At 32.4% G+C, this 144,179-nt stretch overlaps 4 protein-coding genes across 9 annotated transcripts; 2 read left to right on the top strand and 2 right to left on the bottom strand.

Annotated features, from left to right (window-relative positions):
* The first annotated feature begins 9,591 nt into the window (after positions 1-9,591).
* Positions 9,592-32,301, top strand: LOC134680709 (cilia- and flagella-associated protein 251-like). Of its 2 annotated transcripts, XM_063539904.1 has the most exons (24): positions 9,592-10,334; positions 11,179-11,325; positions 12,054-12,157; positions 13,085-13,193; positions 13,595-13,753; positions 14,235-14,403; positions 15,358-15,448; positions 18,115-18,183; positions 18,501-18,569; positions 19,050-19,179; positions 19,996-20,051; positions 20,417-20,476; positions 21,714-21,793; positions 22,347-22,486; positions 23,059-23,073; positions 24,369-24,542; positions 25,030-25,173; positions 26,698-26,780; positions 27,113-27,346; positions 28,188-28,316; positions 28,547-28,652; positions 29,315-29,405; positions 30,108-30,242; positions 31,806-32,301. In XM_063539904.1, exons 1-24 carry the CDS (start codon positions 9,720-9,722, stop codon positions 32,027-32,029), a joined length of 3,333 nt encoding a protein of 1,110 aa, XP_063395974.1. In that variant the 5' UTR covers positions 9,592-9,719; the 3' UTR covers positions 32,030-32,301. The 2 variants fall into 2 exon arrangements, with proteins under 2 accessions (XP_063395974.1, XP_063395975.1); XM_063539905.1 differs by lacking the exon at positions 23,059-23,073.
* Positions 32,302-46,975: 14,674 nt separating this feature from the next.
* LOC134680708 (nucleolar complex protein 4 homolog) lies at positions 46,976-65,827 on the bottom strand. Its single transcript, XM_063539902.1, has 14 exons — positions 65,654-65,827; positions 63,480-63,585; positions 62,949-63,049; positions 60,239-60,343; positions 59,359-59,499; positions 55,986-56,091; positions 54,810-54,895; positions 54,375-54,486; positions 53,555-53,615; positions 53,037-53,147; positions 51,701-51,864; positions 49,284-49,366; positions 48,086-48,199; positions 46,976-47,130 (listed from the first exon to the last, which is right to left on the bottom strand). Exons 1-14 carry the CDS (start codon positions 65,774-65,776, stop codon positions 47,014-47,016), a joined length of 1,530 nt encoding a protein of 509 aa, XP_063395972.1. The 5' UTR covers positions 65,777-65,827; the 3' UTR covers positions 46,976-47,013.
* Positions 65,828-65,965: 138 nt separating this feature from the next.
* Positions 65,966-133,269, top strand: LOC134680707 (helicase domino-like). 5 transcript variants are annotated; one of them, XM_063539898.1, is made up of 49 exons: positions 65,966-66,098; positions 69,057-69,149; positions 69,858-70,510; positions 71,348-71,447; positions 73,896-74,073; positions 74,919-75,045; positions 75,575-75,760; positions 76,113-76,253; positions 77,572-77,755; positions 79,241-79,311; positions 80,299-80,436; positions 80,949-81,210; positions 81,832-81,923; positions 82,340-82,438; positions 83,437-83,614; positions 86,118-86,254; positions 87,586-87,696; positions 92,103-92,354; positions 93,127-93,263; positions 93,896-94,082; positions 95,790-95,984; positions 96,719-96,767; positions 99,079-99,222; positions 99,400-99,504; positions 104,128-104,217; positions 104,756-104,914; positions 105,535-105,662; positions 106,389-106,705; positions 107,538-107,740; positions 108,175-108,541; positions 109,063-109,177; positions 109,437-109,637; positions 110,161-110,340; positions 110,666-110,746; positions 111,215-111,349; positions 118,896-118,931; positions 119,528-119,684; positions 120,295-120,512; positions 121,620-121,850; positions 122,229-122,516; positions 122,893-123,069; positions 124,125-124,292; positions 124,686-124,905; positions 125,542-125,684; positions 126,182-126,274; positions 126,687-126,776; positions 127,344-127,521; positions 128,262-128,360; positions 131,029-133,269. In XM_063539898.1, the coding sequence occupies exons 2-49, from the start codon at positions 69,068-69,070 to the stop codon at positions 131,901-131,903; spliced, it is 8,757 nt and encodes a 2,918-aa protein (XP_063395968.1). In that variant the 5' UTR covers positions 65,966-66,098; positions 69,057-69,067; the 3' UTR covers positions 131,904-133,269. The 5 variants fall into 5 exon arrangements, with proteins under 5 accessions (XP_063395968.1, XP_063395970.1, XP_063395969.1 ...); XM_063539900.1 differs by having other exon boundaries at positions 80,946-81,210; positions 81,838-81,923; XM_063539899.1 differs by having other exon boundaries at positions 80,946-81,210; positions 81,835-81,923.
* A 2,981-nt stretch (positions 133,270-136,250) lies between these two features.
* Positions 136,251-139,245, bottom strand: LOC134681752 (fumarylacetoacetate hydrolase domain-containing protein 1-like). Its single transcript, XM_063541395.1, has 3 exons — positions 139,121-139,245; positions 137,098-137,194; positions 136,251-136,765 (listed from the first exon to the last, which is right to left on the bottom strand). Exons 1-3 carry the CDS (start codon positions 139,192-139,194, stop codon positions 136,277-136,279), a joined length of 660 nt encoding a protein of 219 aa, XP_063397465.1. The 5' UTR covers positions 139,195-139,245; the 3' UTR covers positions 136,251-136,276.
* Between the last annotated feature and the right edge of the window lie 4,934 nt (positions 139,246-144,179).

The following is a 144,179-nucleotide window of genomic DNA, read 5'->3' as shown; positions in this document are numbered from 1 at the left end:
TTGATTGCCACTGATGGGTTTTAAGTGAGCGAAACATTTGTCTATTGTAAAAAATTATAAGCCTGTCTTTATTTAAGGAGTTTTTCTTTATATTTTATTCATAACTGTAACACGTGACTAAATGCCACATTAAGGTGGTATGGGAGTCTAAAATAAAAATGATAGAATTTGTTCATACTTTGCCAAAATGTAGTCTCTATTGATGCATGTTTAAAAATATTATAAAAATGATAGGTCACCGTGCATTTTTTCAAGCTACGGGTCGTGACAAAATAACACATTTTGTATGGATTATACAGGAAAAAACACCATTTTGTGAATAGAAACTAAACGAAATGATAGAATTGTAAAATAAATTAGGAAAATATAGCTTTCAAACAATGCTTTGATAATATCAAAAGAAAAGATAGGGTCACCGTGCGTTTTTTCCGGCTAAAATACAAAGTCGGAAAATTCCATGAACAATCCAACAGAAAATACACTGTTTTAGAGTTACCTCCCCTTAAAATGACAATTTCAAAATATTTAAAAACAACCAAAAATAATCTACACTTGTACATATATTTATATTTATAAGTTATATTCTTATAAATTGGATCTTTTAAATGTAAAAACACATGAAATATATGCATTCTTGCATCAAATTTTGCTAATTTGATAGAAAATATGGACCTTAGATTCTCTGTTTTTTACAATCCAAGATGGCGAAAGACACCCATACCACCTTAAATCAATTCTCTGTTTAGAAAAATTACTTTTATTCCAATTTTGCTATTATTGGTCATTATTTCCAAATGTAATCTTTTCTGAGATTTTTTAAGATGATAAAACTGTTTTACGACATGATTTTTACTTTGTGAGTTCTAATTTATGAAATAAAAGTATTATAATTATTCTCGACCAAGAATTCAAATTTAGAGTATATAAATATTGTTGTTATCAATCTTTGATACTTGTTTTTTTAACTCACAGTCTTTAAATTATCTTCTTTTTTTTAAATGCCACAAATAAACCTCTTTTCCGTAGCTTGCATTTTATATTGATATAATATGCAACAAATTCTGTTTTTAATGAAATTGAATATTCAATAATTAATCGAACAAACTGAAAAAATATATGAAATATAGATTCATTAAACTCTCAATTCTTTTAAACAAATTGTGATGAAACACTTGTATTGGATTAAATTATTTCTGAATTTAGAAATTCATCATTTAATTGTTGTTTTCTGGTGTACTGCTGTAAATTCATTGGAGATAGTGCCCGTTTTAATTACATGTTGCATTATCTATTTATGTATTTCTCTGTCCAGTGTTCTTGCGTTTATTTGTACTGTACTCCTGCCATAAAATGTTATCATTTTGGCGGTATTTGTAACATTGCTTTATAACTTTTTAGAGAAAGTTTTAAATTTGCAGCTGCTATTCTGTGGAACAGCCTACCTGACCATTTCAGGACTGAAAACAGAGTTTCTCAATTTAAGAGCCTAGGAATGGTTCAAAATGTTGTTGTTCTGCATGTAGATAAGCTTTTTCATATTTCAGAAGTTGCTTTAACATGCTAGTATGTCTTACATGTTTGCATTTGTGCTATATTTTTTTGTGCTTAATTTTAGTTATGCTTAAATTTAAGTTGTACTTCAGCGTTGGCTTGTCTAGATATGCATTTTAGTAGTGCTTTGCATGTATTTCAAAGTGTGTGTCTGTGCTGTTATATATCTTGTCTGTATATTGTGTGTTTTAATGTTGTGTTTATGTTATTTTATATTCGGTGAAAAGCTCTTAAGAGCTTATGTTTGTATTGTTATATGTAAACCGAATCTAAATAAAACTTTCGTATTCGTATTCGTATTAAATGGGAGGTTTGGCTAGCCATAAAACAAGATCATTTTGTCTAAACATATCTTGTAACAAGTCAAGAATATGGCAGTTATTATCAAATAGTCCTTGTATATGTATGTTGGATTTTGTGTTTGTAGCCGTTCATTGTTCCTGTTGTTCCGATGTTTTCTTCTCAAAGTTGATGTCCTATCCCCGGTTTATGTTTGTGGCCCGAATTTGTTTTTGCTTTATCTATTTACGACAATTGAACAGTGGTATTCTAGTGTTTCATTTATTTTTCCTTTAAAGCACTAGAGATCAACCCGGGTTATTTGGTATGCTGCAGGTTGCTCGTTGTTTTAGAATTTATTCTGTTTTGTTTTTTTTTAATTTGCTATGTTTCCTTTGGTAATTTTTCGTTATTTTTATAGCCTTGTCAGTTTGTATTCGAATAATGAGATTTAGTATCTTTGGTATCTTCTGCCCCTCATTCATATTAAAACCTACCACTTTGCTAAATATCATCGACTTGATAAAGAACTGATCTTTGCGTCGATCGTATCCATTCAGATATGGCATAACTATTACATTCCTTATGCTGCGTAATACAACTAGCAATGCAGCAACAGGGAGGAGTAATATCAATGGTGAAATATCAGCAGTATAGATGTCTATGAAATTCCACAGTCCTCTCCAATGACAAACATCAAGAAAAGCCCAAAGAAACGCGATCACTCGTGAAAAGATTAAATACAAAAGTATGTGTTTATCCTGAAACAGCTTTGTAAAAGAAAACTGTAATAAAGCAAGAACACATATTCCTATAATACCACACGTTAAAGATAATCCATTGCTTAATACGAGATCATCTGGATAAATATATCTGTCTTGAATATTCCATGCTGTATTCCAGAACCCAACAACAAAAAATGTTAAGAAATCATTTATCAATGCATTTCCAAGTTTCACAGTTGTCTTCATCATGAACTTTTTCTTCTAGTAATATTTTCTCGTCCTACTAAAAAAATATCAAAAAATCAACTTTGAAAAGGCTTTACCATTAATGTATTTCGAACTGCACCAGTACACGTTAAAAATCTATAAGATTACATAAATTTGCACAAATAAATTTCAATACATATAAATTATCGTTTTACCTGTAAAATTATTATCTCGCAAATGTCCTGTAACATGTGTGAAACAAGTTAAAACGTCAGCGTGTTTTTTCTTCTTTTAAACTTACCCACTATCACCGTGTAGAACGCCACATGCGGGGTGTCGGCTATGTTTGACATGGGGTGGCAATTTTGAAGCGACGAAAAAGTACAAGGAAAGTTCAAGTATCAAAATTTCTTATTTCAAGAACTTTCAGTACAATAGAATGTATTAAACGGAAGGAACCACAACAGAATATATTTCCTGAAAGCAGAAGCAGTCGTTTTCAGTGCTCAGTTTTCTCAAACACCTCGACCTAGTTTTCCGTGTTGGAGATTTTTAGGCTTTATATGCAAATTTCTGTATAAAAACTTCTTTGCACAACCAACCTCCGTATTATTTATATGGAATTGTATTCGTCTCATCGAATTCTACCAAATACCAGTTTCTTACTGAAAATTAATTGTTTTTAAAACTATTATTCGTCAAAATGTAAAGTGTCGCTCGGGGTGTCAGATTTTGCATCTCAAGGGGTAGAGGCTTGTCATAAAAAAAAACAACATTTTCTTATTAATCAATCTAATTAAAATATTGATCTCTGATTACGTTATACTGCATATGAGCACATATGCAGTATAACGTAATCAGAGATCAATATTTTAATTAGATTGCTTATTAATCGGTCTCTATCTGATACTTTTTTTATTCAAACACACCTACACTGTTTTGATGACAAATTACAAACTAATTGTATGTCATTTGGTCCATATTTTAGTCTTTTATGTAATGTGCATTTCGTTGATATACATAGCAAATAAGCCTCAAAGTAGAAACATAATTGTGTATGGGTATAAGTGTAATGTTATTTGTTTTATATCATACCTTTAAATAACAAAAATATTAACCAATACACGTAAGAATATGAAAATTACACGTATGGATGAAGAAGGGTGTAACCGATTTGTTATCAAAGCATTAATGATTAAATAAAGTTGCATAGTAATACAATTAACTAAATGCTTTGCACAGACCAATCTTTAATCTTTTTTTGATTTTTTTTTCAATTCGAGATCATAAATGATTTTATAATTTTTGTATTTAGTAACTGTTGTAACTGTATCAGTTAATTTTCACAAACTGATTGACCCCCAAATAGATTAGTTGTTGTTAAGACATTATATAAATGCATAAACTGATATATTTTCTTGTTAAAGTAATGGAATTAACGAGAAGGATTTGAAATAGACCACGAAGAGAAGGTTGGCGAGCATTTTGTATGTCATGTGTGTACCAAAAGACATAAGCACGAGTCATCCCTTAATAAGCACATAAAGATACATAACGGAGAGGAGCATCCTTGTTGCTAGGAAATGTGAAAAGTCATTCCGTACGATGAACCTACTAAAAAAACACAAAAGAAGGACACACACATAAAAAAACTACCCACCTTTGTGCCGAGTGTGGTGCTTAGCTTAATGCAAAAACGGCATTGAATAATCATGTGAGGTTTAAGCATAGACAAAAATCATTGGTGTGTTTAATTTGTGACAAGAATTTTAAAGACAACTATGCTTCAAAGCGCCACCAGAAGTCGCATATAAAAACAAAGAAAGAATGTCCTAATATGCAAACAATCTTTCAAAGATGTTGTACAGCACCTTAAAAATTATAAAGTTAACAATAAAAGGACAAGACAGTATGCATGTGACATCTGTAAAACTATTTTTTTGTGCAAAACATATTTGCAGAAGCATTTGATTTGTAAGCATCAAAATCCAGAACAATACAGATGCGCTTGTGGAAAAACATATTCGTATTCCAGCTCACTGAGGTGGCACGAACGAATGTGACCAAACCATTCATCTTGAAGCATAATATCTATAATATCTTTATCTTATCTTTATCTTATCATTAACTTATCTTATAACGGCTGTAACGGCAGGGATAGTATATACCATTTCAATTTTCGATGAACAAAGTTCACAAGACCTGGTGATGAAGAATGATGCAGTTTGGCTGGTGGAGGTTTCGGGAAGATCTTAAACTGAGGACTTTTATGTGATTTTCCCTCAGATTCGAATTTATTGATCCATAGCCTTGACTATTTCTGACCATAATAGTGACTGAAATTATTTACCAGCTTTAAAACTAAATATTTTGAGCCATTTTTTACTATGAATGAAATTAAAAGCACATGTTTTGTAAGACTAAAAACAGGCAAAATGAAGTACCCTTAGTTTGTAATAGTAAAGAAGTTGCGTTTGAAATAAAATGTATCATATGAAGACTAATTTACATGCAAATATATCTTTTTTTATGATAAGCCTCTACCCCTTGAGATGCAAAATCTGACACCCCGAGCGACACTTTATATTCTAATGAATAATAGTTTTAAAACCAATTAATTTTAACTAAGAAATAGGAATTTGGTAGAAGCCCATGAAAGGAATACAATTATATATAAATAATACGGAGGGTAGTTGTGTAAAGTAGCTTTTTATACAGAAATTTGCATATAAAGCCTTAAAATCTGCAACACGTAAAACTAGGGCGAGGTGTTTCAGGAAACTGAGCACTGAAAACGACTGCTTCTGCTTTCAGAAAATAGATTATGTTGTGGTTCCTTCCGTGCAATACATTATATGGTACTGAGAGTTCTTAAAATAAGAAATTTTAATGCTTGAACTTACTTTGTTACTTTTTCGTCGCTTCAAAATTGCCACCCCATGTCAAACATAGCCGACACCCCGCATGTGGCGTTCCACGGTGACTAAATTTTGTATATACGCCAGACGCACGTTTCGTCTACAAAAGACTCATCAGTGTAGCTCGAATCCAAAAAAAAGGTTAAAAAGGTCAAATAAAGTACGAAGTTGAAGTGCATTGAGGACCAAAATTCCTTAAGGTTTTACCAAATACATCTTAGGTAATCTATGCCTGAGGTAGAAAAGCCTTAGTAACGTCATAAAATAACAGGCCAGATTTTCTTCTCAAAAACTCATGATAGAGGAGGCTTGGAATTAGAAAGACCGTCTGTAAATGCTCAAAAAGGAGATTATGCTATGGCAACATATAATTATGATTTCAGACGTTTTATAATTTATACTTCAGTAGTAAGTGCTTCTGTGTTGACATGAATTATCATTGATATGATCATAAACATAAATTAACTGTTTACAGAACTCTGATTTTTTATAAATACTACGACTTTTCTACCTCTGGGGTATATTAAGTTTAGTTAGCTGTATATTGATAAACTTCTGGAAATTTTTGGTCCTCAATGCTTTTTAACTTTGTACTTTATTTGTCCTTTTTAACCTTTTTTTTTATTCGAGCGTCAGTGATGAGTCTTTTGTAGACGAAACGCGGGTCTAGCGTAAATACAAAATTTCAATCCTGGTATCTATGATGAGCTTATTTTATATTCAGTATGCATAAAAGTTTTAGATTTGCCAATTGCATGTCGCGGATTTTACTTTCATATGGTTGACCTGACATCCGTTGGATAATAGTTAGGAGTTCAAGCTATGTTGCTTTTTGTAATATTGCATAATATTATATTTTATTTTTCAATACAGATAATTATAATAACTTTATTCATATTTAAACTTCAACAGTTTTATTCAGATTAAATTGTTCTTTTTTATTTAGTATAAATTTACGGATGTCTATACTTTAAATATATATTCCGTGCACCTTTAAAAAGTGATTTTGGTCTTGTGATTAAATAGTTATCAAAAGTACCAGGATTATAATTGTATACGCCGGACGCGCGTTTCGTCTACATAAGACTCATCAGTGACGTTCAGATCAAAATAGTTAAAAAGCCAAATAAATACAAAGTTGAAGAGCATTGAGGACGTAAAATTCCAAACAGTTGTGCCAAATACGACTAAGGTAATCTACTCCTGGGGTAAGAAAATCCTTAGTTTTTCGAAAAATTCAAAGTATTGTAAACAGAAAATTTAACAAAATGACCACATAATTTATAAAAATAGTCTAACGTCATCCGTCACAACTCGGCCAATTCCGTAGGTAGCGGGGTCACCCGAGGATTGCCGAATGGTACTTATGTATGAAATAATTTTGTTCGTAACATAACTGATAACTGAACAATATAACATCGACAAAAGGGTTCTGAAATTTTATGACTTGTCATTTTTTTTTCAATTTCAGATCTCAACTGTCCTGTTTAATAGATACAAAAATAAGTTGAAAATTAAGCAGAAATATTTTTTTTTTGTATTTTTTTTATTGAAATTACGACCTGAATGTTATTTTTTGCTTGACTCATAATTGTTCCAGATCGATTATTGAAATCTTTTGCATTCCTCGATGCAAAACTGTCAAGAGCGTCGTATTTAAAGTAGAAATAGTAAATTATACCATTTGATTTATTTCCACATTTAATTTATTAAATTTTAAATTTTGAAAATTTTGCAAATATTGCACTGTCACCCCCTTGCAGTAAAAATGTTAACTTCCTTTTAATCGTGATATTTAATGAACCATCGTACATTCATCTATTTATCAGTTCATCCTTCCGCAGTTTTTTTGGGGGAGGGGTGTTGTTCGGTCTTTCGTTTTCTATGTTGTGTTTTGTGTACTGTATTGTTGCTTGTCTGTTTGTCTTTGGGGTTGTTTTTTTTTTCCCCATTGCGTAGTCACTTTAATTTCGACTTCTGAGCTTGCATGGAGCCTTTTAATGTTAGACTACTACTTTATGACGTCAGATAAGACACGCGAATCAATGAATGTGTTTGTAGATAGATGTTTTTGTTCCTTTTGAAATTGTTACCCGATGGTGACTATGGTACCCATATTTTGACTATTTATCATGTCTGTTTAGTTCACGCACAATTGTAAATATAACGGAATTTGACGAGACTGTCATCAAAGTGAGATTTAGTGCTGTAAAACCAGGTTTTATCCACTATTTTCTACATTTGAACATGTCTGTACCAAGTCAGGAATATGACAGTTCTTGTCCATTTGTTTTTGATGTGTTTTGTCATTTAATTTTGCCATGTGATTATGGACTTTCCGATTAGATTGTCCTCTGAGTTCAGTATTTTTGTAATTTTACTTTTTATGATGAAAATGCCAACCCAACGTAATATAACCAAATAAAATTGAGAAATAAAATGATGAATTTGTCAAAGCGACAACAACCCGACAATAGAGCAGACAACAGCCGAAGGCCGTCGATGGGTCTTCAATGTATACATATTTTGTATTTTAATGATCTTGTTACAATGATAAAAAGAAATCGTCTAATTTAGTTCGTTTCTATGAGACACCAAACAGATGTATTCATTTGCTGATTTTGTGAGTTTCTTCAAAGAAAAAAATCATTTGACTGCAAACTGGTTAATAGGTCAATTCATTTTTCATTTTTGTCAATATGACGTAATTTAAAGCTTTACCTTTGCCGATTGATGAGATTTGCACATCGGTTACCTACTGGCTGTTTAATCGTGTGGAAAATGATTGCATATTGAAATAGGTTCACACATACCTAGAATGCACTCAGGGTCTTCATAGATACACAAGGTGATCGGGATTTGCCTAGTTAAACTGTTGTTGAATGTTAAAATAAGTATGTATAATATAGTATGTTTATTTTTAACAGGCGTAAAGACGATTGAAAAAATAAGGAATGCAAAAAATAAAATACAAAAAAATCTACCTTCTTTCGTATTATCGGGAACTTCTTTCAGAAATCAGTTCTTTCTTTTTTTCGTTGAATTCTAACTCATCGCACTTTTGAATTTCATCATTGTTAACTGTATATCTATATAATTTATATATTCTAAGTTGTGGTTAGCGATGAAATTGGTTATCATGATATTATAAAATGTCCTGTCGTTTATTCCTAAGCTCTAACCCTAGACCTGCTGGTCCAAAACAATCTATCTATCTATATATACCTCTTTTATTAATTTATATGCAGTCTTAAGAAAGTAACAGCATTTTAAAGGTTGGAGATTGGAAGTATAAAATATATATTTTTATTGTGCAACCTTAAATATAAACGACTATTTTCGCAGTATTAATTAAAAGTAAAGCAACTAAAAAAAGTAATTAGAAAACCAAAAAAAAAATGATTTGAGTACCGTGAGTGAGAGGTGTTTGGTATATTAAATTTAAAAAATCTTATAAATATTTGAAATGAACTATTTAGTAATATGTATCAATTTGTATAAATAAAGGAATATTGCAACGTCTTCAGTAGAAGAGACATATATGATCGTCATACTAGCTATGTGGTGTTGTTGGGAATGCTCATCTCATTTTTGCTAATTGTACTACTCATTTGAAATAAAGTATTTATCTTCGCTCGCTTATATAATTCCTTATATCAAAATAGAGGAAAACAATGCAATACAATTTGTCAAAATAGGGAGACGAATTAATATAAGGGACACCTTGTTTCCGAATCCTTTTGTAATATGTTATCACTGTATTTATATGTGTATGCCATGTATATGATTTTTTTAAATAAAATATATTTAAAAAAAAGTAAAATAGTTTGAAAAAAAGCAACAACAAAAAATAGACATTTTTCGGATTTAATTCTTTTCCGGAAACCGCTTTATATGACTTAATTTTAGATTCTTTTTACGCATGCGCACTTAAGTAAACATTGATGTTGCTAAGGTCGAAACTGTTAAAATTGGTTAATCTTTATTGGTCTTTCTACCTTTATTAACTGTTTATTGAACTCATTAGCATAGCTTCAACATGGCTGATGCTGACAAAGACATTCCGACACAGGAAGAAACTGTAAGTGACCAAAAGGAAATTGAACAAACACCAAATGAAAATGCTACAAACGGTGGTGACAAGCCTCAAGATGCAGATGAAGAACAGAAAGATAAGTCACTAGAGAAAGTAGGTACGTCAGAGGAACAGAAAGAAGATGCTCAGGAATCATCTGAATCTAAAGACGAGAAAACTAATGAATCTGTGCCCCAAACTGATGCTCAACCAGAACAGAGTGAGACAACTGAACAGGTGCAAGACACCGAGGAAAATAAACAACAAGAAGAATCACAACCAACAACAGAGGAACAAGAACCACAGGAAACAACTACAGAATCTCAACCACAAGAAGAAACAACTGACACTGCTGCACCAACTGAATCACAAACATTAGGAAATCAAACCCAAAGCACAAGACCTTCATCTGCAAGTAAAAAAGTACCTTCACCACCTCCCCCAACAGAAACTGGTAAAACTGCCAGTATTGCAGATACAAAAACTATTGACACTGTTGTTATACCAGAAGCACCAAAAATTCCTTCTCCAGACAGGCCACAGTCAGAACTAGAAGAAAAAATTGCCACAACTGCTTTGGTATGATATAAGTTTACTTTAGATCCACATAATTTAAGAAATAATCATCAGTTGACTTTACAGCCGGTATCGGGTCTGTTCGCCCTAACAACATGTTTGCCTTGTGTCTGTTCTTTCTGAGTCTGTTCACCCTACTTAAAATATATTAATATTTAGGGCATTAAAGTTGAATAAACTTATTCAGATATTACTATGGTATATATAATAATATTCTTGAAATTTATGGAAACATGGAAATATTTAAAAGTTTATGGCTTGCTTAAGAGCATAAATTGTTTAAATAAATGACAAAATAATTTGGATCACTATTTATTGTGAATTGTATTACTTGTTTTTTGATGGATTAATAATAAGAACAAACGTTTTGTTTTGATAAAATATTGGACCTAAAATATTCAGCTTGAAATTAATCAAAACAATGATGTACAAACTGTAAATCATTATACGGATTTAAAAGTCCATTTATTATTATACTCTGAGTCTCGTCTCAGTTATACTGCATACATTCTTGATTGACTGGATCGTTTATTTTATTAACAAATATCATTACAGTCAATACAGATAAATACATTGTGAATACAGTATTCAACTCAGCAAATCAAAGGGAAATTTCAAAATGATAAATTGATTGCGGTAATATAAAATTAAATATTCTGTCAATTTTTCAACAAAATTGAAACATGTTTTGTTCAAATACTTGAAATTTATATGTGAATAGACAACTGTTACAATTAGAAAAAAAAAAAAAATGTACCTAGGTACAAAATGTAAGATAAGTTTTAAGATTATATGGTTGTACATGTACATCATCATGTGTATTAATATTTCTAATTCTTTTTTTCAGAATATTGTATGGTCCTTTGGATTAAACAGAAATATCCAAGTGTTGAATTTGACAGATGATAATCGTAAACTGATAATGTATGCCTGTGCACATGTTGGTGTACTGTTTGATTTTGAGAATAACAGACAGCATATATTACAAGGACATGTATGTATTATTTCTAAAGGAATCACACTTAACTGATACTAAATTTTCTATTTTGAGCAGCAAAACATACCTGACCATCATTATGGCAGGAAATATTTCAAGAATCTCTTTATAATTATAGTAGCAACATGGATTGATGGATTGTTGGTTGCTTAACGTCCAGCAACATGGAGGAAAAAGTTTTCACAAAAAAAATTAATAATTAAACTAATACATGTACCTAACACACTACCATTTTTACCTATGATGGATTCCCATCTACATGTATATGATTCTAAAATATATATATTTACATTAGGTTCTTTAGGGGCATCTTTTTATTTTCTTGATTTTAATTTTTCCAATTCTCATGATCAGAGCTATACAAAAATGACATTTTTAAATTAATTTTAGTAAGGTATTTTTTATTAAAAAATTGTAGAATCCTTATAATGATCCTAACAAGTGATGTTTGGTGACATACATTAGCTACATGTACATGTAGTACTACTAATAGTCTACTATGATGACGTCCTCTATTATGATACAAATATATAATACATGTATGTATATGTTAATAAAACTTGTTTAAATCAAACAGGAATAGTAGGATACTGAACAATTTTAAATGGGTGTACAGTGATGTAGTATAGAATGTATATAATAGATAAACCATGATCTTGAATGTACAAAGTATTAAGAATATGTAACGGTATACTACATATAAATAATATGATATTTTTTTTCAGTCAAACCCATTGACCTGTACATGTGTTAGTGAAGATAAAAGATGGTTAGTTACAGGAGACAAAGGAGTGGACAGTATGGTCATTATCTGGGACACATATACCGGGTAAATAACAACAATATTGGCTATACTTTACTTCATGTGTTTATTTGTATTAACTTTGAAGAACAAGTCAACATTTGTTGTAACATATCTTAAGACTTGATAAATTCTTTGTTCAAAAATCCTGCTTTATCTTAAAAAGGTTTTTGCATAAGATTTTTTTATCAAACTATTTTACGATGTTAACAAACAGTCTATCAAACTATTACATTTATGTTAATGGAGAAAAAAGGGCATATAGAGTTATTTCCCTTAGTCATTAAACAAAAATTTGCTTCTGTAGGGGGTATTTTAAAAAACAAATCTTGTTAAGTCAAACTGAATGAGATAGGATGCTGTATTACATGTACACATGTAAAGAATATGATGATAACATACATTTGTACTTGGGTCAAAATCTTTAATTGTTTTTACATAGGCAATAATGGTAACGTTTTTTCCTGTAGCTCAGTCCATATCGTAAACTTGGATATGTATGATAGCTCGTTTGGAAGCTGTAACATTTCCACATATGTGCTTAAATTTTCAGGGTACGAAGTGAGATTACTTTTTCCATAAATTAGCAAACCCTGAACATCCTTTTGTGATATGGCTCCTTGTGGTAAAATATCCCCTTTTTAACACAATAAGTTATTTGAAAATTGGATACTTTGAACACATTCAATAGCTCCATAGTTTTTACACATTTATTCTATGTTCCTCTACTTTCCTAATCACCACAAATAATTAAGTTCAGTCATTTGTTAAAAATAGAAACATGTCCAATATCACTACACAGAGATTTTTTCTTTACACATGAATTTTGAGTTCCTTATTTTGAGGCGCATTAGGGATGTTGTCCCACTTGAAATTGTCAGTAATATGAACTCAGTGACTAAGAATTGTTGTAATACCTCTCATAAACTTGAAAGCATTATGATTTTATTGCAGAATTCCAGTACAAACAATATTTAACAATGATCAAGAAGGTGGAGTTGTAGCTATGGCGATGACCCCTGATGCTCGTTACCTTGCAACATTGAGTTCAGGTCCGACTCAGGTAAGATTATTAGTTTATTGACTTATTGGAAAACACTTTTGTCTGTCTGTTACCATGCATGCAGTCCCTCATGTATTTAAATACTAAGGCAATGTGGGGAAATACACATAGAAATTTTCTTTTTTTTTCTTTTCAAATTTGTTAAAACCTTGTGAATAAAGTGAAAAATAATCAATTTGTGATACCATCTTACATTTAACTATTAAAGCATTATACATAAATAGTTTTCAATATATTTCCGTCAATGACAAATAAGCACATGTTGACATAAGTCACTTCATTATAGATATGGCTTTGTTTATGACCTCTGTCCTTCTATTATGATTTGACAATCAAAGAAGAGTTATTGAACATTTGAGATTTTAAATACTCCTACATTAATACGGCCTATTTGTTTTTAGGTTTTATCAATATGGAATTGGACTGTGGATGGGGAATCCCCTATGTGTACAGCTGAGTTGAATCCTAAATTTGGATTACAGAACTTTATATTATTTAATCCTGATGATATACACTATCTGGTCACTAACAGTGAATCACAAGTCATATTTTATCATTGGGTAGGTATTGTTACCAACAACTACATCATATCTAAAAATAGAATTGAACATTTTCTAAAATACGATATAATTCAACAGGTCATATTGATCACATGGCATGTAATTGTTGATCCCTAACTTATTTTAACTGACAAAACCAGGAGTAAAACATAAAAAAAACAGGATAACAACAGTTGGTCAGTATTTTATGAAGTCTATTTGATTTTTTTGTTGGTTGAAACACCAATGTCATAATAATGAACATGATTTTAAAACACTATGAAGCAAGTTGATATTTCATTGCTTAGTGAAATATACATTCCAAAATTCTTGTAGAATAAATAAGATCTCTGAACTTTATTCACAATTACAGACAGAAACTTGATAATCAATACGTAATTTTAGTTCTCAATTTATTGAAATTAGTGTAGTGGTGTTGTTTTATTAACATAAACAATGCATCTATTTATATCATACATACAGTGAATGGTTTATTTTATAGAATGATGGCCACATGGAATACTATGCTCCACCTCTGACTGACCAGGACTTCAACAAACAGGTTGGCAGATACAGTCAGTCTATCTTCCAGAGAAACAGCTCTCGAGTGTTGACAGCTACACATATAGGAAACCTGGTAGTCTGGGACAACAATAAACCACTCACTAAGTGTACGTTGAATCAAACATATGTTAAAAAGTTAAATATGTTGGAGTTCAGCATTCAAATGACCAATGGGAACTTAAAGGAGTAGGTCTGGTAAGGGCCGTTTTTGGCCTCAAATTTCAGGTTCATCTAACAAAAGATTTTGCACACTTTTTAAACACTTCAGTGTCTATTTCAATTGATTCAATTAGTTCATGTTAAAGATTTTAACTAATTTGGTCATTAAAAACACCCCGATTCAAGCTTAAATATGAAAAATCTGTCAAATATGCCAAAAAACTTCACTTTTCAGATGGTTTTTGTCAAGGAGGAAAGTGGCCCTATACGTGTTCATCCTCAACCTTTATATGTTATGTTTTATCATCAAATACAACTTACATTTCAATATTATGAATGAACACGAATGCAGCCACTTTCATTTAAGATGGAAACAGTCTAAAATTTAACTAAAATGCTAAAATTGTGAAGATTTCAGTAATTTAGCATGACTTAATGATGCTAGTACCCAATTATATATGTATTTTATTGTCAAAAACAGCCCCTCTTTATGTAGCAGAAGCATTCTACTTTCCAGTAAATAGCTAAAAGATTACATTTTCAAACTTTTGTAAAACTGCTATATTTTGGGGCCAAAAAGGGGTCTCACTGAACCTACTCCTTTGTTTGCATAGGAAATTATATATATTATATTGTGTATGTTATGTATATTATACACTGTTTTGTACAAACTTTATAAATAAGTTCTTGTTCCTGTTTCACATTGATATTCTATGATAAGCATTACATGTAGCTATGTTTTTTATCCTGAAATATTTATTAGTTTCAAATCACTTTTTAATTGTATCATTAATTTATGAAAAATAGATATAACAAACATGATTCAATTGAAAATCAATAGGCTCTGGTGCCTTTTTATGTAAAGTTTTAACTGCAAACAATATATTTTTTTTATTTTACAGTGGTGAGCTCAGAACCATCTGCAGACAAAAAAGCATTAAAGATAATTAAGTTACAGGACAGGGGAATCAATGTACTGACAACCACTGATAAGTAAGCATTAAAGATTATGTGAGTCTATCTCATAGCATTCTAGTCACATTTTTCTCAGGAATAGTAAATGAGATCTTTCTGAAATTTGAATACAAACTTAAGCAAGCATACTTTTCCATGTAATGTATTTTCACAGCCCTCATCATCTAGGTATCTACTTAATTATACATAATGGTCTAGAATAAAATTTTTGTTACACTTCTTCATGAAATCTAAAGTAGATCTTTCTGTGAGCATGTTATACAATGTGATTGGTCCAAGTTTTTAACATTTGAATATTTACATACTAGTTGTTATCTTAGGTGTAGCAGGGTTTTAGCTAGGATTTTGAGGGCTTTAGTCACTTTTGCGCGATAAAAATCAGCCTTATTTTTTTTATAAAGCAAGGGATCTAGGATGTTTATCAAACTAGCTATACATATATGTCCAAGTCCTTTAAGGACTAGTCTAGGATCTTTGAAGACTTTAGGATTGCTTATGTAGGCAGTTATTGGCAATATTGAATGAATTGACTGATGTGATGCTAAGATATGAAGATAAGAATAGGGATCTGGTAATAAGATCAAAACTTCACTTCAGTTATTTTCAGGGAACACCCCTTAATTATCAACAAAAGTTGGGTGCCTCTATTTTTTAACCACTGTACAAATGAACTTGTAACGAATTTTTCACTTCACAATCATTTATATCCTTGAAAATACGTTTTAATATCTATTTGGAATCAATTTCTTTAATATTGGATAGAAGAATCTGCATCTATACTTAATGTGACGATTCTTATGACTGTAAACTGTAGATCACGTTTACTTTCGATTTTTAAACAAAATGAAATGAAAACGGGAAGTGACAATTGAATAATAATTTCAGAACAAAACCGGATTCATTTTCGAACTTTAACGCATGCGCAATGCATAGAACAGGAAGCACCTGTTTGCAAGTGAAAATATTTACGTTTTTAATAAAGTTCATTCTTTTTAATCGAAGTTGTCGAAAGTTTTTAATGAATATTTATATAAAGTATGACGAAAATACGTTGAACTGACGAAACTACGACAAGCAAACTGCAAATTATGATCGTAAGGGAAATATTGAAAATAAAATAAAGTTGAAATGTCCAGGAAGTTTATCAATTTTGTTCAAATGACGAAAATACAACTGAACTGTGAGAAATGATTAAAATGAAAAGCTGACTGACTGATTTAACTTAAATAGATTATTATGATGATCATTTATGAGGTTTTATAATGATAATTAAGGGATTAGTGACACATCTGATTGGCGATAGGCGGATTACTTGTCATCACAACTTTTAACACCTTTGGTAAACGTTAATTACCTGAGGGTCATAAACTTGTCAGAAACATAAAGACAGGTAGAATTCAAGTAATTTGATGTGTAAATATTTTTACACTTTCCAAATTTAAGTGACGAAATTGATATGAAATATTTTCGTCATTTCTAAAACCTTTTCGTAAAATACGAAAGTGACGAGCGCTAGCTAAATCACTGGGTGTAGGACTGATACAATTAGGGTTTTTGTATGGTCTGGAACAAAAGTCATGGAAAGCAAGATAAAGGGATTTCAATAATCTTGGGACGGCTGCATCAATGGCATTATAAATTGTTAAGTTGTCTTGCTTGTTAAGTTTCTTAGATACTACTATTGATAAATCATTGATGTAAAAAATAAGTTGCATTACTATCGGTACATTATACAAGTATGGCCTGTTGAAAAGGTGAATATCCAAAATTGTCAACACAAGAAGGTTATTTCATTGAGAGCACAGCCCGAAGTTAAATAACTTTTCAGGGATGACAATTTGGGATATTCATCGCTTCTAAATGACCACAATTGTTTTATTATATCGAACTAATCGTTGAAGGGCATTTGAACACTTACTAGTCTTTATTTTTAACATAACACACAGACTGTGGTTCGAAAATACATTTGTGTTCGTTTTTCTCGAATTTACAACAAAAGAAGAATTTTTTTTGTAAAATATTGATGGCCCTGAAAAGGACTGTTTATAAGAGATATCATCTGCTGCTGTCACTCTCATGTCCAATGCCATATTAAATATGGCATATTTCCTCGTCTCTCGATGGGCTTCCAGTGTAACGTGAACGCTGTCATTTGTTTATTTATGTCTGTGACATCATTTTCATGGGAGGTAACTGAAGTACTAATAAACAAACTCAAAAGATTATTTAACGGTATAATAGAGTTATTCACCGCTGGTGTAAATTTTTAGGGTTAATCGTCCTTCCTTGCAATTGAATGAAAATTAGCTGAATTATTCCATGTCACATGATTACGTTTCACCCAATAGAATTGTTTGAAATATATGTAAGGTATAATAAATCCATTTGATGGCTATTTCAAGGCCCTGTCCCCATTGTCCAAATGATTTGAATTGATTAGCTAGTTTCAATTTTAAGTTTTCTGCTTAATTTAGTTTTATACTAATTATCTGTGACTGATCAATGCTGTTTTGTATCAAGTTTCATGCACCTGATATAAAAAAAAACATGTTGCTATCCATCAAATTGTTTTATTCAGAATTTTATGCTAACAGTCGAGACATATCTCTGTGTTAAAATTTAAAAAAAAAATACTGTTGGTTCTGACATTTTAAATGAATTGTTTTGTGACTTCTATTTTACAGGTTTATAGTGCTGGGTGATATGGCTGGACATGTCAAATTCTTTGATCAAAGTCTCAAGTTGGTTCATTGGTAAGTAGATTTTTTTCCATTCCATATCTTTATCCCCTTGATCCGCCTATGGACAAAATTTGATGCTATAGAAAGTCTTATTGCTTGGACTGATTACTGCTATAACTTTACCATTATTTAACAATCAAACAAAAATTATTTTTTAACTTTCACTTATAATTTCTTTATCTCCTGTACACATGAGTAGAAGGTTTAAATAAGCATAAATATAAAAAATGTGAAGATAGTATTTAAAAGTTTTTGAAGGATAGTTGAGACTTGAATTATCCACAGTTCTTCTTGTCCATGATAGAATGTGATCTTCCATTACATTATAGGTATCAGGATTTCCACCTTGGACCAGCCACTGCAATCTCATTTGCTCATTATCCAGATTTCCAAGCAGTGTAAGTACATGTCATTTGTATATATATTAACCTAGTTATTTCTAGTTTATTTATAAATCTACCATGTGATATCTTAAAAAACAACATTGTTAAATACTGTAGATTCATAATTTTTGTTGGATACCAATTTTCATGGGTACAGGGAAACCAGGAATCTAAATGTTCAATGAAATACAGATTGTCTAAAGGAATGTATATGGAATATTTGCCAAAACAAGAAATTCAAAAATCCAGGAGTATGCAAGTTTTCATCAATCCACCAAAAAATGGTACCCATGAAATTAAACGAATCCACATTATTTCCCATATATAGATGTTAAAAGTCACATGATGCTAGATTAAAAAATATCTAGATTAATTAATCTTGCTTGAGCAAGTCAGCATTTCAGGAAAATCAGGGAAGATAACTTTTAATTCTGTTCAACATATGAAAGGATGTACTTCTAATTCAATGTGTACATTATACTTGTTAATTTTCAGAGCCAAAGATGGCACTAACTACCCCCCAGATGCTACAATAGAAGCCAGGAAGTTTGTCATCAGAGATTTTGTTGTAGGCAGTAGTATAGCTGTCTTTGGCAATGTCACTGCAGATGGAACTAAAGTAGATGTGAGTATTGTTGTGTGTGTTTAGTGTTTTATAATGGAAACTTTGAGTCTGATATATTTTACAATTGCTTTATTATTTTGTCCTTGTCTTAGAGATTTTATGACAATAGGATTCATTTAGTAAAATATTATTGCAATGGTCAAACGTAATGGAGGTATACATCAACTGTTACAGTTAATTAGTTATTCTAATGCAACAACGTTTGAAACGTTCATTTTGATTGGATAACGTCACTTTCTTACATGGCATCAATTGACAATGATGCTATGGCACGTACCAAAAGCGCAGACGGCATATGACAGATTTTAAATATATGTTTTAACGTTGTTTTCTGTCAGTTTCATTAGAATAGAGATAACAATATTGTATTTTAAGCTCCGACGGCATCAATTTGGGATTTGATGGTCGCCACTAAACTTAATTTGCGACCATTAAATCCCCAATTGATGCCGTCAGAGTTTAAAATACAATACAGTTATCTCCTAAGTGTATATACATTTCTTGTGAACAAAGACACTGATCATGTATTATGAATAGAAAATTTGAGGAAAAAAAAAGGCTGAATCATCTAAAACAATGTGATTGACTGCATTTTAGAGGGTCATTTTGTTAGAATAACTTTTGTAAGACATTAATTAATAAGTTGAGTTATGCACTATGGGAAGTTTTATAAATTTTTAAAATGTAGCTTTATACACAAACATTTCAAAAGTTCAAATAAATTCTATTCATACCCGGAATATGTCAAGTAAACTAATAATTTTTTTGTCTAAAAAATGACAAATTTAAAATTAATGAGAATGTTTTACATTGTAGTTAATCCACAGAGAACACGATGCTGCCATTCATGCTTTGTCTGCTCATCCTACAAAGTAAGTTTGTGATTGTTATCTCCCTTTAGTATCAGACTTTATATAGCATGTGTCTGTGTACAAGTTGTATAGCTATTTAATGGCTATGTTAACATATAATTAATTAGAATTAGTCTAAAGTTTAGCCTGTAGCATATTAATGTATTTATCACTTGGTCTTACTTTGAAACATTAATTTTAAGTGAATTTTGTCTTACATCATATGACTCACATCAGATTTGTAAGTTTCCTTAGATCTTGGCATTATTTTTTTTAAGCTTAAGCTTACTTATCATATTTGTAATATGCAGTGAATATCTCTCATGTGATTCAGGAACTTCCAGATTATTTTTTAGACTTATTTAATTTTCTTTGTTGTTTTTCAGACCATATTTGATAATTGGTAGTTATGCTGGATTGATAAAGATATGGGACTATGAAAAGAAGTAAGTGTGTTTGTAAAATTATCATTGAGATCATAGTTATTTTTTACTTCCCTTTGCAACAAAGAAATATAATGATAATGGTAGGTCTTCCCTTCAATTGCTTCCTCATGATATATATAAGTAAGTACAACTAATTAACTAATTTTATTCAGTATAAAATTCAATACAAAAGGATTATCGCTGAAACACATGAACACATATAAAAATCATATACAAAACAAAACAACAATAAAACATAGCAGCCTACAATTTTTACACTTACAACAAGCAAGAGACAAAACTCACACTTCAATATTATGCAATTATTCCCACTGATGAATGTCTAATCAAAATACATTTGTCTATATATAAAAAATCTGGTGAGAACATCAGTCTGTTGTAAAACCTTATCTGGACAATACAACTTACTACTTTTATCTGATAAACTTAATATAATTCCAATAGATGAGAGGATGTATTGACCTGTAAAACAACTATAGGTCACCGTACGGCCTTCAACATATTAAAGTATATCTTTAACACTATGAAAATCTTACAAAATTATAAACTAGATTTATTTTGACAAAGTTCAAGTATTCTAACTGACATGCACAGACTGTATAAAACACCCATGTGTTAGACTTTATACTACCTTACCTTAATAAAACAGAATTTAGTAATTTCAACATTGAAATAATGGTACAAAATGCCTTAAAATGAAAAAAAAATAGCAACGACACAGTGATAAAGCAAAATCAGGGTTATTTTGGGTTATATATGACAAAGATTAAGTTTACTTTATTTAAAACTATATTGCGACTAACTTTTCTGTTTGTATTTAAATGGATCTCATAAGCTTATAATGGAACAAAATTTAACCTAAAACCTTTGCAGACACACTGTTGTTTTTGTTTTTCCCGTTTGAATGGTTTTACACTAGTAATTTTGGGGCCCTTAATAGCTTGTTGTTCGTTGTGAGTTGAGGCTCCATGTTGAAGGCTGTACATTGACCTATAATGGTTTACTTTTTTTAAAATTGTTATTTGGATGGAGAGTTGTCTCATTGGCACTCACACCACATCTTCCTATATCTATATAAAGTAGAATCAGGGTTGTATATGACAATGGTTAAGTTTACCTATTAGAGTGCATAAAATTAGTGCATTTAAAACTATACTACAACACACTTTTCCTGTTTGAATGGTTCTCATTGACTATGAAACATAATTTGACCAGAAACCTATGTATCTATTATTAGACAAGTGGTAGTAACCAGACAGTTTGAGAGAGGATGTTTAATTAGATGTTGTGCATTTGATCCTAAAGGACAATATATAGGTAAGTTTTATATATCATGAGATTTAAAGAACACGATAATTCAGGTATTTATCAGGTAAATTGAGAATGAAAACAGGGAATTTGTTTTTTGTAATAAAAAAAAAATGTAATCAGGTTTTAACCCTTTGTAGTGATCAGAGCATGTAATAGTCTACATCAAGAATTTAAATTTGAAAATAAAAAATTCTGCCATAGATACATGCATGTTTCTAACTTTCTATTGTAAAATGTGAATAAATTAATCATAGAAAAAAAGAACAACCACATGAACAAATAATCCATTTAGAGATTTAAAATGTTCTGATAAATTAATTATGTAAAGCTTTTGTGAATGTTCTGATACATTAATTATTTAATGCTTTTGTGAATGTTCTGCTGAGAGTAGAAGAATCAGATACATTTAATATTTTAGACGGATTTTGCTTTTGAGAATTATCAGCAGAGAGTATAAATTTTGATAGTTTTAATATTTTAGAACTCTTTTGCTTTTGAGAATGGTTACCGTTAGCTGAGAGATGTTGATTTTGATATGTTTGATATTTTTGTTTTATAGCTATTGGTTTTGTGAATGGTCAGCTGAGAGTAGTAGATTCTATCACATTAGAAGATGAGTTATCCGAACCATTCCGTTACGCCAGATATGCCATCACACATTTAGCTTTCTCCCATGATTCTCAGTACTTAGCTACTGCTGTAAGTAATTTACACAAATTAATCTTAATGGTCACCTTTGTAACATTCAAATTTCAAACAGAACGTCGACTTAAGGTGGTACCCAACACTTTCACTAAAATGAATTTGTCGTGTTTAATTTTAATAAAATTTTGACAAAGTATTTACTTTAACCCTTTAACAAAAATATATATAAAAATTTCAAAAATTTTAAAACAACAGTTTTGTCAGAAAAATTACACTGGTTATATAGCAGTTTGACAAACACCAATTTTGATCATTGAGAAGCTTAATATTTCCTTTACAACACAACATAATTAAAACGTTTAGCTGACTTTACAGAGTTATCTCCCTGTAGTGTTAGGTACCACCTTAAACAGTGCTTATTTGTTTTTAAAGTGGGGGGTTCATAATGATGGGTTCATACAACTCCTGGAATCCCCTGGTTATGAGTTCGCTTGTTTTAAAATATTTGTTAATATTGTTTATTGTGAAGTGTTATTCACAAACTGTTCAAATCACGTCCATTTTGTTTGTCTGTATAATTCTTTTTATGATTGTTGTCATTTTATACTGTTTCCTACAATTTTCAGAGCCAAGCTACTAAAGTAAGTCACATACTTGTTGTAAAAACACACCAATTATTATAGAAACAACCAAGAATATTCCATTTAGCTTCTTGTTCTATTTTTTTTTTTATATATATATACATGTACCACATCATACATATTGATTAGTTACAATTTCAGTATGCACCCTTTACTTTATATTTTTATAAGTAAGTTCTTGTTATAGTGGTGTATTATTTAAGTTATATATTTCCCTACACCAAATATTTAGTGTATTGGTATATATCATATGTATAATTACCATTTTATTCTTTTCCAAATCCTAATAAGTTTTTTTAATTTGCTATTCAGTGATCATTTATTTTTTTCTATTTTTCATAAATGCAATATTTGATAATTAAATAAATATAAAATCTCAACACACTGAATTGTTGTGGTTACTTTTGCCAACTTGACATTTTTCACCACTCAAAGTATTTACTTAATTTCTCATCTTAAAAGTATTGTTCCTGCATGAGTTATCTCCCATATTATAAGGCATGTACACTCACAGACTGACTTACTAGATTACAAAAGAATAATTTGCATGTTGTACTACATGTAGTAAAAAGATTATTGTTTATGTATATTAATGCAGTAGAAAAGAGCTTTATAGTGTAGATATATTTGTATACTGGTATTCAGTGGAATATTTTGAAGAATCTTGATAATAATTAGTATCTTATTCCTTTCATGGAGAGATTATTTAAAATTCTAATGAAAATTAATTATTATAAGTATTGTTGCAGCTCATTGCTTGAATATCACAGAAAAAATATAAAATATACATTTGGGTCAATGTAAGCATAAATTCAGGAAAACTTTTAATACTTTAAAAAGCAGTGCAAGGTAGCACTCACACTCCCAAAGTAGAAAGGGATTAATATAAGTTGAAAAACTTGTTTCCCAATCCACTATAAATAAATAGTTATAAAAATGAAAAGTAGTCACAACACCTTCATAATGTGTAATTTTATTTTAGGATGGAGAATACACAGTGTTGGTATATAAAATACATAACTTCTCTAATTTTTGTGCTATTATAAGTAGAAATTTGATTATGACGTCAAAATGTTTTGTTTTCTTCTCAATTTTCCTATTGTGACGTCTTGAAAAAAGGTGACCTTGTCTGATGACTTGCATATAAAGAACACAAGTTTCTGAAAATCTTTGAAAAAGATTGATTAAAGTCATCAGAGAAACAGATTCTGACACTATAACTCGTGTATTACGATATTTCTCCATTCTCAACAGTTAAATTTAAACTTATAACACTATGTATAATGATATTTTAGGATGGAGAATACACTGTATCAGTATATAAGAGACAGAGAGGAGTAGAGGTAGATCCTTATATCTACCTGGGAAGATACAGAGCTCACTATAAAGAAATCAAAGATCTAATGTTTGGTATACACTTAGATAATAATCAACCAAGATTGATGTCATTGGGCATGGATAGAGTTTTAGTAAGTATTTATAAGAATAGATATTTTACATGGTAAAACACAATTTATCTGTAATATTTGTGTGATTTTTTAAAAACGTACATATCCATTAAGCATCAAATAACTGGAGTTTGACATAGATATAAAAAGATATAAGCCTTTATAAGGATTTGGAGTGTTTTTAACTGCAAACAATTAACAACCCAGCTTCTTTAGATATAGGCTGCGCCTGACCATGAAATTAATCATATTTGTGGGATGTTATGGTTTGGAATTGACAATTAAGGATTTGAATACTGTGGATATTTTTATAGTTCATAGAATATAGATTTTTGAGGACTTAATTGGCCAGAAAACAACAATAACTGATAGCTGTTTCTATGTTACAGGATGCTTATTCGGCCTATTAGTTTAAGAGGTTCACCCAATTTTGCTAAACTCCCAAGATGTTACAAAGAATCCTGATATCATAGATAACTTGTATACTTATGAAAGCTATTTCTTTCAGGTTGAATATGACCTTGAGAACAGTAGTAAAGATGACCTTAAAATAACCAGTTCTGACAGGATTGAACAGAGTGCTGTACCTCAATGTATGACCTGGTATCCACCAATCACTAAAGAGCACTTTGTCCTCACAGCTAATGATCAGGTAAAACTCTTATTCATCTCTGACACTGTATTCTTTTTTCAAACATTTAAAATTTACACTGCAACTAGTTGTGTTTATTTCCTAAAGATAGTAATACAGCTATATTTTGTATAATGTTAATTTCATCATAGAACACTTTCTACACAATCAGAGGTTCATTAAGTGATGAAAATTAGTTTGACATTTATGTAACGATTTAAAAAGCTATCATGTATAAGTTTGAGGTGCAGTCTTAAAAATATAAACTTTTTTGTTCTTGGCACAAAACTTGGGAAAGGCTCAGTAGAACCTCGATCTTCCACAGTTTCTCAGCCAGAGACATACAAAAAAGTTTATATTTTTCTTTCATTGATCTCAAATTGTATATTGGGTTATCTCTTGAACATTCAGTGAACAATTTTAAGGTGGTACCTAACACTACAGGGAGATAACTCTGTAAAATCAGCAAAACGTTTTAATTATGTTGTGTTGTTAAGGGAATATTAAGCGACCCAATGATCAAAATTTGTGTTTGTCTAAATGCTATATAACCAGTGTAATTTTTCTGATAAAATGGTTGGTTCAAATGTTTTGAAATTGTTATCCTTTTTCAAATGGTCAAAGTAAATACTTCGTCAAAATTTTATGAAAATTAAATGCGACAGATTAGTTTTAGTGAAGGTGTTGGGTACTACCTTAATTTTGATTATTGCTGTATATTACTCTGTATACTGATATCCTACAATTACAAAGATAGCATTTTTCCTCAAATACTTGTAAACTAGGCATGCCTCCTGGCGAGGAATTTCTCACTGTATTGAAGATCCATTGGCTGCCTTGGGTTGTTTTCAGCTCTTTGACACATTCCCCATTTCCATTTTCCATTTTATTGATCACTGCAATACACCACTGTAATGACATGGTGTCCAGTGGCAATAAATTTGTCTATTTGTACAATGATCAAGTTAGACTAATTCTCTGCCTTACCTCACTGCATGTGGTATCACCAGCCCAGTAGCCAGTACTTCGGTACTGGCATGAACATACGGATTTTTTGTGTTATTAAAATTTGCTGTTACAAAATATTCGAAATTATCATAAATTAAGGAATGTATCTCCCTCATGCAAAGCTCTGATTCCTTTCACGGATTTGGCTATACTTTTTGGACCTTTTGGATTATTGCTCTTCATCTTTTATATAAGCTTTGGATTTCAAATATTTAGGCCACGAGCATCACTGAAGAGACATGTATTGTCGAAATGCGCATCTGGTGCAAGAAAATTGGTACCGTTAATTTAATTGTTATTACCCAATTACAAAGAAGTAAATTAAAAGAATAAAAAGTTGATATTTAACTTTAAAGAATATATTTGTCTCATAAAATTGAGAAAGGAAATGGGGAATGTGTCAAAGCGACAACAACCCGACCATAGAGCAGACAACAGATGAAGGCCACCAATGGGTCTTCAATGTAGCGAGAAACTCCAGCATAGTTAAGATAGTCATGACATATATTTAATTTTATCTTTTTTATTTTTTTACAGTATAAATTTAAGTTATATAATGCCACAACAAAAATGTGTAGGAAGACTTTACTTGGACCAACATATGGTACTCCAGTTAAAAGGTAAGGTTTTAGGAACATAGATTCAAAAATTATTATTTTATTTGATGCAAAATATTTTACTTGGTAAATCACAAAATTAATATCTGATACATATATATCTGTATGCAGATTTCCTGTAACTGCAATGATTAATCTTGCATTTTAACCATTCTTCAAAAATTGCAATGATAAGAACATGCCATTATTTTTGAATTTAAAGCAATATTGAGCAAATATTCATAATTTAACATTTTCAATATAGTTTTTTTAAATGAAATTTATGGCAAAAATTTAAGAATGTCCATTTATTCAGATTTTTGTGTATATTTTAATTTCCTATGTTCTTTTTATAGAATGGAAGTAGTACCAACGGCTGACCCAGTTAAAGACAAACGTTACCTAGCCTATGTGACAACAGATAAAGTAGGGTTAAGTATGCTGCCACTGGATGGTAACCCACACAATGCCATGGCCCTGATCACACATCCTGGGGGAGTAGAGAACATGGTGTGTAGCTACGATGGAAAATACTTGTTTACAGCAGGGGGAGCTGATGCTACTGTACACATGTGGGAAATCAATGTCAAGTATGTTACTTATACAAACAGTGGCAGATCCAAGGGGGGGGGGGGGGGTTCTGGGTTTGGAACCCCCCCTTTTTTGGGACAATCAATGCATTTGAATGGGAGCATATAGTTGGAACACCCCTTTACTCTGGGTTGGGAACCGCACCTTTTTAAAATGGCTGGATCCACCCCTGACACACATCACACACACATGGGTAGGAATCGTGTGTAATAGATAAATAAGGTGTGTGTAAAAGACCAGGTTTTTGATATAATTATTCTTCATCAAAAATGATATAAATATGAATGGTACCATAGAAAATAATGTCTGTTATAACAGGATTTGAATATATAGCACATCATTTGGGAAACAGACTTTTTTGCCAGAGTATACATTTTGATATAAGTAAGAATTCACCATAACATTTATTTTCTAAATTTATTCTGTTCACTTTACTTTATTGTATTGTATTCAACAATATAGAAATGTTATAACCCTTTCCTCCATGGGATTTTTTTTTTACATACTTGATTTACATAGGATTTTTTTTTATAAAAAAATCATTAGGTTTAAAGTATTCATGCATTGCGAAAACAAATATTTTCATCCAGTCAGATATTCTCATGAATATCCTTTTTATATCGGATACAATTTTGTTTTAGTCTGATAAAGTTTTTTCATATGTTATATGTTTCAACTGAGGCACTACACAGGCGTCAAAAGGCGTCATTATAGAGGAAAGGGTTAAGTAATATGTTAAACTTTAAATTTTCTTGTGTGTAAAAGAGATTTTTAAAAATCTATCATCAAGTTTTTAAAACAGTACATTCTGATCATTAAAATACATTCTATGGTTTACAGTGTTTTGGAAGCACAATCTAGACTTGGTGGAGAAGATTTAATACCATTCTATGGTTTACTGGAAGGAGGAAGAGATGGAGAACTCTTCAGAGAATTGGAAGATTATTTTTATTATGCACAAATCAGAAGGTAAATTTCACTCTGTAATTGAATAGAAAAATTCCTTTAAAGATATGTTTCTTTATCAATATTTGAACTCACATGAAAGGAAATCATAGCAACAGAAAAAAATGTTCAAAAATGATAATCCTTTTTATCCTTTAAATATATCTAGGCTCTGTTTTTCCAATGTATTTTACACTTCACTTTAAGACTCCAATATCCATATGTCATCCTAGAAAGAATGCTTTATTTTGCAGTCAAGGTGTGAATGCAATGGATAAAAGAGAAGTTTCAGTAAAGATTCCTCTGTCAGAAGTACCATTTGTTATGAGGGCAATGGGATTCTACCCATCTGAACAAGAGGTAAGATTTTTATGTAAGGAGGTCAAAAGTTTGAATTACCCATGGGGCTGTCACAAAATAACTAATACTGCTGAAAGTGGTGTTAAAAAAATATTATATAATGGTAGTTGTTATAAACATTCCCCATTTCCATTCTCAATCTTATAAAGCATTTTATTTTAAACAATAGAACAAAAAATTAATTTCCATAGTAATTAATAGAATTTTATGTCAAATTTTTAATGCTATCATTCTTTCTCATGTTAAGTTGTTGGATTAGAAAGTTTTTGATGAGTTATCTCTCTGTTGACAGTTAGGCAAAATGTTTTTTCAAATATTGATCAGTTTTTTTTGTTTGGACAAAATTGACGCCTTTTATGACATCAAAATTAAATTTTTTAACTAATCATTTTTAAGTAACAAAATATCTCAACTAGAATTAAACTTTTAGAAAACATTTAAGTTAATAATTTAAACTTACTACCAAAATAGAAAATTGAAAATAACACTTTTACAATGTGTTTGCCTTTTAAGTGACAAGTTACCAAATTTTATAAGCAATTGTTAACCCCAGAGAATTTCCGGATATTATATTTTCCTTGTATCTTATGAATAAATATGCTATATAGTATTGTGTTCTATATACTTTATATACTCAACGCATGTTTTTTATTTGTGTACAGATTGAGGACATGTTAAACGAAGTAAAGTTCAGTAGATATGTAGAAACAGGCCAGTACATAGAAGATATTGATTTGGGAGATTTTATCAAATGTAAGTTGTATGTAATGAGATAAATAGACTAACATTGGGCCAGAAACTGTGTGGCTTCCTGGGCTCTCTGCTGTCTTAAAAAGCACATGTGTTAGATAGAAACACGAGATAAGAACATATGAGAACATAGAAACACTAAAATGAAATAATGAATATAATTTATGATGTGACATGTCAAATATAAATAAGAAAATACACTGCATTTTGACAAAAAGTTTGAATAAAGAAGAGACATGCGCATATTAAAAAGAAGAATAAGAGTTGGGACATGTTTAATGAGACGATAATCCATCAATACAGTAGAAAAAAATATCATGAGTGTGCCTACACAAGTAGAGAATGAATTCAACAGCAACTTTCAACTATCAAATGTCTACTATCAAATGTATGCTATCAAATGTCTCAAAGGATGGTCATCAACACAAAAGAAAAAAAAAGAAAAGAAAATAGAAATGGTTCTTGACTGGTTCTCTTCAGTCTTCATTAATAAGCAATTATCTAAAACCATAGAATGTTACATGTATTGTCCAACATAGACCAACACAGGAGTTTAGTGGATTGAGTCATTTAAAAATTACAAGTTATTCTCTGTGTATTCAGTCAAATTATTATTATTCTTCCTTCTATTTGATATTATGAAGGTGGGTTACAAATATATTTCACATTACATTGTTAACATTCATTTGATATTTTTGTTGACAGTGTATATTAACCATCGTCCAGCATTTGGTTTAGACCCAGGTAAACTTCTGACAGCCTTTGAGACTTTAGGTATTCAGACTTCACAAGGAAATGCCATAGAAAGAGGTGATCTCTTGGATATGTTACAAACTAAAGGTTAGTACTGTACTCTTCTTATTAACATCTCCTCTTAAGGGTGTACTTAGGTGAGGTTTTGGAATTCGTGTCAAATGTTCAGACTTCTTGGTGTTTTTCCATACACTACAAGGTAAAATATTTTGCCTGGTATTACCCATTTATTTTTTCATATAAGACTTAATAGCTCACAAAAGGTCATTTCCAAAAATTTTAGAAGATTCTTGATTTTCTTTCTTTTGTTTTGAGACCCAAATAATACCAATGCAAATGTAAGGTAAAAGTCTGAGTCAGGCTTTTCCCGCTGTATTTCAAATCTCAAATATTTCGAAAAGGAGGTCCATGACCTATCAATATTTTTAGCTTATTTTTATCATTAATGAATGCCTCTAACAGCTTATAGTATCAATTTTAGATTGTTGATTAATTAATGTTTCACATAACCTCACCTACATGTAAGTACATCCTTAAATCATGTTACCTTAATGATTTTTTTTAGGGGTTTCCTGTAGCTAATCATAGCCTTTTATAGGTGGTTCAGAAACATATTAAACATACCTTCAATTCCCATCAGAAATTTGCTAAATGATGCCCCTTCTAAGATGTATTTGTAATTACTGTCATTGATTTCAGCTGTTTCTTCCGAAAAAAACTTAACTTGTACCGATTATCAGGTTATCTGCATGTTCATATCGTAAAATATCAGCTGCGAGACATAATATGAAGCTTTTTGTCGAGTTAGCGTAGCTTTCATATAATGTCAAGCAGCTGATATTTTACAATATCAATATCAATATGCAGATAATCTGATAATCGATTTATCGGGCTATATTTGCGTGTTTCAGAAGTGTTTTCTTTGTTTCACCAGCACACAAAAGATGACTTGATAAGTTCGGGTCAAAGTTATTAACGTCGGTTCAAACATTATGACGTCGCTGATATGTCCGGGTTAAAGTTATTAAGGCCGGGTCAACGTATTTGACGTCACAAAGACATGATACGGAATAATATTAAGAGCTGAACAGAGTGATATAGACAGTGGGACGACCGATAAGTGTCATTTATCAAGCAGCAGTGGGCCATATAATTGAATGCCCCCTTGATGTCTTATTTTTTATAGCAGATTGGGCATCATTTTTAAGATTTGAGACTTAAGATATAATGATAGGGGAATAAAAGACCATGTATACATAACTTTTCTTCTGACATTACTGACAAAATCCTGCCAATTCATTGGCTGGATGCAATCCCAATGTTGGGTCATATCTACTGATGGTATATATATGTCCCTGATATCATACCTAGGTTTGACTGGAAATGAAGAAATCATGATACTAAAAATTTGTAAAATGTAACAGAGAACAAAAACTATAAAGGCACAAAATCAATTTAAAAATGAAGATGTGGTATGATTGCCAATGAGACAACTATCCACAGAAGACCAAAATGACACAGACATCAACAATTATAGGTCACCTTACCGCCTTCAACAATGAGCAAAGCCCTATCGCATATTCAGCTATAAAAGGCCCCGATAAGACAATGTGAAACAATTCAAACAATGTTTGTTACTATTCTTTTCAGGAGAACACATGACAGAGTATGAATTAGCGGAGTATCTGACCACGTTACTAGGATTTAATGCTGAGGGAGGGAGTAGTGAGTTACAGGAATTTGAAGTCAACACTGCCGGAGATATTATTGATCAGAACCTCCCACATCATATCACAGGGGAAATGTTTGCCAATGAAGTGCTAGGATTTTCTATGTACAATCGGGAACTTATGTCTGCAGGATCAGAAACATAGAGAATATTTCTATTGTTACATTAAAAACTGAAAACTATTGATGAGGAATAAAATTGAACTAAAATCATGCAATGTTGAAAATCTTGTTGAAGTTTTCCTATCTTGTTGTATGAAGGAATGACAGAAGAGAGGATAAATATTGTTTTCTGTATTAAACATGTCTGTGATATTTGATTATTTTATTGTACAAAGACATTGCATTTGTATATTGTACAGTTCTTATATGTTTTGTTATATGAATATGAATAAAATGACAAAATTTTGAGATGTTTAAGTTATTTGTTTGCATTTGTGCATAGTTAAAATAACCAAACAATGAGGGCTTTAAAGAGCCTGTGTCATATATATATATCTAACAAAGGACACTTCAACATTGTTAACCACAATAGTTTGTAATACTAGTAATACAAAATTCTCTCCATCTTCTTTAGTTTTTTCTCAAAAACACAAAAGTTGGTAAAAAAAAAATCCTCATTGAATGATTATCACTCATATAAAGAGCAAGTTTCTACTAACTACATTGGTAAAAATTGACTTGTAAGTAGATCTTGCCTTGCTGATATTTTTATGCCCCACCTACCCCACTTACCATAGTAGAGGGGCATTGTGTTTTCTGGTCTGTGGCTCAGTTTGCCCGTTTGTTCGTCTGTGCGTCTGTTCAGGTTAAAGTTTTTGGTCAAGGTAGTTTTCGATGAAGCTGAAGTTTAATCAACTTTAAACTTAGTACCAGGGTTGGCAAAAACTCGGGTTTTATGAGTATTGCCAAGCCCAGTGGGAAATACTGGGAAAACCTGTGTTTTACTGGGTTTTAGTGGGTAATACTGGGCAAACTGTGTAATATAAAATACTTGTCTGAATTTTATAGAGGATTCAGTGATAAACACAAATGTAATACATTTAATAAGATATTGTGTTTGTCTAGCATTGGTCTAGATTGGCAAACTGTAAATATAAAGCAAAATATTTTTTTTCTCAAAGAAATATAACTCCTAATTTAAGAATTAACAATTACTTGTAAGAAAAATTGCATTTAAATAATGTCACTAATTAATTAGTAATTATTCAGATTAGAACACAGATTTGTTTATGTAACAATAATCAGCCCTTATAGTTCTATAAGTTTTATTGGCATGACCCCTTATGGTGTTTATTTAGCAATATGAATGTATAACAAATAAAATTAACAAGTCACGTAAACACTGCAATAAAAAGGATGCTTCAAAGTTGGATTATTAAAACAATGTTTTGAAATTAAAAAGGTATCTTTAAATGTACAAATCTTCTGTTCTGCCTACATATAGAATTGATAGAGAAGAGAATGAAATTGATATTTCAATCTTCTAGAAATGACTGTCCATGGTTATCTGTATAAAAGGTATATATTTAGCTGTTATGCTATGAAACTGTACCAATTCTTTACTATTTAGTGTTAAAATAAGCATAGAAAATCATATTGCCCAGTATTGCCCACTATTACCAATTTTTGGGAGTATTGCCCAGCCCGGGAAAACCGGGACCCGGGTATTACTTTGCCAACCCTGCTTAGTACACTTGTTACTTATGATATGATCTTTCTAATTTTAAAGCAAAATTAGACTTTACAATTTCACGGTCCACTGAACAGAGAAAATGAAAGTGGGAGTTTCAGGTTAAAGTTTTTGGTCAACTTAGTTTTTGATTAAGCTGAAGTCCAATCGACTTGAAAATTAGTACATTTGTTGCTTATGATACGATCTTTCTAATTTTAAAGCCAAATTAGACATTTGACCCTAATTGTACGGTCCACTAAACATAGAAAATGAATGTGGGAGTTTCAGGTTAAAGTTTTTGGTCAAGGTAGTTTTTGATGAAATTGATCGTTTAAATGCTCAATTACAGATTTTCCTCCATTTTCATGGTCCGCTGAACATAGAAAATGATAATGCGGATGGGGCATCTGTGTACTATGGATATATTCTTGTTTCTAGATCTTATCTTCTGATCGATTTTGCGTATTAAAGATACAAATTATCTTTGACAAATCTTAAGATATATTTAAATGCAAAAATGCACAAAAAAATGGTGAAAAATTGTCATCAAAGAGTTATAATCTTAGTAAGGGGTTGATGATTTTTACCATGTTGCCACTCTGAATGGATTAAGGCTGTGAGGTCGTTGATACAAATCAGAATTAAGAAACTGAATGGGTCTATCAATACTTACCAAATGCTACATCCATTTCTAAGACCGAAATGCTGCAAAATACATGTGCTGGCTACCTCCATGACAAATATGTTGCTGTCCCCACAGATAAAGCCTTAACAGCATCGTTTTTGTGTGTAAATATCATTACATAAACTGGTTGATAAATGAATTATGGAATGACAATTTAATTTGAAATTCAACATATACCCTCATGATACTTACTAAAGAGGAAATCCTGGATAATCATAGGTCGGTTCTATGTTCCTTTGGAATTTTAACCATGCAAAGATGAAGGACTGTATCTTTCATCGCTGTATTTGATACATAAACTTCATTAGTGTCCTTATAAACAACAGTATATTGCTGGCTTCCTAAATTATTAACAGCAATTTTATCAGCAATCAAAGCCGGGCTTGGAGGTTATTATGAAACTGTCTATTATATAGGTGGCGTCAATCAGAATGAGGATGCTAAAAATGTCCAAAGATCTTTAGAGTACTACAGTATAAGACTGTTCAACTTGCAATAGTAATTAAACATTTGCCTTTTCTTCACTTTACATAAGTATTCTGTATTCCAAATAAAAAAAAAAAAAATTAAAAGAGTTAATTGGTATTACTTTGTTTTATAAAAAAGAATGGCAATCGTAAATACAAGTATCTTGTCTTATGGAGGGAAAAATCCTACCTTGTAAAAAACCACACTGGTTCAAACAAATTTTTTTTAAACTGACATCATCGAGATGCTTGATTTCTTGATTAACATCATATTTTGTTACGATTGGAGGACATGTTTTCAACAAACTATCGGCATTTCCATGTGAACCAGTTGTACTCCTCTACTTGATAATTTGTTCCTTTATTGTCGAGCCTTCGACTTTAGTCGAAAAAGCGAGACTAAGCGATCCTACATTCCGTCGTCGTCGGCTTCCACAAATATTCACTCTGTCGTTAAAGTTTTTGAAATTCTAATATCTTTCTTAAACTATACTGGATTTCTACCAAACTTGGACAGAAGCTTGTTTATGATCATAAGATAGTATCCAGAAGTAAATTTTGTAAAAATAAAATTCCATTTTTTTCGGTGTTTTACTTATAAATGGACTTTGTTTTTTTCTGCGGGGAAACATTACATTCACTCTGTGGTTAAAGTTTGTAAAGTTTTAATATATTTCTTGAACTATCCTTGGTTTGTACCAAACTTGGACAGAAGGTTGTTTATGATCATAAGATAGTATCCAGAAGTACATTTTGTAAAAAAATAAATCCATTTTTTCGGTATTTTACTTTTAAATGGACTTAGTTTTTTCTGCGGGGAAACATTACATTCACTCTGTGGTTAAAGTTTTCAAAGTTTTAATAACTTTCTTAAACTATCATGGGTTTGTACCAAACTTGGACAAAAGCTTATTTATGATCATAAGATAGTATACAGAAGTATTTTTTGTAAAAAGATAACTCCATTTTTTTTCTGTATTTTACTTTTAAATGTACTTAGATTTTCTTCCAGTTAACATTACATACAGTCAGCAGTTAAAGTTTTCAAAACATTTATAAGATTCATTAACTATCCTGAAATTTTTACCAAACTTGGACAGAAGCTTCTTACAATCATAAGATATTATCAAGAGGAATATTTTTATTGATTTTTTTCCTCTTTTTTGTTGAGCCTGCAATTTACAGCAAAAGTAGGCGAGACACTGGGTTCCGCGGAACCCTTACACATTTTTCTTATGAGGCTGGTTTCACTCAATAACTTCTAAGAAGAAAGAAAAGAAGTTAGCAATATCCCGTTACTTTACTTTTCGCTATACAGATGATGTACTCTCACTGAATAATTAAAATTGGTGGGGTTCGTATTGTTTATTTTTGAGTTTTCTATGTTGTGTTATGTGTAATATTGTTTATTTGTTTGTCCTTTTCATTTTTAGCCATGCCATTGTCAGTTTATTGTCGATTTATGAGTTTGACTGTCCCTCTGGTATCTTTCGTCCCCCTTTTAAAACACTTGGTGACTATGTTGATTGCGTCTATCCCATCGAACTATAGAGATAACGTATAAAATAGATACAGTTAAGTCTGCCTCATGTCTCGAATTATATATAAAAATTGACAATGAGGGTCAGATGAAAACAAACTTGAACGACAAAAGAGATGAATTTAGCTCCCAATTGTGAACTTTCCATTTCTATATAGCAACATTTCAGCAGCGCCTGCAAACAGAGTATATACTCTAATTTTTGAAGAAAGGAATGGTGAAATATCGAATGGAATGTAAATCAATAAATAGTAGGCTAATTTTGGCAGGGCTAAAAGGGAAACAAGTCAACATGACTATACTGCAATGTTAAGCACCAACAAATGATTCCAGCAAGGATAACACAGACGCATTTTATGAACAACATCAACAGAAAATAGACAAAACCCCAAAACATGATATAATCAAAGTGATGGATATCACTCATGGAAAGATTAGAACAGTAGTTTGAATTATTTCATATTAAGGTATGGTGGGGGAAAATGAACATTTATAAAACACTATTGCTGAAAATTGCATTTACAGCAGGTCTTTAGAAGGAAACTTGCTTTTCCAGTATGAGGATAAAATGAGCTCAAATTAAATAATATGGGTCTCTAAATTTGCACAATTTTATTTAAACTGCAGTTTATATCTAATTGAAATTATGTTGCCAGTTCTGAACATGTTTAAAAAAAACAAAAAAATGCAAAAATTCTTCTAGTAATTATGTTACCAAATATCCTTGTAAGACATAAATTTAGACCAACAGCTAAAAGCTTTAAAGTGCCAACAAAAATAATCTAAAAATGTTGTTTTAGGGCATTTTGTAGGTTGAAACAGAGGTTAAATGGCATTGAAAATTAGAAGTTTTAGAGTGCCTTTTGATCAAATTTTAATGTATTTTTCAACACAGGGCATTTTCAATTTTATGTTTTAACGTAAACTAATTAAAAAACAAATGTTATTGAAATGTGGATTCTTTCTTGATTGCAAAAATATATATTTACTTCTAATAAAAATTCAAATGACTAAAATAGACATAATGATGGATGGGAATTAAACTAATTAACAATGTTTTTTTATAATTAAAAGTTTATAAATTTTAAAACTGTTTCAAGCCAATTCCTGATAAAAAAGTGAACTAATCTAAATTGTTGATTAATTACAGATGATTATTGGAAATTTATCAAGTAAATTATAGGCCATACTTGAATACCTTTTATATATTCATATTTATATTCATATTTCATTTTTGTGAGATCTTGCCAATCCATTAATCATTTATCTTTCAGATATAATTTACAGAATTACTTTATGTAATGTAGATCAAAAGTAATTGGCAATAAATAAATCTATCATCCTTATAAATATAAAACAAATAATACACACATTTGTGTAATCAATTATGAGGTGAAATACTTGTGTATTTAAAAGAATTAGATGCATATTGGAGTGGTCTGTACAATTATGTAAGACTGATGTAGATAGGTAATGTGGTCAATTTGATTGGCAGTTTAGGAGGTGGGGCATTGTAATTAAAAGTCCACCTTGTCTCTGATTGTTTAGTGATAATGACAGTTGTCAATCATACTAGTTGAATCAATACCCACTTACCTAATCAAAATGTTTTAAAAAAAAGCCTGCACATCGACACACATTAATGACATACACTCTTGAATGAACTGCTCCAATAATATACCCAGTTTTTTCAGTTTATTTGTGTATTATGTGCACATACATGAGAACTATAGGGAACTATATTTTAGTGTGAATACATTTAGTAACAGTAGCTAACCTGTCCTGTTGTTAAGGAGGGTGGTGCCTAAGTAAAGATTTAGAACAAGTTCTAATATTTCCAAAAATCATCGAAGGAGAAAAGAATGCCTTGGATACGGATGTCAAGTTGGTTCAATATTCAACATTCAACATTCAATTTTTTTTTCTTGTTTTCATTTTCAACATTTTTTTATTTCAATATTCAACATTCAATTTTTTTAATTTTATTTTCTTGTATCCATTTTCAACATGTAACATTCGATTTCAACATTCAACATTCGATTTCAATATTCAACATTTATCATTCAAATCTTTTTTTTTTTTTTTCTTTCTTGTATCCATTTTCAACATCAAACATTCGATTTCAACATTCAACTTTTATTTTTTTTAATTTTTGTTCTTGTATCCATTTTCAACATTCAACATTCGATTTCAACATTCAACATTCGATTACAACATTCAACATTCAAATTTTATTTTTTCTTGTATCCATTTTCAACATTCAACATTCGATTTCAACATTCAACATTCGATTTCATTATTCAACATTCAATTTAAAAAATAAATAATTCTTGTATCCATTTTCAACATTCAACATTCGATTTCAAATTTCAACATTCGATTTCAATATTCAACTTTTTTTTTTTCTTGTATCCATTTTCAACATTCAACATTCGATTTCAACATTCAACTTTTTTTTTTTCTTGTATCCATTTTCAACATCAAACATTCGATTTCAACATTCAACTTTTATTTTTTTTTCTTGTATCCATTTTCAACATTCAACATTCGATTTCAACATTCAACATTCGATTACAACATTCAACATTCAAATTTTATTTTTTCTTGTATCCATTTTCAACATTCAACATTCGATTTCAACATTCAACATTCGATTTTATTATTCAACATTCAATTTAAAAAATAGATAATTATAGTATCCATTTTCAACATTCAACATTCGATTTCAAATTTCAACATTCGATTTCAATATTCAACATTAAATTTTTTTCTTTATTTTTTTCTTTTTTTTTAGTATCCATTTTCAAGATTCGACATTCGATTTCAGCATTCAACATTCGATTTCAATATTCCACATTGCACATCCAAATTTTTTTTTTTAACATTCAACATTCGTTTTCAGCATTCGATTTTCAACATTCAACATTCGTTTTCAACATTCGATTAATTTTCAACATTCAACATTCAGCATTCGTTTCCAACATTCAACATTCGTTTGCAACATTCAACATTTGTTTTCAACATTCAACATTCGTTTATCTAGCTTTAAACATAACTGTAAGATAAACAAATACTTTTTTAAAAAAGTTGAAAATCGAATGTTGAAAGTTGGAAATCGAATGTTGAATGTTGAAAACAAATGTCGGAAGTTGAAAATCGAATGTTGAAAACAAATGGTGAATGTTGGAAACGAATGTTGAAAGTTGAAAATCGAATGTTGAAAACGTATGTTGAATGTTGGAAACGAATTTTGAAAGTTGAAAATCGAACGTTGAAAACGAATGTTGAAGTAGAAATCGAATGCTAAATTTTAAAACAGATGCAAAAAATAAAAGTAAATAAATGTTGAATGTTCAATATTGAAATCGAATGATGAATGTTGAAAATGGATATAAGAAAAAAAATAAAAAAATAAGAATTTGAATGTTGAATATAGAAATCGAATGTTGAATGTTGAAATCGAATGTTGAATGTTGAAATCGAATGTTGAATGTTGAAATCGAATGTTGAATGTTGAAATCGAATGTTGAAAACGAATGTTGAATGTTGAAAACGAATGTTGGAAACGAATGTTGAATGTTGAAAACGAATATTGAAAATTGAAAATAGAATGTTGAAAACGAATGTTGAATGTTGAAAACGAATGTTGAATGTTGAAAACGAATGTTGAATGTTGAAAACGAATGTTGAATGTTGAAAACGAATGTTGAATGTTGAAAACGGAAAACGAATGTTGAATGTTGAAAACGAATGTTCAATGTTCAAAACGAACTTTGAAAGTTGAAAATCGAATGTTGAAAACGAATGTTGAATGTTGAAATCGAATGCTGAATGTTGAAACGGATGAAAACTGGTGCAAGACTAGCATAACTGTGTACCACGTACAACTGTGTAATAGAAGGGCACTTTCTTCCTCGAAACATTCATAAATTTACATGGTGTTAAAAAACGAGACAAGAACCATTTAATTATCAAAGGTACCAGGATTATAATTTAGTACGCCAGACGCGCGTTTCTTCTTCATAAGACTCATCAATGACACTCATATCCAAAACGTCAAACCAATACGAAGTTGAAGAGCATTGAGGATCCAAACTTTTAAAAAGTTGTGCCAAATACGGCTCTGGTAATCTATTCCTGGGATAAGAAAATCCTTATTTTTTTAAAACAAAAATCAAAGTATTGTAAACAGGAAATTTAAAAAAATGAAGACATACTAGTACTTGATATTCATGACAACACCGAAGTACTGACTACTCGGCACGTGATACCTTCGGGGACGAAACGTCCACCGTTAGTGACATCCACTTAGTTGTGAAATTACTGATCAAAGGTAACAGGATTATAATTTAAAACGCCACATATTGATAAATGAAATGTGGAAACGATCCCTGTTGGAATCAAGTCAAGGGAGTAGTTGTCTAACTGATATTTGGAAGGAATCACCATTTAATTTAAACATATTCTATTGTTCGAAATGACAAAAGGATCAGACACAAGTTTTACAACTTAGTAACATCTTCTGAATCTACAAAACAATATACCTTGTAATTTTTTGTTGTTCCTTTGGAAAATGTTGTTTGTGCTGTATTTAGACCCCTCTACAACGAAATTTTGTTTACATGCATGATCCTCAATTTATATTTGTTTATTTATTTCGTTTGGACTTGTATTATATTTTCCCTCCGGTTTATATAATCCGTTTATCCCTCGTTTATCCTATTGAGACTTTAAAATTCACGAGTCCATCCTAAAATGAGGTTATATGGCCTTCCAAATACTGTTTGATCCCTAACAACACTGAAGAGACATTAATTTCTCGAAACCCGGATATGGTGTACTTATTTTAGCACCTCATGCTTGTGGTTTACCATATTTGCCTCAAGTTTATTGTTTTCTATTTGGTATTAAATTAATAGAAAGATCCACTTTGTAACATCTTCTGATCAATTTATTTGGCAAATGTCAATTGCAGTCAGCAGGGTTTTAGAACATCAGTTCTTTGACCTGTTAGTCGAATACGTTTAGTTGTAATATAACTTGGTCACTTTTTTTCGTCTTTTGGGAATGTTGTTTGTGCTGTATTTAAACCTCCACTGGGGTAAAGCTGATGACCGTAACTGCATTCACGGTCATCCCAAGATGTCGGACGTAAAATTAGGTCAGTATTTGTATTGTCTGTTAAGGTGTTTCTACATCATTTTCTTTACAAAGCATACATTGGTACGATGTAAATTTATAAAAGATTCACACGGAAGTCACAAATCTCTACCGAGTAACGTGTATAGAACGGGAAATTGGATTTGAAAAATTCGCTAAGATGACCGTAAATCATCTTTAAAATATTTTCAAGATGACCGTAACATATAATTAGGATGACCGTGATTGGTAAAATGATGACCGTAATTTCGAAAGGATGACCGTAACTTTCATAGTATAACCGTCATTTCTAAGAAATATCCGTATTTGTATTACCTTTTTTGTATCAAATAGTTAATCGTGTTGGGGTGAGACGTATTTATAAGACAACATTATCATAAAGGTAGACAAAAATAAGACGTGCTTCAAATACATGGTTCGTCATATGTAGCATCCAACTACAAGCCAAAAGATTTTTTTTATTTCTGAGATTCCTATTAATTTTATATAATAAATACAGCTTTTTAAAAATGCCAAAAAGGCAATGGATGTACAGCCATTTATATTATATCGTTTCAAATACCATTGCAGATGTTTTGTTTTTGTTAATTTCAGATACGTGTTATCAATTTTCCACTTGCAATAAAATTGAGAATGGAAATTGGGAATGTGTCAAAGAGACAACAACCCGACCAAATAAAAAAACAACAGCAGAAGGTCACCAACAGGTCTTCAATGTAGCGAGAAATTCCCGCACCCGGAGGCGTCCTTCAGCTGGCCCAAGTTCACCTCATCTAATGTAGACAGCATTTTAATACACACTATAGACAATCTTGTTGGTCCACAAACATTTAGTTTTAGGAAGAAAGTTTTGGATAAAAACACTGGTCATACTGCATATCTGTCCGTACATTTCGGAGTTGAAGTCACAAAACTTAAAATGATGTTAGGAAAAGGTTATAAGCCAAATATAAATTTAGATAAACATGTTTTTAAAATACTCCGACCAAACTAGTGAAGGTGAGCTCCAGCAAAATAGATCCTAAAATAGTCTTGTATAAATAGCGAATTTCAAAGGGGAGCCTTGTAAATTGTATAAACAGAAAACAGAATTGTTTTTTTTTATATATATCAAGACAAATCAAGATTTTATTCTGCTCCTCTGGAACCATACACATGGGCTCAATTACCGGATATTCATAATGTTTAAGGTTCATCTAAATGAATTAAGAATATGGCCATTTTTTACACACACATATCTATTAAGAGAACAGACAAACTGATGCATCTTGGAAAGTATTAAGGATTATGTACCCTTGTGTTGCTTCAATGCTAAATATATGGAAATTTTGTAGAAATCCACAGCCTCTATCCTTGTTCTATCATATTTGGCAATTTGATGACCGATAGATATAGGATTAATGCATGCAGTGCTAGCATTGATTTCCTTAAAAAAAAGTTTATTAATGTAGTTATTGGTTAGAACAAATAAAAATATGGACCAAATCAAGTACACCTTTTAGGGTGCGCTCGACTTTAGTTACTCTGCACGAGGTATTTTGAAATTTACAGGTTGGTTAGAACTTTTTGTAAAAAAAAACCCTAACACATCATAGAAAAGCAAGTGAGTAATCTATGTTTCAAATTTTATAACAAAAATCTCTTTATTAAAGGCAGTGGATTTTCTATAAAAATCTTGGTTTATTTGCAACAAAGTACTCTTTTTCTATTAAATGCTAGGCAACAGTAAATAATAATGCTTTGCATCAAGTTTTCCCCTAGTATATGTTTAAAATGGACTGTATCTAGTATTCATTATATCTGTAGTTTTGATACAATTGATGTTTGAAAAATTCGTTCAAAAATGGCTACAGTAAGGTACATAAACCTTAAAGCATGACAGGACCTTTAGATATGTAATAGTTATATAAAGTCTATGTTTGAGAAAAAAAAACTAACTTACCTGGGTTTTGAGTTGCATTTTTTTTAAATATGCAGAAGATAGCAAAATAAACAGACATACGAGTTTCATTTGATACGCTCCACTCAGTTTCACAGTTAAAATCACCTATTGTTTGCAGGTGTCTATTGTCTATATATAGTGTTCATTTAAATCAAAACTACTCACAACATCGATTATACTATTTACTATCATTTTCATATCAACCTTAACTACGCCAAATAGTTCTAAAGAACTAACCGAGCCTCTATTGCGACTAACTCAACAAAAAACAATGCATACAAATATGGATTTTTCTTTCAATTGACGGTTATCCTTTTAAATTTAGTCATTCTTTTAAATTACGGTCATCCTTAACAATTTACGGTCATCTTTTAACCAATTACGGTCAGCCTTGTTATGAATTGCTAATCATGTTACGGTCATCTCGATTACGATTTACGGTCATCCTAGCGAATTTTTCAAATCCAAATTCCCGTTTTATACACGTTCCTCGGTAGAGATTTGTGAATTCCGTGTGAATCTTTTATAAATTTACATCGTATCAAAGTATGCTTTGTAAAGAAAATGATGTAGAAACACCTTAGCAGACAATAAAAATACTGACCTAATTTTTCATCCGACATCTTGGGATGACCGTGAATGCAGTTACGGTCATCAGCTTTACCCCAGTGAACCTCTCTACAACGACATTTGTTTTACATGCACACATATAAAAATTGTGGTTTTTATCTAACGCAATCATAGGTTTGAACGTTGTTTTCAATTCAGACTTATTTTTAAAAGTCTTCAAACTTATGAACACATTTTTCAAACAAGATACCTAGAATTGGCCCTAAATGATGATTGGTGCCAAGTTTGGTTAAATTAGGTCAAGTAGTTTCAGAGAATATTTTTGTAAAGTTTATGACGACATACAACAATGGCAGCTAAGTTCTGAGAAAAAGTGAAAACCCAACACTACAATGCAGAGATAATTTCTTTCCCAAGAGCAGGGAAGACATATTACACAACTCAGGCCAATGCTGATTATACTGTACACGGACATATCACACAACAAAGGCCAATGCTGATTATACTGTACAAAGCCCTTCCTGAATTATTGTGCCAAATGGTTAATGGAACTAGTTTATCTGTTAATAATGTCCATACCTAAAACATGTCATTCAGTTGATCATGTTTTCAAAAAATAGTTTGTGTCCTGCCTGCAGTGACAGCATAAAAGGGTAACTATAATTGTACCTTTCCATCAGACAGGATTCACCAATCTCAATCTCAAAATATGAATCAGTGATGAAGGCGAAGTTTCCGTGGTCAAGTCACTTACAAAGACTGGTATGTTTCATCAAACATTTACCTTATTTTCATGGTTCATTGGTCAATGTCAAGTTTTTGTAGTTTTGCCGGTTTCTCAGATACTGTAAGCAACATAAAAGTTGTAAGGTTCATTCAGGATGTGACCTTAAGTCTTTTTCATGGTTCATTGGAGAAAATTAAGTTTAGTGGTTTGGTCAAATATCTGCTATAAGCAATATGTCAACTAATTGGACGTATGAAATGGTTGTAAGGTGTACATGGTATATAAATAACATCCGGTTGGTTATTAGACTGCAGGTTTTTTATTGTGTTCTGTCAGTACAAAATTTTGTTGTCTGGACCGTACTGTGGATTCAGTATTATTGTTGGATACCAATTTTCGGGTACATTCTGTATATACAACTCGTCTAAACATCAACCCAACAATGTTAGATCTGTAAATTTGCTTTAGCAAATTTTTTCAAATTTGTTCTTGTTATATATATATAGGGAAGAACAAAACAATTGCGAGTTATTCGTTGAACATTTAGTTTCGTGGTTCACCTTTACCCACAGAAATTGTCCATAGGATTGTTTGCAGATTTTTGCAAAACCAAGAAATCAAATATCCACGAAAATGTAAAATTTCTATAATCCACGAAAATTGGTACCCACAAAAATAAATGAATTCACAGTATGTTGTTTTTGGTTTGTACATATAAATTCATCATTATTTCTCAGATTTACAGAACCAACTAGACTTATCCGACATCATTGAGATAGGAGCCATCTCTGTGGGCCCCTCTATGAATGACATGTGGTAAAAAAATGTATCTTTATTATAAGATATGGGGTTGTCAACTGAAACCAAAGTTTTTGATCTAGGAAATTGTACAAACATATGACACACCTTCTGGTGTTGGTTGATATACATGTTTGTAGTTATTATGGCTTTCAAACGTTTTACATCTAAGCATAGTTTTGTGTGGACGTAGTGTGCGTCTGGCGTACAAAAATATTTTTTAACCTGTTACCTTTTGATGGCTATTATTCGTTTGTTTCTTTGTCTTATATTTTCTCCCATTTATCTGTCAATTTATTGTAACCCTGTTGTGTAACCCTGTCATTGTAATGTTATCATTAACATTGTCATTAAAGCAGGAAGTTTGGCATGCCACAAAACCAGGTTCAACCCACCATTTTTTCATAAAATCAGGGGGTAAAAAATTTTGTTACAGCTAACTAGCCCAGGACTTTTTGGCAGGTGGTTTTTACTAGCCCTATTTCAAGAACTGCTAGCCCATCAAAACCAACCTGCTAGCCCAAGTATCACTTACAAATCACTCAGGGTGTGTTGCATAAGACGCTGGGAATGTGTGTCATGTTTTGAAAGGGCATTTGTACATAGTCTCGGGCTTTTCATCCTCAACAACCGACCTTGCCCACGGGAATCTTTCATTCCATGTCGCTATGAACGTTCTTTTTCGCTTGTCCCGATCGTACTTTCTATTTTTTTTAGATGTATCAGCCTCATTAGAATCCCCTTCATTTGCCGATTTTTGCTTTGAACTTGAAGTTGATGAAGTTTCTGCGCTTGCCATAGTAAAATATGTTGATATATTTTGTTGCATTGACATAGTTTCGTGCTCCCTGCTTAACAGCTTAAACAGTTGTCCGACAAGAGTCTAGACGGATCAATACCTATCAATACATTAACCCCCCCCCCGGTACCGTTAATTGAAAAACTCGACAGAACCAATGAAAAATATCCCCGTTATAACATATAACGAGAAATCGATATTGAAAGTACAATAACTGCGATCAATACATGATACCGGGCCACCCGGAGTTATTTGTTCTATTTTTAAAACATGTTACTGTGCATGAGGTGAGGACCTGTACAAACCAGTTCAAATTCTTGGAATCCCGGATGACGTAATTGAATCTGATTGGCTAAGACAGAAAAGTGATGAAGGGATTTTCCACTTTCTATTTTAGACACGCCAAGAATTTTTTGTTACTAGTCCGTCGGGCATACTGGGTTATAAGTTTTGGTTGCCCGAGACGTAAGTGTCTAGTCCTGGGCGTCGGGCTAGTGGATTTTTTAACCCCTGAAAATGCCCTGCACCAAGTCAGGAAAATGGCCATTGTTACATTATACTGTAGTTTGTTTCTATGGGTGTTACATTTCGGTGTTGTGTTTCTGTTGTGTCATAGTTCTCTTATATTTGATACGTTTCCCTCAGTTTTAGTTTGTAACCAGGATTTGTTTTTTCTCTAGCGATTTATGAATTTTGAACAGTAGTATACTACTATTGCCTTTATTTACTAAATTAAAAGACTATTTTTGTTGTGTATTTTTATTGATTTAGTCCATTGTCCAGCATAATCCAATTTTATCATCATTTGTGATTAACAATCCTTTTGGAGGTATAAATGTCACTGGTGCTATCTTTATTTTCTTCCTCGTCTCTTTTTCAAACAACTGAAAAATAAAGAAAAAAAATTGTTCACTTTAACTGCTGATACTGGACTAATGTTTGCTGGTATAGAAATAACTTGGTCCTTTATGATCAAATCCAAATGTAATGAAAATACCAGTTCTGCAGACATTACAGAACAAGAATGTGTCCATGGTACACAGATGCCCAACTTGAACTATCATTTTCTATGTTCAGTTGACTGTTAAATTGGATGTCAAATCTCTAATTTGGCATTAAAATTTGAAATATCATATCATAGGTAACATGTGTACAAAGTTTAAAGTTGATGGACCCTAACTTACTCAAAAATTAACTTGACCAAAAACTTTAACATGAAGCAGGTCAGATGGACAAACAGTTGGCAGGATGGACATACATCTCACAATCATTTAGAGAATGAGTAACATCAAATAAATAAAATGCTTCGGTGAGTGCAGCCTGATACGATAGCAGAGGTTGACATCATAATCAACCCCCCCCCCCCCCCCCTTTTTAAGAGTTATTTCCTCCAAACTCAACCCAGCCTTCCTTTGTGGTATGGAACCTTGTAGTACAATTTTAGAGAGAACCATACACTAACACACAAGTTATTGTCTGGAAAAATGCTTCTTTTTGGCCCCTTATTGTAAACTGTTGGTACCATATCCTTCAAAATCAATCCTAACCTTCCCTTCGTAAAGGAGACCCATGTGGAACAATGTCAGAGAGATTCATACACTAACACACAAGTTATTGTCCAGAAACTACAAAAATGCTTGTTTTTGGGCACTAATTCCTAAACTTTTGGGACCATGTGTTTCCTTTTGTGGTATTGAACCTTCTTGTAAAATTTCAGAGATCCATTTACTTAAACTAAAGTTATTCTATGAAAGTAAAGACGACACCATAGCATTTTACGAACCTCCCAAATATTGGCGGCCATATAAAAACATGCCATGTTACTGTAGTTAAACCAACCTGATGATAATTGTTTTCCAGGAGATCTGATAAATCTATTTCTGATGTCAGTAATGGATGTTCTATCCTGTTAGCCATCTTACTTATATCAGGATTGTAATGAGTCTGGAGAGTCTTAAATTAGATATACAAATTATATATATTATATATAAATCTACAAATAAATAAGTAAACTACTTTGGAAACTTCATGGGTATGCTTTTATGACACAAGTGGGTATAACCCATTTCAATTGATAGTTTATACTGTGTTTTTCTATGTTTTGGTCTTACCCTATTATTTCAGTTAAGAGTGATGCTGCATTTTTTTTGCAACTGCCCTAAGTAATTAGTTGTTGTTTGTTGATGTGGTTCATAAGTGTCTCTTGTTTCTGTTTTTTTTTATAAAATTAGACCATTGTTTTTCCTGTCTGAATAGTTTTGCACATGCCATTTTTGGGGCCATTTATAGCTTGCTGTTTGGTGTGTGCCAATGTTCCAATTTGAAGACCGTACCTTGACCTATAATGATTTACTTTTACAAATTGTGACTTGAATTAGCCATTTCAGAATTTAAAGAATCATGGGTAATTTCATTGTTCGTACCACAGAATAAAAATAACGTCACGTCATTGGTTGAATTTCCATTGTTTATGACATTTTTAACCAATCACAACGTTTTGGTGTACATTTTTGAAAATATAACCCAGGATGCATTAGATTCTGAAACAGCGAATTGTCTCATTGGCATTCATACCACATCTTGATCATTTATACATGTACCTCAAAATGACTCAAGAACAAAAATGTGCAATAATTTATCATGATAAATGTTAAAATCAATAGATCCTTTTTTAATTGTTTCATCAAAGTTCCCCTTACATGTCACAGAAGCTCTATTTGGGTATCAAAAATAAATACTTCACTTTACATTTTAACTATGCAACAACCTAGATGACAACCATCCATAGCCCTGATTTTGAAGTGCCTTACCTGGTTCCTATGTATGTTTCATGGAACAGCTCTAAACTATTAGGTCTTAGTTTTAATAATACGAAGAGAGATACATTGAAGACCTGTTAGTGACCTTTTGCTGTTGTCTGCTTTATGGTCGAGTTGTTGTCTCTTTGGCACATTCCCCATTTCCATTGTCAATTTTATCCCAACAGGACTGAACTGACACCTACTGAACAATGACTAGTCATTAGAAGAAATTTTACCTTTAATTCCCACAGTGAACTTTCTAAAGCTTTACATTTAGATGGGTCTGGTTCATCCATTAGAAAGGGGTCAGCTGACAGGTCTATTAACAATAGACAAAGGTTAAAAATTATTCATACATTTCAATGTCATAATCTAATTTTTTTCAGAAAAATGTGGATTAGTTATTTTCCAAATTAAATGACTGTATATTCAGAAATTATTGCATGCATTTATTATTGCATTTTTGTCATTTAAGACTAATATGTGATTTTAATATTTGCGATTTTGAAAAAAATACTGTTTGATTCATACGAAAAATTTCAAAATGTGAGTTTAAATTATTGAGGTTTTAACCCTTTCGCATTTTTTGCAATAATAAAAACAAGGCAATAATTAAAACATAGCAACAATTTCTGATACACGGCCAAAATTAAAAAAAACATCGAAATTATTTTTTTCCTGAAAATAATCTGTTTTCATTTTTGGAAAGTGCTTGAAAGCAGAAGGATTGATAATCTAAATAAATACACTCAAATTGAGCACAAACTTGAAACAACTGATAAGTGGCCTGGACTGGACAAGTTAAACCATTCATGTGACCATGCTATGACAATTACACCCAGTTAAAAAAAAAAGAAAAAAGAAAGAGCCTGCCTTCCTGGTCTGTTTAAAAAGGGTAGACCCGGGAGGGGAAACAGACATTCTTTTAAATGTGGCCCAGTACTGTAAATCCATAAATTATTTCACCTTTTTAATGGATTTTGTTGATTCATAATTAACTATTTCATACCAATTTTCATTGATTTCCTGGGTTCCGAGTGAACCATGAGTTTCCATCTTTAACATATTAACAAATTTTCTACAGGCTTGTATAAAGACTTTGCAATACCATGAAATCAAATATCCACAAAATATAATATTTTCTCAATTCATGAAAATTGATACTAAACAAGAACTAGAGGCTCTAAAGAGCCTGTGTCGCTCACCTTGGTCTATGTGAATATTAAACAAAGGAAGCAGATGGTTTCATGACAAAATTGTGTGTTGGTGATGGTGATGTGTTTGTACATCTTACTTTACTGAACATTCTTGCTGCTTACAATTATCACTATCTATAATGAACTTGGCCAAGTAGTTTTTGTGGAAAATATTAGTAAAAATTTACATTTTGGTCATTTTGACTTATTTGTAAATCTTACTTTGCTGGACATTATTGCTGTTTACAGTTTATCTCTACCTATAATAATACTTAAGATAATAACCAAAAACAGCAAAATTTCCTTAAAATTACCAATTCAGGGGCAGCAACCCAACAACGGGTTCTCTGATTCATCTGAAAATTTCAGGGCAGCTAGATCTTGACCTGACTAACAATTTTAACCTGTCAGATTTGCTCTAAATGCTGTGGTTTTTAAGTTATAAGCAAAAAAATGCGTTTTACCTCATATGTTCTATTTTTAGCCATGGCGGCCATCTTGGTTGGTTTGGCAAGTCACGCCACACATTTTAAAAACTAGATACCCCAAAAATGATTGTGGCAAAGTTTGGATTAATTTGGCCCAGCTGTTTCAGGAGAAAATTTTGTAAAAGATCTATAAAATTACGGAAAATGGTTAAAAATTGAAATTAAAGGGCAATAACTCCTAAAGAGGTCAACTGACTATTTTGGTCATGTTGACTTATTTGTAAATCTTACTTTGCTGAACATTATTGCTGTTTACAGTTTATCTCTATCTATAATAATATTCAAGATAATAACCAAAAACAGCAAAAATTCCCTAAAATTCCCAATTCAGGGGCAGCAACCCAACAACAGCTTGTCCGATTCATCTGAAAATTTCAGGGCAGGTTGATTTTGACCTGATAAACAATTTAACCCCCATGTCAGATTTACTCTATATGCTTTGGTTTTTGAGTTATAAGCCAAAAACTGCATTTTACCCCTATGTTCTATTTTTAGCCTTGGCGGCCATCTTGGTTGGTTTGACGGGTCAAGCCACACATTTTTTAAACTAGATACCCCAATGATGATTGTGGCCAAGTTTGGATTAATTTGGCCCAGTAGTTTCAGAGGAGAAGATTTTTGTAAAAGTTAACGACGACGACGGACGCCAAGTGATGAGAAAAGCTCACTTGGCCCTTCGGGCCAGGTGAGCTAAAAATGAATCCACAGTATATTTTTCAAAAACTGCAATGATTAATTAATACAATAAGTCTGTTACAATTTATTTCATTTGTATTCTTAATTTGGAATAGTTTGAAAGTTTTTAAAAGTTGACATCAACCCATTTGGGAGCATAAGAAAATTTAATTTTCATTATATCACTTATCTCTCTGCACTGCAGTATTCTATCATTTGTTCTTTAAAAAAAAAAACATATATAATTCTATATTTCACAGGTATTTATTTATTTAATTAAAATATATTTTATACCTGTAGAACCCTCTGTTCTGTGTATCAATACATTACAATTAGGATGACGATTAATAAGGTTATATATAAACGGCACAGCTATAGAGAGGCCTGGTGCAGGGGCAGTCAGACATAATCTGGATAACTTTTTGGCGAATGCTGCTACTAAATAGGCTGGTAAATGACTGAAAATAATCAAATCAAATATATTCTGTTGTGTTATAACTATTAATACAAATATTTTTCACTTCTCTAAAAATGAGCTCTATGAATATTATATTCGCTGATCTAAGTAACTTAACCCTTTCAACACTACTGCTGCTGCATTTTTTTTGGGTGTTCATTCATTAAAACAGTATATTCCTTTTCAGACTGCTATATATTTTTTATTATAAGAGATACAGATAAAGTAAGTGCATGAAAAATGCTCAGGAGAACATGAACTGTAATATTGTGCATCTATTTTAGTAAAATTTTGATCATGCTACCTGCATTTTCAGGTTATTAACAGTTAAAAGATGTAAATTATTGTATTTGTTTTGAATTTTGGATAAAAACAACTTTTTATCTTTGTTTGTTTATTTTATTGTTTAATCTGCCTTATAGTAAAGGAGACACAAGTTGCTCGATTCCATAGCATATTGAACCATAAACAATGTATAATGTAAACGTGGTGCAAATAAATGGCTCCGTCCTCAGCTGCCACTATATGTAATGCTAAAATTGAAAGAAAAATATTGTAATGGTTGCTGCCTTATAGACCTCAGTTTTCTGATTGGCCCCTTGCTATATTTTGCATTTTAGTAAAAATTATCTTGAGGTAAAAATAATTAATCATACAACTGTTGTCATTATTCTTAATCTATATATTTCAAAATGAAGATGTGGGTAACACACCGATGAGACAGCAACCTTATCACGTAATGGAACCAGAAACAAACATCTCGAGTTCAATAGGGGTCTCATTGGAGGGTTCTAAAACCTTATCCCGCTTACTGTTTTGTCAGATTACCGTATCCGGGTTCTACTATGTATGTAAGCAAATTACTTTTTTGTAATTTCCCGTGTCCCGGTAGACTTCATTTCCCGTCTTCACTGCACAATAATTTGATTTTCACGTGTCACGCTTACAAAAAATCGGCAATCCCATGTCATGCTTATACCCCAACGAGACCCACTTCAACATACCACCAAAACAGTAATAAGGTTTCTGCACCGCAAGTCAACTTCTAAATTCCATAGTCTCCATTATAGGATAGAATTTTTGACAACAATGATAATTTAAATGTTTAATTACCTGGAGGTAAGAAAAAGATCTGCCAAGAAAAAGAATCAAGCTTTTTAAATGTATAATTACCTGGAGGTAAGAAAAAGATCTGCCAAGAAGAAGAATCGAGCTCTGTATTTAGCATGGAAAACCCCAGGTTCAAACAAGGCATACAGTTTAGTAAAGAATTCGGGATAGTCTCTGAAATTAAAAGTTTTGCAATCAGATTATATAATTAGTATGCAAGTAATAACATAATTAAAACCTATATTAAATACTATTTAAATTTAAATAATGGTTAAACAAGACTTATACAAGAACACTCCCAGAAATAATGAAGTGTGGCAAAATATGACAAGCTGTAGGAATATCTAATTCTTTTTTTTTTACTTCCCAACATCCATGACATCAGGTATATTTGGTGTTAAGAGAAAAAAATACATTATGATTCTTTTTTTTAAAATCATTTTCCTTTATTCAAAACATACATATCTTTAGTCTTTAACCAAGGAAATAATTTCCTTTTGCTTAAAGTGGAAATTTAAAAGTAAGGTTATTTCTAGACTATAATAGTTATATATATTATGGAGAAAATCAGTCATACTTACAGATTAAATTTATGTACTAAAATAAATAATCCATTTAAAGCTAGAAGACTTATAGCACCACCTGAAAAAAATAAAATAAAATTAGAACTGTTTCATTAAAACATACATGGTCTGTATATGGCAACTTTTACAGGTTAAAATTATTGTCAAAATTTGTTTATTATCGTATTTTCTTATACCAGAGCATGGATTAAAATGTTAAGATAAACAAGGAATCAGAAATCATGTGTGCTCCTTAAAATATTTGCAAATAAATGCTAACAATGACTAATGAGAAGAAACAAGGTAGAAAAAATGTAAATGTTTACATGTCACGAGAAAACATTCTGTTAATATCTAGATTGTGCAGGATTTATACTGTGCATTATACAGTAAAACCTGGCTAAACCAAATCCTGCTTAAACCGAAAACCTGTATAAACCAAACATTTTCTAAAGCACCGTCATATCAAATTGTATGCGTTGTGAACCTGATAATTGTTCATGGGAGTGGTCTGTTTTTATGTCCCATATATTTGGTAAATTCTATTATAGTTTTTGAATCTTTTTTTTTTAGACTGATTCAAAGTCCGACAGAGTCAATTTCTATAATTACAGTAATTAATAACATATCAATAAATTATGGCAGAAGTAGATCAACTCTCAAAATCCATTCATTCTTTATATATCTCATCTTATAATCATCACGTTCATAATTGGGAAAATCCCTGTCATCTTTTTCTATATTCTATTTTGATTAATATTTTATGTACATGCAGATTTTTTTTAGTAGCACCCTTTTCTTTTTAGATTCCTTCCTACATAATCATCTGTCTACTAACCTACATTGTACGACTCTGTTAGAAAGTCTGATAACAACAGTGGGTTGGTCATATAAGGCATCACTTTATCATGTAGTATTACTAACACACTTCTGTATAAACTTGACGTCAACTGGAATATAAAATTAATAAAACATGTATTGTGTAGAAGATAAGATATAATTGTCTCATCCGATTTCAATCATGGGCATTTCAGGGCATACAATAAGTTTCAGGGTTGTAATGACAATGGTAAAGTAAAATATTAGCTCAGTAATAAAGAAAAAATATTTCAAACCTGGAGAAATTGGAATTATGGAAATCTATCATTGTTGGACGTTGACCTATACACTACAATCTTTTTTACAATTGCAAATTGAAGGTTTGTTTCTGTGAATTCAAATTATGAACAACTGAAATATATTAAATAAGTTTTGTTTGTGTGAAGTCTCTTACTTTGAACTGTAGAAACTGTACCCAGGCACTTGAAAACAACTTTTTTTGTTCTTTTAAACTGCTGACTTTAAATACTGACAAATCATCTAAAAATAAAAGATACATGTTATGTAACCAAAACAATCTTTTATCATATATTGAGAAGATGAAATCCAATACTTTTTTGAAGATGGTGAAAGGGGCAGTAAACCAAATTTGAGCTCTTGAACTTAACAATGACTGTCCAAATTTTACAACATGTACAAAAGGATGATCAAATGAAGCTTGCAAATATAATCAATCTTGGTCTATAACATCAGTTAGCATGGTTATCATTGATGTGTTTATATAGCATTGCATAGCATTAAAAAAGTATATAAATCAGCTGAGAACCAGCTTATGTATTACAATGTTTAAACCTTAACTTGAATATCATGAAAATAGAACACTGTTTTTTTCATCAATCACACACAATTTTAAATAATTAGTTTCATTACATTTGACTAAGTTGATTACACACGATTTGAAATTACTAGTTTCATTACATTCGACTTAGTTGATTACACACGATTTGAAATTACTAGTTTCATTACATTATAGACTTTTCAATGATCACACATGATTTGAAATTAACAGTTTCATAAGTCTTTTTCAACAATCATACATGGTAAGAAATTACAAGTGATTTATTAAATGTTTTCAAGCCGTTTTTTCCCGAATTCTTGTGGTAATTGGTTTATCTAAAGTGTTCCCAGTACCTCCCTGTCTAGACTTCCACTGATATTGTTGGCTTTTTTCAAAACTACTTGTACCCTTTTTTATTGGGAAAATATTGGTCTTTTTTTTATCAAATTGGATAATTTATAATTAACCATGAGTTTAACTGGAACTTCAATTTGCAGACCTCTTTCAAGAGGTAAATTCTCATGTGAAATATGACCCCTTAGTGTTAGTGATGATACAAAAATAGACCTTCAAATATGCACATATAGTCATTTAAAAATGTTTAAATGAGTGTTTTTCAGTTTGTATTCATGTGCAAAAGACTGTACTGTGGGAAAAAAGTTGTCTTTTTGGGAATACTTTAAATCCATTTTTTTTTTAAATTGGGATACTTCTCCAGGAAAAAAGCCTTTATTCTCCAGTAATTTAAGGCAAACAATATCACTGTAGTCTTCAACTTCATTTATGTATTACCTGGTGTTTTACATAAACAGTTTGACAGCACTTCATTCCCAGCCAATGGAAATGATATCTGTTCTAACATGGCGTAGATATTATTCAAATATTCATCACTGTATTTCTGAGGGAAAAAAAATGTAACTTTCTGTATTGTTTTAAGTGATTCATATTTTTATATATATTTTGAAACAAGTGAAACTGCAAGATAATGCTCCATGATTATATACTCGCCGCAAGTGGATAATTTTAATAGTGTAAAAATATGCAAGTTTTTGGTAAACAGGAAGTTGATGAATGGTGAAACTGAAAACTCAGTACACAGCTTTGCTGAATTATATAAACACTGCAACCTAATTTCAGAAATCCTTGGTATGTAGTTCCCGAGAAAGATATGACGAAGAATATTCATGGGATGGATGGATGACGGACGGACTTACAGACAGGTATTCTCCCAATTTTTTAAAGCAGGGTATAACCAGATGCTCTGCAGGGCGTAGCTTTATACGACCGCAGAGGTTGAACCCTGAAAGGTTGGGGCAAGTATGGACACAACATTCAAGCTGGATTCAGCTCTAAATTTGGATTGTGATTAAATAGTTGACACAGCATAGGTTTCTGACACAGAATGAATGTGTTCTAATGAACTTAAAATTTTTGTTTTCTCTTAGAGCAATTCACTATGCTGTTGAATATTACTCCTCCCAAAAAAATGTTTGAAGAAATTTTCTTTTTATTTATGAAATTTCAAATGAGAAAATTGAACCCAATTTTTTTAATCACATCCCCCTTTCCCTTATTCCAAAACTAATCTCAATTAAAATTTCTAATGGAGTTTGCGACAATAACTACTCATTTAAATACAGCATAAAATATTAAGATGTAAAAAACTGCTTGTTATCACTGATTGGTAAAGATTATTTTAATTTATCAGTTGGTAGTGAATATACATTGTATATTGTATATATAACAAAGATTTAAGTTGATTCTGGACAAAGAAAGATAACTCCAAATAAAAAAATTCTTACAATTAGATATTTCTTGCTTACTATTCTGGACAAAGAAAGACAACTCTAATTAAAAACAAAATTGCTATTTCACAATATTTTGCAATAAGATATTTCTTGCCATTGTGCAATACTGTGCAATTGAAAAGACTTGCTATTGCACAAAACTTAATATAATAATTTTAGATCCTGATTTGGACCAACTTGAAAACTGGGCCCATAATCAAAAATCTAAGTACATGTTTGGATTCAGCATATCAAAGAACCCCAAGATTTCAATTTTTGTTAAAATCAAACTAAGTTTAATTTTGGACCCTTTAGTCTTTAATGTAGACCAATTTGAAAACAAGACCAAAAATGAGGAATCTACATACACAGTTAGATTTGGCATATCAAAGAACCCCATTTATTCAATTTTTTCTGAAATCAAACAAAGTTTAATTTTGGACCCCGATTTGGACCAACTTGAAAACTGGGCCGATAATCAAGAATCTAAGTACATTTTTAGATTCAGCATATCAAAGAACCCAAACGATTAATTTTTTGTCAAAATCAAACGAAGTTTAATTTTGGACCCTTTGGACCTTAATGTAGACCAATTTGAAAAAGGGACAAAAGTTAATAATCTACATACACAGTTAGATTCGGCATATCAAAGAACCCCAATTATTCAATTTTGATGAAATCAAACAAAGTTTAATTTTGGACCCTTTGGGCCCCTTATTCCTAAACTGTTGGGACCAAAACTCCCAAAATCATTACCAACCTTCCTTTTATGGTCATAAACCTTGTGTTTAAATTTCATAGATTTCTATTTACTTATACTAAAGTTATGGTGCGAAAACCAAGAAAAATGCTTATTTGGGTCCCTTTTTGGCCCCTAATTCCTAAACTGTTGTGACCTAAACTCCCAAAATGAATACCAACCTTCCTTTTGTGGTCATAAATATTGTGTTTAAATTTCATTATTTTCTATTTACTTAAACTAAAGTAATTGTGCGAAAACCAAGAATAATGCTTATTTGGGCCCTTTTGTGGCCCCTAATCCCTACACTATTGAAACCAAAACTCCCAAAATCAATCCCAACCTTTCTTTTGTGGTCATAAACCTTGTGTCAAAATTTCATAGATTTCTATTAACTTAAACTAAAGTAATAGTGCGAAAACCAAGAAAATGCTTATTTGGGCCCTTTTTGGCCCCTAATTCCTAAAATATTGGGACCAAAACCCCCAAAATCAATACCAACCTTCCTTTTGTGGTCATAAACCTTGTGATAAAATTTTATAGATTTATATTCACTTTCACTAAAGTTAGAGTGCGAAAACTAAAAGTATTCGGACGACGACGACGACGCCAACGTGATAGCAGGTCCAAGGACACAGTTATCGTCCTTTGGTTTTCGTTGTCTACGAATATAGTCCCTAGTGTAAACAGTGTATAACTTGCATGTCTTATTTGATACACTTTCCCAATTTATTTCTTGATATTAAATGCATGAAATATCAAGTAGGGGGATGTAATAACATGTAAAAAAAAATTGGGTGCTGAATCTTTATGTTAAGAAGTAAATTGGTCCAGTTCTAAAAGGTCAAATTTTAGCACGTCTGAAGCTGTCAAACTGAATTTTACACCCCCTTAACACAGAATTGTCAATATTTTGAGTTAGAGCTGGTAGAAGTTTCTATAATTTTGATATTATTTGTCTCACTGGTAGTACACTACACTGTAAAAATCTTTTTGAGAAAGAGCAGGTGCGATTTTTTTAATTTGAATTTATTGTCTAAAAGAAATGCACTACGAAATAACTGTGTTCTCGGGCCAGCAATATACGACGAAAATTTTTTCAAAATTTGCGGTCGTATAAAAAGGTATTCTGTGCATTTCTTTTTGAACCTACAGAAATGTACTTAGCGCAAAATTTGCAGAATGTAAAGTTTTTAAGAACTATTTTTTTTTCTCAGATCGATAAACATTTTAGGATTCTAATCAGCAACTCATTTAAAGTTGTGCATGTATTGTCTGTTCTTGAATACTAAAATCTTACATTTATATAAATAAGGAAATGAGGTGCCACAGTTTAACAACTAAAATGTATTTATCACGGTCCAAACCTGTAAGTGTGTTTCAAAAAATTGTCTATTAATTACAGTGTCTTTTCAAATTAGCCAGTGTGTAGTGATCTTTATACAATACAAATTTATTCTTATGCCTACACTTTCATTGGCGGATCCAGGGGGGGGGGGGGTTCTGGGGGTTGGAATTTGAATGGGGACATATAGTTGAAACATTTCAGCTCAATTGCTTTTCTCGCTTTCCCTGTAACAAGCTCAAGCGAGAAAATTAATCTCTTTGAGATAACCATCTACTGATAATCTATAATTACCTGTTGTTTCTTTTCTTTAATGTCTTTAATGAGGAACTTTAGAACATGAAACCTAACATCATCATAATCTAAATACTCCTGGAATCTTGTTATCAGATCTTTGTGGCTGTAATCTATAGAGATCAGTCCTCTCATTATTTCCTATGGAAGAGATGGAAATAGTTCCTATTAAATCAATTTCTATCAGTAGTCCAGACTTACAGTAATTATTCAATATGAGTTCAAAGTCCCTTCTGAGATCATTTACTTTAAATTCAGAAATTATTGCTTGCTTTTATAATTGATTTTTTTTCATTTTACACTAAAATGCTTTATTTTTTTGCGATATCAGTATAAGAAAATGTGATTGCTAAATCGTCATACAATTTACCTTGAATATCAGTATAGGAAAATGTGATTGCTAAATCGTCATACCATTTACCTTGAATATCAGTATAGGAAAATGTGATTGCTAAATCGTCATACCATTTACCTTGAATATCAGTATAGGAAAATGTGATTGCTAAATCGTCATACAATTTACCTTGAATATCAGTATAGGAAAATGTGATTGCTAAATCGTCATACAATTTACCTTGAATATCAGTATAGGAAAATTTGATTGCTAAATCGTCATACAATTTACCTTGAATATCAGTATAGGAAAATGTGATTGCTAAATCGTCATACAATTTACCTTGAACATCAGTATAGGAAAATGTGATTGCTAAATCGTCATACAATTTACCTTGAATATCAGTATAGGAAAATGTGATTGCTAAATCGTCATACAATTTACCTTGAATATCAGTATAGGAAAATTTGATTGCTAAATCGTCATACAATTTACCTTGAATATCAGTATAGGAAAATTTGATTGCTAAATCGTCATACAATTTACCTGAAATCTCTGTATAGGAAAATTTGACTGTTTTGCTGTAATGACTGTAATGGGGTTATGACCTTCTGCTGTTACCAACTTCATCAATGTACTTAATGAAAGCTCCTAAAACAGATAAAACAATTATCAGTACACAGCTATATCCTAACCTTTTACATAGAATAATACTTTAATCATTAAGAAAAGTGCCCTTTAAGTCTATAATCTGACAGTTCTGAAGTAGTCATTTGCTTATTCTTTGATTTTAAGAGAGTATTCAGTGTTCCAGCCAGGATTTCAAAAGGGCAGGGTGCCAATCCTGAAAAAGGGCATTTAATGCGTGATATGATAATATGAAAAGGGCATGTTTTAATACAAGATATAAATCAAACATTGTGTTTATTCCTTGAATCACAGGTTATTCAAGAACAACATCATTAGTCCGTATAGAACTATATTTTTCTACTTTTTAGGCTGAAAAACTTGTCAAGCAGCTTGTCACACAAGATTTTAGATCATTGCTTGGCAGAGTTGAGCTTTATATGCAGTATGTTTTGAAAGGTGATCTGTTTCATTCTGTTTCTATGGTCTGGCATTTTTTATCAGTTTCACCTTTCTACCCCTGCTGTGCTTAATGACAATACAGCACAAAACAGCTGTGCTCAGTAAATGCACAATGTTATGATATTTAGCAACAGTGAAAAATTGTATCAAAAATAAGGAATACAGAAAAAGATGACCAAGACACCCTACCAAAACTGATACTAAGACCCTCTTTAACTATTCCCATAAGGCCAAAAAAAAAAATAGGTGTGTTTCCTGTTGCATGCCCCAAAAAATTCGGGTCGGTAGGTAGGTATTTTTTTTTTTTTTTTTTTTTTTTACTGGCCTGCTTCGGTTGTTTTTTGTGTATTTTTATAATCAGTTTGTTATTCTTTCAGGTTATTTTCATCAGTTCATTGTATAAAGTATACAAGATATGAATAGTCCATGTTCAAAAGTTGCAGAAGACTTGGCCAGGACTTCCAGATATACAATTTTCAAACTTTTCAGAACTGATACGCCATCTGTACGGTCTGTCTCAGCAAAGACCTGTTTTATAATCAGTTTCTTTCAGACAATTTAGTTCACAGAACTGATGCCAGCTTTTCTACAAATACCAAATACTAATAACATGATAGAGGGATGGGTGAAAATCTTTGAAATTTTGATTATATACTAGTTGTTTAAAAGAAAATCAATTACAAATTGAGTTTTGGGGCTATGGTTGAGCAAATATCAGATATTAATATTAAATTTAATCCTAAATTGAACGTTTGGCTTCCCTCTTGTATTAGAAAAGACTGTCAGAAGTAAATGCCAAAACATTGTAAACTTGTTATACTGTCAATTTTATTCCTATAAAATTCTGAACAAATTATAAACATCGAAACAACCGAAACATTCAAATAATGTGAGGCAAATATTGCATTTTGTAGAATGCAAATAGTCATTGAATGACACTTTGACTGATGGCCATAGCAGAAGCCATGCCGTTGTTTGACTTCAATCTGTATCACACAAATGCTTAATACTGTATTAAAATTTTATTTGAAATCAAACGTTTAAAAGATGCCATTCAAAGGCTATACTAAACAAAAACCGTTTCCGGAAAAAAACGAAAAAAATCCGTTTTTTTTTTTTTTTTCCGGGAAAAAAAAGTTAGGGTCGGCGCCAAAAAATTAGGGTCGGTCGGGCGACCGGAAACACACCTATTTTTTTTTTTGGCCTAACTCAATATACCGAAACATATATATTCTTAAGCAAGACGTATGTAGACATATTTTAGAATATATGTAAATGGGTAACTCAATGCTAGGAAAATATCAGATTGAGTTATCTTTCTTTATTCGGGTGTGCTCCTTCTTTGGAGGATTATAAACAGTACGCAAATATGGTGTAAATAGGATCACAATATGGCTGCCGATTTAGTTATTTTCCTATCAAAAATGAGGGAAGTCAATGACAAATACGTCTGCATTTTTTGTTTATTTCACGGAAAACAAGTAAAACAATGTCTTCAACGAGTTTATTATGGTTTTCAACTTTCTGTCATTACATTTCCTCCATGAAACTACAGTAAACATTGCAAATTGTGCCCAAGTTGTTGTATGCACATTTCTGCAAAGATAATTGCCGACTTTGAATGAACTAATGTTGATGATCATTAATGACACATCCGATAAACGGATTACCTATAACAACAGATTATGACACCAGTTGTAACCGTTGATTAGCTTGGGGTCATAAACAAAGCCATAATCTTCTCCCCAGGTAAAATTTAGTAATTAGCGTATCATATCCATACGAACAATTAAATATACAATCGATCTTCAAAAAGGGCAATAATTTGACTTTATAACATCGAGTATATTTTTCTTTGAGCACATATGCACTAAAATTCAAGGTTTATCATGGTGGAAGTCATGTCTCTTATAGGAAAAGCCTATTTGTTGACATATCAGTGTCTTTAATATAAAATAAGTTGTGATAACAAGTGAGACATATCTCCACTTTAGAGAACCATACTACACAAAAGTTCAAAAATATAGGTCACTGTAAAGCCTTGAACAACGAGCTTAACCCATACTGCATAGAAAGCTTTAAATTTGTTTCTATTTGTTTTGTCAGGTGCTGTCTCTTTGATTCAAACTAATCAAACCACACTTATTGTTATACAAAATGTACTTACTTTAACTGCAGCATGTTTACACTGTAATAATTCTACAAGTCTTTCATAAACATCACTATATCTCTCGTTCAACCAGATCTTATATTTCCCTTCCTTAGTCTCTGGAATAACAAGCTTTAATGAATTAATAATGAGATCCTGTAAAATACTTCTAAGTATGGATAACCTGTCATTTGACAGAATTACCAAGGCGGTATACATATACATCTTACATAACAAACTGTTGTGATGAATCGCACAGATCCACAACACTACACGAGGAGCTGTCGGCAACATCACATTATTAATGTAGGTGAAATATTTAAGTCCTTAGTAGGATGCTTCATACTAAAAACTATTTTTTCACCAGATAGATTTTGCTTAAGTACTTTAAAAAAAATTCCCCTCACAAAAAAGCATTGATCTTGTGAGAGGTTTAATACATATAGAATAACCATATACATTGTCTTGAAATATCAATGTTATTTGTACAAGGCTTAGAAACAGGTAGAAATTGAGGCTGTGCTGAGTATATTAATGAAGTTGTCATACCATCATCTACTTCGGGTGATGTGTAGAGTTCTCCATTTCCAATAAACTGTATAAAGATCTTGTGGAAAGCTTTAACACATGCTGTTAGAACACTTTTATCTTCTGTCTGAAATGAACAATAAACTGTATAAAGATCTTATAGAAATCTTTAACTCATGCTGTTAGAACACTTTGATTATCTGTCTGAAATTCAAGATAAGAAATAGGTATATTTTTATGACTTGTACAAGAAAAAATATGAATGTCTAAGGGACATAACTGTAGCAAATAAAATGATGTATGTTGCAGTACTAAAATCTGTGCTGAAATGTTTTTTTCTTGACATGCTTTAGCTTGCAACTTAAGTGAAATGTTGTTTGCCTTTTTTTTTGGTTGTTGTTTAAATTTTCAAAATTATTTTACCTTTATACATGTTATAGGTGATTGTGGTGTTCAGTTTTTATATGACATATTGTTGAACATAACATTGTTTCTTTTATATGCATGTTTGCACAATTATCATGATTATATTTCGTATGCATATTTATATTTGATTTATTAAACACCACCTTTGAATGCCAGCACAGACTTCAGTTTTATATAGCCACTCTGAAAGTACAGTACAAATTAAGCAAATAAAACCAAGCCGGACATGACATGTTTATAATAAGATGGTGATCAAAAATTCTGCTAATATCATATGCTTTTGTGTAGGTGTAGTAGTTAATCTATGCCTGTATTTATAATTTTTATCAATATTTATGTGGAACAAATAATGAATTATATATAAATATAGTTATTGGATACATTGACACCACAATAGAGGGGGGTAGGAGGGGTTATGATCCTGAAATCCCCGCTTAAAAACACGAAATCCTGAAATCCCGGACTTTAAAACACGAAATCCCAAATTTCGAAAAAAAAAAGGATTTCTGGATTCAAAAAGGGTCAATCTCAAAAACCTGAGTTTAAAAACTCCCCATCCCGGAGTCCTGATAAAGGTCCTATCCCCTTCTCACAATACATGAATACATCTAATTGCTATTTGTCCCCCATTACACAATATCACACACGTTCCCCTAAAATTTTGACGTCATAAAACAAAATATCTGACGCCACAATGGAAAAGTGATTGTAATAGGAGTCAAAAGTTCAAACTGCCTGGTCAGTCGGCATAAGCGATAAAGTGTATACTCGGATATATGTCGGATAAAAGCTCTACAGAGCTTATGTTGTATTGGTGGGACTTGTTTCTAGCAAACGGCTTACGCTGTTGGCAAACCGGCATGACACTTGTTTGTAAAAATATTCAGCACTGTGCATGCCCGGCTCACGTCGCTCGAGCCGGTTTGATTTCACCGGATAAGCGGCGATAAACATGGCTGACTGTTGTTAGAACGGAATTTGTGCATTTAAAACTATTGTTAATCATCACGAAATAGCAAAAAGAAATGCACTAAAAACGGCATAAAATCTAACTAAACAAACTAACATTTGCACTTATATACTGTACTAGAATTGCCGAGGTTTCAGGGAAGATAAGTATTTGTTCATAATTGAGCTTTCTTCAATAAAATATTTCGTACTAATAGTAACTAATTGTAGTCAGCCTTTATAAATAAATTATTTCTTGTTATTCTTATTGTCATATTTATCCTGTTGTTAATTGTTAATAATTTATCAACGTATAAATGCTTTCTCGCTCTTGAGAACATTTTGGTTAAAGTTGTGAACGTTTAATAAAAATATCACAAATTATTCAGTCTGTGAAAGATATAGTTTCAATGTTCCTTCTTCATCGTCTGCAAACGCAGCCATGTTAGATTTGCCGGTATATAAGCCATTCCACTTGTTTCTCGCACGAATAAGCACACCATTTACATGACCTGCTTACTAGAAACAAGTGCGCCCATTGCCCATTGTGTACCGACTTTAATTAATATAATCTTTTATGCTTTAGACTTATGCTACTCCGTCAATAGATTTATATTGCAAGAACAAATCAAGGTACTTAAATACCATTCTCTGGTGGCGAATTATCCAGATCTATAATTTAACTTGGTGTCGAATTGACTATCATAGGTACCGATTTGACCAGGTGCCGAATTTTGATAAGAAATATTCCTTTGAAAATCAAACAGGGTTTTCTTGAAATTTACTCTCTTTTACACGTCCTGTACATCAAAGTCCATTACCTGAGCTAAGTTTATTATATCTAGAATATTGTTTGCAAATTTTGGGCTGTCGCAACATAATATTGCTTTTTCTTTTATGTTTTTCAACAGAACCACATTTTTCACGCGTGTTTCGTCGGCCATCGTTGTTTTCCTTCTAATTACACTTTCGGATGTAATCGGGTTTTTTCTTTGGCTGCTACTAAAATAAATCATGTGATAGGGAAAATGACGTCACACGCATGCGCTCCCTCTTCCTTATCAAACATTCTCGTTAAACTTGCACAATGGCCGGATAGATTCGACACAAATTGGAAATTTAGCATCGAAAAAATATGCTTATCCAATATGAGGCTTTCTAACTATTGTGTCAAAATGTGTAGATAAATCGCTGATAAGGTTGGATTGAGGGTTTTTGACCTGAGATGGGAGGACATTTGTCTAGAAAACAGTAACTCAAAAATAGGTAAGCTTCTCAGAAAATGGAGGCATACGCCATGATTCATGGGAAGGTAACTGCTGGAAACCGCATGCGCGCCATATTCTCTGCCGGGAATGCCAATATGTACGAAATTGCCTTCGAAAGAAAATGATTTATTAAAGCTTAACGAGATTGACAACTATTTTCAGATTATAAAATAATTAATATAGACAAAGAATATCAAACAACGCGACAGTTGCTCAAGCGGCTAGATAAATCCAAATGGGGCACCTCCACCGGGCTCGAGCTTGCCATGCAACCCAAAGCTATTATTAAAGACCGGTATGCAACATTCGAACAAAGATCTTAACTAAAGATACACGTACATGTTCCTCTGTTTACTTTGGAAACACAACTATTCGGTTATTTGTCGAACCTTAATGTCAAATTCCCCAATTGTCTCCTCTTTTCCACAAAACAGTTTCCACACATATCAAGAGTCAAAATGGAAAATATAAACTTAAAAAATGTTTCAAAATGACGCAATTGGTAATGTTTGGTGCATGAGGAGAAAATTTCACTTTCTTTTCGGAAAAAAATCAGTTGACTGGGATTTGATGAATCACAATAAAAAAAAATTCTACAAAACAAAAGTTACATTATAAATATTTTCAGACCTCTGATGCTAAATTTGGTGGTACGATCCAGAGGACTGCCACTTTTTGTGAACTCTGCGTACAACAACAGTGAAAGCCATGCTTGCTATGAAGAGGGTGGTAAAAGGGGGGGGGACTGAACACGGAAACGTGTGAAATAAAAATCGCCAAAATGTAGCACGAGAAATAGAATCAAATTATCAAGGAAAAAAGTACCAAAAGTTATTACTTACAGATCATGTACAAGTAGCCCTTATTTAATGGATGGAAGACCTTGTGATTACCTTTTATTGTGTGCTACTTGCATCTGATTTGAATCCATAGTAATTTGATGGACTTTATTAAATAGCATACATATACAATAGAAAGTAGAATCGTAACAATATACATCAACTTCGAATTAGTTCAAATTTCCTTTTTAAACAAATGCAGAACAATGGAAGCATGAGAAATTAAGAGCACTGACACGGAAAATAAAATAAGGGGAAACACAAAGCACGCACTTCAAACCAAACTCGAGAAATAAAACATGGAAACACGTGAAATAAAAAGGCAGAAAACGTTGCACGAAAATAACCTTTAACCACCCTCTATGAAGTAACATCTAGTGGCTAATATTTCATGCATATTCATTAGGAGACAAACACATATTAATATATATATAAATGATCGTTTGTTGCAGTATCTGAAACTTGATATCAGACAAAACGGTTTTAAGGATTCATATGAACATGGTAAAAAAGTACAATTGCTGAAATAATGGGTTGATCAGAGTGGCCTCTAATCAGAAAAAAAGTTGAAGCCTTATTTTTTCTAGAACTCAAAACACATTCAAATCTTTTAAGAATCAATAGACCAAGCTGCATGCCCCTGTTGATAGTTCAAAGATTCTTTAATATGCAAAAGAAATTTTTGACCAGATTTTCGATTCAATGATTTAATGATTTACGACAGGGGACTGCCAAAGAGTATCCTTATGTTAAGTTAACATAAAAACACTTTGATGAAATGTTTTCAAATTTGGATAATTGTTCCCTGTGACAAAATGTCAATGTAAAACTTAATTTTTACAATTTTAGCTTTTCTTGTTTTTGTTGAGTTACAAAAAAATGTATAGCAGACTAAGCCCTTTCTCAAGAATTCAATATTTGATGAATAGCTCTTGAATTCTTTATGAGGGAAAATAATTCAATTTTTAAAAGATGGAATACTTTTGGTGAATGGTTTGTTTGTTATTCTGTATTAATCTTATTTTCTGAATGCCTTTAACTTTGAGGCCAAAAAAATTATATGTCTGTTTCCTGACCGAACCTGACTCAAACTTTTGATTCAATTCCAGAAAAAAATTGTTTCCTGTCCGGAAAAAGGTAATTTCTGGTCTAATCCAGATCCGTACAGTATTTTACTATGCCCAAACAATCTAGATGGCAGCTCCCAGCAGACATGTGCTACAATTAAGGTTTATAAATGTTGGCAGTGGGAGGATAGGTCAATTAAAGCTTCTTTAAAGACATTAAATCATTTTGGGGCAGAGTTCACGAAAACTTTGTTTGACCCATCGGTCATGGGATGGACAAAGCCAGATTATTTGTCAGTCCTACAAAATTTTAGCCAGTCCTAAAAAATCTGTCAATTTGATCCTAAAATAAAAATAATAACGTATTTTATCCAAAAATAACTTTATTATTATAAGTTTTATTTCACAGCCACGGAAAAATTAACAATGAAGGACGAGTTTTGATCTTTTGATTATTCTTAATTAAAATCATTTTCTCAGTATTTGTTATCTCCATCTACGATTACAATCGCTGATTGTTTGCCATGAACAAATTTAGTAAGCCACGTGTAGATCGGCACTTTGGTTTCCTTAGGTTTCAGTTTGTTTATAACAGGAAACCAGTACCGGAAATCAGCAGCAGGTACATCTGAAGACTGATGTAAACACATATTGGAATTAGTTGTAACTAATTACTGACAAAAAATGCACTGCAACGTCTGTTTTTTCATCAGTCATCAGGACTGTCACTAGCTTTCAAAATACTGGTCCGAGCCTCATTTTGACCAATAGGACTGACCATTTTCTCGAACTCTGTTGGGGTACAGGACCCTAACCAAACATGACTTTTATCCGACTGCAAATCTGACTGAGTGCAAAAAAAAAAATGAAATCCCAACCTACTGACTCTGATTTTTTTGCCTTGGAAGCAGGAAACACATATTATTTTTTTTGGCCCAAATTTAAGTTTTGGCCATATTTCAAATGCAGTCCTTATCAGAACATGTCCTGTTATATAGAATATATTCAGTCCTGCTGATTTTTGTTAATCCAATGTATCTTATCTTGTAGGGAAGTAGAGGATGCACCAGGATGGCACAGATAAATCTGAAATACAGCAGCCTGGAGTTGACATTCTAACTGGCATTCCAATCACTGCCCAAGGTAAATGAGTGTTACTGTCGATTGCATTGAGTGTGAAGAAAAAGGTTATATCTTCGGTTAGCTTGCTAGCTGAACCGTGAAGTCGATGTTAGGTACATCAAAATTTAAGGTATACTACCCTTTTTTCAAAGTAGCCTGTCCTTCAAACAGATATCTTAGATTGGTTATCTGCCAGACTAGTCTTTTCTTAAAGGAGGGTAAATTACTTAACCTGGCTAGAAAGCAAGCTAACCAAAGCTTTACACTCCAGGGTTTGGGCAAACTAAAATATTATTTAAGTGTGGCCTAGCATGACAAGTTTATAGATCAAGTTAGCATTTTGTTCCTGTACATTGAATATTTAACCAGTAAAGGGGCAATCTTTTGGAATTTTGAATGCTTATTTTGATTCTTGATTGGTGTACCTGCTAGTCGTCATAGAAGTCAAAATGCCTAGTTGTATACTACTGTGGTTTGATGAGCAAAAACTTCCTACAGATGTATTTTCATGAACAAATGGTGAAATTATATCTGACTTCAATAACATAATTAACAAAAAATTACCTTTGTTATATTTTTTGTCAAAATCATACATACAAGTCTCATATTTAATTATTGATATAGAAATTTGCTTGAAAAACAAAAAAATACTGCTTGTACACTGAAATAACCTGCAGTTGAATTTTGGAAATGTTCATATATATTAAATGAGCTTTTATTTTTCTTCAGCATTATGTCGACAGTTAATTCAAGGATCACCAGCCAACACAGCTCCAGGCACACCTGTCTATGGTCTGACTTCAGGGATCCCATCGACTGTGCCTCGGACAGTTAAACAAGAGTTACCAAGTAGACAGTCAGGAGGTGGTACCGTACATCATCATGGTCCTATACCACCACGGACAGGGTCAGGACCCTCGCATACCAACCTTACAAATAAAATGTCTAATCAACAAAAATCCAGCACTGGAGGACATTCTTCATCTGCCTTTGCTGCTGCTAATAAACTTTTGATGGAGACTAAATCTCACAGTGGACTAAGTTCCACATTCCCTAACCTAACAGCTCTAGCTAATCAGAGCTCGACCGGTCCCTCGCCAAAGAAAAAAATAAAAGTGGAAGAGAAACCTCCACCAACATCTGAAATAGCTAATTACAGGAAACTTGTTCATGATAACAAAATTAAAGAAATGTTAGAAATCAAAGAGAATTATATTGAAAATTTGTCTGAACTGTTTTTCCTGCAAAATGGGGGCAACATGATGGATTATTTTGTATGGACGAAAAGACCAACACCACAATTAGTCAATTTCTTGAAATCTTCAAACATTGATAGTGATGATGAAGAAGATCATGGTTTAGAAAGGAAAATTAATAATGAGGTATGGATGTTAATAATTGTTCAATTGAATTTTGCTCAGATTTTATGAGACATCTTATTTTTGTAAAGAAATAAAAGATTTTTCCCGTGAAACCAAATCTTCCTTGTGTTGTTACGAAGCTTCTGAATAAAGGTTAAAAAGGGGATGAAGAAAATACAAGGTTTTCCTGATAAGAACCAATATTATTGATGTCATTGATCAGGCCATAATAAATAACAGGTTTGTTTGCCCAAACGCTACCTACCCAGAAAAAAGCTGCCTACTCAAATTCTTTTATTGTCCTGATTTGAAGAAGTTTTTTTTTAATCAAATATGCATGAAGACTAATAAACATCTGATACTTCAATTTCTTTTTTGGAAAAAAAAAAAGAAAATGCCTACCTACCTACCCACTATCTCAACCTTTGGGTAGGGTTTGGACAAACCAAAATATTTTTAAGTGTGGCCTCAATAAAAAAAAAGAAGCAACTGGGACTTTCGTACATTTATTTAAATTTTCACTTAAAAAAAATTATGAAATATTGAACTGCAAGATAAATACTGTGGATTCATTATTAATCGTTGGATACCAATTTTCGTGGGTTTCGTGGGTATGGGTCAACCACGAAATCAAATGTTCAACGAAATACATATTTATAATAGGCTTAATAAACAGAAATTGTCAAAACCACGAAATCAAATATCCACGAATATGCAAGTTTTCAGCAATCCTCGAAAATTGATACCCACGAAAATAAATGAATCCACAGTATAAGATGTTTTATGTTGACTTTTCACCACAAAAATATTTTGATGAAAGTTAAATAACGACAAAACAATGTTGTCTTTTTTTTTCAGGTGAAGGTTTTAACATGCAGTGGAAGTAATGTTCCTATTGCCACTCCAGTGGCAATATCAACCACACTACCACCATCTGTGGCAGCTCTCAACCAGCAGGGTAGGTTATAAAGGGCAGCATGCTGTAGCCTATTTATTTCAAATATCAAAATAAAAAAGTACTGTAATTTGGTTTATCAATCCAGTACTTCATACTTCAGTTAAAGATGTGAATATGACTGCATGCTTGTAGTTTACAAATAATAATATAGATTTGCTATCCAATTGTATACACAATGCATAGTTCAGCACATTTATGCTCGGAAAAGAATATAATTCATGTAATTTAAAACTTGATTGTTAAACATGGATATAACCCATTTATAAATGTAAGTGTCAACATGCTTTCCTGAATTTCCATTCATCAGAAATGCTGAACTCAATCTGTGAGCCAATGTACGGACTCCACAAAGGAATATTAAAACTTGCCAGTAAAAAAAATGAATTCCAGGGCCAAAAAATTGAACAAAAGTAAACATAACACAACATTGAAAACCAAAGACACCAATAGGAACCCGATCAAAACATGCGGTTATTAAAGTCATGAAATGTTAATTGTTATGAAGTTCTATATTATATATATCTACAGTGTATGATTACATGTAATTAAGTTAGTAGTTAGTCTTGCATGTAATGACTGTTTTTAGTTATTTAATCTTTCCAATTATTTTATGCATTTTATTTTAAGTTAACAGAAGTATGATCTGGATGTTATGAAAAACTGGTCTCTATATTGGCTGTTTTTTTTACTCAATTTTTAAGGAACACAGATTTTAGTAGCCTTCAAATAAAAGAAATTAAACACTTGAATATTGAAATTACTGCACATGCACAAATGCATATTTGCTTGCTTATCCAATGCAATAAAGGTCTAGACTGTTATAAAGAAAACCTTTGAGGAAACAACAATTATCAATATTTAACTGATTCAAGACGGTCAAAATTTTTGACTTATCCAAATGTTGAAAATTGTTGTTAAAATCCAAAATGGAAGTTTTAGTCGAGCTAATATTTAAATCTAGTTTTATTTATAGCCTGTTTAAATTGATTGTCACGAGTTTTAAGGCTTAATTTTTTATTCCATAAAACTAAAATTGGTCTTGATAGTTATAAAAAAATACCTTGAAAAATTGACTGATTATTTTCAGCAAAAGTTGTGTGTACACACTTGACCAGATAACGTTTTTGACCCTAATGCCCTTAAAACCATTAGAAACAAAATTTGAAATGTTACTGAGTGGGTTATATTAAAATCCTAAATAATGAATAGAAGATAAATCTAAATGTGTACATTGGTAGGTATAAATAGATGTTGTGGTTTTTGTGTGCTTGGCTGAATGTGACTACACTGCTTTTTAGGTCTTTTAGTAGCTTTTATGTTTAAAGCTCATTTTCCTTTCATCCTGTTTTGATTGATTTTCATCTGACAATTGTAAATAATTCAGTGTTGGGGTTTGCTCCATATATGGCCATCTAAATTTCCTACTGATATTTAACCGTGCTGTCCATCTTTTTACTTTTCATAACTTCAAATTTATTTTACAGGCCAGATCTATATTATTTTCTGTTCATATTTTGGTTGAAAGGCTGTCATATTTTCAGGTTATACAAAGATTTATAAGAGTCCCAGTTTACTTTCATGTTAGATAAAAAGTTCAGATGTTAATTGCAAAGTTGATTTATTTGAAACAGAGTTATCTCTCGTCTCTAGATAACATATACAAACGCATATTTCTGAAAATGGCACAAAAGTAAGTTCTAAAATGACTTCTAGGACAAACCCCAATGCTATAATTATTTATCAGAAATGAGATGCAAGGGAAAGCCCATTGCTATGATAATTTAACAGGTTTTGAGGTAAAACGCCAAGGAGGTAGACATGGGATGGTGTTTGGTCATGCTCTACCTATTACGCCACATTCCTCCCCACCTGTCGGCACTGAGTCGTTAGTCACAAGCAGCATTCCTCAACCACAACTGTCATATTTGACAACACAGTCACCAATAGCTGTTCCTCTGTCAGTCATTCAGCCAGGTACACAATTACTGTCTTGCTGTAGGTTGTCGAGGGAAATATGTTAATTACTAAACATGGTTGAATTAAGAGATCATCTAACCTTGAACTTTTCTCATCAAAATGATAAAATCAAAACTCCTTTGAGAAAAAAACAATTGACACTTTTACTTCTAAAGCCTTATAAAATAACTTGCTTTGAAATCAAAACTAGTCAAGTTTTTTGGTAAGAACAGTTAAATATAACCTTTTAAATTCAGGATTGTTTTACTTCAATAGAAAAAAATCAAATTGTTAAACAAAGCCTCTTGAAATCAAAATTTTGTAAACGGCTGTTTGGCAATTTAAATAATAATATATAAACTGAATTTGTTTGAAAATTCAGTGTTTTATACACATCAGTTAACTTAAAATATTCATTACATGTAACACTATATACTTGATGTAGTATAGAATGATAAATGATTTGAATACAGATAATTATTCTATTGATAGAGATGGCACAGTCAGCCATGTCTCCTCCACTAACAGTTTCCAGTTCTTTGACGACAATTGTAACACCAGCTGTGACCATGCCACAACTACAGAGTCAGCTGACCAAGACCGTTACAGATATCAAACCACTCAGTGTTATCACTTCTATAATAACAAAGTCTGCAAGTTCCCCTGCATTGTAAGTTATCAATATCACTTAAAATTCAACATGAATTTTGCTATTTATGCACACACAAGTCTTTGTTATAAAAAATGAGGTACAAAAACTTAAATTTACATGTTCTCAGTAATTGTATTCACTGTGAACTAAGAAAAACTATTTTATGCAATAGATAAACCCAAAAAAACCAATTATAAGATACAAGCCAAAATTTATTTTAAGATTGCATCCCAGTGATTGCAATTCTTTTGTTATTTTGGCAACATTAATTTGTAGTCTTGCTTCCATACCTGGTCTTACCTGTGACAGGTGTGGCAATGATAACTGCTACATAATTATATTAAACCATGGCCTGTGTAATCTAGACTTTTTTAAACAAAATATTAAAATAGAAACAATTACAGTACTCAGTAGACCTAGTCCTGAAATAATTACATTAATAAGGTTTTCTAAAAAGATGGAGATAACACCAAAAGGACCATAATGCACTGACCAGTCCTATAAAAAAACAGCATAGCCAAATATGTAAACAAAAGGTGACAAACTTTCAAGAAATAACCAATACGGAGCAACATGAAGATGGTTAAATCAGTAATTAAAACTTGATTCATTCTATGGATTCTTCATCAAAACAGGGTAAATGGTTGTTTTGGCCCAAGTAAATTAAAAATTTTGCTTTTCTCATTATTGCCTGAAGATATTGTCAAGGCAACTTTCATTAGTAAAAGACAAGACATTTTAAGAATAGAGAGGTTGAACTGGTATGTTATTTTGTTTTTGTTTATCTAACTGACTTGCATGAAGTGCAGTTGGGGGACCCTTAATCACAACTAACTAACAAACAATTAAACATCAAATTGTAGATCCACTATGGTGAAAAGCCACAAGTCACCACCAGTTTCTCCACTGACCACTACTCCTAGACCATCACAGATATCCTCTGTATATGATGTAGGCTCACAAGAGGCTATTGTAGAGAGAGCTAAACAGGTGCGTCAATATTACTGTTTGATTAGTATATGATGTAGGCTCACAAGAGGCTATTGTAGAGAGAGCTAAACAGGTGCGTCAATATTACTGTTTGATTTGTATATGATGTAGGCTCACAAGAGGTTATTGTAGAGAAAACAGAACAGGTTTGGCAATATAAATGTTTTAAGAAAAATTATAACTTATAGAAAGGACATTTGAAAATTTGCAAATATTTCATAAACTTTGGACCAGAATAATTAAATCATCATAAATATAAGCCAAAATTCATAGCAAGACTGCATCCAAGTGATGTAATTCTTCCATCATTTTGGCAATATTAATTTGCAGTTTTGCTTCCATATCTGGTCTCACTCATATCAGGTGTGGCAATGATAACTGCTACATAGTTTATCTTTATCTGATTGTAATGGAAAATCTTAGACTCGATAGTATGTTTTGTTGAAAGCACTATTTCTAGAATAATTTTCAAAATGAAGTATTTTGTATGTTAGAAACCATGACATAATTGTCTCTTTTAAAAATTCAGGAGGCTCAAGTAATGCAGAGAGTTGCAGAATTAAGAAAAGATGGATTGTGGTCCTCAAGAAGGTTACCAAAAGTTCATGAACCTCCAAGGTGTAAAGGTCATTGGGATTACCTACTGGAAGAAATGCAGTGGTTAGCTGCAGATTTCCAGCAAGAGAGGAAATGGAAAAAAGTGGCAGCTAGAAAGGTGTGTATTGCTTATCTGTTTTCATTACTGTCTTTATAGGTGTACTTAACACATTTTGGGATGCCATATAACAATAAGTTCTTAACTGAACTTTAATTGGTAGAACTTGCACATAATTCTTTTCTTAATATTAATTATATTATGCCATCTTTATAACATGACAATAATTCAAATCTGCCTGTAAGCCGGGTTATAGCTTTGGGTTTAAGCTAGTTATTTGGTGGTATCAACTTATAAATCAGTTCTTTGAATAATTTTGAAATGTTTTTTTTTTCCCTTCAATTTTTAAATGACAATGTAGAGTTCATAAAATATACAAATATCAATGTTGCATGGATTTATGTTCTTTCAGATTGCTAAAATGGTAACCAAACATTTCCTAGAGATGGAGCAGAGAGAACAAAAAGCAGAGGAAGAAGAAGGAAAGAAATTAAAGAAAATAGCCAGTCAGATTGCTAAATGTGTTAAAGAATTTTGGTCCAACATTGAAAAGGTAATAACCTATCACCTGTGTTATTGTCGAGCCTTCGACTTTAGTCAAAAATGCATGACTAAGTGATCCTACATTCCGTCGGCGTCGGCGGCGTCAACAAATATTCACTCTGTGGTTAAAGTTTTTGAAATTTTAATAACTTTCTTAAACTATACTGGATTTCTACCAAACTTGGACAGAAGCTTGTTTATGATCATAAGATAGTATCCAGAAGTAAATTTTGTAAAAATAAAATTCCATTTTTTCTGTATTTTACTATAAATGGACTTAGTTTTTTCTGCGGGGAAACAAAACATTCACTCTGTGGTTAAAGTTTTTAGAATTTTAATAACTTTCTTAAACTATCCTGGGTTTGTACCAAACTTGGACAGAAGCTTGTTTATGATCATAAGATAGTATCCAGAAGTAAATTTTGTATATAAATAAATCCATTTTTTCCATATTTTACTTTTAAATGGACTTAGGTTTTCTGCGGGGAAACATTACATTCACTCTGTGGTTAAAGTTTATAAAATTTTAATAACTTTCTTAAACTATCCTGGGTTTGTACCAAACTTGGACAGAAGCTTATTTATGATCATAAGATTGTATCCAGAAGTAAAGTTTGTAAAAAAATTACTCCGTTTTTTCTGTAATTTACTTTTAAATGGACTTAGATTTTCTTACAATCATAAAATAGTAACAAGAGGAATATTTTGATAGATTTTTTCTTCATTGTTGTTGAGCCTGCGATTTACAGCAAAAATAGGCGAGACACTGGGTTCTGCAGAACCCTTACAAATTTTACCTTATAGCGGATTATTTTCGCGGGTGTAAAATTTCGCGATTTTCATTGAATAGGGTATACGAAAAATTTTGGCGGTTATTATTTTGGCGGATTCTACACTTTTAACATTACCTTTGCATGTACACTTTTAAATTGGCGGAATTTATTTTGGCGATTTTGTTCTATCCGCGAAAATTTACACCCCGCGAAAATAACCCGCTATACGGTATATTTCTCCACTAGTGTGTAAGGTTTTATGTTTTGATCCATGGCCACTTTAAAAATGACATTTGCTGCTTCACTGCTAAGCATCAGCTTTTAACAAGTATATAAAAATTTCAAAAATTTTGAACCAACAGTTTTGTCAGAAAAATTACACTGGTTATATAGCAGTTTGACAAACAACAATTTTGATCATCGAAAAGCTTAATATTCCCCTTTACATCACAGCATAACTAAAACGTTTTAGCTGATTTTACAGAGTTTTCTCCCTGTTGTGTTAGGTACCAACTTAAAAGACAAAAGTATACTGATCTTGAATGTATTTGACAGGTTGTGCAATATAAACAACAGAGTCGCTTGGAAGAAAAAAGAAAGAAAGCTTTAGATATCCACTTAAACTTCATAGTGGATCAAACAGAAAAATATTCCACCTGGCTGACTGAAGGATTGAAACAAGGCAGTTCAGTGGGCTCAACAGCAGGTTCTGTGGGCTCTCTTAGTGAAGCAGGAGATGGTTAGTATTACATCTAAAGATAAGGAGATGTGGTAGGATTGCGAATGTGACAATGGAGACCAAATAATTGTCAGTATTACATATAAAAATAAGTAGATGTGGTATGAGTGCCTATGAGACAATGCATCTGAGACCAAAAGAAGTGGGTGTAAGCAGTTGCAGCAAATTGCCTGGATTTGTAGGTAAAGGTAAAATGTTTGGTTATCTAAGGCTAGTATACACATTATTTTAATAAATTGAGATTATAAGGCGAAATATTGGTAAATGTTTCGTAAGAGAAGTCTCGTACATTAACCACTAACATCATCCATCAGATGCAGTATACTGTATCAGATCAGCAATGTTAGTTACATTTATCATATATTTAGTACTAAATCTAATAAAGGTTCTTTTTTCCAGTCTGTATCGCATACCCCGTATCGCATACCTTTTTTTTTTTTTTATAACTAAAGTCAGTTTTTTAGGTGGTTTTTTTTGCTTAAATTTTTTTTCTTCTAAAAATAGGTAATTTTTTAGAATGACGTCATTGTTTGGTATTTAACGTCAGGTACATCAAGTTTTCATATTGTATGTGACGTCACGAACATCAAGTTTTTACAACATATTTTTTGGCACACTCAATGCAACTATAAAAAATACAAAACACTTAAATATATACAATAATAAACAAAATATTTTCAAAACAACAGATTGTAAGGTAACCTAGGTGCTTCGTATAAATAATTGAGCAGTTATTTTAAAGCTTTGAAACAAGACAAAAGCAGAACTGAAGGTAATCCAGTGCTATGGATCAGAAAACAGTTCATATACTATAATACTCTTCTGTTGAAATATATGATAAAGAGTATAATACATGGCAAAATCCGTATCACATGCCGTATCACCCTCAACCAATATCATCCCTCGGGCGGATATTGATGTCTCGGGATGATACGACATATGATACAGATTTTGCCATGTTTTTTTCTTTATTTATTATTACAGCAAAATACATTGAGTGTAGGTAATGGTAATATTTGTAGCTATCAACAAGCTAGCTGAACATTGAAATCAATATTAGAGTATACTACCCTCCTTACAGAGTATTTTTATTTTACAAACAGATAGATTAATCTTAAAGACTAGTCTACTCTTCTCTAAGGAGGATAGTATATCTAACATATTAATGGCTTAATTGTTCAGTAAGCTAGCAAGCTAACTAAATATATTACCTTTACCTACACATTCAAGGTTCTTTGCTTTAAAGGCAACCATGTGTTTACTATTGATTGAATTGCAACAGAAAACTTTCCGTAATCATTAAGTCTTCAAAATGAAAAACTTTGTGGAAAATTTAAATATTATCAATTAAGTGGGTATTCTTGACAAATCAAATTATGTGGTAAACTTTTTACTGATGTGAATGATACATGCATAGCTTGAATACAGAAGAATAATTTTTTGAAATCTTTGTGAGTGATGTTTAATATTTATTTATTATTACAGACGAGTTTAAACCAGAGGTTGAAGAATCAGATGATGAAGAAACAATAGAGAAAGAAGAAGAAATGGATGAGGTAACTATCTTTTTAACTTATCCCAGGCATAGATTACCTTAGCCGTATTTGGCACAACTGTTTGGAATTTTGAATCTTCAATGCTCTGCAACTTCGTACTTGTTTGGCTTCATAAATATTTTGAAATGAGCATCACTGATGAGTCTTATGTAGACGAAACGCGCATCTGGCGTACTAAATTATAATCCTGGTACCTTTGATAACTATTAACTGATGTAGCAATTTATATAATGTACAAACAATCATTACCATATCATATTCAACATAAGGGAATGTCTGGCAGGGTAAACAAGAATAGAAGTAAGATTTTATATGCTATTTCTGATGGATTTTTTTCCAGTTTGTTTTTTAATGCAATAATAATTGTGTAATCTTAAATTTGTCTTTTTGCATAAGTTGTTTGCTTTCACAGAAAATAAAACTTAGTACATTTTTTTTCCCTGTATTGTCATTCTATAATGTTAAAAAACAGAGTCTTATATGGAGTCAAGAGTCACCAGATGTGTAGATGGTTGCCACTTTGGTGCTAGTGATTTCCTACAATAAATCATGGCTTTATGCACTGAGTTCTTGCTTTATCAGAGATACTTGGTTACCTTAGCTTGGGACAGTACCTTTATCTAAAATTGTAAAATAGTAAAATTCTATAATCCTATCGGGAGTTATGACTATTTAATTGATAGAATTATGTGAATGACTCATCTGTACACTTTCATGCAGACATGCTCATTATTACTCAACTATTATATCATGTTGTAAAAGAGAAATGGACATATATACCTATTCTTTCAAAGAGTTTTATGCCTTATTGCTCAGAGGCCGGCTAAAGCTGCCTCTGCGTGTGGGATTTTCTTAAGTTGAAGCAGTTACTGCTCTTTGGTTGTGATGTTGTCTTTTTGAAACATTCCCCTTTCCATTGTCAATTTATAATTAAAGTGTATTAATATTGCACTAGAGAGTGTTCTATACTGTATTTTGTTATTTCAGTCATCAACAAAAGATGAGCTTGAAGCATTACAGAAAGAAAGTGAAGTACCCTTAGAAGATCTGTTAAAAACTTTGCCATCAGACATTTTGGAAAAACCAGCAAGTTTACCTGATGAAGATGAGTTGGATGAGCCTGAGGCAAGTTAAATTAATTATGTTGGTTTTGTACAAAAACAGATAATCTCTTTATGAAATATATTACTGCTGATTATCAAGCAGTCGACACATCAAACAGTCTTGGCATGCATCAATATGAAAGGCTAGCATAAGCACTATTGACATTTTAAGTTAAAAAAAAAATTAGTACCAAGGATGTGTATTATTATAAAGATAACAGAAGGAAAAAAAATGATGTTATATGATTGCCAATGATGCAACTCTCCACAAGACATCAAATGACACAGAAATTGACAAGTCTAGGTAAACTATAGCCTTCAACATTGAGCAAATCCTATACTGCATAGTTGGCTATAAAAGGCCCTGAAATCACAAATGCAAAACAATTCAAATGAGAAAACTAATGGCCTAATCCATGCACAAAAAAAAGAATGAATAAAAAACAAATATGTAACACAGCAGCCACAAGTGACAACCTAGGTAGTGCAAGTTGCAATTTGAAACATCATTAAATGGATTTTTGTTTCTAGCAGGATGATGGTAAAGATGAAGAGTTTACAGGAAAGGAAGAAGATGAGGCAGACAAGGAAGAAACAATAGCTGAACAAGAGAAACATGAGAAAAAAACAGACTATAGTAATGAATTAAAAGATCTTGAGGATGAGGGTGATTTACCTATGGACGAGTTGTATAAGAAGTATGCTGCTGCTTATGATAGCGACTTTGAGTATGATGAACCAAGTGATGAGGAAGGAGATGATGAAACGGACGAAGAGGAAGAGGAGGAATCTGAAGGTAAAGAAAGGCAACAGTAGTATACTGACCAGTGTTTAAAAGCTGTAAATTGGTTGAGAGAAAACAAATTTGGAATACAAACCCAGGGCAAAAATGGAACCCTGAAGTGCAGCAAAAAACAAAACCTACATATGTAGAAACGAAGTATTTGATAACAAATGCCATATTCCTGACTTTGCAGAGCATTTGAACAAAAATATTTGATGCTATTAAATTTAGTTTTCATAAAAAAACCAATGCAGTTAATTTGATTTTTTTTCTGGTATCAATGTAATGATATGGTTAGCAAAATATTACTGTAAAACCTGACATAAGATTAATAATGGGTGCCTGGTACCTTTATAATGCTAACATATCTTAGAATTAACACTCATAATTATGGAGTCAAGAGTCACCAGATGTGTAGAAGGTTGCCACTTTGGTGCTAGTGATTTCCTATAATAAATCATGGCTTTATGCACTGAGTTCTTGCTTTATCAGAGATACTTGGTTACCGTAGCTTTGGACAGTTCAGCATTGAAAATATGTCACAAAATTGTTTTTATATAAAGTTACTATATCTATCATTTGTTTTTTGCTTCAAATCATGTGTGTAATAGAATTCTTGTCTTATTATTTCAGAAGAAGAGGAAGAGGAGGAGGAGGAAGAAGTTGATGTAGAAGAGGATGTTGGTTTAGAATCATTGATGGAACAAGATCAAGAACCAGTCAAGGTTAGATGGGAATAATGAATATTACATGATAGAATCATCCCTTTCTCACATTCATAATAGAAAAGTTTCTATAATGGGTACCAAGGAGGGGTAAAGCCAAAGGTCTATTTAAAACGCTTCATTGATCTCTTCAGTGATATTGAAGTGTCCTGTCATAGACAACAGTTACATCACTGATTCATAAAGTATTTATTTAGAATACTAGCAGTAAACTTTTCTAATTTTTATTTTTATAATTCTAAATGGATTAATTAATGGGGATATATTAAGAAATGCAAGTCTTGAAACTGGTTCCCAACTTTGCAATAATTAAATGATTTGTGCTAATAATTTCCTTTCTTTTGTTTATATCCAGTACAACACTGTTCCTTCAAAGAATATTGCATGTTTTATATATCACCATATGATTCTTTCAGGAAGAATTTGACCCAACTGGACCAGGCAAAGAGCTGACAGATATTGCTGCTGAAGCTGCCAGTCTACAACCTAAAGGCTACACATTAGACTCCACCAGTGTAAGATAATATTAATACTATTTTATAGCACTACCGTTGCTAGTGTCAGATTTATAGACATTTGACTCCATAAGTGTTAGGATAATCTTAACAATACTTTATGGCACTTCTATCTGTTTCGTCAGTTCATCCTTTGTTTGAATTGATTTGTACTAGTGCCACAGAACAATCGTCTTTCAATTGCTCTGAATGCTTTTGTTGTAGGGCATTCAAATCTCACGAAAGATATATTAACATAATTGCATATATATTTTCAATTGATGTGACCTTTATGTGAGTGTTCCAGGTATAGGGAAAGGGATATGAATGAAGGACACTATTCACGAATTAAACTGATCATCACGGACTTGATAATAAGTCACATGACTGACCCACATGACTTGTGATCACCTGATACATAAGGGGAAAAAATGGCAGTTTTATCTTTTCAAAACTAGTGTAGTTTATTCAATTTTCATACACTTTTCTTCAAATCTCTTTGATGAACACATACAAAAACAGTAAGTTATGACAACAAGGAACAGACGCTAATTTAACTGACAACAAAAGATTTATGTGTCTTTATTAAGATATGGCAAGTTTCCAGATTGCAAAACAGATGGACCAATTTACACGATAAACGTAACAACAAAGATATAAAATGCATTTTATTTGAATAAAACATGACAAATCAAGTACAATACGATACATATTACAAATATAACATGTTAAAAACAATAACAATCGTGTTTTAGCAAAAATAGTCCGTACTCTTTTGATATTAGTATTAGTGATCTATAATAGTTTATGGCACTTCTCTCTGTTATGTCAGTTCATCCTTTGTTTGAATTGATTTGTACTAGTGCCACAGAATAATCGTCTTTCAATTGCTCTGAATGCTTTTGTTGTAGGGCATTCAAATCTCACGAAAGATACATAAACATAATTGTATATATATCTTTGTAATTCTCAGAACTCTCTTTAGAACAATGTTTTGATTGTGAAATATTTGACAATAGGTGAAGACAACCATTCCATTCCTGTTGAAACACACTATGAGAGAGTATCAACATGTAGGATTGGACTGGTTAGCTACTATGTATGAGAAAAGGCTTAATGGTATTCTGGCTGATGAAATGGGTCTGGGCAAGACAATCCAAACAATAGCACTTCTGGCTCATCTGGCATGTGAAAAAGGTAACATATAGGGCTGTCTGAAGGCACTTACTTTATCCCATTAAAATTTTAAATGTTCATGTAATATAGGTTGTGGGCAGTTTTTCACAGTAACCAATCAAATTTATTAGAAGTGTTGGGCCAAACTTAAAAATATGTTTGTTTGCAGTTTTCCGACTGTACCTTCAGACTGAAGGGTCGGTAGGTAGGAAAAATATTTTATTTTATCAGCCAAAATACAGTTTAAACAAGCAGTTACACTAAACCAAGTTTCTTGTGAAGAAAAAAAAACTATTTAAAACAACAAACACTGGACATGCTGAAAACCAACATCAAATGAACAGGCATTTTCAGCTAAAAAAAACTTTTTAACCAAAACTGAAACTTTAACAAAGTGTCATTATCCAATTTATGACATAAAATATGGTATAATTATTAAATACATGAACACTTATAAACAAGGAATGTCATGACTAGAACTGTTTTAAAGAAATATATTCAGACATGTATGCTTCTTGACTAGAATGTTTTCATGAGTAGAGTATTTTCATCAGAAAAATGTATATATTATAGATTTATAAGACAATTATTAAAGAGTGTATTTTTAATAAAAAAAAATTCACCATTGAATCTTCCTCAATTGAAAAAAAGTATTAAGACAACCGACTGTTTTCATATTTCTAACAATATTTAATTATATGTGATAAGGTTATATTTTTGCCAGGATTTTATGAAAACCAAAGAAATCTAAAGTTTGGGGTGAAATCCATAGCACCCCATTAAAAGTAAATGGTCTGAACTGAAATGTTTTTAATGCATAAAAAAAATTAACAGCATAGCTCCTAAGGACATGTTTGAATTGAATTCACACAGGCCACACAGTTTTGGTATATTTAATATTGTAAGAAAGAGAATAATTGCAATGAGTGGGGCAGCCCCCCTTATCCTAAAGAAGCATACTCATTGCAATCGAAGATAGATTTAATATAGAGAGAGTATATTTTTTTTTCAAGCTAACCATTCATTTTCTCTACATCTTTGTGTAGTTAAGGTTGCTTCTTATTGATTTGGCATGATCTATATCCATTAACATTTCAAATGAGCCCTTCCTCCGTACAGGCGTGTTTACAGATATCCATGAAGATTTAAGTCACCGAGGAGTGGTTTCATCTTTGTCGTCTTCACAACGATTTGTAGAAAATATGCCATACTTCAAGCTGCTGTCGAATTATTTAACCACTGAAATTGGTTCCACAGGCTCCACAGATTCTGAACCCGATTTGTTTGAGACAGAATGGTTATCGTGTCAGTTATGAATATCCACTGCATCATCGTCAATGATATCATCACACATCATTACATGTGCCTGAATCTGTATAAACAGTTTACTAATAAACTTTTTGTTTGGTATTTGTCTTAAAATTGACACGAGACGACAGCGTAAAGAACTCCTCCGTGACTTCATGGATACCTGTAAACAATTTCCATGTGCTTTATCATTAAATGGTCACATGAACGCTTGACGGGAAGCTAAGAAAAACCGAACTTGAAGTGCGTAATTGACCCAGATTTTAAATCATTTCCGGAAAGGACACAAAGTTCCGGATCGCTTCAATAGAGGTATTTAAAAAAAAAATCTTCAAATTTAAAGCAATAAAATTTTCATAGTCGGGAGGATTTTCAAGGGTCGGTCGGTAAACTGCAAACAAACAATATTTTAATTTAAGCCTTGGTGTTGACTACCATATATACATTTCAGGAAAGGTGATAACTTCTTGTTATACTTTTCTAAAAAGATCTAATGCATTTGAACTATTAAGGGAATATTGTTATGCAGAACATTGGAGCAAGGTGAAATTTTAATTTGAAGGATACATGGATATACCATATTGCCATTAGAATTTGAGAAAATGTGAAGAACCAAGTGAGCTTTGGCCACAATCATCATTGGGGTATCTTGTTTAAAAAAAATATGTCCTGTGACCTGGCAAACCAACCAAGACTGATACCATGGCTAAAACATAGGGGTAACATGTCGATTTTGTCTTATATCTCTGAAACCAAAGCATTTAAAGCAAATCTGCAAACGGTAAAATTGAATATCAGGTGAAGATCTATCTGCCTTGAAATTTTCAGAGGAATCGTATTACCGGTTGTTAGGTTGCTGCCCCTGAATTGGTAATTTTAAGAAAATTCTTGTTTTTGGTTATCTTGTTGAATATTATTATAAGAGATAAACTGTAAACAGCAATAATGTTCAGTCAAGTAAAAAATGAATTGTGAGCATTTAAATTTTTGAGATTATAAGGCGAAACATTGGTAAATGTTTCGTAAGAGAACTCTCGTACATAAACCACTAACATCATCCATCAGATGCAGTATACTGTATCAGATCAGCAATGTGAGTGACATTTTTTTACAGACTGGAATTTAAATCCTAATTTTAGGGTCTCTTTCAATGAACTAGGCCTTCATTTGATTTTCAGCTATTTGGTGGTTAATATAACTGCAATTTCATTTTCAGTGATTTGGGGACCTCATTTGATTGTTGTACCAACAAGTGTTATGTTAAATTGGGAACTTGAATTGAAGAAATGGTGTCCAGCATTTAAGATCTTGACTTACTATGGAACACAGAAAGAAAGAAAATTGAAGAGACAGGTAATCATAGTTTTATGAAACTACAATTCAAAGTATTAATTTTCCATTTTGGACTGACACTTTAAATATGCATTTTGGAAATAAACACAGTACTGACATATCCTGGAAAATATATTTTGTCCTGTTGATTTTGTAATACATTCGTAAGAAAAATTTGAAGAATCATCAATCGTCCTGAAAATGTCAAACCCAAATATTATAACTGTTTTGGGGATGGATCCTTTTGCCTTTCCTCAAAGCTAAACTAGGATTCGTCTGGTAAAGGTGTTTGAAGTCTTAATGGAAGTTACTAATTTGGAATAAGAAATCCCTTGCTCACTCTCATGAAAGATCATATATCTTTTGTGAATTTTGACAGGGATATATTAACTTTGATCTGTTTAAAACGCATTGATCATCTTAAATATGGACAATGTGTCCTGTCACAGATTACATTGTAGGCTATTTATCATATGTTGGACACTATGTCTAATATGCTTTAGCCTTAGATCAAATTACAGTTACAGTAAAAATAATATAACATGCTAAACAAGAGATATGCCTATAGATATGGGAAGATGTGGCAAGAGTGCCAATGAGACAACTCTCTTTCTAAGTAACAATTTATAATAGTAAATCATTATAGCCTTAGGTCAAGGTACTCTTCAACACTAAGCCTAGGCTCACACCAAACAGCAAGTTATAAGGGCCTCCAAAAAATTACTAGTGTAAAACCTTTCAAACAGGAAAACCAATTGTCTAACCTATATATATAAAAATAAAAAAAAAAAACCGAGAAACACTTATGAACCAAATGACAACTCCTGAACAGCAGATTCCTGACTAGCTTGTAAACTTTGTTTGGTTGTTTGCTGGGATTGAGCAACTCATTAGCCCTAAAGAAAAAAATTAATCCTTCCCTACATGTTTTCAAAACTTAAAAAGTATTTTAAACCTTAATAAGACTGAATTCAGTGAAAACACCATTGTTCCTTTAAAAAACTTATAAATAATTTGGGTATATTGTCTGATTGACTGTTTTAAGGTTAGTATACACATCATTATTATAAATCGAGATTATAAGGCGAAATATTGGTAAATGTTTCGTAAGAGAACTCTCGTACAGTAACCACTAACATCATCCATCAGATGCAGTATACTGTATCAGATCAGCAATGTTAGTTACATTTATTATTAAGTTCAATTGCTTTTATGATTTTTCACACTGAGGAGAAAGAGAACACATTTCTCTTGCTGCAATAAACTTTTTATGTGTGTACTTTTAATATGTGAAAATAAATATTTACAAGCAAAAAAGAAGTTATTTAACAAAAATGTTCTTCTGCTTTCAGGGTTGGACCAAAACCAATGCATTCCATGTTTGTATAACATCTTACAAATTGGTCATTCAGGATCACCAGGCTTTCAGAAGGAAGAAATGGAAATATCTTATTTTGGATGAGGTAAGTAATAAACACATTGCTTACAAAACAACTTAATAAAATTTCAATCATGTTCAGAAGAAAAAAAGCTATGACGACTGATAAGACTGTCCATTACTATAGTGAGGTTATCAAATGCTAAATAAACAACAAGGTTTTAATGATCACAACGAATTAAGTTGGCTATTATTGTACAAATCGAGATTATAAGGCGAAATATTGGTAAATGTTTCGTAAGAGAACTCTCGTACATAAACCACTAACATCATCCATCAGATGCAGTATACTGTATCAGATCAGCAATGTTAGTTACAAAATATAGGGTTTGTTCATTATGATAACTAGTGCTTGTGCTCATGATTTATAGTGGAAATACCTGATTATGTTATAATCAAGCATGTCAGTATGTGCATCTGTACAATTCATTTCAACTTTCCTACTTTAAAACCAGTGATGAAAGTAAAAATGACCAGAAGATGTGAAGTGTTGACAGAGAAAAGGCCCCTCTATAAGTTAATTCTGTCTTGAGATTGGTAGAAAACTACATTGATCATGGCAAAAAAAGTTACTTAAGACCTCCCTGATTACTTATTCACACCCTGCCGGGCCATCTGTAATGCATTACTTTTCCTTTTAGACAAATGTTTGTGACGTTCATTAAAAATTGCTTAGAAACGAGGGAACACACTTTGAAAATGTGAAGAGCTAATATATTTGAACTTCAACAACATATTACATACATGCATGTAGTTAGAATGTTCAGTTGCCTTTCAATTTTCCCTTAAGTTTTGTATGGAATAGCCCTTATTGCAAAAATGTGATATGATAAATAAACTATCTAAGTTTGTCAAGGCTTTGTTTGCTTAAATGCTTGAATAACAACAGTTGTATGTACTACACGTTATAACCAATAGATTCCCTTTCTCACAAACCATTCTGGAACAAGTTTCTAAATTGGGTACCAAGAGAGGGTATAGAAAAGTACTATTTAAAACGCTTCATTTGTCCAGTTCAGTAGTATTGAAGTGTCCTGTCATAGTTGACACGCATAGTATGCTAACAGGGAACTTGTGGGGTAAAACAGAGGAACTAAAACAAAACTGCAGCACACCATGATAAACCAAAGGGTGGCAACTGAAAAATCATTCATCAAAGAAGCCATGCAATAAGTTTTAAATCGGTTTTGGACTAGAGTAAATAGTCTATAAATCTAACCTCACGAAAAAATCCCAACTAAATGGACATTAACAAAACAATCACTTGACATAAAAATATGCGACTAAATGTTGTTGAAGGCCAGCTATTTTATACCTCTATTTGTGTCAGAAAACATGTAATATGACTTCCGCCCATTGTGTATGTTCCATTTATAAATGAAAACCAAGAAAAGATAAAAAGAACTGTTTAAAATGTTTCAATTGATCATTGAGGAACTATTTTCTAAGATGGATACAAAGTTGGGGTTTAAAATAGACTTGTTGAAAAACATTTCTGAAGAAACAAAATTTCAACTAAAGCAAACAGTAAGCTAATACTATTCCTTTCTCACAAACCATTCTGGAACCAGTTTCTAAATTGGGTACCAAGAGAGGGTATAGAAAAGTACTATTTAAAACGCTTCATTTGTCCAGTTCAGTGGTATTGAAGTGTCCTGTCATAGTAGACACATACAGAATATTAAACAAGGACATTTTGGTCTAATTTGAAATATTTAACCCAATCTGCATGGAACTATTAACAAATTAAATTGCTAATAAATCAGAATTTACTGAATAAAAAAATTACATTCACATAAAAATATGTGTAAATGATTGTTCACATATTGAAAGCTAGCTATTAGAACTTGTATTTTGTCTGAGAACATGTGCAAGATCCCTTTTCACAACCAACCAGGAACCAGTTTCTTAATTGGGTACCAAGAGAGGGTATAGAAAAGTACTATTTAAAACGCTTCATGTGTCCAGTTCAGTGGTATTGAAGTGTCCTGTCATAGTAAACAAATACAGCATATTAAACTATAACCTTGTGGTCTAATTTAGAATTATTTAAAGCAAAACAGCATGGAACTATCTCTAATAATCAGATTTTACTAAAAAAGAAATCTCAATTTGACCACATTAAAAAATGACATTCACATAAAAATGTGTAAGTAATTGCTCAAATGTTGAAAGCTAGCTATTAGTACTTTTTTTTCTGAAAACATGCTTCAAATCCTTTCTCACAACCAACCAGGAACCAGTTTCTAAATTGGGTACCAAGAGAGGGTATACCAAAGTACTATTTAAAACGCTTCATTTGTCCAGTTCAGTGGTATTGAAGTGTCCTGTCATAGAAGACATACATATTGCTTTATACTCCGTCAAGAATCATTGATGCGGGGGTGGTAACTTAAAAATTATCAATGACATATACAAGCTTTTATTACTGTTGCATAGATGCCAACCATTACGATTTTTGCGTAGTTTCTCCGATTTTGCCATTAAAACTACGCTATTACGGTCAAAGTCGAATAGTTACGGATTACCAATCATCGCCGTTCAATTTTGTAAAACACAGATTTTTATCATTACTTTTCCGTCCTGGTCCGGTTTTTAGAAAACGCCAATGTAATGCTTCCGGTTTCTCTGGAGTTATCAACCTATTGTCGAGTAACTAACTGACTTCCGAAGGGGCAAACTTGCATTTTATGAGTAGATTTCCCCCTTTCTCTACTTCTCCTTGACAAAACGAAACTGTACGAGTCGAGAACATCTGAACAATTAATTAATGGAATACATACTACAGACAACATTATAAATGACAAATTTTAGTGCACATTACCTTGCAACCACTCGTCAGTATTTTTTATTGGTAAGTGCACGTTTATGAATGATTACTGAAAACTTTTCAAAAATACGGAAAATTTCATAGTTTGTTACTGATTGTGTCAAAAGGGGGTTGGCATCTATGCTGTTGGGAGATATGACATAAAATTGTTTTCAGATTGAAAAATATTTCACTGAAAAATATTTGATCTTAAGTTTTTTGACAGGCATTGAAAGTATTCCTTGAAAGAATTAGAAATTCACAGTGGTTGAAACTAGTACCATCACTAAAACCAATACAATACTATTCCTTTCTCACAAACCATTCTGGAACAAGTTTCTAAATTGGGTACCAAGAGAGGGTATAGAAAAGTACTATTTAAAACGCTTCATTTGTCCAGTTCAGTGGTATTGAAGTGTCCTGTCATAGTAGACACGTACAGCATACTAAACAAGGACCTTGTGATTTTGTTTGAAATATTTGACCCAACTGGCAAAGAACCATTTACTTATTTTTCTAAGTAAATGTTAATAAATCAGATTTTACTAAATACTAAAATTATATTCTCATAAAAATATGTAAACAATTGTTCACATATTGAAAGCTAGCAATTAGAACTTGTCTTCTGTCTGAAAACATGTACAAGATCCCTTTTCACAACCAACCAGGAACCAGTTTCTAAATTGGGTACCAAGAGAGGGTATAGAAAAGAACTATTTAAAACGCTTCATTTGTCCAGTTCAGTGGTATTGAAGTGTCCTGTCATAGAAGACATACATATTGCTTTATACTCAGTCAAGAATCATTGATACGGTGGGCGGTATCTTAAAAATTATCAATGAAAAATACAACAAGCTATAATAACTGTTGGGAGATTGACATAAAATTGTTTTCAGATTAAAAAATATTTCACTGAAAAATAGTTGATCTTAACAGTTTTTTTCACAGGCATTAAAAGTATTCCTTGAAAGAATTAGAAATTTACAGTTGTTGAAACTAGTACCATCACTAAAACAATACAATACTATTCCTTTCTCACAAACCATTCTGGAACAAGTTTCTAAATTGGGTACCAAGAGAGGGTATAGAAAAATACTATTTAAAACGCTTCATTTGTCCAGTTTAGTGGTATTGAAGTGTCCTGTCATAGTAGACACATACAGAATATTAAACAAGGACCTTGTGATTTTGTTTGAAATATTTGACCCAACTGGCATGGAACCATTTACTTATTTTATTAAGTAAATGGCTAATAAATCAGATTTTACTAAATTAAAAAATTATATTCACATAAATATCTGTAAACAATTGTTTGCATGTTGAAAGCTAGCTATTAGAACTTGTATTCTGTGTGAAAACATGTGTAAGATCCCTTTTCACAACCAACCAGGAACCAGTTTCTAAATTGGGTACCAAGAGAGGGTATACCAAAGTACTATTTAAAACGCTTCATTTGTCCAGTTCAGTGGTATTGAAGTGTCCTGTCATAGTAGACATGCATAAGGGATTAAAAAAAAATAATCAAATTGTAAAACAGTAAACAGTAAAAATTTGGTTATTGACAAGTGAAGAACATGATATTATAGATAGGTTTAATATAAGTTAAATGTTTTTTATTCCAGGCTCAGAACATCAAGAATTTTAAATCCCAAAGATGGCAGATGTTGTTAAACTTCTCAAGTCAGCGGAGACTTCTCCTTACTGGTACCCCTCTACAGAACAGTTTGATGGAGTTGTGGTCCTTGATGCATTTCCTTATGCCCCATGTGTTCCAGTCACATAAAGAATTCAAGGAATGGTTTGCTAACCCGTTAACTGGTATGATAGAAGGCAGTCATGAATACAATGAAAGTCTCATCAGAAGGTTACATAAGGTAAAATATTATTCTATTAGATTATTTAAGAATTAAAGATAAATTGTAAGTGCTAGTAGCCTATTCTATTTACATTATACAAGGTTTTACTGGTGAATTATCATTAGAAATGATTAGCCTGAATACTTATGTTTTATAATTGAACAATTCATTTATATAGTTGATATGAAAAGTTTATTTATATTGTCTATATATAAATTAGCCATTCTAAATCTGTTTGCTGTTCAATGGATTGTTTCAACTTTCATAAAAAAAAGTTGACATTACATTTTTACTCTTTGTCATTGATTGAAAGTATAATAAGATTTGTCTATTTCTATAATGTTATGGATTACTGTCATGTTTTTGGTTTAAACAAAAAATATATTTTTATCGAGGCAGTAAAGACGGATCATTGATAAATGTTGCGTATGAAAGTCCTCGTACATAAATCACTAACATCATCCATCAGATGCAGTATACTGTATCAGTTCAGCAATGTTAGTTACAAAATATAAGGTTTATTATGCCCATATCTGTCTTGTCAAACTTTACGTATGTCCCAGAATTGGATTCCGTTATCTTATGTTTACCAATGTTATGAAACTTATACATAATGGATTTTACCACAAAACACATCAAGTTTGACTTGGATAGCATCACTTTTACCATTCTCAAGTAATGACTGTTGAATGCAAGTGCATTGTCTGTGTCCCATGGATACATTCTCCACTTATTTCTATTTAATATGTCATGTATTAGTATGAAAACTTACAAGATAACTTACTTACAGGTATTGAGACCATTCTTATTGAGGAGATTAAAATGTGATGTTGAGAAACAGATGCCTAAGAAGTTTGAACATGTTGTAATGTGTCACTTGTCCAAAAGACAAAGATACCTTTATGAAGATTTCATGTCTCAAGGAGCGTAAGTAATGTTTTTACTTCAAGTTTATATTAATAAACATAAGCTGCTATCTATCCTTAGGTGGCATAATGTTTGATCAGGGCTATTCCAGAATAAAATGTATGGGGGTGTTGGAAGGCACATTGTAATTTGTATTAATAATACATGGGTGATGGGTAACAGAGCAACTTTTCACACTATAATGCACTATAATTCTCAATTACAATTGTCTGGGTGGCGGGTGCTGACTAAAACTGCCTTCCAACTCCTCCATACATTTTTTTTCTGGAATAGCCCTCATTTTAAATGGGTTCTAAACTTGAAATTTGTTCTTTAAAATGTATATTTTATTGAGGCAGTAAAGACGGACCATTGATATTAAATGCTTCGTATGAAAGTCCTCGTACATAAATCACTAACATCATCCATCAGATGCAGTATACTGTATCAGATCAGCAATGTTAGTTACATATGTTATGTCTGTCTATTTAGTAAGTTTTTAATGCTTTCTCAACTGAAGCAGCCACTTTAGAGGAATATTTTGTGTCTGAAATATTAAAGGCCAAGTCCTACGAGACAAGAAAGTATAATTAGCAAAGTTGTTCAAAATTAAATGTCCAGACAGCCATTAAATAACCTTTCTTTTATTTCAGAACAAGAGAAACTTTACAATCAGGACATTTCATGTCTGTAATCAATGTACTGATGCAGTTGAGAAAAGTCTGTAATCATCCAAGTTTGTTTGATCCACGACCAATTATTTCACCATTCCAGGCCGAGGGCATATGTTATCGCACATCTTCATGTGTCCTGAACGTTTTAGAATATGATCCATTGAGGGTAAGCTATTACAGTAGTATGGCCGAACTTGTATCCATTTGGAATTTCATGTATTTTTCAAATATAGAAGTGGAGTTAGATTTGGAAGGACAATGCATTGACTTGTTTATTTATTTCGACTGATACTTTATGCAACAATGAAGATATACCGAAGTTTGATAGCATACTGGTGCTTATCATGAGCTAGTAATGTGAAAAACTCTCGAACACTAAAACTCTTATATAATCCGCTGAATGCAGTACACTGTATTTGGCCGCTATATCAGATACAGACTTAAAATTTTCAAGAGGAGATCTTCTGGTTAACCTCTGCCCTTTTCTCTCTTGCCTTACATTTTCTTAGAAACATAACAATTTCGATACCTTCTTATGCATGTCAAAAGGCTTCATCTGGTTATGCCTTACTATGTGAAATTTTGATATATGGTATAGAGCTTTATCTGTTAATTCTATACCTTGTGGTAGGATTTCAGTTCCTGTGAAGTTCTTTTACAGGTTTACTAAAAACTTATTTTCAAATGTTTGTTCTGTCTCAATTTTCATCTTAGTCTTCCTCGTTTTTGCAATTTCAAAATTTATTGATTTTCGTATTTACTGCAAATGACAACCAACATTATTTTACTCTGAGATATAATTTGTTTGCATTCTTTTGCTAATAATACTTTGTTTATTATTGTTTGAATGAATTTGAAGATAGATAAGTTTTTTTGGAATGACATGAGAATGATATTTCATCTCTTTTTGTGGTGCAAGGTAATAAAATGATACGAAATTAGGAACTTGTAAAATGACAAAATGAGGATCTTTTCATTTATTATTAGTAGCTATATGCACACTAATTGTCATAAAGATGATATATATCGAGGTTTGATAGCATTCTAGTGCTTTATATGAGCTGGTGGTGTGAAAAACTCTCGAACAGTGAATCTCTGATTTAATCCGCTAAATGCAGTAAACTGTATTAAGCCGCAAAATCAGATACAAACTTGAAACTATTATTAAAATAACTGGTTTAACTCTGTCCCTTACTTTTGCTGTCGACAAGAACAAGTTTAATACCTTGATATATGGCATATAGACATACTTGTGATACTTGCTCCTTTTATACATGTTCTATGTCTTGTTAACTGAAAACCTGTATCTCTAGAATGTCATGCACAATTAGTTTGTTTCATCATACATCTTCATATTTGTCTTCATGCCATGACTCAGATTTTCAATAGCAATAGCCAACTCTTGTTTTTGGGTATCATTAGTTTTCAATAGCTCAGTTTATCTTGTTGGCATGTATTCCTTTACAAATATATTTTCCATGAAGGGAGGGAATCAATATTCAGAAATTCAGGGAAAGATCTGAAGAATGATCTTTATTTTCTCGTCCTGTTGCTACTTATAAGGGTTAATTTACTTTTAAATAAAATCTCAGATTGGCAATTTTTTTAGTGAATATTTACTTCATGTAACAATGAATATATACCGAAGTTTGATAGCATACTGGTGCTTATTATGAGCTAGTAATGTGAAAAACTCTCGAACACTAAAACTCTTATATAATCCGCTGGATGCAGTACACTGTATTTGGCCGCAATATCAGATACAGACCACAAATCAGAAATGAGAGAGCAAAGATTTAACAGTTTTATGTTTCTTTTGCTTTATATTGAATATATAAATATTATATCAAAAGATGATGTTTTTGTTTTATAGGATATAGACTTGTATAGTTTATACCCCAGTTTAGCTGACATGGAGATAAATCTACCAGCATTTGTTGCTCATCGGGTAAGGGGACTGCAAACAAGTAGAAAGTTGATAGAAGAAATAGATGATGTGGAGGAATGTGAACAACGACCAGTCCCAGGAAAACTTCAGCCTACCTCATTTCCAAGCGTCTTCCAACAGGTACCTAGTTACACACAACTTACTTTTTAAAAAATTAAAAGGGTAGGTAGGTAGTCAATATCATTTTATTTTACAGTCATTTATTAGTTGATTACTTTTAGGGAATCAGTCAGACTTTAACAGTACTGTGTGATGTGTTTTCAGATTCATCACTCAACATCTTCCTGTTTACCGAACACTTGTTTCATTTTACACATGATCGTAAAGTTTTCGTCACAACTGTCTCGGGAACTACAATACTTGAATTTGGTTTCAGTTTTTATATAAGTCAGTTACACCTTGTGCTGCATTTTCAGATACATCCCTCAACAACTTCTTGTTTACTGTCAAGTATTTCGGTGGGGGTATCAGTGAGCTGTAGCTCAGTTTCACCTGTTTAATCAGTTGTTATACACACTGATGAAGATAATATATATCGAGGTTTGATAGCATTCTAGTGCTTTATATGAGCTGGTGGTGTGAAAAACTCTCGAACAATAAAACTCTTGATATAATCCGCTAAATGCAGTAAACTGTATTAAGCCGCAATATCAGATACACGCTTTAAATCTATTAGAACTACTGGTTTACCTGTGCAGACACCAGTAAATTTTTTTAGACTATATCACAGCCTGAAGATGCCATCTTGTTTTTTTGTTCGGCTGCTGTCTCATCGAAGTATACTCCTATTCACATTTATATTTATATAGGATTTAACTGTTTAAAAGATTTTAAATGTGTTGTTTTTATTTCAGTGTGGAAGGTCTTCACCAGCAATTACAAGTACTGTAATGTCCAATGGTGGTAAGTTGATATTTTCTCTGGATCAGTTTTTAAAAATAATAAAATCACATCAAGCTGAAAGAGGTATTCATTGTAACTTTTCTGAATCAGAAAGTTGATTGATAATCCTTTTTGTATTAGTTTGTATTTAATCTTACGAGGTGTAAGTATTAACACACAGTTTTTAGTACTGCTGTGGTATGAGCCATCTCGTACATTAAATCTAGTATCATACCACATCATGGCAATATATAATGTACATGATTAAAAACTCTAGAACAGTTCTTACTTTCAAATTATTGCTCTCTGATACTGTAATATATGATCCAATGAAGCAAAAACACTTGTGGACTAGAGAAAAGTTCATGAGTAAAAATGTTTCGATAATAACCAAAGGATCATTCTCGTGAACACACTCAAGTCCATGTACTGTGACTGCACTACATATACAACATTGGTTGGGACCTCATTCACAACCTTTTAAGCCTTAGATGAACATGGTGAATGTGATTTCTCAAATATTTCTTGCCATGACAATTAAAAAAGACCTCTGTAATGGTATTAACCATACACATTTTGCAAGGTTAATTGACTTCAATTTTGAAAGCCAAACAACAGTGTAATCTGGCAAAACTATACAAATTAATTTTTTTTTCATGAGTTTGTGAATGTGTCCTGTTCAACACCAATTTTCTAAGACCCTCATGGGTAGGCAGGGTGGTAAAATAAAAAGATGTTCTGTTTTCTTTCATATTGATGATAATGATTAATTTATTTCAAAACTCATTTTCAAAGTTTCAAAATATACTTAACATTATTAGATAGTACATCATAAGCCTATTTAGCTGAATAACTATTTTGGGTTGTACTTCGATATGCAAGTCCTCTTTTATCATACGAGGTGTAAGTATTAACACACAGTTAATAGTACTGCTGTGGTATGAGCCATTTCGTACAATAAATCTAGTAACATACCACATCATGGCAATATATAATGTACATGATTAAAAACTCTAGAACAGTTCTTACTTTCAGATTATTGCTCTCTGATACTGTAATATCTGATTCAATGAAGCAAAAACACTTCTGTCATCTTGTGGACTAGAGAAAAGTTCATGAGTAAAAATGTTTTCGATAATAACCAAAGGATCATTCTCGTGAACACACTCAAGTCCATGTACTGTGACTTCACTACATATACAACATTGTTTGGGACCTCATTCACAACCTTTTAAAGCCTTACATGAACATGGTGAATGTGATTTCTTGAACCTTCAAAATTTGAAAAGCCAAACAACAATGTTTTCTCTGATATTTATGACCATAACAAATTTATTTCACAACTCATAGTTATAACCATAAAACTTTTGCAAGGTTATAAAATGACCAGTTTGTTAATGTGTTTTGTTAATACCCTGATCGTGTGCAAGACCCTCATCTGTACTTGCAAAAACCTTGTATTTACTTTTATCTGAACTTGAAAACAATGCATTTGATTCTACAACTCATATTCAAACTTTCAAAATAGACTTTGACCACATCTTCCTATATCTATTGACATTAATAAAAGTTGCATCATAAGCCTATTAACTGTATGGTTATTTTGTACTCAGATATGTAAGTCTTCTTTATCTTACGAGGTGTAAGTATTAACACACAGTTAATAATACTGCTGTGGTATGAGCCATCTCTTACATTAAATCTAGTAGCATACCACATCATGGCAGTATATAATGTACATGATTAAAAACTCTAGAACAGTTCTTAACTATACCCATATCAATAATGCAAAACACTTCTTGCATCTTTGTGGACTAGAGACTGTATTGAAAACACCTAAAGCTTTTCAATTCCTTATTATGTCTTGGACAATTTGAAAGACTGATAGAATGTCATAATCTGTGTTGGAATGTCAGTGTTCAAAATATACCAGAACATGTAAAAACACAATTCCAAGTGGATAGATATATCAACCATGATGTCTTTTATGACTGATTTCTCAATCATTTCGTTCTTTGACAAATTAAGGAAAAGGTCCATTATAGTCAAGTCATTAAAAAAGTGCATTATAAACTTATTCAGCTGAATGAATGTAATTAACCCATTCAGGTTGCACTGTTTGATAAATGTAACGAGGTGTAAGTATTAACACACAGTTAATAATACTGCTGTGGTATGAGCCATCTCGTACATTAAATCTAGTAACATACCACATCATGGCAGTATATAATGTACATGATTAAAAACTCTAGAACAGTTCAAACTTTCAAACTAGTACTTAGATTCATGTGTTTTAACTTGTTTATCAAATATTTTGTACTTTGTATTTTAGGTTACCCTGCCTCCTCTGTTCCTGTGATGACACCAACGGTCACTACAGTATCAACTCCAGGAATGGTCACAGTGGCTTCCAGTATGCCAGTCACAAGTGTGGTACAGACCAACAAACTACAGACAAAAGTGGTTCCTCAGTCTGGTAAGGATCATCTGATAAACATCACCACTCAATTATGTTTGGATAAGAGGATCTTATCTAAGATAATTTTTCTTTATATAACATTTCAATATTGTGCATATTATAGGATATTTTTTTTATTTGTGATCAAATGATGTCAAGAATTTAAAGTAAAACATGTTTTTTGTTTTTTTTTAGCTGGACAGACACCGGTTTCCACTCAGCCAATCACAGTACAGATACAACAGACTGACCAAGGAGCAAGACTGATGATACCTGCTGGACAGTTGTCTCAGTTACCAGGTAAATATATCTTGAACAATCAAAATAGACTGCTTACCAGCACTTCATGCTTTCACCATGATTTAAATGCTTTTGCAACACAAATAGGAGAGAATTGTAAAGCCAGGAAAAGTTATTATGCAACAGGAACACTCAAGTACTTAAGGAATGACTAATATTTTTTCTGTCTATGAAGAAATAACATAAAAAAATTTGTGCACACTGAATAACGCGCATAACCGGTTATTTATTAGTGTGCACCAAATTTTTTATATAATTTCCAATAGACAGAAAAAATATTATAAAAAAGAAGATGTGTTATGATTGCCAATGACACAACTATCCACTGAAGACCAAAATGACTCAAACATTAACAACTATAGGTCACCGTACAGCCTTCAACAATGAGCAAAGCCCATACCACATAGTCAGCTATACATTGGATTAGTCATTTCTTATAGTTTAATACTAAATTCCATTTTAAACCGTAGAAAACGATGAAAAAAACGTTGATAATGTCATGGTCACTTGACTAAATTATGTCTATGAGCTCATAACAAAATAACGTCAGCCAATCAGAAGATGTGTTACATACCAAATTAATTTATAAAACAATAACTAGAATTTGCTGTGTAAAAAAGATACAAATAAGTAACAGTCAGACATACTATTTTGGTGTAAGTCTCTAATTATATAGATACCATAAAAAAAATTATGGAGTCAAGAGTCACCAGATGTGTAGATTATTGCCACTTTGGTGCTAGTGATTTCCTACATTAAATCATGGCTTTATGCACTGAGTTCTTGCTTTATCAGAGATACTTGGTTACCTTAGCTTGGGACAGTTAATGAATAATAATATGAATAAAATCCCGTCAGGTCAAACAAGAATTGAAAATAAGTTCTGGTTACGTGCAGCATTTAAGAGTAAGAGCCAAATCTGCTCTCTAGTTGGAATGTGTCCAGGCAGGTCGTCATCAAGGTGTCCAGTTTCCTTCAATAAATCGTGAGTTCTTGCTTTATCAAAGATACTTTGTTATCTTGGTTGTACTTGCTCTATCCAGTTTGAATGTGTTCAGGCAGGCCGTCATCAACGTGTTGTTCTGTATTACAATGCCCCAGTTATATGGGTGTTATATTTATTGTAATGAATCGAGATTATAAGGCGAAATATTGGTAAATGTTTCGTAAGAGAACTCTCGTACATAAACCACTAACATCATCCATCAGATGCAGTATACTGTATCAGATCAGCAATGTTAGTTACAAAATATAAGGTTTGCTCTTAATAATGATAAACTAATATTCTTATAGTGGAAGACCCATTGATATCAAGCTTGTTAGTATTATGCATCGGTACAAATCCTTTTTTAAACTTTCCTACTTTAAAACCCCTTGGATTTTAACGATGAAAATCCTAGTAATTATACACTATTAACTACAGAAGCTGTGTAGTGTTTACAGAAAAAAAATACTTGTTACTTCATACTTTCTCCTTCAAATGAATAAAACTACATTGATCATGGTTAAAAAAGGGGACATCCCTGTTCTACATTTATTCACACATTGCTGGGCATTCTGTGATGGCTCCCTTTACTTTTTCCTTTTGACAAATAGTGACCGTTCTAATTGCTTGGGACCCAGGAAGGCACATTAAGGAGGGGATATATTTTAACTTGAGCAACCTACTAGTATTTCATATGACCCTTCGAGTTTTGTATGGAATAGCCCTTATTGCAAAAATGTGATATTAAGTAAACAGTTCAAGTTTGTGAAGGATTTGTTTTCTCAAATGCTTGTATTTACAACAGTTGTAAGTTCTACAAGTACTGTTTTGGTTAATGCAACCAACAGATTCCCTTTCTCACAAACCATTCTGGAACAAGTTTCTAAATTGGGTACCAAGAGAGGGTATACAAAAGTACTATTTAAAATGCTTCATTTGTCCAGTTCAGTGGTTTTGAAGTGTCCTGTCATAGTAGACATGCATCCAACACATTCAACCAGGACCTTGTGGGATGAACTGTGAGTTTGAATTATTGCGATTATAACCCTGTGGAATTTTCGGAATAATTTCTGAATTTACAGTAGTCAATAAGTAGTGATAATTATGAAGTCTTTAATGTTAAAATCCAAAAAGTTTTATATGGAGTCAAGAGTCACCAGATGTGTAGAAGGTTGCCACTTTGGTGCTAGTGATTTCCTACAATAAATCATGGCTTTATGCACTGAGTTCTTGCTTTATCAGAGATACTTGGTTACCTTAGCTGGGGACAGTTAATAAATAGCAGAATGCATAAAAACCCATAGTGTGGTCAAACAAGTCTTGAGATGGTTCTTGGTGTTTCTTCATTATTCAGTGGCATTTACGAGTAAGATCAAAAACTGCTATTCCCAGTCGTAATATGTCCAAGTAGATCATCCTTTATCCTGTGACCCTTGTGATCTTTTACATTATAAATCTCACTTAGCAATTCTCAGTAGTACAATGCCCAGTTCATATAGGTGTTAAATTTAAAACTGAACATTTATCAATCATCTAAGTTCCTCCTTAGTATTTACAGACGATTTCATTGAGTGTGTAGCCAAAGGTACTATCTTTGATAAGCTTGCTTGTTAGTTGAACAGTGAAGTCATTATTAGGTCAGGTAAACTACCCTTCTTTCAAAGTAGCCTAGTCCAACAGATAGATAAATTGGTTATCTGTCGGACTAGTCTACTCTTTTAGTAGGGTAGTCTACCTAATCTAACAATGACTTCACGGTTCAGCTAACAAGCAAGCTTACAAAAGATATTACCTTTGGCTACACACTCAATGAAATTGACTGTAATAAATCCTGAAATTAGTAAATCATTGTTAATTTAATGGCATTGTTGTTTTAAAATGACTAAATTTTGGATGAATTTATACGAAATGAACAAGTCTTATTCTTATTCCCCATGCCTTGCTTAGGAAATTAAAAAAAATATAAAAGTGTCAAATGGGATAGTAAAGTTCAACATAGTATTTGATATAAGACTCATATTATGGAGTCAAGAGTCACTAGATGTGTAGATTATTGCCACTTTGGTGCTAGTGATTTCCTACAATAAATCATGGCTTTATGCACTGAGTTCTTGCTTTATCAGAGATACTTGGTTACCTTAGCTTGGGACAGTTAATGAATAATAATATGAATAAAATACCTAGTCAGGTCAAACAAGAATTGAAAATAAGTTCTTGTTGTGATCAGCATTTAGGAGAGTAAGAGCAAAGTCTGCTCTCTAGTCAGAATGTGTCCAGGCAGGTCGTCATCAACATGTTGAGTTTCCTACAATAAATCATGGCTTTATGCACTGAGTTCTTGCTTTATCAGAGATACTTGGTTATACTTGGTCTATCCAGTTTGAATGTGTCCAGGCAGGCCGTCATCAACATGTTGTACTGTTACCCTAATAATTTTGTATGCCAAAAATCATGCTCGTCAAGTCTCTGTATTACAATGCCCCAGTTATATGGGTGTTACATTTATTGTAATGAGTCGAGATTATAAGGCGAAATATTGGTATTAAATACCATAAAAAGAATTATGGAGTCAAGAGTCACCAGATGTGTAGATGGTTGCCACTTTGGTGCTAGTGATTTCCTACATTAAATCATGGCTTTGTGCACTGAGTTCTTGCTTTATCAGAGATACTTGGTTACCTTAGCTTAGGACACTTGTAGTATGAAGAAAATACCTAGTCATATCATACATAAGACTTGAAAATAATATCTTGTTCTTCTTGCCTTGCATAGGAAATAAAAAGAATATGGAAGTGTAAAAGCAAAGTGAAAATTAACATGAATTACTTGATCAATATAAATTTCTTGAATATGGAGTCAAGAGTCACCAGATGTGTAGATTATTGCCACTTTGGTGCTAGTGATTTCCTACAATAAATCATGGCTTTATGCACTGAGTTCTTGCTTTATCAGAGATACTTGGTTACCTTAGCTTGGAACACTTCATGCATACCAGTATGAATATAAAATCCCTGGTCAGGTCAAATGTAAGACCTAAAATGAGTTCAAATTGCTTAGGCATGCAGCTTTTAAGAGTAAGAGCAAAGACTGTTCTTTCTAGTAGGAATGTGTCCAAAACGACAGAACTTATTTGCTGTAAAAAAAAAATGAACAATTTATTTAAAGTCCGCCATACTATTTAGTGTAAATAACCAGATGTGTAGATGGTTGCCACTTTGGTGCTAGTGATTTCCTACAATAAATCATGGCTTTATGCACTGAGTTCTTGCTTTATCAGAGATACTTGGTTACCTTAGCTTAGGACAACTGATGAATAGTAGATTGGATCCATATGGTGAAGTTCTCAAAATCTACTATTCCTAAGTGGTTCTTGAAGAAATTATCCTGGTCCTCACTATTACTTCTATTGCAAAATACCAATATTGTGTAGATCCTTTGTAAAAAAATTGGTCCAAACCTTGGGACCACAACTATTCCAGAACCCTGATATGATAGATGATTGGAACACACTATTATCAAACATTGATTAGTATATTTTGTGATATTGATGGCAGATTTATACATTAATGTTTATTTCTATTTTAGCTGGGTTCATACATATAGTAGAGATGTTAACGTTATGTCTATTTCTATTTTAGCTGGCTTTATACAGATAGTACAGACTTCCTTGGGACAACAGATGATTGCTACATCTGCAGTCAGTTCAGTAGCCACTACAGCTTCTGCAGGTAAAAACAGTTGTAGTTTAAGTTTTTTTTAAATGGAATATTTGTATCTTCTATCTACTGTATAAGAGTTTTAGCACATTATAGAAAGCTTTTTTTAAATCAAGGATTGTTCTGAAACCACTGCCATTACAGACATACAGGAACGAGTAGTTGCCTTACATACATATTATTTTTGAAAATTCAGATTAACAACTATGAAACATTTATTTGATATCTGTAAGTGTTGTTCAGTACTGTCAAATTGTAATCTATAGATCTTCTCACAAAAATTGCATTAAACTACTAAAGGTTGCATACTACAAGCTGCAAGGCACATTTTAATTGGAAAGTGTTAGAATGGCTGAATGGCTTCCAATAAAACTCCTACTGTATAGTAAATTATAAAAGGCCCTCCCTGACTTTACAAATGTAAAACAATTGAAATGATAAAAAAAAAACTGCTCGCTGTTGACATGTTTATTTATTATATTGATTGTAATCTCAAATGAAGTTCATTTAAATAATGTTCTTTTTGACATGTTAAATTGTAATTATTTAGTAGTAAATGGGCATCAGACCATAACCACTACAGCAAGTTCCTCTGTAACAGCTACTACGATGGCAACAATGGTCAGACCGTCTGTACAGCTGCCTATATCTACTATGGGTAATCAGAAGCCGATGATGAGAGTCAGTCCTCTGACATCTGAATCACAAGGTTAGTGAATATAATCTCTGCAATGATCTGTGGATTGTTTTTTATTCAAACTATATATTCTAGTTTGACATGCTTCTTTATCTTTATGAATAAACCCATGTTTTAAATCCAATAATTTTTTTTTACACATGCATATTTTGACTACTGCAGAACAAATGTGTTATTTTAGCCCTCACTATAGCTTGGGGGAAAGTAATCATGAATATAAGCCTACCCATGTTAAAACTGCAATAAAGTATAGCTTGCATCAATTGTTTCTTAAATTGATGCCTGCATGAACTTCATGACATGCCTGTTTTAGTAGAACATATATTAATGAATTGGAATGATAAGAAATATTCATGGAATTATGGAGTCAAGAGTCACCAGATGTGTAGATGGTTGCCACTTTGGTGCTAGTGATTTCCTACAATAAATCATGGCTTTATGCACTGAGTTCTTGCTTTATCAGAGATACTTGGTTACCTTAGCTTGGGACAGTTGATGAATAGTAGTATGGCATGGTTAAACCAAAGACTTAAAAATTGTAACTTGCTCTCATCATTTAATTTTGGTTGATGTCTAAAACAATATGGGGGGGATACTTTTCCCATATTTAAGAAGTTGTTTTATATTTTCAGCATCATCATCCATTATAAATGTGACAGATTTATCAGGGAATGTAAAGTTACCTGGTACACCCTTGCAGAACAAATCAGCTGTGAAGAAGAGGGTCAGGAAGGAGATCAAGAAATCCGAGTTCTATTGTGTAAGAATTTTTATTTTGATTGAGATACTTTATATTGTAGCTTATAAATATGGAACTCTGCCCATAGGAATGTTGGTTTTTATTACAATGATTCTTTATAAAGAGGTTACAAAGTTGGTTATGCAGATAAGTATGTATCTGGAAGGTTGATTATGATACCACATAATAATGTTTGCCAAATTGGTAGTAGGGTTAGGGTTGGAAGCAAATACCATTCTTTCAACATAGATTTTTCTGTCCACCTAGGGGCATTATGTTTTTCAGTTTGTATGTCTGTCTTTCCCACACAACTTGAAACTTAGTACACATGTTCCCTATGCTATGGTCTTTCTAATTTTAATGCCAAATTAGAATTTTGACCCGAAGATCATGGTCCACTGACCCTAAAAAAGTACTATTTGATATATTTCTTTAAATATGGAGTCAAGAGTCACCAGATGTGTAAATTGTTGCCACTTTGGTGCTAGTGATTTCCTACATTAAATCATGGCTTTATGCACTGAGTTCTTGCTATATCAGAGATACTTGGTTACCTTAGCTTTGGACACTTAATGAATAATATATTAGATCTAAATGATAAATGTTCAGTGTTGTTAAAAGAAATGATTCTTACTTCCCAGGTCAAAATAGTGATAATTTGTAAGTGGACCATTGATATCTTTGAAATTACATGTATTAAATTTCAGTCTTTGATACAGAATGGTAACTGATCTTATTCTCTTTCAGAATTCATTGGAAGAAAAGAAAATGAGAGAAAGAGAACAAAAGTTAGATTTTATTGCTAATACAAATGAGAAACATTGTTCGCGTGTGCCTGTTTATGGACAAGACTTGTGTCACACTGTTGACGTGTTCAGAGATATGAATAGGACGCGTGTTAAAGACAATACATGGAAAGGTTTAGGCATGGTATACTGTCGTAATGTCCATACCTGGCCTAATGTGAATCATCCTAGTTATTACTGGAAACAAACCAAAGTGCTTTCAAATCTTATTAATACTCCAGAACAATTCCTACACAAAATGGAGGATATCCTGCTAAGGTTGGTATACTTTTCTTCATTTATTGCTGTACAAAAAAGACTTCACTCTGTCAAATGTTATAATACTGAAACCACAAAACCATTGGTCAAGTTTGAATTGGGGTGTTTGCATCTCTTTTACCATTTTTGAGTTCATTTATAATGTTATATGCAAGCAGGGGCACTCATCTGTTCTCCATGGACATGTTCTCAATTCATTCCTTAATTCATCTTTCCCAAGAAAGGCAGACAATTTACAAGAAAAAAATCTAGTATACAGAAAAGATAAGCTGGATTGATTTGAGGCAGCTGTTACTTCAGCCTTTAACATATACCATATGATTTGCTATGAAAGGCTCAAAACAAGAAACAATTCAAACAAGAATATTAAACAGATAGTGCCAGCGTAGATGTATAAAAGCATACCTTGTACTGTGATGACATTGAATGTTGTGTTTATCATATCTGGTCATGCTATATAAAGGGCATCAACTCCTATCTTAATGTTAATATTACATGAAGGTAGATAATAAAATGCCTACAAGCTACAAATTATATTAAAATTAATATGATATTACTGCGGAGACATTCATTATAGATGTGAAAGGATATTTAGAAGAAATATGTAAAATAATTGCAGCTGATTAAGAATATAATATTGAAATTTGAAAATATAGATATCAGAAGATGTGTGTGCCTATGAGACAACTCTCCATCCAAGTTCCAATTTGTAAAAGTAAACCATTCGAGATCAAAGTGTGGCCTTCAACACAGAACCATGGTTCACACACAAATCCACTTTGATATGTCTAGATAAAGCTGTGTTTCTGTATTAATCTTGCGAATTTTGTAGGTACACATTCATCACTCCTCCTTGTACAGCTCCCAGGATACAGATGCATGTGTCTCATCCGCCTCCTCACTATCTGGTGGAACAAAGGAGACGGGAGACACTACTGCAGAGTCAACTGTCTCCAAAAGCAACTTGTCTTCATCCTATATCAACCAGACTTCTGGTACAGTTCCCAGAAAAACGTTTGATACAGTATGATTGTGGTAAGTCTATTGCACACAAAAGGTAGATGGCTTGACTGGAATCGCATTCCTATTCCATATACAGAAACAACGTGAAATAGAAAAATTGATGTCACATGTTAAATATCACATCTAGAAATCTCAAATTGCCATTTGAAAATGGATACATTAAAAAATAAACTTGTAATATATATACCAGGATTAAAATTTAGTACACCAGAGGCACATTTTGTCTACAAAGTACTTGTGAATTAGTGATGCTTAAATTAAAAAAAGTAAAACACCAAAAAGCAATTGAGAGGGGAAAACAATAATAAAAGAATGTTTACACAAATGTACTGGAACACAAATAGAAATAACTGATTCTTTGAACCAGTAATATTTAACTTTGACTAAAATTAAACACACATAATGATGGTGTACGAATAGTTATGATTTATTTTGCTTTATTTCAGGAAAACTTCAAGTGCTGGATATTTTATTACATAGACTTAAAACAGAAGGACATAGAGTATTAATATTCACACAGATGACAAAAATGTTGAACATTTTAGAGGCATTCCTAAACTACCATGGACATATATATTTACGTCTTGACGGAACAACTAAGGTTGAACAAAGACAATTCCTAATGGACCGATTCAATGCGGATAGGAGGATATTTGTGTTTATTTTATCCACACGGTCAGGTGGTATAGGTGTGAATTTGACAGGTGCTGATACTGTGATATTTTATGATAGTGATTGGAATCCAACTATGGACGCTCAAGCTCAGGATCGATGTCATAGGATTGGGCAGACTAGAGATGTTCATATTTATAGGTAAAAAATTTAATAAAAAAAAAATCTGAGATAACTCTCCGATAGAGACCAAACTAGACAGAAATTAACAGCTAACAGTCACTTTATGGCCTTCAACAATAAGCAAAGCCCAAATACCACATAGTCAGCTATAAAAGGCCTAGAAATCACAAATGTTTTTCAATAAAGACTAATTGATGTACTAAAGAAATGAATTACAGGCTAATGTGAAATAAAAAAAAAACCCCAACATTTTCAATTTTTTTTTCTGAATATGAAGTATGAGAAAACAGGGCATCAAGGACTTCTTTTCAAATTCTTTAAAGTGTTTGGGGAGAAAAAATGATGTGTATAGTGTTTGGTTTGCGACGTAACCTTTTTATAGTTAGTTTGTAATTACCTGAAGTTGAGATAGATGATATGACAAACTGACAATTAAAGATTATACTGTAAATTAAATTTGTTTGGCTTGGTAGTAAGTCATGTCTCCCAAGTCATAAGAATATGGTCAATGTTCTTATACCAATTTGATTTTATTGTAGACTTGTGAGTGAGAGAACTGTAGAAGAGAACATCTTGAAGAAAGCCAACCAGAAAAGAATGTTAGGTGATATGGCTATCGAAGGAGGAAACTTTACTACAACATTCTTCAAAGAGGTATTGTTCTTATCAAGTCATTTTTGCTACATTTTATTGTGCTTTTAGCCCTTTTTTTTGTGGATACACAGCAATTTAATTTCACACTTTTCAAATTAACTTGATGTAGTTAAGTATGGAAATTAAAGTTTTACATATTCAAGACAAACTTGTCTTCATATTTTCCACCTAAAAAGGTGAGAGATATTTTATATTGTATCGTGCATTAGTTTTGTAAATTATCAACAGTACATTTTAAAATTTTGATTTCTATTTATAGCAAACAATCAAAGACTTGTTTTCTGAGCCATCAGGTTTAGATTCCTTGGTGAAGGAGAAGGAAGACAGAAAAGAAAAAGAAGATGCTGTCCCTGTCCCACCTGAAGCTGTTGATCTGAAAATGAAATCTATGAAAGAAGTAGCTGGAGGTGATGATAAACCAGTCACTTCAGATACATCTGTTATCACTCAGTTTGAAAAGGTATATATATTAATGGACAACATTCAAGTTTGTCGTAAGGGGTCAAAAAATCGGATTTTAGTGAACATCATTCATGGTTTTTATAGGGACATCATTACTTCTGGTGTTGTGCAAGTGGCTGAAAAAATATGCCATATTGCTTGAATTAATTCTTATAATTGATAATCAGCATAGACATTAGGGAATTATGATAAGGTATGTACAGAACAAACATTATTGCTTGTTTATCCTACATAATGACAACCACGAAATGCTAGTTGCACTTTGACATGGGTAAATGATGTCATTAAGGCAAGCATAATTGATTGACAATTTTGGATGAAGGACATAGTTACGAAAGTGGTCTATTACAAAAATACTGAACTGAGAGGAAAATTCAAAACAGAGAGTCCCTTATCAAATGGCAAAATCAAAAGTTCTAACACATCAAATAAATGGATAACAACTGTCTTATTTCTGACTTGGTACAGGCATTTTCCTGTTTAGAAAATATAACATCATCTTGCCTCGTTTTCATTTGTAGGCACTGGCCAAGACAGAAGATGATACTGATGCTGTAGCTGTTGATCAAGTAAAAGCTGAACAAAAAGCAGAACTGGCAGAATTTGATGAAAATATCCCCTGGGATGAAAGAGAGGCTGAAAGAAAAAGGGAAGAAGATGAATCCAAAGTGGAAATGGAATTAGCTATGTTGGAAAAGGAGGTGAGTGGAAACAAGTTGTTATTTCCTATTTCCAATTACTGTCGTTGGGTTCAAGTACTGTAAATCGACACATTACCTTCACTTTTATGGATAGAAAAAACTGTTTGAATTAGATCATCATAAATATATAAAACATAAAACTTTCTTTTTATAAATATATCAATAAGATTAGAAAATGTTTATGATACCAGTTAATAAAGTAAGTAAAAATAATAGATTTTAATTTTAAAATGAATAGTTTACTTCAGTATTATGATGATCAGATGAAACACCATATAGCTGATAAACAATCTTTTTGTATCTGATTTGTATGTTTGTCTTGTAGCTAACACCAGTGGAGAGATATGCAGTTATCTTCATGGAAGATGAGATGGATCCCTTGGCTGAAGAACTACAGATTGCAGAGGTAGTACTAGAGGCAGATTTCCTCGTCAATCTCTTGTTTAAGTAGATATAAAAAGATGTAGTATGAGTGCCAATGAGACAACTCTTCATCTAAGTCTCGATTTTGAGCTTTAAAAGGTTGTCATTGTGCACTGACTAGAAAATAATAAAATATTATCACATTTGAATTGGCAAGGGCTGGTACAAGATCATTTATTAAGGTGGTTTCCACACTGTAAAACAGCTCAAGACAACATGATGATGAATTTGGTTGTCACCGAATATACAAGACTGTAGAAAGATTAAAATCTTGGTTCACCACTTATTTTTCATTATTTTATTTTATTAAACATAATGCTTTTGAAACTTTGTGAATCACAAATGGTCTAATTATATATTAATGTTGTCTCTGACTCTTGGTAAATGAAATGTTCAGCTCTTTTATGGAATAGTTGCCATTACAATATTTTGATTTTCTTTTCTATTTTAGGAGGATATACAAAATGCCAAGAAAGATTGGGAGCTTGGTCGATTGAAGGCTTTAAAGGAAGAAGAAGAAAGACGTCTAGAGGTTGAAGAGGATGAGATGCTGTTTACATACACCAGGGAGGACGCGTTTAACCAGGTGAAGAAATCAGCCAAGAAAGCTAAATCTGCTAAGGCCAAGACACCGGCACGTGATCGTACCCCTTCAGCTAGGAAACGTCCTATTAAGAAAAAGGATGAGAATTATGTTATAGATGAGGATAAAAGGAGATCAGATCAAGGGCTTTCTGATCCTATTTTCCGTACCCCTAAGTTGGGTGTAGGGAGACCTCCCAAAAACAAAACCCCTAAAATAACCCCAAATAAACAAACTCCAAAATCTGCCAAAGGTAGAAAATCAGTAGACAAAGTAGATGTAGAAATTATTGATGTAAATGATACACCAAAACAATTGAAATCAAAGAGGCAACGCCCACCAAAAACTACACCTAAAATGACAGAAGAAGAAAAAGCTCAAACGTCCAAACTAGTCTCAAAAATACTAGCTCAGGCCAACCAAAAAGTACCAGCAGCATGCACACCACCTCCAAATATAACATCATTGCAGCAAGAACAAACTACATATTCACAACAGCTTCTTGCTCAGAGTCAAAAGGCAGACTTATCAAGAGCACAGCTTGTGTCAGCCATGCAGAAAATGCAGGCAGCAAACATGTCGTCAAAACCTTCAATGCATCAACCACAACTTCTTACACCATCACAATTACAACACCTGAAACAAATCATCTCCAGTGCTAGTCGTAACATAACACCTGGTCAACCTCTGCCTCAACAGATCCAGGGTCAGCAATACATCACACAATCACCAGTCAAATCCTCTCAAGGAGCTCCAGTCCAGCAGTTGTTCTTACAAACCTCGCCAAATCAACCAGGTCAATATGTCATTTCTCAAGGTCAAAACATGGTTCCACAGTTAATCACGCAACATCTTCCACAGATACAACACATTCAGGGTGCTCAGACAGTTGTCACTCCATCTTTTGTTCAGGTTCAGGGGCGAGGTGGCATGGTTGGTACACCGACTTTGTATCAGGTTCAGGGTTCACAGCCTGGTGCTGCACCATCTCTGGTACAAATACAACAACCACAAAACATTCCAGCTTTTCTACAGGTTCAGAATTCGTCAGCACCAGGTTCTGCTCCTCAGATGATTCAGGTTCAAGGTTCACAGCAGGCCTCTAGAATGATTCAGGCAACATCAAAAATCACACCACCTACTACACAAGTTGTTCACTTTCAGACATCACCGTCTGCACTTCTTGCTCAGATTCAGGCTTCTAGAGTTCACAGCATTCAACAAGGTCAGAGAAATCCAAATTGTCAGTCTGTTTTATCATCAGTACAAAAAACACACCCTACCATTGTGCAAGCACCTCAAGGTACACAGCTTGTCATACCACCTTCAAAACAGACACCATTAAAAAGTTCACAATTCCCTGCATATTCACAGTCCAACACAGTTCTATCACAAGTTCAAATGGGCACCACACCTTCCATAATCAATGTACAAAACATGCCACAACAATCCATGAAATCAGCCACAAATAAACCTACCCAGTATGCAACAGTTCAGGATATTCAGTTGGTTGTAACAAACGCATCTGGTATTCCCAAGGTTGTCAGTGCACAAAGGTCATCTCCAGCAATACAACAAGCTAGACCACAAACTGTACAAGTTCATGCATCACAAGCATCATTAACAGGTGGCACAGTACAACAAATTAAACCAGTGCCACAGCAAGTCATTACACAAAACAGTGCAGGTCAACCTGTCTTGTCATTCATTAGAATGGCAGGCAATCAAAACACACAACAAGTACAAGTAAACCCTAGCATTAGCTCTGCTCCTCGGCCTGCAGCTGGTCAGCAAGGTGTGGTCTATTTACAATTGGCAGGTGGCAAAGCTATACCTGTTTCGTTAGCTAGCTCTCAAATGACCATGCCTGTTGTGAAAGCTGAGAGAGCCAGGAGTACTGCTGTACCTAAAGTACGAAATGTAATGCCAACACTTGTTGTCACACAGGGAGGAATACAAATGGCTAATGGTCCTGTAACCACTAGCAGGATCAACTCCCCTGTTTCACGATTTCAAGTGGCTGGTAATGTTGGACAGGTACAGAGAGTTACCAGGCCACCGCTAGTGGCAAGTGCTCGTCCTGCTATAGCTACAGTTAGCATGGCTGCTAGGCAGCAATCCCCTGCTTCAACTGTCCCTCCTCCGTGGAACAATCCTAATCTAGTCATTCGGACCAGGAGGGCAGCTGTACAGGAGGTAGTTAACAAAGCAGGGCTAGAAAATGGGGAAATACCCCTCATTCAAAATCAAAGTATTGTTAAACCAGAGACAATTCATATACCTAGTGCTAATGTAGATAGTAAAAATGGTTGTGTTGAAGATCATGGTTAGTTTGTACTTAAAAAGTGTGTAATTGATGGTCAAACCGTTGTATATGTAAGGCTTATCTAGTTCAATGTTTAACATCAGTCACCCACTTATGCTCAAAATGTTATATAATTAATTGATTTCAAAAAAGTAATTACAATTTTTGGCAAATTTGAATTGTATTTGGAACTTTTTTATGGGAATAATTTTGTACGAAAACCCACTAATCTTGTGGTTTATTGAGATAAATGATGGATGTTAAATATAGAAATTAAGGATAAGTCTTGTGAATGTAAACAAAAATGTATATAGAAGTCTGAAGAGTTTGCATTTAATTTGATGATGTTTATATGAAGTTCCATTGGCCGAATGAGAAATGTTTGAATGGTTAAACCTGTAAATATAGAGTATGTCTTCTCATTTGTCTTCTCATTTGTCTAGATGTCATGAGCTGTGACAAATTTTTATGAGATATTTTTAAGTGAAGTATAAATGTAGTTTGATACAAATCCATTATTTTTGCATGGGATTTACTGCTTTGCTTAGAGCAGTATAAGATTGTCATAATTCCTATATAAAATATGGCACTATTTTGAAAAGCCATTATTACTAAATTTTTATTACATTTCAAGTTTCTTTTCATGTTCTATTCAGCAGATGATACACAACTTCAATTACAAGTAATTTTATGTGACATAACTTTGTCTACTTTTAAAATAGACAGCAATAAATTATGGAAGTCTGTCAAAAAAAAAATATCAAAGTTTGAAGGGAATTATTTTTGTTTCAATTTTTATGCATCTAGATGTGGTGTCAATTTATACAGGAATTTGTAAAAGACTTATTTTTGTATAACAAACATCTTTGTTCTCATCTTCACACAAATCAGGTTGTCATAATATCACTTGCTTTCTCCTGCTTGGTTTAAAACTTTCATTTTTATATCATACTTAACAAGGGGGATAATTAAAGTGCAGATACTACAAGTATTGTTAAATAAGTATTTGGACATTTATATTGATCCTGTAATTGCACAACAATTTTATTGAGTTTATCAAAGGAATCCATACTGTCATATATCCTAAAATATAAAACCAGATTAAACCATTGATTGTAAATGTTCTGTTTCACAGGTCAGTGTTTTTTTTATAGGCCAATAACAAATTTTGTTTGATAATAATTACCCAATACATGGATTGAAATTGTGCTAATGCTTGAGATGGGATTTTCTCATTGTGATCCTCAAATCTGTAATAAGCAAATTTATTTTTGTTAGAATGCAATATTATTTTTTTATTGTTTGAATAAAGTTCAAGTTGAAGTTGAACAGAAAACATTTTATGATGTGAAACATCAAAAGAAGAAATCTCTATTTGAAAAGTTTATTTTTTATTTAAAACTGTTATTTAGAAATCTCTAAATTTATTAGGACCTTAAATATTTTTCTTCACTGATTCCAAAGGAACAGAACATTTACTTGAAGGTTATAAATGAAAAACAGAACTGTTGTATGTAATGTAATAATTCTAAGAATTCAACAAGAATGTATTTGCTAGTGTGTTGAAGATGATTGGTTGTTTGAATGTTGCACAAGTTTAGATTAGCACAAGTTTTTATGTTTTGTATATAAGATAACAATGAATATTTGTATGTCATTTCCATTCATTTGTAAATGATTTTGATGAAAAAAGGATAAAAATAAACATTTATGTAACAAATGCTGTTGTTTCTGCATCTCTTTATAAACATGTGTGAAGTTTTTGTCATTTGGTTATTCTGGAAAAGGTCGAAATTTACTGCATAAGTGGTTGAAATTTTTGCTTAAATTTTATTCAAGATGCATTCTAATCTCAAAGAAAACTTGAAAATAGAATAGCCTTTAACTGAAATAACAAAATGACAGAACTTTGTGTATGTTTGTCAGCCAGGGGTGATATAAGGTTTATGGTGTCATTGTGGAAATTCTGTATCTCCTTTAGGAAACGTTCTAAAATTACAGGCGTGTTTGTTTGGCTTAACTGAGGCACCACACAACCTTGTATCATTATTGGCCTGATGATGCAGATTCCACATCACCATAAATGTTTATATTTACCCAAGATAGTAGTAATGGACACTCTGGTTCTCTGGAAACTTGGTAATTTAGTAAGTTTTACTCCATTGTGGCCAATTGTAGTCATGCTTAGGTTCCTGCCTACATCCTGGTGGTTCATCATAGAGTTCCTTGTCAACAGTTCAGTGACAGGGTTAAGGATAGCCATAATATAGATGATATATTAAGTCTCTAAGATGATAGTCAACAGTTCAGTGATCTAAAGCCACACTAAACAAGATATATTTGGTGTTCGAGATAGTTGTCAACAGTTCAATGATCTAAAACCACAATATACATAGAATATTTGACTTGTATTCGACATGTGGATATATTACTGTAGTAATATATAGATATCATGGACATGGGAATATATTTTCTGATCTGCTGACATGGGTCAATTGTGCATGGCAAGTGATCTATATTATTTTTGTTATTGATTGGTTTAGTTTATTACAACATTTGGGATTAGTTTGTGGTCAGGCTTAAAAGGTACCGAGGAATGCATTGATAACAAATTATCATCAATTGGTTGATTGATTGTTGCTTGTTTAATGTCCAGTGGCAATTCATAAAGTGAGAGAATGATATATGTTCTGTTGGTTAGGTTCATCGTGCATTTGGTTTCGTTTTCTGTACCAGTATATTCCTGGTTTCCAGGTTGACTTTTTTGCAACAGGTATGAGGATATGAATAAGATGTATACAAACGGTAAATATTTCTGGCTCAATGTGAAGCCCTGTTATCAAATGGCAGAACTACATGCATGTTTGATGTGAACATATGAACCTTACAAAAGAAAGGTCCTAACAAGAGTGATCAGATGGAATTACAACACACTGAAACAAGTCTGTAAACAATACCTCATGGTCCTCATTGTTAGGTTACTGTCTTTATGACCGCTACCATATCTTTACTCTTGTGTGTTTCCTTGGTGTAATATTATATGTTTGCTGTAACTTGGCATCCATGGTAGAAATAAGATGGGGTACAATCACCAAAAGGTTTTATGATTTGGTTTATGTTATTAGATACAACAGAAAAAAAGTAACTATTCTGTAATTAAGCCAAACAACATGCTATCTGATGCAACTCATTATACTTTGGAGCCTGAAGCAAAATCTTTGTGATTATAAACAAGATAATTACCAAGCTATGGGGATAATGCACTTATGGGTGTATTAGAATTCCTTGAGGTTACTAGGTCAAAGGTTTATATGATACATGTAGAAGCAAATATGTAAGAATTGAATGCTTCTTTTTGAAAATATATTGGGGTGTAAAAGCCTTGGCCGAAGTACATTTTGTATAAGAAGCATTCAATACTTATAATTACATTTTTTAGCTAGGATCATGAAAACACGATCTTTATCAAGTTTTATTTAATTCACCTGTTCACTTTATTGTGGGACCTCGTGTCATCATGAATGATAAATGTTATTGTCTCATGCAATTGCTTACGGAATAACATGTGATGTGCAGTTAGCTAATCCGAATAACGTATTATAATGGAACATACATCTAATGTAATTATATTGGATTAAAATTGAGGCACATTTTGATTCCTAAAAATCTAAGTCATAGGCTAGCAATAGTGCAAGACCCCAATTTAATGGATAGAGATTACAGAATCTTGGAATAGACTTAAGATTTTTTGGGAGAAAGGTTGGTTTCACTACAACTTGTTGGCCATAAATGGAATTATTCTGAAATGAAGTAAGGATCCATTTATGTTGATGTCACTTGGTCAGAGGACAAGGTTACAACAGCAAAATGAATGAAATGAAATTTAGGCAAATATCTGGTCTTCTATCATTTCATGTAAATTATCTTGAACTTAATAATCTTCATCATAACCACAAATAGGAGTGACAACTACTGCAAATCTCTATAGACAGCAACTCTGCATTGGTATCCTTGATACTTTTATCTCTCATAGCACACATAATATCTTGTTTTGAAGTACTTTGATGTTCTCTAAACTGTAAAATTGTTTTATGTACTGGTATTAATAACTTTGAAAGCATTGTATTTTCATTAGACGATTATATAAACCAGGAATAATATGAATCTGGAAAATTGATCAGAAATGTTTAAAAACTGATCCCATTTAGGAAGGATCATAAAATGAGGCGTTTCATAAAGTGTCTTGTTTTTGTATTGCATGTTCATCAGGGTGAAGACATGAATTTTAACAACTACAAAATATTTGAGTCCATCAATATCAATATATATAGAGAATAATACATGGCAAAATCCGTATCATATGTCGTATCATCCCGAGACATCAATATCAGCCCGAGGGATGATATTGGTCGAGGGTGATACGGCATGTGATACGGATTTTGCCATGTATTCTACGCTTTATCATATATTTCAACAGAAGAGTATTATATTATATGAACAGTTTTCTGATCCATAGCACTGGGTTACCTTCAGTTCTGCTTTTTTCTTGTTTCAAAGCCTTAAAAAAACTGCTCAATTATTTATACGAAGCACCTGGGTTACCTTACAATCTGTTGTTTTAAATATTTTGTTTATTGTATTTATTTGAGTGTTTTGTATGTTTATAGTTGCATTTAGTGTGCCAAAAAATATGTTGTTAAAACGTAATGTTCGTGACGTCACATAGAGTATGAAAACTTAACGTTCGTGACGTTACATACCAAACAATGACGTCATTCAAAAAATTGACATATTTTTTTCTAAGCAAAAAAAAGCTAAAAAACTGACTTGATGTATAAAAAAAAAAAAAAAAAAAAAAGGTATGCGATACGGATTTTTACCATGCGATACGGGGTATGCGATACAGGGTAGGTGATACAGACTGGAAAAAAGAACCTTTATTAGATATACATAATAGCTGTATTTTGTACTAAATATATGATAAAAAAAAATACACAGCCTCTTGAAACAGCCGTATCAAAAAAAAAATGCTTGCAAATTACAGAAACATAAAATCATATGATTCTTTGCTAATCAACCCAAATTTTTAATTAATTGAGGAAATAGTTTGATTCCTAGGGTACTTTGCACTACCCACATAATCCATTGTTCATCCATTCTTTTGGGAAATTATTTACAGTGTCATTATGGGACTAATGATTCATCAATTTGCAAAGTCTATATTTAGAATTTTCTATTCTACAGGTCTTTAAATCTGATGTTGATCAAGAAAAAATGACAGTAAGTATGAGAATAATGTTAAAATATAATAAATGTAATTGTCATTTCTTGCTGAATTAGTGATCTTCAACAAATGATAAATCAATTTTGACTTTTCTACACTTCAAATAAAAGCTTGTTTCATCATAGGCTGAACATAACAGCTTTCAAAAATACTTGGGGCCTGAGTGGTCTTAAGTAGTTACTACTATAATCACTAGCCTGTTACTACTATAATCACTAGCCTGTCAACATTGAGATTGTGAGTTCCAACCCCACTCGTGGATTGTCAGTTTTCCTATCAAAAGTCAGTGGTTTTCTCCTGGCACTTCTCCACCAATAAAAACAGACCCCCATGAAATAGCCAAAATCGGCAGTAAAAAACTCAAAATTAATTTCAAATACTTCACTATGATTTTAGCCTTAATGAGAAAAAGATCAGCTCTAGATAAAGTTGACATGATGTGTTTTTTTCTAGTGTGTAGAATGATTTAATGAACAAACAGACTTTTGATTATGATAAAATTACTGTAATAAACAAGAATCTATATAGGAATAAGATGAACTAGGAATTATGATTATCGGATAAATACTAAAACTTTTTTTTTAATCAACAGATGTGGACCCCTCCCACCCCACCACATGATGATAATGACATCTATATTGACCAATCAATGTGCTTCCTGTATGAACACAGTACTATGCCAGAGACGCAACTACCACCCATCTACATCAAGAAGGAACACAAGAAACCCAAGATTGAATCCATCACAAGTAAGTCATGTATAATGATAACTTTAATAATTCCTTGACCCTTTAACTGAGACTGCTCATCATTGGTCAGAAAAGGAAGCTTTGTCAATATAAATATTTCTGCAAAGTTATAAAGCTTCATAAAGAATCTGGTCTCCAGAATTCAAATTCTTTTTACTGCAAATTATGTTGCAGATATTCCTTAAAATGAAAATATTTCAAAACCAGTATTTAAATTTAATTTTGACTGAACTGATATTTAGATATCTAATGAAATAAAATAGCTATCTATGTAAATCTTACTTCCAGAGGCAGATTTATGGAGGGAGGGGGGGGGGGTCCCCCTTTTGGGGAAAAAAATGTTTGCTTATATAGGGAATCACTGAAGCGTGACTGGAGTGGGCTCCTCTTAGCCAGTCAGTGGGCCCCAACTTATGAAAATTTCTAGATCCGCCAGTGACTTCTTGAGATCTCTAATAAAATAAAAAAGCAATCTATATAAATCTTACTTCTTGTGATCTCTAAAATAAAAGAGCAATCTGTATAAATCTTACTTTAGATTAAAAAATTAACTAACATGAAGCAGATATTTATATTAAGATCTAATCTATGTAAATCTCACTTCTTACAGCAAGAAAACAGAAACAAAGAAAAGAAGAACAACCAAGAGTCCCACGATCATTGTTTGACAGACCTACATCTGCTCTTCTCAAGTTACGTAGAGAGGCCAAACTTAAACAAGGCTTATTGAAACCCTTCCGTCCAGTTCCACAGATGATTAACAAACCACCAGATCCCACACCTGATCATCCAGAATGGCTCATACATGAGGACTGGGCATTGCTACAGGTAAAGTAATAAGTTGTCATACAATAACATTAGAATGGCTCATACATGAGGACTGGGCATTGCTACAGGTAAAGTAATGAGCTGTCCTACAATAACATTAGAATGGCTCATACATGAGGACTGGGCATTGTTACAGGTAAAGTAATGAGCTGTCATACAATAACATGTTAATATAAAGACTATAGGTGTAATCATAACTGTTATTTAGATCTTCTCTCATTTTGTCAAATAAAATCATAATATTGAAGGTGTATATTTGAAAGACATATGACTAAGCTAAAGCAATACTTTTGCATGTAGGAAACTAAATGAATTGATTTGAAACATAAATATCCATCTTAAGGGGGCTCGCGGGTCTAAATCAATATTTTTATTTAATATGGGATTTCTCTATATTTTTCTATAAATTAACTTTATCTTATACCTAATGGAAAAATGAAATAAAAAAATGGGGTCACCGTGCATTTACGCTCACAATCTGCCTTCGAAAAAAGCATACATTTTTGTTAATGTTCTTTTTTTCTGTTGAACTAATAGGAGAAATATTGGTAATATCGAAATAAAAAAAGAACTAAATTACAGAAATTGGTTAAATTTTACAATTATTCAGTTTATGTACAGCCTATTGGAAAACAATAATAAAAAATATAGGTCACCGATGAGTTAAAAAAGATATTTCATTTTTAGAGCCAAAAAATGGCATTTTTGCATCAAAGGGAGATAATTTGGAGCTTTTTCAATGATACCTAAATTTTAAAAGTCACCTGGGGCCAACATGTATTGATTTTTTTGAAAAGTTCTTGTACCATAAGATAAAGTAACAACTACTAAAGGCAATTAATAAAATTTGTAAAGTAAAATGAATGTTTGATTTTTGTTGAAAATCTTATACCCGCGAGCCTCCTTAAATATAACAAAATAATAAAGTTGATTATTTATATGATACTAAAAATCATTGCCACAGACAAATTTATGGGTGAAAGATTCTTATTTCTAGACTCTTTACAATCATCTATTTGTAATAAAAAAAACTACCGTGTATATTGAAATGGTATTAGAACAAAATCTACAGTTATATAACAAGATTTTTGAAATTGTATTTTACAGGCTGTGCAGACGATATTTGATGTTCCATTAAATCTAATGGTTGTTTCCCCTGCTCACTTACCAAACTGGGACTTAGTGGCAGATATTGTCAATAGTTTAAGTCGAGTGTATCGCTCAGCCAAGCAGTGTAAAAATAGATATGAAAATGTAATCATACCGAGGGAGGAAGGCAGAATATTGTATGATATCAACCCTAAAAAACAGAGCAAGAAAACTAAAGGAATTTATAAGGTTAGAAATAATGTAGTATACATACATGTTTACAAGTTGACCATTTAACAAGTGTTATGCTGAAAAGGGAAATAATTTTAATAGATTTATAGAAGAAATTGTTGTGATATTGCTTTTCATCAGCAAATTAATCATGGATATTTTCTGTCGGAGCAATTTTGGTCTGATATTCTTAAAACTAAAGAGAAACTAGTGAAAGGCACTACCAACAAGTAATTTTTTTTTTTAAATGCAAAATTATAAAAGCCAAAACAAAAAAATGGCATCAAATACTTGACTTAAAAAGATTTTTTTCCTAAGGGAGAGTTACGACTAGCTAAGATGTGTACAACTATTTGCAAAAGATAAGTTAATATTAAGTCCCATATATTTTTTCAGACAAAGAACAACCGTCCAATGAGAACAAGTCAGTTATTTGTTCAAGATAACCAGAATGCTATCAGTATGTTATACAGTCTGAGGTTTGACGGAGTCAAGGGTATAGCCACTAAACGTCCACCTCCACTCAAACAGACTCTGGTTAATCCTACATTGAAGAATCCAAAGCATGCATCTGTTCTGTCGGAGAATGAAATCAACTACGAACAACCACTGACGCCAATGCAGGTGGCTGAGATCAGGGCACAGAGAATACAAAGAGAAAAGAAACAGAACCAAGCTGCTGCTGTAAGATCATTTACTCTCAACCTTATAACCAGTTTTTGTTTATTCATTTTTTCTGTGAAACTTTTTGTCATCAACTTTACAGGTAATCTTGAAATATAATATGTGTGAATATTAAAAATATGTGAAGTAACTAATGCAGATATAAATAAAATACATACATTATAAGAAAACAAATTTACTGCAGTTCTTTAGAAAAGTACTATTTCATATAGCTATTTAAAAGATTTAGTTTTGAGATCAAAGTAATTTATGTTTATATTTTTCAAGTCAAAAGAAAAAAATAGCTTTGCTTGCTTTTAGAATTTTATTGACTACAACAGGAAAATATAATTGATTTAAAGTTGTAATTGATGGCTTAAAACTCCTTTCCTAATAGGCTGCTTCTGCCGAACAACAGCTTCAGAAATCTCAAGCACAAACTACCCAGGCTACCCCTACACCTGCCACACCTTCCCAAGGAACCACAGCTGTCGTGGTGGCACAAAGTATAGCTGGAGCAGTCACTAGTCAACAGTTACAACAGATTTACACTACTGTCACAACAGCTGGTCTCGTAAGTCTAAATGCTACCGTCACACACACCCAACAGCTGGTCTCTTTAAGTCTAAACACTACTGTCACACACACCCAACAGCTGGTCTCTTAAGTCTAAACACTACTGTCACACAAACCCAACAGCTGGTCTCTTTAAGTCTAAACACTACTGGCACACACACCCAACAGCTGGTCTCGTAAGTCTAAACACTACTGTCACACACACCCAACAGCTGGTCTCTTTAAGTCTAAACACTACTGTCACACACACCCAACAGCTGGTCTCGTAAGTCTAAACACTACTGTCACACACCCAACAGCTGGTCTAGTAAGTCTAAACACTACTGTCACACACACCCAACAGCTGGTCTCGTAGGTCTAAACACTACTGGCACACACACCCAACAGCTGGTCTCTTAAGTCTAAACACTACTGTCACACACACCCAACAGCTGGTCTCGTAAGTCTAAACACTACTGTCACACACCCAACAGCTGGTCTAGTAAGTCTAAACACTACTGTCACACACACCCAACAGCTGGTCTCGTAAGTCTAAACACTACTGTCACACACACCCAACAGCTGGTCTAGTAAGTCTAAACACTACTGTCACACACACCCAACAGCTGGTCTCGTAGGTCTAAACACTACTGTCACACACACCCAACAGCTGGTCTAGTATTTAAAGTCATCATGCTTGCGTCTTTTTTTTTTGTTCAGTGAGGACAGAATTTCAACAGGTCATAATTGGTATTCAAGCTAAACCCCAATCTATTCATTTGTAATTAGTTTGGTACTAAAGAGCTAGCAATGAATTGACATATTGTAACTATATTATATTTTGTTGAGTCCAGTTGTCTTCAAAGGTCACATTTTACTGCACAAGCTTCAATCAAACCTTAATAACACAATAGCTTACTTACAAACAACTCAAATTCATTAACATTTTGTACATCATATACATGTGCAACTCATTTCGTTGTTGCATTGAAGGATTGTTTTCAAGACGACAGAATAACATGCATGTTGAATATCTAGTTTCTCTCCTTGATGAGATGATTTTTCTATTTACAGCAGACAGCCACATTAGCCAAGACAGCAGTAGGACAGGCAGTGACGGCTGTGTCCTTACCTCGTGCTGCCAGTAACATTGTAGTTAATACACCACCAGGAGTGGCATCTAACTTTGCTGCTATCAATAGAAGGATGAGTCAGGCCAGTGCAGGACAGCCTGCTACTGTGGTAAGAACTACTAGAAACATTCTACAGTCTTTAATAGGCAAATCAGGAAATAATAACTGAACATAAATGTTATAGTAAGGAACTTATTTTCATGGAATCAAGACTAACTCGGATATCATTTTCATAAATATGAATCCAAAAATCAATCGCATTTTAAACAACATAATTGATTAAATTAACAAATGTTTTATCATCATGCAGTAGTATTGCAGTTTTATAGCAGAAATTTCTTTGATAATCTCCACAAGTAAATGTATTCAAACTCAAAATATTGCAACATTGATTTCAAAAGAGAATTTAAATTCCACTTTGAGTGATTTCATTTTCAAGTAAATATTTTTTTTATGTCCCCCTATGAAAGAGTATGAATGATAGATTATTAATGTTTTTTAGGCTGTATCAAATATGTTGACATCAGCCATTCGAGCTCAGCGTCCAGCAGCTCCTCAAACCATACAGGAGATTACCTCTGTAAGTCAGGGTGCCACAGGACAGATAGCTCAGATCACTACAGCTAGGACACAAGTCTCTACAGTAACCACATTGACACCAGCTCAGTTAGCAGTGGCAGCAGCCCAACAACGAATACCTGGTATCACAACTATTGCTGGAAGTAAGATCTTGTTTTGACTTATATTTAACAAAACTATATAGATGAAAATCTGTTTTTGGTGATGTGTACTTTTAATTGATTTATAATTGCATTTGCTTAGAAAAAAAAAGTTTGAAGTATTTTCGTCAAATAAGATTTTTTATTAAATGATATTGATTTAAGACATACTTTGTTTAAAGAACCTTTAACAGCTTGAAAATGATATATATTATGTGCTTTTAAGTTCTGGTTCAGTTTTTCATAAAACTTTGGTCCTAAAGTCTTTTGGTATTGTTGTCACATAAGCGACCATACTACATCTCCTATTTCTTATATATCTTATAAATATAAGGTAACCATGTAATATTAAATTGTTAATTGAAAAGCCTATTAAGCAACCTTGTAATTGATAGTTGTTACAGCAAAATGTCTTAAGTAAAGTCATAATTTAAGTAGGTATTTTATCATCCTTTAAAAGAAGACTAGTCCAACAGATAACCAATTTATCAGTCTGTAGGACTAGACTACTCCAAAAGAAGGATAGTATAGTTAACGGTATAATAATTTCAAAGTTCAGCTAGCAAGCATCTATATACCAAAAATATTACCTTTACACACTAAAGTCTTTTTGCTGTAATTTGATGATCTTCTTTGTAGATACTGTGGTAGGACAACAACTGACAGTAGCTGCTGGTAAAACATTGACACCACAACAACAATTAATGCAACAGAGACATCTGATTGGTCACCAGGCTATACAACAACAACAACAACTCAGGATGCAGAAACTTAATATTACAGTAAGTCGCATAATGTGAAAAATCATTACAAGAAAGGTTAAAGTAAACATGCATGTAATGGTGGTTATTCATTCTATTGCTGAAGTGTGACTGGTACAGGAATTAAAAATAAAGAATAAGAGGTCACAAAACTACAATGGAGTAACAATAACATCAGGAAACAACAAAATGTATCAGAGATGTTTTTGTACAAATAACAAAAACTGAACTGAAGATCAAACAAAGTGAAGATCTGAGTTATTAAAAAAATATGTTAAAAATATTAGAAAAAAATAACAATATCAGAAATCCATTCAAGGCAATCTTGTTATTTAACCATGCAGAAATTACAATAGGGAAATTATCAGTGAATGTTTTTTATTGCTTATGAAATTGAATCTTGAAGGTGAATAAATATTCCACTTAAAATATGAATGTAAACTTAATAGTTCATTGTCTTTTGAATTTTTGCATTCAATTTAATATTTGTCTCATTAATTTTTTCTCTTGAATTTTAGCAACAGCAATTACGACAGATTCAACAGAGTGCTCGTCCAGGGATTCCCCAGAAAACAGTTATAGCTCAACAGCTGGTCACCAGTGTGGCTCAGGTATGACCTGAATTTCTGAAGAACAAACAATTAATCTTATCATTTATTATACATTCCTAATTTCCCTAATATATTCATGTGTTATGACATGGAAAATAATGAATTAAGTTCTTTCAACTGGTCAAGAAAATAAACAGGATAAAAAAGTAAAGTTAGCATGGTCATACTTATTATTGTTTTATCAATCTTCTTGTGAAGCATGCTCACCTGGAGAGAGGTCTTGGAAGGGACACACCAAAGAAATTGTTGTTTGAACGTACATGTTGATTTTAGTTTCTGTTCTCTCACATTAGTTTGCCTCAACCAAATGTTATAAAACTTATACACAATACTTATTTCCACAAAATACAGATCAAGTTTGAATTTGGGTGACATAACTTTTTACATATCCTTTATGCTTTATACAATGTAGGTTCCACGGATGAAGAGACAACTGACACAGGATGAGTTAAATCGTCTGAAACAACAACAGCAGCTTATCCAGAAACAGGGACAATTACAAGTAGGTCTCAACTTAATCTATGATGGTAGTCTGAAATTCAATAATTACATCTCAAGACCTGCATTAATAAATGTCACTCATTGGTCATATTTACTGATTGTAAAAAAAACAGATTTTTTTTTAATATCTATAAAATTGAGTATGGAAATGGGGAATGTGTCAAAGAGACAACAACCCAACCATAAAACAACAGCAGAAGGTCACCAACAGGTCTTCAATGTAGCAAGAAATTCCTGCACCCGAAGGCGTCCTTCAGCTGGCCCCTAACCAAATATATACTAGTTCAGTGATACTGAACGCCATACTAATTTCCAAATTGTACACAAGAAACTAAAATTAAAATAATACAAGACTAACAAAGGCCATAGACTCCTGACTTGGGACAGGCGCAACAATGTGACAGGGTTAAACATGTTTATGAGATCTATGTATTTGTTGACAACTTGTAGACTAACATCAGCAATTAAGAGATTAACATACATGTGTATTTTGTGTCATATAAAAGTACACAATAGAGTTGAAAGTGGCGTTAAAAATCAATAAATCAAGACAATTTAATTTTTTTAGTTGCCAGCTACACAGATAATAGCCCAGGGTCAGGTGCAGCAAGTTGGTCAGCCTGTTTCAGTGGCTGGAACTTCTGCCCACTTAGTGAAGACCGTGTCCACACCAGTACCGCTACAACTACCCACCAGTACAGCTGTCAGTATAAACGTTACAGTTCCTGCTCAAAAGACAAATATAGGTATATAGGCAACTTGATATTCAATCAACATATTGCAAGTAGAATCTGAAAATTCTGATTTATTAATGATATTTTTTATGAACAAGAAAAATTGATGTAAGCCATTTTAACTTAGGGATATTCCATTTAAAAGTATGTTTGACGGTAGGAAGGAAAGTTTAGTTTTTGAATGTTGGTCAAATCTTTTTCAGTATACGTCTATTACCATTATGCAAAATTATCTGAAAATGGTTCTTGGTTATAGGAATGTATTGGAAGTCCCTTCCACATACATTTTTGAAGGAATAGTCCTTATAGTTTTCAGTTATGAAAGTGTTAATTGTTTGCAGCTAATTTTGAAATCAAATTACTTTGGAAATTCTGTAGCCCTTTTCACAAAAAATCTGAAGTGTAAAATTTTTCGTTAGTCTAAAATGTTCCTCAACAATTGAACTAAATATTTTATCTTACGATCAATTTTACACAAGATTTTTTGTGAAAAGGGCTACAGAAACTAATACATCATTAATGCGATTGAAAAAAATTGTATACAATCAAATCACTTTTAAGATAATAAATGTAAGTTTGTACTCTTTTGAACCTTATACTGTTGCAATTTTCACATTTATAAAACCTTTGCTACAATTTCTGAATATGTTGAGATTTTTCTCGAAGATAAGTGAAATATTTTCTATATTAAATTGTTACTTATACTATTGAAGTACATTAATTTTTCACAAAATAAATAAATATATTCACAGCTACCAAAGCAACAATCAGTCAGCTTCAGAAGGGACAGTTACCTCCAATGCAATTACTTAGAAAAGCACAGCCCATTCCTGGACAACAGAAAATCACTTGTAAGTATGGACACACACAACATTTAAATTTCTGACAACTTTTCAAATCCATGGGATTTCATTGGCTCCAGTGTGGGTCTCATTGGGGTCTAAGCGTGATGCAGGATTGCTGAATTTGAGTAAGCATGAAACGTGAAAGTCAAATTATTGTGTCGTGAAAACGGGAATTGAGGTCTTGCGGGACCCGGTAAATGACAAAACAAAACAGTAAGCGGGATCTGGGATCGGAACCCCCCAATGAGACCCCCTTCAGTGATTGGGTGCTAATATTGTCATAATTGTTTAATTTACTTTTATATTGTTTCAATTGGTATGTACATCTATGTGCTTAAATACTATTTTAACTCATTTTGAATCAAGTTCAGTCTATTTAATAAAATTCAGGTCAACACCTCTCTACTGGGGGATATCCCCAATAAATTGGGATAGTTCTTAAAGCCAAATTTCCATCTAGATTGGTTGAGGACGAACAGTATTTCAGACATATATTCCATAAATGTTCATTGTGTGATTAATGTAAATGTTGTTTTATTTTATTTTATAGAAAAATTCCCCTTCTTACTGTTTTATTACATAAATGTATGAATTTGTTATCTGTTGCGACTTGATCTTTATTTCTGATTATTTTTCTATAATGTAACCTTTATAAGATAATTGAAAGATTTGTCTTTGTTGTACAATCGTTAGCCAATTATGCTGATTTTCAGGAATTTGATTCCTTTCTCACAAAAGCCCCAAATGTGTTTTACCTTTACAGCTAATACATTAATGCTAGTAAGACAAATCTTTGTTTAGCTTGCTTGCTTTGCTTGTATCAATGTTTGCTCAAGCATGGCAATTAAGATAGGTGGGGCTTCAGCTTGTATACATCATACTTAAATTTTATGGGACGGTTATGTTTGAAGTTAAGGACTCTAAATTTTAAAACATCACAAGATGACAAATATAAAGCGCAATGGAGGAAATGGAAGCCAAAAAAATTGTATTGTTTTTTTCTCTCGAAGATCTGCATTTTCATCATCCAACTGAAAAAACTATCGTCAAGTACTTTTAGAAAAGCAAAATAACTATTCGAACACACCTACTCTGATTTAGTGATTCGAGTGATTCATTACATAGGTATTTCATTTGACCCATATATTTCATCTTTTAGTAATGTGATTTTTTTATGTTATAAAGTCAACCTGTAGCTTTGCTATATAAAAATGATAGAATCTGAAGCGAGATGATGTATCAAATGTTCTTCCTTTGTGCGTTTTTTAGACAAATTTTTCATCTCAAACACACCCTAACATAAGAAGGTTCACTCGATTTTCTCTTTTTGATACAATTGTTACCAATTTTTTGATTTTTTTTCTTGAGTCTAGTAATGGAAGGACAGACAGGGAAATAAGTAAACTTATAGATTGAGATGTTCTCTGTCCATATTAATTTTAAAAAAAAGGGAAGTATTTTCTTCATCCAACTTGATAGATAACCATGTTGTCGACTTGATATCTAACTGTTCTGCTTAGCTATTGAATAGATAAATTAAAGACTTATGCAAATGGTTGTTTTTTTACAATAAAACACTCGTATTTGAGAAGAAAATTGTTATTTTATTTGTTTCTATTCACTTTTAAAAAATTTCGTACTAAAGTAAACATAACAGAAAGCACTTATCACCTTCTCTATAAACAAAGAATAATCAGTTTGGAGGTTTACAAGCAAAAATTAATCCAAAGTGCGCAATATTCAATAACAATAGACATAATAAATAAAATAATTAAGTCATCCCCCCCTAATTAATTTATCTCTTTTATTAGAAAATCAAGTGCACCTTCTTTATTTGGGTGTGTTTGAGATGAATATTTTGTGTTGAAAACGTACAAAGAAAGAATATTTGATACACCATCTCGCTTCAGATTCTATCATTTTTATATAGCAAAGCTACAGGTTGACGTTACAACATAAAAAAAATCACAGTACTAAAAGATGAAATATATGGGTCAAATGAAATACCTATGTAATGAATCACTCGAATCACTAAATCAGAGTAGGTGTGTTCAAATAGCTTTTTTGTTTTACTAAAAGTACTTGACGACAGTCTTTTCAGTTGGATGATAAAAAAAATGCATATCTTCGAGAGAAAAAAACAATACAATTTTTTGGCTTCCATTTCTACGATTGCGCTTTATATTTGTCATCTTGTGATGTTTTAAATTTTGTGTGACTGTCCTTTACTTCAAACATAACGTCCAATAAAATTTAAGTATGATGTATACAAGCTGAAGCCCCGCCTATCTTAATTGCCATGCTTGAGCAAACATTGATACAAGCAAAGCAAGCAAGTCAAACAAAGATTTGTCTTGCTAGCATTAATGTAAAAGCTGTAAATGCAAAACAGACTTTGAACGGATTCGGCTATACTTTTTGACCTTTTGGATTATAGCTCTTCATCTTTTATATAAGTCTTGGATTTCAAATATTTTGGCCACGAGCATCACTGAAGATACATGTATTGTCAAAATGCGCAACTGGTGCAAGAAATTGGTACCATTAATTTTATTGTATTGAGGCTTGTCCATCTATACATTTAAACAACAAATGTTATCATGCAACAATTCAAACCTACTATTTGTCATGATGTTTTTGATGAAGGTATTTAAATTTTGTCTTTAATTTTCAGCCATTACCCAGCAAATGGGGAAGACTCAGATACCTCTCAATACAGTTCAAATCATACCTCAACCTCAAAGTGCCTCTGGTCGACCTCTAACCTACCAGCTGCAGCAAATCATGAGTACAAACAAACCTCATCAGGGGTCAATGATAATAACGTCTCAGCCGACAATCATTGCCACAGTTACTCAGAGTCAGCCCTCGGGACAGATTGTTACTAAAGTCCTCACCTCATCCCAAGGTACCATACCAACTTCACAGATACACACCATTTCCGTGGCATCACCTGCAATTAGTCAGGTGTCAGTGGCTGCCAGTGCACCAACACAGATACCTGTAGCAACAATTAGCATGGCTCACCCCTCTCAACAGGTTGCCAAGTCTGTAACAGTGGCAACAGTCAGTAATGTTAGCGGCAACACTGTTCAAGTTCATCCAGTGGCAACTCATCAGGCTAGGATGGCCACTTTATCACAGGCTTCAATAGTGGCACATCCTATTCAACAGATTCAAGTGACTCCTAGTGGCTCATCAGTACAGCAGCCAGCCACAATTCACGTTCATTCCACATCTCAGCCGTCAACGGGCACAGTAGTGCCTCATACATCATCACCATTGACATTGACTGTTACCCCAGCTAATCAAACACCACCCCCTAATGTAACATTAATTCAGCAACAGGTACCAGTTTCACAAACAACAGTACAGACTGGTACCGTCACTTCACAGGCAGCTCTAGCAGCAGCTGCAGCACTACCCCCACAGTCACCAGTAGTTCCAGGAATTGTTACCACAGTGGTACAGACTCCACAAGGTGGGCAACAGTCTTTAAAACCGTCACCCTATGCCATGAGGACGAGGAATCAACCAAAACATCAATAGTTATTGACATTCTCAAAATGATTCATTTGATATTTTATTGATTGATGACTAGAAATCATAGTTTCTATATAGTTAAAACAGGGACAAGACCAATAGGATGTCACATAAAAATCTACCAGTGTTTATAAACAAAATGAGGGCAGCAATGACATGAAAACACTGGTGTGAAACCTTCAGTGAAAGGACAAATACTGAAACAAACAAAAAAGTTAGTGAATAATAAACATTGAGAATTCTATTGATTATTTCTTGTATTATTTATTTGGTTTGTATAAGAATGAGTCTATGACCATGTGTAGAATTTACTGAAACAAACATCCTCAATATGCATGAAATATTTGCCACTGGATGTTAAGAAAGCAAGTAATGGGAACATTGTTTTCTATATTTATTTTTGAAAGGAATTTTTTCAATGACAAAATGAGCTAGATATCACTCTGTCTAATACATGTATAATTGGCCATAGGATAAAACATTTCTATTGACGGTTATATGCATTGTTAAAGAGAGTGAGTTTCTTTGTAAACAAAATAACTTTGAATTTTATTATTTAATAGTTATTGACATTAGAATGAGTTGAAAGTAAAACACTATAGATTAGAAGTAAATGCATGGTATATTTGTATGTTTATAGAATGTATTACGTAGACTTTAGTGAGTGTTAATTATTACAATTGTTTGATGTGGTCTTGGAGTTCTAGATTTTGTACTGTGTATGTATGTGACCATTTTAATGCCAGGATATTAGTACAATATACTAGATTTCAATGACATTTTCATTTGCTAGCAAACTCCTGTGGCATTTTATTTCCTTGTTTTTAAACTCTGTGTATTGTAGTCTGAAAACTTATTTAAATCTGGTGTATAATTTATCTTATTTAATGAATTTGTAGAGGTTAATCATGTTAATATTATGACACACAAGTTTTCATCAAACTTTATAAGAATGATACAGAAATTGTTCATTAGACCGTGATAATTTTCCTGTTATTTATGATATGACAAGAATGATGCCTACTACAAAATTTACAAGGTTCCAAGCTGGTAATCGTTTTGCTTTGAAATACAGTAAAGCAGGATTTTTGTAGTTTTTTTTTATATTTTTCTTGTTAGTGAGCTTGGGAACTTAAACAGTACACCAAATTCGATAGATAATCTTTTCAAAATATTCAGTTTGTTTTATTGTAAAATTTCATTGTTGATGAAATGCTATCATTTAAATTTTTAATCATATTTGACTGTAAAATGTGAAGATACATTAACTTTTAAAAGTACTTCATTAAATGATGATACTTTACTTTCCTTTTTGATTTATGATAAATCAGATTGTCATGACTTCAGAATTATTATGTGTTGAGATATATATGTAGTTAATCATTCATCATGTACAAATTTCATTAAACATTTATAAAAAAAAAGAATGGAATCTATTATTTTCATGCCTCATCTAGGGTCTGAGGGTTTGCTCGTCCCTCTGTCCTGTTTCAGGTTAAAAAAAATGGTCTATGTAGTTTTTGATGAAGTTAGATCCAATCAACTTGAAACATAGGGCACATGTTTTCTATGATTTGATCTTTCTAATTTTAATGCCAAATTGGAGTTTTGCCCTTAAGTTTGTGGACAACTGAACATAAAAAAATGATAGTGCGAATGGGACACATTCTTGTTTTCATAATGACAGGAGAAAGTATGATGAGACCACCTCTAGGACCTTTGTATTAAAAAATCAAATAGTATTATCGTTATACTAATTATACCTTATACAAAAGTTCCGCAGGGTATATGTTTTTGACCCATCCATCTGTTAGTCCTGTTGTCATCGCATCTCCTTAGAAACCACACTACATAATTTATTGAAACGTGGTAGGTAGTAAGGACTTACTATGTAGTTTTAACCTTGTCCACCTGTCCATCCCAAAATTGGTTTGCATTTATATCTTGAAACTTATCCATAATGCTTGTTACCACAAAACACATATCAAGTTCTAGAGTTGTGGCCTTTTACAAATTGAAAAATTGCTGAATTTTTCATTTCCATGCTCTTACTTGTGTTTGTCTGAACCAAATGTTATGAAACTTATCAACAATGTTTATTACCACAAAACACAGATCGGGTTTCAAACTTTGTGCTGTCACTTTTATTGTTCTAGAGTTGTGCCCCTTTACAAATGGAAAAATTGCTGAAGTTTTGGTTCTCTCATTTAATAAAAAAAGACAACAACCTGACCAAAGAGCAGACATCAGCCAAAGTTTGCCTCAACCAAACGAAACTCATTCACAATGCTATTTTCAACAAAACACAAATGAAGTTCGAATTTTAGTGACGTCACTTTGACTGTACTAGAGTTATGCATCTTTTACAAAGAAAAAAAATGCTGATTTTTTTGTTTCAGTTCTCTCACTTAAATTTGCCTCAACCAAATTTGGTGAAACTTGTACACAATCCTAATAACAAGAAAACTCAGTACAGGAAGAGAATATTTCATCTGTTTAAATGAAAAGAAAACCGGTTTTGTACTAGCTATACATAGACTGACTCATTGGAACCTGATTTGTACTAGACTGACACACTAAAAACCTGCTGTGTTCTAGACTGACACTGAAAACCTGCTTTGTATTAGAATGACACACTGAAAAATGTTTTGTACTAGACTGACCAGATGAAACCTGTTTTGTACTAGAGTGAAACTGGCTTTGTACTAGACTAACACACTGAAACCTGTTTTATACTAGACAAACAAGATGAAACCTATTTTGTACTAGATTGGCGTGCTGAAACCTGTTTTATACAAGATTGGCACAATGAAACCGGTTTTATACAAGATTGACACACTGAAACCTGTTTTGTATTAGACTTGCACACTGAAACCGTATTTGTACTAGAATGACACACTGAATAAAATTGAGAAATGAAATGGGGAATGTGTCAACAACCCGACCATAGAGTAGACAACAGAAGGTCACCAACAAGTCTTCAATGCAGCGAGAAATTCCCACACCCGGCGGCGTCTTTCCTCTGGCCCCTAAACAAATATGTATACTAGTTCAGTGATAATGAACACCATACTAAACTCTAAATTGAACACAAGAAACTAAAATTAAAAATGATAATAACTAATCCACTGAAACCGGATTTGTACTAGACTGACACACTGAAACCTGTTTTGTACTACTGTCAAAATGAAACCTGTTTTGTACTAGACTGACACACTGAAACTGGCTTTGTACTAGACTGACATGCTGAAACCGGCTTTGTACTAGACTGGCACACTTAAGCCAGCTTTGTTCTAGACTGACATACTGAAACATGTAATGTACTATACTGACAGTGACACTGAAACCGGCTCTGTACTGAATTGACATACTGACACCTGTTTCGAACAAGACTGACACACTAAAACCTGCTTTTTATAGACTGTCATACTGAAACCGTACTAGATTGGCACGGTGAAACCCTGTTTTGTACTAGATTGGCACACTGAAATCGGCCTTTACTAGACTAGACTGACACACGGAAACCTGTTTTGTACTAGACAGACAAGATGAAAATTATTTTGTACTAGACAGACACACTGAATTATGTTTTGTACTAGACTAGACTGACAAATTGAAACCAACTTTGTACTAGAATGACACACTGAAACTTGTTTTGTACTAGACTAGGCTGACATACTGAAACCTGTTTTGTACTAGATTGGCACACTGAAAGCAGCTTTGTACTGGACTGTCACACTTAAACCTGTTTTGTACTAGATTGGCACACTGAATCCGGCTTTTACTTGATTGACACACTGAAACCGTCTTTGTACTAGACTGATACACTGAAACCGGCTTTGTACTAGACTAACACACTGAAATATGATTGTACTAGGCTAGACTGACACACTGGAACCGGTTTTGTACTACACTGACACAGTGAAACCGGTTTTGTACTAGACAGACGCACTGAAACCGACATTAAATGGACTATGGTAAGGTTAGATCAGAAGGAATACACCAAATGGGCCTTATGGCTAGATAAGCTCAGAAGAAACTCACCATATGAAGCTAAGAACTAGGTTAGAACTTAGATCATACAGAACACATCGAATGGACATCCGGGCTATATCAGCTTTGAAGGAACACATCAGATGACCTAAGGGCTAGATTTACTCAGAACGAACATACTTATCTCCCCTGCCCGCACGTCGTTCACAATTCCACAAAAGGACGCCCTTCAAACCCTCTGTAATTCGTTATAGATGTGTTTGGTTTTTAATTTTCAAAAGAGGAACACCAATGTAAATTTATATCTGAAATTAATTACAAGTTGACAAAGTTTTTAATAAGTAAAATTTCAATAGTTGAATCATTTATAGCAAAACACACAACATTTAACTTTTAGACACATTAAATTTAATACTATCTATGTTTTTAAATCCTGCTTCGATAACATCGCCCTTATGGACTGTATCAAACCCTGGAGGGGTTCCAGTAATGATGAGATCTCCTTCCTCAACAGACATATACTGAGTTACATATTCTATCAGATAGTCAACAGGGAAAATCATATCTCCGGTATTCTCGTACTGACGTTGTTTCCCGTTAAGATTCAACCAAAGCTGAACATTTGTTGGATCAGAAACTTGGGATTTTTCTATAAATCGTCCAATAGGAGTTGATGTATCAAAAGCTTTCGACAATGCCCATGGATGTCCGTTTTTATTTGCTTCCAACCAATGGTCTTTGGATGTCATATCTAGTGTGACACAGTATCCACCTATATAGGAATCAGCCTCTGAACGGGAGATATTAAATCCTCTCTTACCAATCACCACGCCGAATTCTATTTCATACAACATTTCTTTGCAGTTTGGGGGAAACTAAAAAAATAAAAAAGGCATGCAAATCAAAAACAGAAAATACTAGTATAAAAAATTGTACAAAAACAGAATGGTTAAAAACGGAAAAATAGATAATTTGCGTGAAATTCGTTCTAATTAAAACTTTAAATGCAAATTTGCTGTAATATATGATAAATCCTATTTGGATCAATAATAAAAGTACTACCTTCACGATAAAATATCACTCTAATGTGCTGAGAAAGGAAATTATCAGTCGGTAAAATCAAAGAAAAATTTCGTAAAATAGCGATAAATATTTGCTTCTTATCTATAACTTTGTTTTACATAGTTTGGTGTTAGTTTCAATTTACCCGTATATCTTGTCCCTCTGTGATATATGTTGTTGTAGGCTTAAGAAAGATCAGTGGTTTATTCGGAATCGGCGCTCCCAGTTCCTTTGCAACATTCCTAAAAAAATAATTTATAACAACACATAACAGAAGAACAAGTCAAAATGAAATCTGAATGTTTTCTCAATGAATCATTGTCATGTCAAATGCATGAAGATCTGGATAAGGGTTTTGTGACAGAGTAGAGCATAATTAACAATTAAATAATGCAGAACAATGGACCACAAAATAAACTTTAGAGAAAATTGGCCTAAAAAATAACGAATACAGAAATGAATGACCCCCTCAAGACCCTCATGCATGAAGATACAGAAATAGTTCATAGTTTAAAAATTGCACACAATTTGTCGACAAAAGGCTGACGATTTAAAAAAAAATATGAGGATATGCGCTTTTATGAGGGGGGATAGGACCTTTATCGGCACTCCGGGATCGGGTGTTTTTAAGCGAATTTTTTTTTCTTCAAATTTCGGGACCTCGGGATTTCGTATTTTTTTTAAGCCCGGGATTTCGTATTTTTAAACCCGGGATTTCGGGATCAGGACCCCTCCTACCCCCTTCTTTTATCTGAGGAATTACAAATATATATATATATACACCAAAGGAAGTCAATATGATATATAATACAGCCTTTGACAAGTAATTAAATATTAGGATATATGTATTTCGACAATCTTAATTGCATGTATTATATTTTGTACTACGATGCTTAAGTCGATAAGATATATTTATAAATCTTGAGAGCTTTTGATAATTTTTTTGTATGGGCTCCTTTTGTAATATTGTTGATGAGCACTGCCAGAGACGGATTTAGGGAGAGGGGGCTTTTGTCATTTAATTGTGTACAATTTTTAAACTTAATTCATATAGATTTCTCACTCTCTCTCTTTTCCTACTCCCTTCCCCTTCTTAACCTAATTTAGGGGGAAATGATTGACCATTGTGGATATATTTAAAATCGATGTTGAATAAACACATTTTACATGCTGTTAACATGGTTAACATGAATATCAATAATGTGGTCATTTTTATAAATTTCCTGTATATACAAACATGACAAAACCTTGAAATTTTCGAAAAAAATAAGGATTTTCTTATCCAAGGCAGAGATTACCTAAGCCGTATTTGTGACAAGTTTTTAAAATTTTGGATCCTCAATGCTCTACAACTTTGTACTTGTTTGGCTTTATACATATTTTGATATGAGTGTCACTGATGAGTCTTATGTAGACGAACGCGCGTCTGGCGTACTAAGTTAATAAATCCTGGTACCTTTGATAACTATTTGCAGCAATTGTTATCCACCCCACCCCCAATCTATTTAATTTAAAAATGACCCGGTCGGGTTAGGGGAAACCATCAATTATTTTTCCATGGCCTTATAACACAGGCACTTGTTTCTGTCAATATGGGGTTTACTATCCATACCAGTACAAAAAATGTACAGTAAACCCCATATTGACAGAAACAAGTGCCTTATAATCTTTTTGTCGTGCTGGTGTGAAATAAAGTTTATGGGAATAGGGTCAAATCTCAGGGTCAAATACGCCTGCTCTGAAAATCACGAAATCATGTAAAAAAACAATATGATCCCGAGGTGTAATGATGAGAACCATTAGCAAAATCTAAGGGCCTCTGTTAGCATATCAACATTTTTTATATCACCTAAATGTAATATAAATAGACAGGAAATACGATCAACTATATGTAAAAAAAAAACATTGATATACACAATTTTATTTGCAAACAATGTCACTGTGAGCAAATCACAAAGGTAATCTGTACATTGTGTAAAATGCTACTTACGATAGACCATATTAGTGGATTGGATAGTTTTAAATGGACGCTCCATACAGTTGCAATAGTGCGTGTCTAAGCAAATACAATTTCGATTCTTTATAATATGCATTTAAGAACTGTGTGCATTTGTTAAGTTACTGGACCGTGGTGATGCAATCAATCATACACTAAGACTACACATTACCTATAATTCATTCCAATTCCAATAATCTTTTTACCAAACTGATAAAACAGATTTAAACTCCTTGACGAAGACATTTTGCACAATATGCACTGTAGGTAAACAAGTCATACGCTAGAATGATTTCACCGGATAAATTATTATCACATGTGCTGTAAAAATAGATTTTATTTTCCACAGATTTAATTGATTGAATTGATTGTTCGTTTGACGTCCAGTGGCATATTTTCAATATATATCAAGGACGAGAACCAATTAGGAAGCTACCATTTGATTTTTATGGGAGGGGGGGGGGGGGGGGGGGGTGGGGGGCTAGGATGAAAAAATAGGCAGGACAGGAGTTTTGATTAAAAAAAAAGGCAGGATGAGACAACCAAAAAAAAATTCAGGATGACAATTAATGTAAAAAAAGTCGGAATAAACTAAAAAAAAAAAATGCAGGACCGGATAGAGTGAAAAACAAAAAGGCAGGACAGAGATTACAACTAAAAATAAAAAGCAGGACAGAGATTACAACTAAAAATAAAAAGCAGGACAACATTTTTCATCCTAGCCCCCCCCTAAAAATCAAATGGTAGGTCCCTTAATATTAAATAAAAATGGGTTAAAGGACCAGACAGGGTTGAAGCATGGGAAATGTATATTATCCGCAGCGGGGAAAAAACCCCAGCTAAAATGAAATTCTTATAAAATTTAGTTGCTTTTATTTGTGGTACCGTAAAGGTGGTATATCCTTACGATAACATTACAATAACTGTATTAAAAAATGGAAATCCCTCGTTAAATCGTTACATTGTTTTGAATAGTTTTAAAGTAATCTTACTCCATTATACAAATAGGCTATATATAATTAATTCATGTTGTATTTGAACATAAGATAAAAGTATTATCTGCTGCTTAAAAAAAACAAAAAAACCGAATAAATACAGTTTCTGCTAAAACAAAAAGGTAAATTTTAAAATGAATCCTAAGATTTCGTTATAAAATGATTCGTGATTTAAAAGTATGTTTAAAAAATAATTGTCGTATTTTAATTTTGTTTTAATGAAACATATTATACAGCCTGTGTTTAAAACGTATATTCATACTTATTGTTAATGTAATTGTGTATATAAAGGCAACAGTAGTATACCGCTGTTCGAAATTCATAAATCGATTGAGAAAAAAAAAAATCCAGGTTAAAAACTAAAACTGAGGGAACACATCAAATATAAGAGGAGAACAACGACACAACATAAACACTAAATTGAAACACACACAGAAACGAAATATAATATAACAATTGCCATGTTTCTAGCCTGGGTACAGAACATCTTAAGAAAAAATGGTGGGTTGAATCTGGTTTTGTGTCTAGCCAAACCTCCTGCTTTTATGGCATTGTTAAATATAACATTAAAATGACAACATTACATGACAGGACTACAATACAAATAAATTGGAGAACATACAGGACAGATAAACACACAAATAATAGCTATCACAAGGCTTATAATTTAATACACAGACGTGCGTTTCGTTTTTGTTCAATCATTAATGAGAGTGAAAGGTGAAATAATAATTTGCTTTTATCAGCTAAAAAGGTTAAATTTTGTCAAATTAAGCTCATAAACATTGATAATGAAGTATTCACTTGCAAGTGAATAAGTCGACCTCATTAAATCCGTATTCATGTGAGATCCAATTTATCCCTGTAGAAAGAGATAGACTAACGCATGCATTGTCCATGTACGGTTATTTAAAGGAAAAGAATGTCAACATTGAAAATGAAACAGTCTTATCGGGGCCTTTTAGAGCTGACTATGCGGTATGGGCTTTGTTCATTGTTGAAGGCCGTACGGTTACCTATAGTTGTTAATGTTTGTGTCATTTTGATCTTTTGTGGATAGTTGTCTCATTGGCAATCATACCAATCCTTCTTTTTTATAATAAATAATTTGATTGACTGATTCGATCCCTACAAAATCATTCTCATAAAGGTATAAACAACGATAAACATACATTTTAAATCTATAATACAAAATTTAACAGACCTATAAAAAACTAATTGCACGAGTTGCTTAATCTATTTATATCCATGTTTATGTTTACATCGCTTATATGGTCATATAAGGTCAACGATAGTTAATTATATGGCGTCTTGGCTAAAATTCACACGAAACGAAGCTAAATCTTATTGAGACCATGTCCTCTAGATTGTTTGTTTTATACTTTTGATAGTTTGGAAAAATGTTTTACATTGTTATGAATAAAATATGAGAATTTGAGTCAAGTCGGTGACCCTTTAACACCGAAGTGGTGACTAATTACAGAATAAAATCAAATATGTAAAACAACCTAAATCAACACATAAAAACACAGCTGAACAACGTATTATATGTTAGCCAAAGAAATCGACGAACATAAGTGACGTCACATTTAAATGTCTAAATATTTCCCCCCCAAAAATAAGATAGAGTTCAAGGTTAGTTTTGTTATACTTATTTATAACAATGAAAATTACAAAACTTATTAATATAAAATTGTGGTAGTAATTAGATAATCAATTATATTATCTATCTAAACTGTAAACCAATACATCGTGTGTATTTAGTTGACCCAAACTAAAATCTTATATAAATGAAATGGGAGGTTAATTATTTTACCCTGACACACGAACAGAACAGAAAAAATAAACATCTATAAACGATGACATTTGACAATATCCGACGAGAATAACAAATATAACATCAAAACTTAATTCATGAATCTTGGATGGACATATACAGTGAAACGTCTTATAGCAATGCGAATTAACTCCCAGCAAAACAGTCACAATCGTGAATAACTCACGTTCGGTACTTAAAAGATCAGGCGAAGTAATGGCAAACTTCAATCTAAGACGTGGTAAAATTGTCCTTAATTAGTTTGGACAAAGACACATCGTATGGATTAACCAATTCGTGATGGTGTCCATAAAATTTACGGAGTGTAATTTTTAATCTGTCCTCCTCATAATTTTGTTGGAACAATTTCTGCGTAAGTAGCACACTTCTGTATATTTAGTTCATATAATGTGAACATGCATGAGCATAAAGTATTAAATGAGATATGTAAACACCGTCCGAAGGGGCAGAGGGTATGTTACTGCTGAGAAATAAGAAGTTGATAATTGTTAAGTTGAAATCGTCCCGTTTATCATAGATTTTCGTGTGAAGTCGTTCATTTATGAAAAAGATCAAGGTATGAAGCAGTCCTTCTAGTATCATTAGTATGTATCCTTAATTTCAAGTTCACGGTGATATATGAGATTTAAGTATTGGCTGAAATATGGGTTATTCAATGATAGGACATCATCAATATATCTGAAGGTAGAATTTCGCAAGATACTTTTTCTTTTTGTCTTTTAGAAGTTTCTGAATGAACTCTGCTTCATACGAGTACAAAAACATATCGGCCAGCAGAGGTGCACAATAAGAACCCATATATAACACCCTTATTTGTGTATGGAATACAAAAAAAAATCTCTTCATTTGAATGCTGTTACTGTTCGATTGGTTGATTGTGAGATTCCCATCAGCACACATTGCAGATTTACCGAAATATGAAAACAAGGAAATGTGGTATGATTTATAATGCGAAAACTATCCATCAAAGACCAAAATCCTTTACAGCATTGAGTAGATCTGAACCCTCACAAGTGTCGACTTGATAAGGAGATTTACAAAGCTTAAATATAAGATCATACAATAAAAATCTGTACAGGATAAGCACTATCCCTTAAACTTACTTGATATAACATAACAGAAATACAAGTACAAACAAAGGCAACAGTAGTATACCGCTGTTAAAAACTCATAAATCCATGGACATGCCAAAATCGGGGTAACAAACTTAAACCGAGGGAAACGCATTAAATATAAGAGGAGAACAACGACACAACACCGAAACGCAACACACACAGAAACGGACCAAGCAACAGACAAAACACCACGAGAATAACAAATATAACATCAAAACCAAATACATGAATTTGGGATAGACAAGTACCGTGCCACGTCTCACTCAATATCTCAAAAATAAGAGAAAACACAAACGATTCAACGTTAAAATGCAACACACACAGAAACGAACAATATTATAACAATGACCATCTATATGCATAATAATACTAAAGATACGAATGATTGCAGTTACTGAAGGCAAAGTCAACTGAATTAACTAAAAAATCACGTGTTTTTTTTCTCTCTGGTGTATAGTTATTGCACTGGCAATTATACCACATCTCTTTATTTGTTCATCAACCTTCACGATGCTGTTAGTTTCTCAGCTTAACAGAAGATTTCATACATCAACGACACAATCGGTTGTCATGTGCAGAAAAAAAACTCTGCAGAATGCATAGAAAAACACTTTGAAAGTGTAAGTGTTGCTTCTAACTACAAACAAGCGAATTCGACCCCTTACTAAAAATTCAGTTCCATCAGTTGGTTATCATTTTAAAGCAAACACTATTCTGAATTTAAACATAAGCGAGGTAAATAATTGGACACGTTTGCGGGATTGGATACGTTTGGGTGATTGTCATGTTTGATAATTTAATAAAAATGTTAACACTGTAATTGATGTTGTGTACCATAGTCGACATAGGTTTAGTTATAAAGTAAGATATGAATATGAAAGTTGCAAAATTTATACAACCATATGTATGTTCGCCTCTCTTGACTGAAAAATGAGAAAGAATATTGGTCAGTCGTCTTTTATTTTTTGGTAAACGTTTAATTTTGTTTTCTTGCAACCGCTCACTGCAGCACCGTGATATTTGTAGATACTTGTTGCAGAGTCCATAAATGTGTGCTTTATATGTTTTAAAAAATCATTTGGGACTTGAAATGATTAATCTATATGTGTTATTTTCCTTATTAAGTTAAGGTTTGATCTCCATCTAAGCAAGTTGAACTTAAACATGGTTTGGTTGAGTTCTGATCTTTTTATTTTTATTCTCTTAAACGTTATGTATTTTTAACTATTAAACTGGTTTTACATTTGGAGCCAGAAGTGGTTACCCTTCCAGAAGACCTTAATT

This window comes from Mytilus trossulus, chromosome 8 (assembly GCF_036588685.1).
Source record: "Mytilus trossulus isolate FHL-02 chromosome 8, PNRI_Mtr1.1.1.hap1, whole genome shotgun sequence".
Taxonomy (NCBI): domain Eukaryota; kingdom Metazoa; phylum Mollusca; class Bivalvia; order Mytilida; family Mytilidae; genus Mytilus; species Mytilus trossulus.
The sequence above is the reverse complement of the archived record's forward strand: the minus strand, read 5'-3'. Positions and strand labels throughout refer to the sequence as shown.

What these genes read in the sequence shown, in the direction of transcription:
- LOC134680709 (XM_063539904.1), top strand. Translation starts at nt 9,720, where the DNA reads ATGGCTGATGCTGACAAAGACATTCCGACACAGGAAGAAACTGTAAGT. An exon ending in TGAGTTCAGGTCCGACTCAG is followed by an intron (nt 13,194 to 13,594) that starts GTAAGATTATTA and finishes ATTTGTTTTTAG; the next exon opens with GTTTTATCAATATGGAATTG. An exon ending in GTACTGACAACCACTGATAA is followed by an intron (nt 15,449 to 18,114) that starts GTAAGCATTAAA and finishes TCTATTTTACAG; the next exon opens with GTTTATAGTGCTGGGTGATA.
- LOC134681752 (XM_063541395.1), bottom strand. Translation starts at nt 139,194, where the DNA reads ATGTCTTCGTCAAGGAGTTTAAATCTGTTTTATCAGTTTGGTAAAAAG. An exon ending in GGAATTGGAATGAATTATAG is followed by an intron (nt 137,195 to 139,120) that starts GTAATGTGTAGT and finishes TTATTTTTTTAG; the next exon opens with GAATGTTGCAAAGGAACTGG. An exon ending in CAGAGGGACAAGATATACGG is followed by an intron (nt 136,766 to 137,097) that starts GTAAATTGAAAC and finishes TTATTTTTTTAG; the next exon opens with TTTCCCCCAAACTGCAAAGA.
- LOC134680707 (XM_063539897.1), top strand. Translation starts at nt 69,068, where the DNA reads ATGCACCAGGATGGCACAGATAAATCTGAAATACAGCAGCCTGGAGTT. An exon ending in AGGACTGGGCATTGCTACAG is followed by an intron (nt 120,513 to 121,619) that starts GTAAAGTAATAA and finishes TGTATTTTACAG; the next exon opens with GCTGTGCAGACGATATTTGA. An exon ending in TGGTCACCAGTGTGGCTCAG is followed by an intron (nt 126,275 to 126,686) that starts GTATGACCTGAA and finishes TATACAATGTAG; the next exon opens with GTTCCACGGATGAAGAGACA.
- LOC134680708 (XM_063539902.1), bottom strand. Translation starts at nt 65,776, where the DNA reads ATGGCCGACGAAACACGCGTGAAAAATGTGGTTCTGTTGAAAAACATA. An exon ending in TTAAAGAAAAGAAACAACAG is followed by an intron (nt 56,092 to 59,358) that starts GTAATTATAGAT and finishes TTTTTCCCTCAG; the next exon opens with AAATACAGTGATGAATATTT. An exon ending in CTGTTTATGTAAAACACCAG is followed by an intron (nt 54,896 to 55,985) that starts GTAATACATAAA and finishes TTTTATTTTTAG; the next exon opens with ATGATTTGTCAGTATTTAAA.